The sequence below is a fragment of the Megascapheus bottae genome, chromosome 13 (genome assembly GCF_031878675.1).
Source record: "Megascapheus bottae isolate mThoBot1 chromosome 13, mThoBot2.hap1, whole genome shotgun sequence".
Classification (NCBI taxonomy): Eukaryota; Metazoa; Chordata; class Mammalia; order Rodentia; family Geomyidae; genus Megascapheus; species Megascapheus bottae.
In genome coordinates, this window is record NC_143521.1 from 38,671,555 (window position 1) to 38,811,834 (window position 140,280).

General features: G+C 41.5%; 4 protein-coding genes, 1 long non-coding RNA gene and 1 pseudogene across 5 annotated transcripts in view; 4 read left to right on the forward strand and 2 right to left on the reverse strand.

The window, feature by feature from the left end:
* Positions 1–21,782, forward strand: part of Tmem156 (transmembrane protein 156) — a 36,392-nt gene extending 14,610 nt beyond the window's left edge. Inside the window, exons 2-6 of the mRNA XM_090343166.1 lie at positions 108–374; positions 3,632–3,892; positions 6,123–6,242; positions 9,411–9,494; positions 21,673–21,782. Of these exons, the coding sequence (XP_090199292.1) occupies positions 108–374; positions 3,632–3,892; positions 6,123–6,242; positions 9,411–9,494; positions 21,673–21,782 (842 nt within the window). The remainder of the gene's footprint in view (positions 1–107; positions 375–3,631; positions 3,893–6,122; positions 6,243–9,410; positions 9,495–21,672) is intronic.
* A 1,319-nt stretch (positions 21,783–23,101) lies between these two features.
* On the forward strand, positions 23,102–34,647 carry LOC150055862 (uncharacterized). The gene is made up of 2 exons (XR_016537472.1): positions 23,102–23,392; positions 34,612–34,647. It is a non-coding gene; the product is annotated as an uncharacterized LOC150055862 (long non-coding RNA).
* A 3,701-nt stretch (positions 34,648–38,348) lies between these two features.
* On the reverse strand, positions 38,349–101,977 carry Fam114a1 (family with sequence similarity 114 member A1). The gene is made up of 14 exons (XM_090343714.1): positions 101,892–101,977; positions 94,469–94,825; positions 80,001–80,088; positions 72,535–72,633; positions 72,306–72,418; positions 70,051–70,185; positions 65,369–65,521; positions 61,384–61,507; positions 54,551–54,642; positions 50,903–51,052; positions 49,910–50,049; positions 46,429–46,501; positions 42,633–42,686; positions 38,349–40,260 (listed from the first exon to the last, which is right to left on the reverse strand). The coding sequence occupies exons 2-14, from the start codon at positions 94,814–94,816 to the stop codon at positions 40,138–40,140; spliced, it is 1,692 nt and encodes a 563-aa protein (XP_090199840.1). The 5' UTR covers positions 94,817–94,825; positions 101,892–101,977; the 3' UTR covers positions 38,349–40,137.
* On the reverse strand, positions 85,350–86,555 carry LOC150055864 (RNA-binding motif protein, X chromosome-like; annotated as a pseudogene).
* A 10,823-nt stretch (positions 101,978–112,800) lies between the features above and the next one.
* Tlr6 (toll like receptor 6) lies at positions 112,801–115,755 on the forward strand. The gene has a single exon (XM_090343715.1). It carries the CDS (start codon positions 112,852–112,854, stop codon positions 115,240–115,242), a length of 2,391 nt encoding a protein of 796 aa, XP_090199841.1. The 5' UTR covers positions 112,801–112,851; the 3' UTR covers positions 115,243–115,755.
* A 13,955-nt stretch (positions 115,756–129,710) lies between these two features.
* Tlr1 (toll like receptor 1) lies at positions 129,711–138,845 on the forward strand. The gene is made up of 3 exons (XM_090344086.1): positions 129,711–129,884; positions 134,144–134,238; positions 136,345–138,845. Exon 3 carries the CDS (start codon positions 136,411–136,413, stop codon positions 138,817–138,819), a length of 2,409 nt encoding a protein of 802 aa, XP_090200212.1. The 5' UTR covers positions 129,711–129,884; positions 134,144–134,238; positions 136,345–136,410; the 3' UTR covers positions 138,820–138,845.
* Positions 138,846–140,280: the final 1,435 nt, after the last annotated feature.

Genomic DNA, 140,280 nt, shown 5'->3' on the forward strand with positions numbered 1-140,280 from the left:
CTAAAAATATTATTAAGACAAAAAAGAGAGCTTGTTGTGTATTTATTTACATGCCAGACTTCAAAATTCCAGTATTTTATCTTTCTTTTTTCTTTTTTTTTTAACAGGAAGAACACTGGAGTTATCCTGTCTAGACATGTGTTTACCGTCTAATTTCACCTATCCACTGTCCTTAAATTTTTCTTCTGTGACTTTCTTGCTACCAGTAAGGGAAACCCAGACTCTTATGGGAGTTTTTTCAAAATATTCCAGTTTCCCAAATGTCACTAAGGCTTGCCAAAACATCACAAGAAAATTTACAACGTGCTCCCTATGTTTGGTTTGTGAATCCAAAGGGAACATTGATTTTGTTTCTAAGGAACAATTGTCAAAAGGTAAAACCAAAGTGTAGGGGGATGAGGGGAATGTGTGTGTGGGGGGATACAACTTACCAAGTATGGATTAACTTGTTCTGTTAAAAATGTGTTCATACATTCCATTTTACAATCTAGTGTCACTGGAATACTTGGTGGTGTGACTTTTGATGAGTGATATCACAGGACTACTTTTAATTTGATTTATTGATAACAAAATACCTATCACCAAAATGCTATTTGAATGCACATTGTCTGCCTGACTGCCTGTCTGTCTCTTTCTTTCTTTTTTGGCCAGTCCTGGGGCTTGAACTCAGGGCCTGAGCACTGTCCTTGTGTTTTTTCAAGGTTAAAGCTCTGCCACTTGAGCCACCACACTTCTGGCTTTTTTTATGCATGTGGTACCAGGAATCGAACCCAGGTCTTGGTGCATGCTAGGCAAGCACTCTACCACTAGGTCAAACTCCTGCCCCTTTCAGTCTCTTTCTTCTTGGAAGGAAATCCAGAATGGGGACATGGGAATAGTTGGGTATTTCTGGTCGGAGGTGTTTGATGTTTTTTGGTGTTAGATCATGACTGAGATTGAAATAGAGGGAAGCAGAGTAGCCTGAGATAACTGGGCATTTTGCTCTTCATGAAGTTTCAGGCACATTTTTAAAGGTAAGTTGTCTCTTATTTTTTATTATTTTGCTGAGAACGCTTACCATGAGGTGCTCTCAACAAAATTGTAAGTGTGCAGTACCATATTGTTGACAATGGATACACTGAAATAGTGGACAGTCCAGTTCTAAAACTTGATCATTCTCATAGCCAAAATGGGCTTGGCAACCCCTATTTTACTTCCTGCTTCTACCTTAGATCCCCCAGGTAAGGAGAATTATGCGGTATTTGTTCTATGTGTGACTTACTTCATTTTGTATACTGTCTCCTGAGTTCACTCCTGTTGCCACAGTGTCAGAATTTCCTTCTTTATCAAGGCTAAATAACATTGTGTGTGTGTGTGTGTGTGTATGTACGTATGTGTGGTGTTTGTGCACATGTGCCTGCCATGTTTCCTTATCTATTCATCTATTAATGGACATCTATAATGGGATGTTTCCCTATCTTTGCTATTGTGGATAACACTGCAGTTAAACTGAAAGCAGAACTATGTCTTTTTTTTTCTTTTGTCAGTCATGGGGCTTGAACTCTGGTCCTAGGCGCTGTCCCTGAGCTCTTCAGCTCAAGGCTACTGCCCTTCAGTCACAGTGCTGCTTCTGGTTTTTTGGTGGTTAATTGGGGATAAATGTGTAATGGATTTTGTACCCAGGCTGGCTTGGAACCGGCATCCTCAGAGCTCAGCCTCCTGAATAGCTAGGATTATGGATATGAGCCACGGCACCCGGCTTGGTAGCTCTATTTTTATTGACAACTTATAAAAAGTTTTTATTTTATATTCCCATCAACAGTATTCCTCTCACCTTCTTTTGTTTGGGGAATTTGAGGATACACTTATACGTGGTTGCGGTGGTGATATCTATTTCTCTGATGATTAGTGATGTCAAACGCTTTTTCACACACCTTGGGACATCTGTGTGCCTTCTTTGGAAAAACATTTTTGAACTCTGGGCCAGAACACTATCCCTGAGCTCTTCAGCTCAAGGTTACCACCCTACCCCTTGAGCCAAGCCCCACTTCCCATTTCCTAGTGATTAATTGGAGATAAGAGTGTCACAGACTTTTGTGCCAAGGCTCACTTTGAACTGTGATCCTTAGATCTCAGCCTCCTGAGTAGCTAGGATTACAAGTGTGAACCACCAGTGCTGGGCTACATTTGCCTACTTTGAAATCAGTTTGTCTCTTTTTGTTAGTTCTTTATATATTTTAGATACTAACTTTTCATCAGAAGTACAGTTTGTAAGTATTTTCTGCTGTGCTGTAGGATTTTCTTTAGCTTTGTGGCTCATCTGGAGTTTTTCAACAGCAAGATGGTTTCATTGTCAGAGTGCCACACAGTGACACAAGACTTCAATGTTAGTGTTCCAAAGAACAAAGTGCAGTCACTTCATTTTTTTTTTTTTTGCCAGTCCTGGGCTTGAGCTCAGGGCCTGAGGCACTGTTCTGGGCTTTTCTCAAGGCTAGCACTCTGCCACTTGAGCCACAGCACCACTTCCAGCCTTTTTCTATGTATGTGGTACCAAGAAATCGAACTTGGGTCTTCGTGCATGCTAGGCAGGCACTCTACCACTAGGCCAAACTCCCAGCCCGAGTCACTTCATTTTTTTAAAAAAATTCTGGTTTAGTTTCCCAGTGCTATTTACTATACATTTGATGGGTTGTGAGTAAATCCTAACTCTTTTCAGGGTCAAAGTGGGAAGGAAGGAATCAGTACGTAATTATGGGGAGGGGTAAAGTTTTAGAATAACAGGCATTATGTTGAATTGTGTCCTTCCAAATTTTATATACTAAGGTCTTAACCACCAATACCTAAAAAATAATGCTATTAGAAATAGTTATCCTAGCTATAATTTTGTTAAGATCATTACGACAGCCCTAACCAATATAATTATTTATTTTCTGTACTCAGGCTTGAAGTCAAGGCCTTGTCCCTTACCTTTTTCCACTCAAGGCTGACACTCTTCCACTTGAACCATACTTCCACTTCTCTTTGTTTTGTTTTGTATTAAATGTAATAGGTGGAAGTAAAAATCTCATAGACTTTCTTATCCAGGCTGGATTTTAACTACAATCTTCAGATCTCAGATTCCTGAGTAGGTAGTATTTTTTCGAGCCACAATTTCCCAGGTGATAGTCTTACAAGAGAAGGCATTCTGGCTCAGAGAAGACAAGGGCAAAGAATAAGGTTGGGTTCCACAAAGCAACACGCATTCCAGTGATTGCCAGCAATCTGGCAACATTTTCTCTCATCAGAAGCTGAGAGATACTTCTTCACACTCTGGAGAGACCAGTCCTGCCCTTACCTTGCCCTTGCACTCCAACCTCTACAACTATGAGACAAAGATTTCAATTTTCAATACTTGCAACAGTAATATGGAATGGAAAGTATTGTGATGGGGAAATATGATTCATCCTATAAGTCTGTATTTTTTCTTTACAGGTTCCACTCCTATTTTAGTCCTACCCATGCCTGACTTTTTGTAATCTTGAAAGAGGTGATCATTTCAATGTGGGCATCCTTTGTTCCTATATTCTCATATAAAAAGGAGTAGATTTCATTTTGAATTGTGTTTTCTTGTAGAGTTACTATTTTGCAAATCAATTTCTCAATCTCTCCCTAGGACTTACCATGAGAGGATCAATGGCAATAAAAGACAATGACATTTACTCACCTTGTGAATATTTTAATGTCACCATAACTCCTCTCAATGACTACTTGGATGAATATAACACAAGCTGTGATCTAAAAACTCACACTAGAACCTCAACAATTATGGAGAAGGAACCAGCCCAGGAAGAGTCCTTAAACCATTCCTGTGGAACTGTGGAATATGCTGACAATTGTATCCACATTTATTTGCATCTAGAAATGGATGTAAAAAGTAAGTCTAATGAACTTATAGTAAAAAAGAAGAAATCAGACACACATAAAGAAGAGTTATCACATTTACTGAAGTTGAAGAATTTTAGTGAGAAAATAGTAGGACTTGAAGGTGTCTTAGTCTTTTTGTGTTTTTTTTTTCTTTTTAAAAGTGAGCTGTTTTCGAGGACTCAATATTTGTACACCTAATGCTATGGACATGGTATTGGAGATAAACACAACTACATAGACATAAAAACCTATGATTCTATAGACATAATGTTTTATTACATAGTTTAATATGTATCTATGATATACAAACCCTTACCCTAATTTTGATTATGTTCTAAAAACTAAGTGCCAGTGATTGTATATAGAGATTCCCTTCTTGAATACTTGTTTGTTAAACATACCATCTGAAATATGATGTAAAAATCAATGTTAATAAATTCTTTTTTAAAAAAGTGAGCTGTTTAGCCATGGCTCATGCCTGTAATCCTGGCTACTTGGGAGGCTGGGATCTGAGGACTGAGGTTCAAAGCCAGCCCAGGCACTAAAGTCCACGAGACTCTTACCTCTAATTAACCACTAGAAAACCAGAAGTGGCACTGTGGCTTGAGGGGTAGGGCAGTAGTCTTGAGCTGAAGAGCTCAGGGACAGCTCCCAAGCCCAGAGTTTAAGCCCCACAACTGATAAAAAAAAAAAAAAAAACAACCAAAAAACAGGGCTGGGAGTTTGGCCTAGGGGTAGAGTGCTTGCCTACCATGCACGAAGACCTAGGTTCGATTCCTCGGTACCTCATACATAGAAAAAAGCCAGAAATAGTGCTGAGGCTCAAGTGGTAGAGCTCTAGCCTTGAGAAAGTCCAAGGACAATGCTCAGGCCCTGAGCTCAAGCCCAGGACTGGCAAAAAACAAAAACAAAAACCATAAAACAATCTGTTTCTACGATTCACTTTTCCTCTGGGAAGAGGTATTCTCTATGGGCCATGATTTAAGAGGAGTTGTGAAGGTCCTCTGGACCCCAGGGACAACTTCAGACCGCCTATTAGCTGTCATCACACGTGTGTACCAAAGGGGAGGAGCTCATGTTCTTTGTCCTGTGATATTACATTTGGTTTTGAGTCGGCGTAACACATTCTCTCAGACCTGAGAACCAGACCTAGGTAAAGGGAGCCTTTTAATATATAACACCATAAAGATTAGGCACTTAAGTTCACTCAATGACTCCAGGAAGAGTAGACTCAATAATTCATTTTACATGTCTTAATTCTGTCTAAGGCTGATTAACTGCCACCTCATCCTACTCTAAATGACTACAGTCAGTCCTTTCCACTAAGTCATGTGCCTATTTCATCCATAAGGTTTGCTCTTGCATGTTGTGATGCCTTCACTTAACAAGTGCCTTCTAAATGTCACCCAGTGTGCCATGCACTGGGGACAGAACTAGACCAACATAAGTATCTAGAAAAGGAAGACTCGCACACAAACATACCCACATTCCACAGCTACAGGTGCTATGAAAGAGCAACTTGCTATGCTTTTAGACATGTCCACCATATTATATATTGTTTTAAGATGCTTCTCTAAAGCTTACTTTTCTTAGAAGTACTTTAAGAAGCACTACATTTAAAGTAAACCCAAGTATGTAATGTTCATCCCATTTTAGGGTAAACTGTGACTTTAGAGAAATTTCTCCTGTGCCCAGAGCACTATACTTACCACACTGAGGGGGCGTAACAGGATGTGAATGTGGGGGGCCATGGAAGAGGATCCCGAAAAGATCTGAGCAAAGGAGTTGGTTCTCTCTGGTTCAGGAACAAGAAAGAAGGTACACGGAGGGGCTCAGAAAGTCTGTACATGATTATGTGGTTATTCATGGTGGATCATTGGCTCCTGGGTCTGCTAGCCAGTGTGACTTTTTTAGGGCCAAGAGAGATTATGCTTTATTATTTGCTGGATGGTTTCCTCCTTCATGTTGTCTTCTGTTACTGGAATTAGCAAGTTTACACCATATCTTGGTTGAATTTAGGCCAGGGAAACTAAAGGCACTAAATGAATCCTCAATAGCTACCTGGTCAAGCTTCCATATTTAGAACCCTCATTTAATACATCAGGAAGGAACTCAAGACAGCAAGCAACTCATGATGTTAAGGCTATACCCTAACCTTCCCCAGGACGGAAATGTACCTCCATGTTTCCCTTTATCTGCTTTACCTTTGATTGTAATTTTATCATACATTTTCTTCACAGATGTCTCTTTCTCCATGAAGATCATTTGGTACATTTTAGTTCTACTAGTTTTTATATTTTTGATCATCTTCATTATCCACAAAGTACTTGAAAACCAAAGGAAAGCCCAGAAATGGCAGAGTAAGTACTAAGAAAGAAGTCTGTGTTATATGTCTGTAATCACAGCACAATTGTGCAGGAGGGTTTACTGTGTATCAAAGAACTTCTCTATGGACTTACTTTTCTTTTTAGTTCAATGTATCATTTGCTGTATACCTGCTATAGGTACGTTTGTGATTTTTAGATGCTCTAAGGAATAAAGGGAAGAGTTTAGATAATCCAGAAGTCCCAGCACCAGCATTCACACATCTTTCTCCTGTTCAGAGAAGTGAAAGAAGACTAGGTGAATAAGAAGCTGAGTGGGGCTTAGAGGAGGTCAGGGGAGACAGGCAGAAGGCTAGGAAGTGGTGACAGACTCAGTTAAAGATCATGAGCATCATGGCTCCAGATGAAAGTATGAGCTGGAAACACATTTTAATGTGTGTGTGTGTGTGTGTGTGTGTGTGTGTGTGTGTGTGTGAGAGAGAGAGAGAGAGGGGGGGGGAGGGGGGCTGGGAATATAGCACCCCTCACCCCTCTCTTACTTGCTGCTCACTTGATGGTCACTCTCAGGTATTAGAGCACTTGCCTACCAGGCACAAAGTTCTGGACTCAGTTCCCAGCAAAACACACACACACACACACACACACACACACACACACACACACACACACACACAACCACGAATGGCTGTCAGTAGATCTTGGGAAGAAAAGCAGCTATAATTGGAAGTCAGGACAATAAGAACAATGTTAATATATGTATATACATATTTTGGTTGGTTGTAAAGCTTGAACTCAAGGCCTGAGCGCTGTCCCTGAGCTCTTCAACTCAAGGCTACCACTCTACCACATTGAGCCACAATGCCACTTCCAGTTTTCTGGTGGTTAATTGGAGATAAGAGTCTTATGGACTTTTGATCTCAGGCTGGCTTTGAACCATGATCCTCAGATCTCAGCCTCTTGAGTAGTTAGAATTACAGGTGTGAGTCACTGGCGTCTGGCATTGAAGATATTTAACAAAGCCAGGAATGGTGTTATATGTTTGTAAACACAGTACAAAGGAGGCTGAGGCAGGAACATCTTGAATTTGAGCTAGCTTGGACTACATATTGAGACCTGGTCTTAAAAAGATCTCTCTCTATGTATATATATATAGAAGTAGAGCAATAGCTCAAAGGGGTAGATCACTAGCCTTGAGCAAAAGAGGTCAGGTACAGGGCCCAAGCCCTGAGTCCAAGCCCCATGACTAACAAAAACAAAACAAAACAAAACAACCCCCACCCCAACAAACCAACAACAACAACAACAACAACAACAAAAACCCAATAGCCGGGCATGGAGGCTCACACCTGTAATCTTAGCTATTCAGGAGGCTGAGATCTGAGGATCAAGGTTCAAAGACAGCCTGGGAATGGAAGTCAGAAGTCCATGAGATTGTTATCTCCAATTAACCACCTGAAATCCTAAAGTAGTGTTATTGCTCCAGTGACAGAGTGCTAGCCTTGAGCTGAAGAGCTCAGGGACAGTGCACAGACCTAATGTTTAAGCCCCATGATCAAAGAAAAACAAAACAACAAAAAAGCCCTAAATCTAACTGAGGAAGAAGTGACATTGTCCAAAAAAGAATGTACTCATTACCTGACTTATAGAACTGCAACCCCTCTGTACATCACTTTACAGTAAGAATAAAAAATAAAAATTTGAAAAACCAATTGACATGTTGAATTAAAACCTCAGTGTAGCTGGGGTGTGGTGGCTCATGCCTATAATCTTAGCTACTCAGGGGACTGAGATCTGAGGATTGAGGTTCAAAGCCAGCCCAGGCACTAGCACTAAAGTCCGTGAAACTCATCTCCAATTAACCACTAGAAAACCAGAAGTGGCACTGTGGCTCAAGGAGTAGAGCAGTAGCCTTGAGCTGAAGAGCTCAGGGACAATGCCCAGGCCCAGGGGCAGGGTGATAACCTTGAGCTAAAGAGCTCAGGGATAGAGCCTAGGCCCAGAGTTCAAGCCCACAACTGACAAAAAACAAAACAGAACAAAAAGTCATTGTACAACTACTTGTAGATAACTAAAAACATTTTTGGCCAGTACTAGGCTTGAACTCAGGGCCTGGGCACTGTCCTTGGGTTTTCTCAAGGCTAGCGCTCTACTACTTGAACCACTCTCAACTTTTTCTGTGTATGTGGTACCAAAGAATCCAACCCAGGGCTCCTTCATGCTAGGCAAGCACTCTACCAGTAGGTCATGCTCCCGGATTCTAAAAACATTTTTAAGTAGTTAAAACAAAAGGAGTTGAGAGCATGGCTCAAATGGTAAAGTGCCTATCTTGAAAAAAAAAAGTACAAGGCTCTGAGCTCAAATCCAAGCAGCCAAAAATAAACATTGAAGAACACAGAAGTTATTAAAGACGTTAAACACAGTGTCTAGTACAGAATTAGTTCCCAGTAAAGAGTAGTAGCATGGTGGTTTTTTCTTTGTTTTTGTTGTTGTTGTTGTTGTTTTCCAGTTTACTATCAGATTGTTTCTGTAGCAGAACAAGAGCTTGTTTCTAGGTTTGAATAAGAAGACAATTCATACTTTTGGCTAAGAACTTGTTGCAGATAGTTTTGAGAACAGTTTTCTATCAAGTCTTGTCTCTGATACTCTCACTTCTATTTATTTTTGGCTGTATTGGGGTTGACCTCAGGACCTTGAGCTTGCAAAGCAAGTAGGTACTCTATCACTTGAGCCATGCTTCCATGCTTCCTTTCTGGCCTTGGTTATTTTTAAGGTTGGGTCTTGCTTTAGGTCTGGACCAGCCTGAGCCCATAGTCTTCTTCCTCTGCTACCCATGTCATTTTGGATGACAGGCACATGTCACTTTGCCTAGCTATTGTGTTTCTCCTGGATGGGAGATAAAGGCATGTACTACAGAGACCAGCCATGGAATGAGATGGATTCTCTCATGCTTTTATGCCAGGGTCAGTCTTGAGCCAGGTGTTGTTCACAGAGAATGAGACAGAATGGAATCTATGGCAATGGAGAAATTACAGATTTTAGGAGACAGGACAAAACTGTATAGGGGAAACCTTATGACAAATCCTTCCTTCACGTTCCCCTGTGACTGGCCCTTTCTCCTTGTGACCCTTTGTGCCCACTCAGCAATTATGTGGTAAGAACAGGCTTGTTTCTCATCTAAATGTTTCATTTCTTTTCTTGGAATAGGTGATAAACTCAAATCTATGTCTGATCTCTTAGGAGGAGGTGATTCTGCGAAGCAGAGGGCATTGACTGCGAGGGTTATTCCAGGTGAGTTCTGCTGCCTGTGAACAGCGCATGCTCAGGAAAATCCAATGCTGTATCATTTTAGTAGAGAACCAGCTCAAGATCTCAGCTCACTTACATCAGCCTTGTATCTTCTCCAAAGGAACCCTGGGCAAATGAAATCCAGCTTAATATGTCTTATTATCAGAGGACAGTTGCAATCAAAACTACCTCCTTAAAGAATGGAAAGTTGGCTTAATTGGTAAGAAGAAACTCGTGTGAGTAGGCAGAGGCAAGAAAGCAATGAGGAATAAAAGTCTCCGATTTATTTTGAAACGAGACAAGATACCATTATTCCTCAGAACTGCAGGAAGTAATTGCAGAGTGGGTATGGCTTCTGCCAGAGCCTTTGCTTTGCAGTGGCTGTCATTGTGGAAAGAGAACTTCTAATAGCCCCAATTAAAAAGCCCCCTGTCCTCTCTTGAGATGCAGAAATGGAATCATGGGCCCCTAATTACAGTAGCTAAGGGAACCATTGGCACAGATGCTGGGGTTCCTCTCTTTCTAATTGGGAAGCCTCCTTCTGAATCCATGCTGTCAAATCACATTAAAAAGAAAGACAGGATTTTTCACATGGACAAAATCCTTTTCCCCAAAGAGAAAGACTTGGATTCTGGAAAGCACAGAATGACCATGGCTATTATAACACTGTCCCTCGCCAGTGGCGTGTGACCCTTGGTACTCCATGAGAAGATCCAAAAGGAAGCTTCAGGTCTGTTCAGGAAACACCTCACAGAGATCAAGGGAAACCAGACAATTCCCTGTCCCCATGCTATAACCACGCCACCTGGATACCTGCCTGGCAGTTCACTCGGGACCATATGTCTGAAGCTTTTGGTTAGCTACTGAAAATAGCAGGGATTCAGACACTTAACTTGGAGGGGCGAAAATTAGACAGGAGGCACCTGAAGAGTTCCATTAAAAAAATAGACTCTTCCATGAGTCTTTTGTCTCCAATTACCATTAGAAAACCGGAAGTGGCTCTGTGGCTCAAGGAAAAGGGCAACAGTCTAGACCTGAAGTGCTCAGGGATAGCGCCCAGGCCCAGAGTTCAAGCCCAAAGACAGAGGAAAAAAAAAGAAAAAAAAAATAGAGTCTTTATTCTGTGTTAGTCAAATGGCTAAGCCAGGACTAATAATCTCCTTACTGGAAAGAAGGAGGTAAGAGGATGGGAACTATTGTTGGTTAGTGAACATAGTGGTTAGTTAATAAAAGGAACTGAGTTGTTTTAAATGGAAAATTTATTTTTTTGTGTGTGTGCTCAACGTTAGTACTCTACTAGTTTGAGCCACAGCTCTACTTCTGGCTTTCTGGTAGCTGGCTGGAGATATGAGTTTCATGGACTTTTCTGCCCAGCCTGGGTTTAAACCATGATCCTCACATCTCAGCCTCCTGAGTAGTTAGGATTATGGGCATGAGTGGAGAATTTAATTTTTCAAAGGAGGAAATAGTCGTTCCCCGGGTGCTTCTCTTATCATGTGCAGATACAAGGAACACTTCATGCTGTTTTCCTGGACTGTTGGATTGCCCTAGAAATCCTGGCCATTTCTAGTTTCCAGTCCTAATATTGAATTCTACGGTCTTGCCTGAGAAAAATTCAATAGTTCCCTTGTCAACTCATATAATCAGGGGAATCACAAATTTTAAGTCCCAGCACACCACAACAGTAACGTTATAAGATGTGTTTATGAGCCTAGGACTTTTCATTCACCCAAGGAAACTGGCCTTAGCCATGTTTTCCTCTGCTAGCTCTCCCTAAAGATCCTCTAGCTTTATGACCAAGTATATAATATTAATGTTTAGTGCAAACCAAGAGGTGATGGTCTATTTTGAAACCCAGAATCCTGTGGGAACTCAGCATGTTCAAGAGGGAAGGAAGATGCTGGCTTCTTATTTCTATTCCTTTAACCTGAATGCCATCTCCCTCCCCATCACATTCCAGTTGCTCTTTCTGAGTGAGAAGGAGAAAGGAAACTGTCTCCTGGGTGCCATTTCTAAGGCTGCTCTTTGCGATGATGGATTATAGGCAGCAGTGAGCATGGAAGGAGAAACTGTGCCAGTGTGCTTTAGAGGAAAGGCAGTAACACGAAAGGAAAAATGTAGTTCAAGCAAGTCACTATGTCTTTGTCACTGCTATGCCACCTTCAACAGCCTTTGGTTGACTCTAACTATTCGTTTTCCAATGTTCTTCCAGTTGTCTAGGGACTACAAAGTCAGTGTTGTCACACATGCATGCATGCACACACACATACACACACACATACACACACACACACACACACATGCCTGAGCGTGCGTGTGCACACACACACACACAGGCCACACCTCCCAGCATGGTATAGCAGCACCACACAGGATCCAGCCCACCTGGGAGGCATACAGAACACTACAGAATAAAGGAGTCACCACTCTACTGACACATGTCATGCAACATGATGTTTCAATGCCTCCCACATGCTCCTCTAGCCTGAGAAACATGACAGCTTGTGTTGTTTGTCTCGGTACAAGTCTACTTAGCATTGGATTCATTCAATGGTTACCTGCACATAGCAGTCACTTTCTCTTATTCATCTTCATATTCCTGTCCCCAGCATAATAGCTGGTATGTAGCTCATGCACAATAAAAGTTAGAGGGGAAAGAAAGAGCTGGTGAGCAAGAAAGCAATCTTACGGATTGGGAAAGGTGGAAATAAATGCAGAGACCAGGAATAGTTAGAGAGAACATAATTCTGCTTTGACACCAGTAGCTCATGTCTGTAACTCTACTTACTTAGGAGGCTCAGATCCAGAGGATTAAGGTTCAAAGCCAGCCCAGGAAGAAAAGTCTTTGAGACTTCATCTCTAAAACACTAAGCAAAAAAGCTGGGTTAGGCCTGGGGTGTGGCCTAGTGGTAGAGTGCTTTCCTAAATGCACAAAGACCCGGGTTCTGTTCCTCCATACCATACACAGAAAAAGTGTGTGGCTCAAGTGGTAGAGTGCTAGCTTTATGAAAACTCAAGGACAGTGCCAGGCCCTGAGTTCAAGCCCTAGAATTGACAAAAAAAAAAAAAAAAAAAAGAAGCCAGGTTGTAGGTATGGCTCAAGTAGTAGAGCTCAAGCTTTACAATCACAAGGTTCTGAGTTTAAACCCTAGTGTTACATAATAATAATAATAATAATAATAATAATAATAATAATCTGGGAAGTGGTGCTGTAGCTCAAAGGGTAAGGCGGTTGCCTTGAGCTGAAGAGATCAGAGACAGGCCCAGAGTTCAAGATCTATGACCTACAAAAAAAATAATAATAATCTGGATGTTGGTGGCTTATGCCAGTAATCCTGGTTACTCAGAAGGCTGAGATCTGAGGATCTAGGTTCAAAGCCAGTCCAGGCAGGAAAGTCTGTGAGACCATTACCTCCAACAAACTACTCAGGAAAAGCTGGACATGGCACTGTGGCTCAAGTGGAGGAGAACTAATCTTGAGTACAGAGAAGTCTGGGGACAGGGCTGGGGCCCTGAGTTCAATCCCTGAGACTAGAAAAAAAAATTCTGTTTAGCTGAAGACTATAAAGAACATTTCAATTTCATAAACTGATAAGAACGTCAAAGAATAATGAAAAACACTGACATTTGGAAAACTGTAAAATTGATCTTAAAAATGTACCTCTAAGTGCAGGGATTTCTAGTTCTTCAGCTGCTTCATTAACATGGAGAAGGCCCCGGGTTCAATACTACCCCTGGGGAAAAAGAAAACACTTCTAAAAACAGTGTTTAATAGGCTTACCACATTGAGAGCCATGACCAGGGGTAAGAGTCGTGACCTAGGATCTCAATCATGGGCTTCAGATCCTAAAAGCCCACTTGACTGACTACAGGCACAAGTGAAGTAGTAGAAAACCAGTAGATAATCAATAGAACAATAGGCAGGTTAGGCACTCCGAGTTCAAAGAATAGACAGAAATTGGAGGGGCCAAAAAGTAAAAAACAAAAACAAAAACAAAATACAACCCCGAGTCCTAACCCCAGAACTAGTCTATAATGAGAATGACCTTGCTTCTCCTATCTCTGGTGGCTCCTTTGAGCAGTTGTGCCCTCTTCCTCAACCTCCCCTACCCCAGAAAGTAGCTTTGCCTCTCTTCCCAGAATTGTAAGTCCCAAGGAGAAGCATCTGACAATGGAGTACAGTACACAGAATGGAAATCTGAGTGGCAGAAAGAAGAGAGGAATTATCGCCTGCTCTGGCTTTCTGTGTACCTGCGATGTCTAGAGATGTGTATATATGCCCAGAGAACAGGCAGACCATAAGTATTTTTTTTTCCTTCTTTAGTGGGTCATGGGGCTTGAACTCAGCCTGGGCACTATCCCTGAGCTCTTCAGCTCAACCTCACTACCCTTGAGCCAAGCCCCACTTCCCTTTTTCTAGAGGTTAATTGGAGATAAGAGTCTCAGGTCCTTTTGTGCCTGGGCTGGCTTTGAACCTTGATCCTCAGATCTCAGCCGCCTAATTAGCTAGGATTATAGGTGTGAGCCATGGCATGCGGCTGCAGGCCATAAATATTTCTAATAGAAGTTTCTAGCATTAGAGCTGCCTTCAATGCTGGGGGTCATTTCATATCTATCCCCCCAAATCCCAAATAGGGGGATCTTTACAACTTGGAGTTCTTCACCTTTCAACACTGAATTTTTTCAACTAAACTTTATTAAACTCTGTCTGCAGGCGAGCCATTACGCCAACACTGGGCTAAGTGGCATAACACAGGCCCTCTTGCCATCACAGTTAAGGAGATGCTGTACTCAGCTGCTTAAGGAGTACAAGCATCTCATCAGGCCCCTTTCCTACATACAACCCATACACACATGATGTTTTGATCCATTTCACAAGGTATTACTTTTCTTCTGATGAGAAAATGGAAGCTGGAAGAGTTTAAGTTGACTAGTTTAACTAATGTGGAAGGGTTCTCAGGGAACATTAAGAAAGTAGAATTTTATAGTAAGTACCTGACAGAGTGGGTCACTGGTAGGGGGAATTCAAACTCAGTTATGTCCAAACCCAAAGCATGTGTGAGCATGATAGCAAACTGGGCAGCTGCTAGTTCAGGCACCTGATCAAAACTCTTCTTGATTTTTATGTTTCACAATGGAAACTGTGACACAATGTGTTCTCTATATAAAGTAGCAGCTTGTGTGGCGATGTGAGTCATAAAGAAATCTGCCAGCGTTGGCTGAAATGTTTTTTGCAATCAATGTTGGTGAATTTTAAAGGAACTAGGGGCAAAGAAAAATGGAATTTTATTGAGTAACAGAATTAGTAAATGTCAAAAGTAAGTGGGTGGCCCACTTTATATTTCCCATCAATTAAAACTAATGGCTATGTAACATTATAATTTGCAACATGCTTATGGTCAGTATAATAAAGACTAAGCAAGTTTCAATTTCCTGCAGAAGAGAAGATAAATGACTGGGGCCAGATGTTTTGCAGCCCAACAAGATAACATGAAATTTTAATTTCTACTTGCTTAACTATAATATTTATGACTCTTAAAATCCAGAGTTGGGTTCATAAAACAGAAAGGTTACATCCCTCTGCTTGATTACAGAATAGATGCAGAGGATGGCTCTTTGCGGAAGGAAATTCCTACATGTGAAAGGACCTACTCATTGATAGCATGATTTATTCCATCCATTCATTGACTGCCTTTATGTGGAAGCCATTTATACCAGGTCTGGAAGAGCTGATGATAAAACACATGCATCTAAGCATCCTGTCTGGTTTCACTCAGATGGTCCCTGCCTTGCTTTCCTTGCCACCCTCCTACTTCTCTCCCACCCAGGCTTTGTCTGTTTCCATCCTTTCCTCTAGATCTGTCTTGACACTTCCTCAAGGGAAATAGTCCAGGATTCTAGTCAATATCATGAATTTCTTTGAGGCAATTGTCACTGCGGCCATTTTTATTTTCATGCTAGTATTTGGTGGATGTTTTTCACAGGAGCCAGTTAGCTCCTTTAAGTCAGGGAAATCCTTTGATGAAATTCATGCCTGCATCCCCAGGCTGGCACAGCGTATTTATAAGGGTATATAGTAGTTAATCAGTAAGTATGCCAACTAAATAGAATGTTCTATCAACTATGTTGAAAGGCTATTTCTATCTACAAAGACCTTTCCAAGTACTTCTCCTCCTCCCTAAATAGTAGATGCAAAATTTTCTTCACAGAACCAAGGTTTGAACCCAGGGCTTCATCCTTGATAAGGAGGGGCTGTATTGCTGAGCCGTATCTCCTGCCTTATTTTTCCCTGGTTAATTTTAAGATAAGGTCTCATCTCCTGCTTGAGCATGCACCTTGTCCACAATACTAGAAAACAAACAGCCTTCCCCCTCCCGGAAAACACCAGTAGAGAATTCCACTGGTGTCATCTCTTGGAGCCTTATAGATAGATGCCTGCAGTGTGAAGTAACTGGGAATTGGATCAATGGCTCAGAATATTGGCAGATGTCAATTCAAAGAAATCTCTTTCTGTCATTGCTAACATTAGATAATGCCGCAGTCATTTAATTTCCATCCTCATTTGATTTTCTCACTACAGTGGAGTAGTTTTAGGATCATGGTTCATAACAGACAGGCTGTTGAAGCTGTAGGAAGGTTAGCCCCTTAAATAATAGAAGTCTATTTTAAGCTGCCATCATTGGTTTCATTAGTCTTAAAGAGCGATGGGCTGTTTTGAGCCTGCAGAAGAGCACTGATGTTTTTATGGGATACAAAGGTCAGATGATGTCCAGTGATGCTGATGTTCTGCATTTTCACAGCAATAAGAGATCATTAAAACAGGAAGATCTTTATGAAACCAGATTAGACTTCAATGACACTCCCCAGATGAGTGGAGAACTCCTCATCTGTCTTGACTAAGGCAATCAGTAAAGCTTAGTACCATTCCTTCAGTTTGCAAGGTCTTTCGAGGAAACCAAGTAGGTGATAGGTAACAGTTTACGTGATTATCATCACTGTCTCTGTGAGGAGCCATGATGGCTGAATTTCCCAGAGTAGGAGAGGACATAGGGTCTTTGTTCCTCCTCATCTATGTTCCTAGAGGAGTTGGAGCAGAACTCTAGACAGACTGTAAACAGATGCTGGCATACACATTCTGCTTTGCACTTGGTACAAAGTACACACCTGTAATCTAGCTACTTGAGAGGCTGAGAGATCTGAGGATTGGGGTTTGAAGCTAGCTGGGGCAGATGTCTTATTTGCAATTCACCAGAAAATCGGAAGTGGAAGAGCACCCAGCTTGAGTGACAAAGCTCAGGGACAGCACTCAAGCCCCGAGTTCAGGTCCCATGACTGAAAAAATATAAAATTACTTTGGGAAGTTGAATTATGTTCAGTTGCCAGAGATCATAAACACAAAAGGGGAGAGACATATTTCTTGAAAGGAAGAAATAGCAATTGCACGATAGGGCAACCTAGCATTGTTATGGACAGAGTGATAAGGCATGGAGTTTCTACTTAGAATCAAAGTGTTTACTGCTGCTGTCAAACTGTGTGCTATATGCAGTCAGGGAAAAATTTATACTGAAGGTTTTTTTTTTCTTTTGGGGAGGCTGGGGCTCTTTAGAGGTTCTGGGGGAGGAAGTCAAACTTGTTTTGGTCAGAGATTGGACAAATTCATCAAAAGACATTTGTGAAGTTTTCAAATGTTCTGCTTCTGTTACCTAAACTGTTGGTGAAGGAAACTATTTCCCAGTGTACACAAGAACAGCAACAAAACCCCCTCTGTTTTAGTTGTGAAGAAGGTATTAAAATGACAGATATCCTACCTTTGGGGCTTTTTTTTAATCAATTTTTTGAAGTTTTGCTATTAGCTTATAAGTTCCATGACTTTAGCTCCTAGGAAAAACAGAAGATAAGGCAATTATTCCAGACTAGCCATTATTTTGGCATATGATAGCATTCTATAGCACGTAATGGTTACATTGTACTGTAAAACATCAGCAAAATGAATGAATAAACAAATGATAAGCAGTTAGGCTTTCCAATCAAAAGAAATCTGCTAATTTTCATTGGCATTTAGTTTTGTGGATTGGCTCTTTTGATACTGCATTCTTTAAAAAGAATAGCTTCTGACTAAAATATGGTATTCAGAGATGGATTCCAATAGTGTAACTGCTTTGAACAATTAACTGATTGGTTTAACAACATGAATACCATGAAGCTGACGCATGTTTTGTCTGAGATGGGGGAGGGCTTAAGGAAGAGTGGAGCGATAAAGCCAGAGAGGACAGGTAGGTGAGGACAGGCCCAATACTCCAGGATTGGAGTAGAGGGGGAAGCAGGGACATGCATCAAGTTCATTTGAACCTGTAAGTTGCTATGTTGAGTTGAAACCCCTTTGTATAGCTACTTAAAGTTAATAAAAGACATGCAAAATAAAATGACTTCACAATTAAAAAACAACTAGAGATGTCCTAAAAAAAAGTTTCCAAATCTCAAATTCTAGAAGTTATGAGATGCTTTGCTAAAGCATTTCATTCACCAAATGTTGGTATAAACAATTATTTGCCAAGTAAATGAATTCTGAAACTTTAATGTGTATCCAAGTCAACTTGGAAATCTACAACGTTCAGGATCTCAGGCTTCTATGGAGGGAAATTCAAATTCAATAGTTCTATGACAAAACTCAAGCATTTTTTTTTTTAAAAAAGCATTCTGGAATTTTTCAGGCCTATGATCTGATGATCACTATAATGCTTTTCTTTTGTGTAACCTGTTACCACAAACTTTCTGACTAAAAGCATACTTTTAATTCCTCCCTCCCCGCCCCCCTCTCTCTCAGTCTTGTTTTGTTTTACCATTCCTGGAGCTTGGACTCAGGGCCTGGGTACTGCTATGACCTTCTTTCACTCAAGGCTAGCTAGATTCTACCACTTGAGCCACAGCACCACTTTTGGCTTTTTCTGTTTATGTCTTACTGAGGAATGGAACCCATGGCTTTACGCATGCTAACACTAAGCCACATTCCCAGCCCTATCTCAGGGTTTTTTTTTGTTTGTTTTTGTTTTTTTGCCAGTCTTGGAGCTTGAACTCATCTTGCTGACACTTTTTGCCCAAGGCTAGTGCTCTGCCACTTGAGCCACAGTACTACTTCCAGCTTTTTCTATGTATGTGGTATTGAGGAATCCAACCCAGGACTTTGTGCATGCTACGTGAGCACTCAACCACTAGGCTACGCTCCTGGCCCCCCATCTCAGGTTTTGAAAGTCGAAGTCTGGGCCTAGTATGATTAGGTGTGGCTTAGCTGGGCATGGCTTAGCTCAGGGACTCTTAAGGCTGAAATCAAGATGTGTGTTCTCATTAGGAAGTTCAGTTTACAAGTTCATTCAGATGAATGGCAGAATTCACTTCCCCTCCCCCCCAGTCATGGGGCTTGAATTCTGGGCCTGGGTATTGTTCCTGAACTCTTCAGCTCAAAGCTACCATTCTACCCCTTGAGCCACAGTACTACTTCCAGTTTTCCGGTGGTTAATTGGAGATAAGAGTCTCATGGACTTTTGTGCCCCGGGTTGGCTTTGAACTACAATCCTCAGATCTCAATCTCCTGAGTAGCTAGGATTACAGGCGTGAACCTGGCCAGAATTCACTTCTTACCTACAGTGGGGGGGGGGGGGGGCAGGGCCTGGCTTCTTACGGGATGTCTATTGGAGGTCACCTTCAATCATCCTTCAGAGGACTGGAGCTGCAGTCCTCAGATCTCAGCATCCTGAGTAGCTAGGATTATAGGCAAGAGCCTCTGGCACAGTGGCTCTTCAGTGTGCTTTCTTAGGCCAGCAGGAGAACTCAGCTTCTATTTCAAGAGCTTTTGCCTTATTAAATCAGGCCTTCCCAAGGTGGTCTTTCTTTTCACTAATTCAGAATCAAAAGCAAAATTTGGGAGAGTAACTGCACCTGTAAAATCTCTTCATCTCTAAGTAAAACCCCATTCTATTTATAAAGTTCTGCCTGCACTCAAGGGAGGAGCCTGAAAGGAAAATGTATTCCAGGTGGTAGGAACTGGGGATACTATCTCAAAACTCTCCCTACCATAATTATCCACCGACACCCACGGGTTTGAAAGATAGAACTCTGGAGAGTTCTAGGAATTTTCACTGTGGGGTGGGGCTGGTACTTACTGACAATAAAATTTAAAAAAATATAGCATGGCTGCTAGGGGCTCAGGTGCATTGGGTCTACGAGGAGATGAGCAAGGAGCTCTGGAGGGAAATGCTGAGGCTCAACTGATTTCCATTTTTGTCCTAATCAGCCTGAGAGTGCTGGGAAAACAATGCAGAAGTGTTAGAATAGGAAGCGTTCTATTGCTCGGGCTTCTGCCTGTCTCTTGGCAGATGGTACTGGAGTAGCAGGGATGAGTGTGAGAGGAAAGATCACATCACCAGAGATGAGAGAGACCTGGAGGAGTCAAGCTTTCTCTTTCATCATAACCCAAGTCAGGGTCCCCTAGGAACTTGTGACTCCCTCCTGAGAGCAGTACCCCACTGACCTGACTTGGCCTCCCTCACTTCTTCAAGGTTCTTTTTGACATTACCACAGTGGGGTCCCAAGTCTTCAACAAGTGAACTAGTTGTGAAAACAAATCACATCTAAACCATACCGCAGATCAAAGGGAAAAAGGATGTTTCATAATTTTGTTATAAAAATAAACAATAAACTCAACAATGTAAATCACTGAGAAGTTTTAGTTATGTATAATCCATAAAAAATATTAAGCAAAATAATAGCAAAGCACCCATAAAACGGTTTTAAAATCATACACACACACACACACACACACACACACACACACACACACACCCCACAATGACCAAGTGAGGCTTGTTGCAGACATAGAAGAACAGTTTGACATGAAAAAATATGTTATGGGGGCTGGGAGTTTGGAGTAGTGGTAGAGCGCCTGCCTAGCATGAAGACCCAGGTTCGATTCCTCAGTACCACATACATAGAAAAAAGCTGGAAATGGTACTGTGGCTCAAGTGGTAGAGCTCTAGCTTTGAGAAAGTCCAAGGACAGCACTCAGGCCCTGAGTTCAAGCCCCAGGACTGACAAAAAAATACATTATGTCCCTCACATATTTCAACTTTGAGAAGGAAAATGGTTTCATTATCTTTATAGATGTTGAAATTTCACTTGAAAAATGATGATTAAAAATTGTCAGAGGATTAAGGTCAATAGATATTTCTTGAGCATGATAAGCTATGTCTGTCCCACACAAACAAAACACCTAGAAACCTGAAACACTGTAACACTTAAAACATACCCAGCCAGAAATTTTCAGCATGGCTGCTATTCTACTCTGCTTGCTGTTTATTACAAATATGATTGAACACAATTAGATAAGACAGAAATCAGAAATAAGAAGGATCACTTATTTTGCAGATAATATAATTTTGTACTTGAAAAATCTAAGATAATTTCCAAAAACCTTATAAAATATAAACATTTCAACAAGGGGTAATATATAAATTAATATAAAACATATAAGGATTTATATAAGCAACAACTAGATAGAAGAAATACTGTATTTAGACCAAATATATGGAGATAAATACCTAAGAATAAACTTATTAAGGATATGTGAAGAAAATAGGCAAGACTCCAGGTCTTAGGAAAATAAAAACGATGCTGAGATACAGGACAGCTGAACTTGCTAGCTGATCTTTAGGTCCACTGAAAATATTACAAAAAGGAAGGATTTATTATAGCATCACATAGTCATAGAGCAGGAAGACTGATTCAAATTCATCTGATTTGTGTAACTTTGTAAAAATTGTCCTTGACATTGAGAACATAATAGAAGGAAATGCTTTCAGTTCATTTCCAGACTAAGATCTTTTCTTATTACTTGACGTTGTGCTTTAAAAAAGGAATTTTTTTCCTACATTGCTTTTCTTTCACTATACTTCAGGTGTTTTGTGCAGGAGATGGAGTGCCAGGTAGGTGAGGGAAGGAATGGAGGAACAGAACGAGAGTTGGCGGAAGTAGCTTCAAGGTATGAGAACTGCGCAGAAGGAGATGTCGTAAGGGATGCGAATGGCCAACAGTCTCTTTGGGAGGTAGACGTGGCCCTCGCACTCTACCTTCTTACCTCTCACGCTTTGCTTGGACTACATAGAGGCTAACACAGCTCTCCTTTTAATAGCTGAGTCCACACAGGGGCTGCTTTTGCCTGCAGTCAAGGAAACACTCCCTCCCATCCCAGAACTAGAAGCTCCTTCCTCAGTTTACCAGCCAGAAGCGCATACATGGTGAGTGAAGACTTGGCTTGGTTGACTGTTTAGTGTGGCTGACCCCAAATGACATTTCTGTCTGGTGGTAGGAGTCAGGAAGTGAGGATGTTACTACATCTGTTCTTCGGACTTAGTTGATGTGAACTGAAGTCACCTCTTTCTCCAAGATGCAGGAAGGGTCAATAAGCAAAGCTCTCAGGCTATTAGACAAATCCCTTTGTCTGTTCAAATGCCCCTGAAACATCAGCTCATCTCTTGGCACTGTTTGTTCTGGAGGTGAGCCATCATTCAAGCACAGCATGAGAGCAGGGAAAGTGGATTTTTGTTAAAGCAGGACCACTTCCCCACCCAACTGCTGAAATAAAATGGCTGAAACCAAACCAGACCTGCTGTGCCTGTTTGAAGTAACTCCTGTGAGTTGGTCTCACCGGTCACCAAAGCAGGAAAAAAGAAGTAGAGGGCAGGCTTAGATCAAGTGAAGGACAGAGCCATAGGCCAACAGGAAACTACACGTTTGTGTTCAGGCCGAGAGAGACTGAGCTTATTTAGTGCTGTGTCTTAGTGTAGTCAGGGTCTGTGGCCAGTTTGGACCTCTCTTGATAGAATGTGCTGTAGTCAGGAAGCATTCCTGGACGTTGGGTCTGATTCTTCTTAGGCTGGGCTCATTCTGAATTGCTCCAGGTGGCTGACAGTGAGCTCTGCTTGATTCATTAAATGCCTCTTGAGCATCTCCTGTGTGTCAAGAATTCTATTTCTTGGAAAACAGAGTAGTCAGTGAGAAGAGAGATGAGTGTAGGAAAACTCCAGTTCCATTGAAGAGTGTCAGGTGACGTGACAGACATTCCCAGGGGACTAGGACAGACCCTTGCATTTGGAGGATGCCTAGCATTTACTTGATGCCTAATAAAAATAAGCTCCCTCTCCCTCTCCCCCTCCCCCTTGCCTCCTCCCTCTACCCTCTCCTTCTCTCCCTCCCTCTCCCCTGTTCCTCTCTCCCTCCCTCTTCCCTCCCCTCTCTCTCTCCTAGCATGGAGAAATGTTCTAAATGAAAGAAACTTCCATGAACACTCAGGCTTTCATTTAAGATACTTGGAAAGCAAGCCAGATGGTCAGGGAATCCTAAGCTTTCCTCCGTCCTAGGCTGGTTCATTGACAGACTACACACACTGTCCCTCTCAGAGTGCAATGGGGAGGGGGGTTCTATCATGTAACATATGAGTGGATGATTGAGAATGATGATGATTGAGAATGATGATTACTTCTTGGTGTTCTTATAAGACACAGTTTTTGTAAACAATTTAAAAATATCTTTTACCAATTCTATTTTAGGCCATTGTTAACAAATCTTTTGTTTGAATAATGTTTGCTTTTTTTTCTTCATCTTCAGACTATTGCTAGGCAATTTGGACCAAATCCTTATGAAGGACACACATACGGTGTTTTTTGGAAGTGAGGGGACTGGTACCTGAGCCCCATGTGAGGACACACACGGGGAGCAGCAGCAGGGACGGCGAGTAGCTGATGAGAAGCAGCTGGACAATATTCATTTGAGCCAGGAGATGAAGGAACTGAGTGTTTCGAGGGATGAGTCATGGAAAACAACTAAAAAAAAAATGGGAAAAGCAAGAGAAGGTTCACTTGCATTTTATTCTATCATTGTGAAGCTAAACTCACAGTTTTAATTGTGTGTGTGTGTGCGCATGTGTGCTAGGGCTTGAACTCAGTGTATGCTCTGTCCCTAAGCTTTTGTGTTCAATGCTGGCATTATACATACTATTGAGCCACAACACTAATTCTGGTTTTTTGTTTTGTTTATTGTTGTTTTGATGGCATAAGCCACTGCTATCCAGCCTAAGGTTTTAATTTTAAGGAACAACAACAAAAAAAGGAACAAGGATGAAAACTTTCTTTCTCTCTTATTGGGCCAACGTCCAATAAGATAAGGATTGGATAACTTTTCCTATGCGGATGTTTGCTTCCATTGGTAAATTTATTTTCTGACATCTTTATGTATGAGTAAAATCACTTATCTGAGTGGATCTCTAGAATTTAACAGCTGGTTTTGAATTCATAATAAGTGATGGAGTTTAGGACATGCCACCCCAAAATATAGCAACTTGACAGATGGAATATTTTAAGGTGAATGTGTTAGAGAAAGTGGTGGAAGCAAAAAGACCACCATGATCTTTCTCTGACACCCTTCTTCCCTGAAGCAAGTCATACAACCTGTTCTGCCTTTCTTTCCCACAGATGGTAAGACTCTGTCCACATGAGAGGCGCCTTTCCAGTAAGCAGGAGCAAGAGCATCTTTATGCCCATGCATAAAGAAGCTGAACAATTTGGCTTGCCCTATCATATTTCCCCATGAGTTTCCATTCTTAATATAGGAATATGAAGAAAAACAACAAAACAACAACAAAAGATAGCTGTTGGTGCTGGTGGCTCACTCTTGTAATCCTAACTACTCATGAGGCTGCGATGTAATAGGTTCAAAGCCAGCTCAGGCAGAAAAGTCTGTGAGACACTTATCTCCAATTAACTACCAAAAGACCATAAGTGGAGTTGTGGCTCAAAGAGCAGAGCACCAACCTTGATAGAGATATCTTAACAGAAATGAATGATCTAATGTACAGAAGACTTACTGGTGCTCCCTTTTATTCTAGATCATAAACTGAAATTTTAATTGAAAAGTTTAGGAATGGAAGATTTGGCAAAATGAATTCTTAATGTCTTTTTCTTGGCTCTACAGTGCAATTAAGCAGGTGAGTCAGCTCAGGTCTGGGATTTTTCGGCAGGAGCCACACTCCATGAGGTGTGACTATTATACAACTTCTGAAAAGCCAAATTATTATTTCCTCGCACATCACTTATTATGTTCTGACAAATGACTTGAAAATCAGTGGGAACTTGGCTTGAAGAAGGCATAAATTAAGTTTCAAGTTCAGTTAGATCGTGGCAGTTTTCCAGGAGCTAACTTCACTATTTATGAAAGTGAAAGACTTTCATGGACATGGGAACACCCAGCAAAGCGCTTAGGGGCTAATACAGGACTTGCATGCTGCTTGGGAAAATGGTAGATGCAACGCAGTAGTGAAGTGTCATCTGTAGTGACCTCCTGGGAGAATTCACAGGAAATCATTTCTGGTCAGAGAATCAGTAGAAGGCTACTTTGGAGCAAGCCTTTGAAGATAGTTTCTCTGGTCTCTGAGAATCTTAACCTTCCCAAGTACATACTTTTATCTTCTTGTGGCCCTTTTCACAGTTATTATTACAATCAAGCAAATAAATTCTTTCTTCTCAGGACAGTTAAAGTTATTGGAGAGGACTATGGAAATAACACTGCTATTTACTAGAAGAGCATATGTTTTGTGGGTTACCAATTAAGACATCTCCATGCCAGGCATGGTAATACATTTCTGTAAACTCAGCACTTTGGAGACTGAGGTTAGAGGAAAAGACCACCCAGTTGTATTTATTTTGGCTATCTAGCCACAATTGACTACACTAAAAGAAAGAAATTTCAAAAGAAAATGACCTGTTTATCTACATATAATGAAGGTCTCAGTCAAAATGATTTTAATGAGCTGGGCACTCACACCTGTTAGGAAGCATGAGATTTAAAGGCAGCATGGTTCTAGGCCAGCCTGGGAAGGAAAGTTCAAGAGATCCCTTTTCAGTGGGAAGCTGGATGTGTTCCTGCCAGTCTGTTATTCTACCCATTTCCATGCCTAATGCAGGAATAGCTCAGAAAAAAAACAAACCAAAAACAAAAAACACCCCCGCCAACATAAAATGCTGAGCAGTACATAAACTCCTCCCTAATGGAAACATCAGATCTGCACCTTTTTTTCTTTCTTTCTCTCTTTCTCTCTTTCTTTCTTTCTTTCTTTCTTTCTTTCTTTCTTTCTTTCTTTCTTTCTTTCTTTCTTTCTTTCTTTCTTTCTTTGCCAGTCCTGGCTTGAACTCAGGATCTAAGCATTGTCCTTGGGCTTTCCTTAAGGACAGTGCTCTATTGCTTGAGCCACAGCACCGCTTCTGGCTTTTCTATGTTTGTGGTACCAAGGAATCAAACCCCGTTCTTTGTGCATGCTAGGCAAGTACTCTACCACTAGGCCAAACTCCCAGACCCCAGATCTGTTTTATTAGCAATTTTCTTCAGTGAAAAAATTCAATGAATTGAAGTTCACTAGAGTCATGGGTGGACTCCCCTTTGATTAATAACATATAGCCAAAGTGAAGGTCTTTCTTTCACTGAACATAAGACCTACCACGTGTGACATAGAGCATGACAGGGACAAATAACTCGAACCATTACAAAACAGTCTGGCTAGGGGTCAACTGAGACTTCAGGGCCTCAGCATTATCCAAGGCTGGTGTTCTACCACTTGAACCACAGCACCAGTCCTGGCTTTTTTTTTTCTGTGTATGTGGTACTGAGGAATCAAAGCCAGGGCTTCTTGCATGATAGGCAGGTACTATACCACTAGGCCACACACCTGGCCCTCAGTCTTTACGTCTTAAGGGACTAGTTTAATCCATAGTTGAACTCCCAGTGCCAAACTGGACATAGAAATATCCAATGAGTATCTACTAAATGAGTGGAGTATATTGGAAAATTAGAATGAGCAGAAGACAGAAATTTGGAAGACTTCCTGGAAGAGGGTTCACTATTTCCAACAAAAGAAAATCATACAAAGGTAATTGGGCAGAGTTTATAGAATGGGGGGGCACACATTCAAGGTCTATCTGTCTATCTTCCAACACACACACACACACACACACACACACACACACACACACACACACACCACCTCAGGTGCATACACATGAGCTTCTGGCATTCAGGAGATAGAAGTGGGTTCTCTTTATGAATAATAACTATAAGGTCTCCGTTTTCAAGGACATTGCAATAATTAATGTATGGCAGAGAGGTATTATGCTTGAGAATGTCAGAGTTCTGCAGAGGAAAATTGACAATATTGTGATCTATTGCAAGATTTTTTTACACGGTATAATTTGAGCTTGTAACTGCTTAGCCAATTAAAGATTAAGCAGGCAGGCCTGAAGTGCTACTGCACAGCTGAAAGACTGATTTATTACCCAAAGGTTATTAGAATTCAGGGAAGCCAGATTGCTTGTGAGCTGTACCACCCCCTGTAACCCGGAGACAGGACTCCAATGCCAGATTCCAGGTTCCTCTCAAAGCTACTCATTAACCCACCTCCCCCAAAACAGACTCAAGGAGTTGAGTATGGAAAAGTAAGCTATTCAATGGTGGAGCCAACAGGTTCTTTAAAAAAAAATAAAATAAAATATATATATATCTATATCCCAGTTCTTGAATCATCACAGGAAGAACGTTGTGTCTGGAGACCTACAGAATTTTTTCTATTCTGCTGAGGTTATATATACCGTGTGTGTGTGTGTGTGTGTGTGTGTGTGTGTGTGTGTGTGCTTGTACTAGGGCTTGAACTCAGGGCCTGGGTTCTATCTCTTAGCTTTTTTCAAGGTTATCATTCTACCACTTGAACCACAGCTCCACTTCAACTTTTGGTGCCTGACTGAAGATGAATGTCACAGATGTTTCAGCTTGGGCTGGCTTTGAAGTCCAATCCTCAGATCACATCCCCCAAGGTAGCTAGGATAACAGGTGTGAGCCACTAATATCTAGCTTTCTTAATGGATCGCTTTGCTCTGATGATTTTATGTGATAATTGTGTGTGTGTGTGTGTGTGTGTGCATGACAGTTGCAATAAATGTTTATGGACTGACTGGATGGGTTGAGAGCCGACTAGAAAGATGAAATAGTTTCATGAAAATCAATAGCTGTTCTCTTACGTTATCTTACAGTATGCTTCAGTTTTGCTTCTGGCAGGAAAATAAAATGTGGCTACTTTTAAGAAGTAGAAAGCCAGCATTTAGATGTAATATATGGAAGTTCTTATTCCCATTTTAAAAATCAGTGAGCCTTTCATTCTGTAAGCCTGCTAATTTCAGACCATTTGATGCAGAGACTGATCAACTGCTGCCTTCACAGTACGACCGGCTGGAGATGAGCTGCTCACTCATCTGGGCACTGCTCAGCAAGCTATGTGTTGCTTTGTGCATGACTTCCTTGGAGAAAATGGGAGTCCTCGTTCTTCTTCCTATCTTTTTTTTCTACAGACAAAGAGATAATTATTATTATTATTGTTTTTTAAAAAAGCATTGGAGGCCAGGAGTTTGGCCTAGTGGTAGAGTGTTTGCCTAGCATGCATGGAGGCCCGGGTTTGATTCCTCGGTACCACATACATAGAAAAAGGCCGGAAGTGGTGCTAAAGCTCAAGTAGTAGAGCTCTAGCCTTGAGAAAGTCCAAGGACAGTGCTCAGGCCCTGAGCTCAAGCCCAGGACTGGAGGCACTGGGTGCGGTAGCTCATGCCTGTAATCCTAGCTACTCAGGAGGCTGAGATCTGAGGATCAAGGTTCAAAGCCATCCTGGTCACTAAAAAGTCCATGAAATTCTTATCTCCAATAAATCACCAGAAAACTGAAGTGGTGCTGTGGCCTAAGGATTAGGGTGATAGCCTTGAGCTGAAGAGCTTAGGGACAGCACCCAGGCTCAGAGTTCAAGTCCCATGACTGACAAAGAATGAAAGCAAGCAAGCAAGAAAATGTAATCCTAGCTACACAGGAGGATTTTTTTTTGCCAGTCTTGGGACTTGAACTCAGGGCCTGGGCACTGTCCTTGGGCCTTCTTAAGGCTAGCACTCTATCACTTAAGCAGTACTTCTGGCTTTTACTACACAGGAGTATTTTAGTTGAAAGCCTACCTGGGCATACAAGACTGTGAGAATCTTATCTCTAATTAATCACCAAAAAGGTAGATGTTATGGCTCAAGTGGTGGAGTGCTAGCCTTGAGTGAAAATGCTAAGGGGCAGCATCTAGGCCTTGAGTTTAAGCCCCAGTACCAGCACACATACATATTACCAGGAGAGTAATTCTCCCTCTGAGTGAAATGGAGCTGGACGAGCAACCCCCATCCTTATTCAAGCCCGACACCTGATTTGCATCTACCATTATATCATAAGCTTGAAGAGGGAGAGACAGAAATTGCAGATGCAGAGTTAAATTCCCTTGTGTTGTATTTGTCAAGATGAGCAGATTGCAAACTACCTCTTGCAAATATGATATGCATCTGGGCATCAAACTAATAACTCCAAAGCACAAGCTCATTTATTTACATGGCATTTCTCTCCAGAAGTTTCTGAGATTGATTCTGTAGTCATTCTGTACCCCAGAGCTGTGCAGGTCGAGTAGGAAGATTAGAGAGAATATTGGAAATTGGAGGCTTTTTGTATCCAATGAGGCAGAAATAATAAATGTTTCTATTTACAAAATCACAATCTTTACAAATGATTCATTTTCTTTCTTCTTCTTTATTTTTGTCAGTCCTGGGCTTGAGCTCAGGGCCTGAGCACTGTCCTTGAGCTTTCTCAAGTTTAGAGCTCTACCACTTGAGGCTCATCACCACTTTTGGCTTTTTTTCTATGTATGTGATACCAAGGAATTGAACCCAGGTCTTCATGCATGCTAGGAAAACATGCTATCACTAGGCCAAACTACCAGCCCCAAATTATTTGTTTTCAACACTCAGTATTAATTATGGAGGCACATCTAAAGTATAGGAGTACACATCTTTAATCCCAGCACTTTAGAGGCCAAGACTGGAGGTTCATGAGTGGGAGGCCAGACTGGGTCACTTAGCAATCCCTTATCCCACCCCCCCCCCAAAAAAAAAGAAAGAAAGAAAGAAAGAAAGAGGAACACTTGGAGTTGTGCTGAGAAAAGTGAGGAGCAATTTATACAGTCATCAATTTTGTGTTAGAAATTTACAAGAAATTGAAACCACTTAGCTTACATGGGTACTTCTGGCTGCTCTTGAAAATGATCCGAGCATCTTAAGGTTCTCATCTCTGAACTCTCTATCAGTTGCAAATTCTTTTGCTTCTTGCTTTAATTTTTTAAAATGTAGTTACATATTTATCTGCTAATGGATTTTTTCATTAAAAACAATCTTATAAAGAAGACGAGTTTCTTTCTTTCTTTTCTTTTCTTTCTTTCTTTCTTTCTTTCTTTCTTTCTTTCTTTCTTTCTTTCTTTCTTTCTTTCTTTCTTTCTCTCTTTCCAGTCCTGGGGCTTGAGCTCAGGGCCTGAGCACTGTTCTTGGACTTTCTTAAGGCTAGAGCTCTACCACTTGAGCCTCAGCACCACTTCTGGCTTTTTTCTATGTATAGGGTACTGAGGAATCAAACCTGGGTCTTCATGCATATTAGGCAAGCACTGTACCACTAGGCCAAACACCCGGCCTCTGGAGTTTCTTTTTATTACTCTGTTATAGTCTCACATTTTTCCCTTCCTATTTCACTACTTTCTACCTCTTTTTTTTTTTTTTTGGTCAGTCCTGGGGCTTGAACACTGTCCTTGGACATGTTTTGCTCAAGGCTAGTGCTCTGCAACTTGAGCCACAGCACCACTTCTGGCTTTTTCTGTATATATGGTACTGAGGAATCCAACCCAGGGCTTTGTGCTTGCTAGGCAAGCCCTCTACCACTAGGCTATGCTCCCCACCTCCTTTCTACCTCTTGCAATATGTTTATCTTTTGCTTCTTTTGTGCTCTTCCTGGGCTTGCATTTAGGACCTGAGTGCTGCCCCTGAATTTTTTTGCTCTAGGCTAGTGCTCTACCACTTGATTCACAGGTCTACTTCTGGCTTTTTGGTTATTAACTGGAGATAAGCGTCTCATGGACTTCTGTGCTTGGGCTGGCTTTGGACGGTAGTCCTCTGATCTCAGTCTTCTGAATAGCTAGGATTAGATGTGTAGGCCATTGGCACTCAGCCACACAATGTTTTGTGTTAACAGTTTGGGCTATGTGTGGGGTGGTATTTTTTTGAGCATGTGCTTTCATTTTTAGAGAATTCATGGAGCTTGAACTCTGGGCCTGGGCTCTGTCCCTGAGCTCTTCAGCTCAAGGCTACTGCCCTGCCCCTTGAGCCACAGCACTACTTCCGGTTTTCTAGTGGTTAATTGAAGATAAAGAGTCTCACGTTCTTTAGTGTCCGGGCTGCTGGCTTTGAACTGAGATCCTCAGATCTCAGCCTCCTGAGTAGCTAGGATTACAGGCGTGAGCCACAGTGCCTGGCTTCCATCTTTTTTTTTTTTTTTCCTAGCCAGTCCTGGGCTTGAGTTCAGGGCCTCAGCACTGTCCTTGGACTTTCTCAAGGCTAGAGCTCTACCACTTGAGCCTCAGCTCCACTTCTGGCTTTTTTCTGTGTATTTGGTATCGAGGAATGGAACCTAGGTCTTAGTGCATGCTAGGCAAGCACTCTACTGTCAGGGTCCTTCATCCCCAGTCCCTCTCGGCTAGTAGGAGGGATGGGGAAAAACACACCCCGACCAGTCCAAGCCATGAGAGGAAAGGGCCACTGTCCTCCCACACTCAGCCTTCCTTCCCTGGAGCACAATCAGAGACTCCACGCAGCCATCAAGGCAGGAAAATCTCTCCAATAAATCCCCTCCTGAGGAAGTCCCTCCAGCTAATATACCCTCACTTTAGGTCCCAGCAGAGAGTGATAAACAATAACACATCTGTAACCAATGGTAAGCAAGTCTTGCGCCCTGCCTCTTGCCTTGTCTCAGCAGAAAGTTATTAGACATGGCGTTACTCGGCCCCCAACACTCTACCACTATGCCAAACTCCTGGCCTCCATCCTTCTTTTTTTTTAACTGCTACATAAGATTTCATAGTACAGTATACTACAATTAACTTGTTTTTTGTGGCTCAGATTTTTCATCTAAAGTCTATCAACTATGAAGAGTCCTGAAAGCGTCCTTTTAACATGAATTCTTCAAAGTAAAAACTCTAAATTCCATGGATAAAAGTTTAGACATTTCTGAGTTCCCAATTCATAGTCATTTATGCCACACCAAATATTGTAAAAATGGGCCCCGGTATTTCCATAGTTAACTGTGGTAGTGAGCTTGTCCTCACAGTGATAAAACACCTGACAAAATCAACTCAAGGAGTGGAAAGGTTTATTTTTGCTCACAGTGAAAAAGGCTAGACCTTGAGCTGAAGAGCTAAGGGACAGTGTCCAGGCCGAGTTCAAACCCCATGACCTTCATAAAAGAAAAGGAAGGAAGGAGGGAAAGAAGGGAGGAAGGAAGGAAGGAAGGAAGAAGCTAGAGTCTGTGGTCAGCTGGCTCTATTGTTGTCAGGTCTGTGTTACAGTAGAAACATTATGGTAAAAGGATGTAGCAGAAGAAAGCTTCCTCATGGCAGCCAGAAAGTTAGAGAAAGCCAGACAGGATGGGGACAGGGATAAGATGTACCCCTGAGTTTTCCAATTTCTTCCAACTAGTCCCCTCTTAAGAGCCTCCTAATAGCCTCCTCAGCTACAGCTTCATTCATGGATGAACTTAGAGTTCCCATGATCTAATCCCCTCTGGACATTACTGCAAGACAAAGCCTCAATGGACAAGTCTTTGAGGGACATGTAATACCCAAACCACAACATTAACACTTCAAAATATAACTTAACCAGATATGTTTTTGCATTGCTAATGGCATTATAGTATGATTGCTTCTCCCATTGTGCAGATACAGATTTTGACATAGTTGAACTTTGACATATTTGCTCATTCAACAAGTACTTATTGAATACTTACTATGTTCCAAACATTGCTTTAGGTGCTGGGGACTTGGTAATAAATAAAACCACTGAGAAATTCCTACTTGGATGGAAATTGCATCCTAGTGTAAGGCAGAGATAAGACAAACACTGTAAGACAGAGAAGACAAATAGTAAGCCAGAAAGGGTACTGGGTACAGATATGTCCTAGTGAGAAAATGAGTGAAGACCTGAAAAGAATGGGCAAGGGAGTTGTGAGTGTGGCAAAAGAAGCAATTACCTAACTAAAATGCTGTCGAGGACCAATTAGTCTTTTCTGACAGAGAAATGTCCAGTCACAGCCTTGCCGTCCCTTGCTTTTGTTTCTTGTCCTTTATCACTTCCTAGCAGTGGTATTTTCCCTTAGACAGTAGACGTGGAGGCAAAAGGGAACTTTTTTCAATGAGTAATGAATCAATCACATGGAAGGTTTAGAACAGGGACAGTGGACATACGGGCTCTCTATTGTCTTCTGGGATCTAAGTTACTGGTAGGAAAAGCATGGTTAGCCCTGTGACTGGGAGACTTGTGAAATTATGTCTCTGCTAGAAGCTACAGGATTGAGAGGGAGGAACCCATAGATTAGCTGGATGATTTTGTGTAGTTCAAGGAAAAACAAACATTTTCTCTTTATGACCAAGATAGTCACTTGTCTATGGGTTCTCTGTCTAGTGTTTTATAGACTGCCTAGGTAGAAATTTATTTCTTCTATTTTTCAGTGAGGTCATCATAAGCAGATTACTTCTTCTCTCTGAGTTGCATGTTTTTTTCATCTGTAAAATAGGCAAAATAACAATAGCTATGCTATAATATTGATAGGGAGGATTAAGTGAAATAGATGTAAAGTGCTTAAGTATGGAAGCATATATACCACCATCACTGTTGTTGTCATCATCGTCATTGTCATCATCATCATCATAATCATCTTCACTATCCTTTCCTGAGTATAACATGAAACAGTAAAGCTGGAGTAGGGAGGCATTATTTAACCCTTCTTTAAACCATTAGTCAGTATCTCACAGATGCAGCTGAAAGGTCTTGTAGAGAAGTCTAGAATTTTCAAGGCAGATAAAGCATCTTAAAACCTGGTGTTCCAGAAAGGGGCAGAGAGCTCAGGATTTTCAGCAATGGTGTTGATGGACAAATGGGCTTCTCATTTTTATGTCCAAAGGGACATTTTTACCAGAGAAGAGGGCGGGGAGGAGATGGAGATGTCTAGCTCTCAAAGGCACCTGTGAGACAGGATGCTGTGCTGTTGAAGACCAGGACTCTGCGTGATGTAAATGTCTGTGAAAGGATAAAGCAGCCTTCAGTGAGAACCACCCAGGGGCCCAATAACCTCATGTGGCTTCATTCTGGGTCTCCTTAGTCCAGCTTATTCTCAGTTGCATGGAAACAACCAAAGCTGACAACCCAAGCTTGCAGCTACAAATCTGCCTCACAATTTTAAGAGAAGCTAAGCCTATAAATCTAAGCATTGAGATACTCCAAAATAATATATTTCTCTTTTGTTGGAGAGCTCTATAGCATAGTCCAAAAGGCTGGCTAGTCAGGGTAAATGGATCTGGGTTTCAATTCTGCCTCTGGGCTTACTGGTTGTTTAATGCTGGGCCACTTGTACAATTCTCTGTGTTTGTGAGCAGTGGACATGACAATCCTATCTACCCAGGAGGGTGACTGCAGCTTAAATAGCATCAAGCAGAGAGAACATTCAGCTCAGAGCCTGGCACACAGCACTTATGTATTATGGCTGATATCACTGGATAGATAAGTTTACCAGGAAATGGGAGACTGTACTTGTAATGCAAATTTAGAGAGAGAGAAGGGGAAAGAGACACATGGTTAAAAAACAAAACAAAACAAAAAAGCTGGTCCTGGAAGCTGGATACTTAATGATAGTCAAAAAAACAAAATCCTGAGAGAAAAGGGATAAAGATGGCAGAGGTCCCAAAAGCAGAAGCTTGGCGTTGCCTTTTGCCAAGGTTCATCCATCTGGCCTTGGCTTTGATGCTGCCTTTTTCTTCCAACTAGCACCCAAGAAGCTAGGTGGTGAAACCAGGGGAGGGAGGCAGACGAGCCATGGACTGCTCCACATTTCTTTACTTGGGGAAGTAGTTAAGAAATACATCATTCTTTTGCAGGTCACAATTCCATGGGGCATTTTGAGGCTGAAAGAAGAGGCAGGCCTGTCAGGTGAGTGACAGCAACTCCAGGCTCACACAATCCTGTTGGCTGACAGTTCAAATAGAAAAAATAAGAGAGAGACGAAGAAAAATCCTCTCTGATCCAGACAAAGGCAAATTTAGTTGAAATTCCAACATAAAATTCTAACCCTTATAACCACAACCAGCTGCTATTTCTGTCTAGTCTATGATGATCTAGACACCAGAAATTACAGGGACTCTCTTCATGCATTACTTGCTGTTTGGACTGGAATAATTTAATTCTTGCCAAAGGTTAAGTGTCCAAAGGGTAGAAGGACTCATTATTTCTAGTGAAATAGAAAAGTGAATAGTGAATAGAAGAATTATTGAATAAAAGACATTGCAATGAGCATCTAGTATGGATGAAAATACAAGATAGGAACATAAATCTGCCTAAGGGATGCGAAATCTAGAAAAATAAAACATTTGTTTTCTTTTATGTGAAGAATGGCTGGTCTGAATCTGCTCTCGTGGCATTACAAATTCTAATCAACTATGAAACCAGAGCAAAACTGCAGCTCTAAGATGGATTTCCAGAATGATCTCCTCTGCTGTGCTTTATAACCCGAGGCATAGGAAAGTAAGTGGACATTAGGATGTAGGACAATCTGAAAAGGAAGATCAAAGGGACATTTGTTTACATTACCAAAAAAGTGAGCTTCGCCCAGCAGAATGCCATTTGAAATTAAGCATTATGATCTGCCCCATAAGTCCAGTGTACACACTGTGTGTGTGTGTGTGTGTGTGTGTGTGTGTGTGTGTGTGTGTGTTTTGATTTAAAGAAGTGTAATGGCTATTTCACATTTTTGTCCATTGCTCCCCTTGGATGTTATGCTCTGGACCTCCACTAAGACTGGCTTTCTTCATTTTTCTTTCTTTCTTTCTTTCTTTTTTTTTTGCCAGTCCAGGTTTGAACTCAGGGCCTGGGCACTATCCTTGGGCTTTCTCAAGTCTAGAGCTCTACCACTTGACACAGCACCACTTCCAGCTTTTTCTGTATACATGGTACTGAGGAATCAAACCAGGGTCTTCATGCATGCTAGGCAAACACCCTACCATCCTCCTGGCCCTGGCTGCCTTCATTTCTAACAGGCTTAGCACAACCATCATGCATAGCAGTAGCTTTCAAGGGCTGTGGATTTCTACCAAGCACACAGGGAATGCTTCCATTCCAAACCGCTATTGAGGCTGCTCTCTGATCCTAAGCACTCACCTTCTGCTGCCATAGTTGCTGTCCCTATCTCTTTAAGCTTCTGGAGCTGAGATGTGCAGTGCCTTTCTTGGTGGGTGTGGGCCAAGGCCTGCTCAGCCCTGCCACAGCCCCAACTCCTCACTGAACTCTTGGCTTGAGGCACAGCCTAGATGCAGAAAAGGCCCTGACTCCTGTCCTCAGTGGGGTGGATTATTTAAGCATAGGCACAGGCTTTAAGATGTGGGAATCAATTTAGCTCTTTGGATCTCTGTCAATACCAAAAGACAATTTCTATTCAACGAATTTTTACTATGAAATATGCTTTGGACACTTTAATAAGGCACAGACATTGAGCTACATTCATTATTTAGACTAGAACTTACTTTGCACTAGAGGTAAAAGAAACCTGATGTGCTTGTTCAGGGTAATTGCATAGAGTACAACGAACCCAATTTGTGTAAAGGATTACTGAAGGGATAAAAAACCTCCATAGGAAGCTTGCTAAATCATTTATTCCACAATTCACTGCCATTTACCCAGATCCACATGTTGTACTTTGTTGGCTTTTAAAGCAAAGTAAAGCAAAGCAGCAAAGATTTCGAGGTGAGGGGGAAAACTAGTATTAAATGAGAAATCCTGAGCTGGGTATGGTGGCTCATGCCTGTAATCCTACTCAGGAGGCTGAGATCTGAGGATCAAGGTTCAAAGCCAGTCCTGGCACAAAAGGACCTGAGACTCTTATCTCCAATTAACCTCTAGAAAATGGGAAGTGGGGCTTGCCTCAAGGCCGTAGCCTTGAGGTGAAGAGCTCACAGACAGTACCCAGGCCCAGGGGCAGGGTGGTAGCCTTGTGCTGAAGAGCTCAGGGACAGTGCCTAGGCCGAGTTCAAGCCCCATGAAAGAGAGAGAGAGAGAGAGAGAGAGAGAGAGAGAGAGAGAGAGAGAGAGAGAGAGAGAGAGAGAGAGAGAGAGGAGAGGAGAGGGAGAGGGAGAGAGAGAGAGGGAGAGAGAGAGAGAGAGAGAGAGAGAGAGAGAGAGAGAGAGAGAGAGAGAGAGAGAGAGAGAGAGAGATATCGATCCTGGAGGGTGATTGTCTGGTAAGGGGTTAATCCCTTAAATCATGTCTCTCTTAAATAATTCACAGACCATCAAGCAGAGAAACATCTTTTAGTCTGTTTTCACGGGCAACTTTCAACATTCTATTATAAAAGATCAATGCAATTACCAGTCACTTTAATTTTTTTTCTTTTATTGCCAGTCCTGGGGCTTGAACTCAAGGCCTGGGTACTGTCCTTGGACACATTTTGCTCAAGGCTAGAGCTCTGCTATTTGAGCCCTAGGGCCAAGTCTGACTTTTTCTGTGTATGTGGAATTGAACCCAGGGCTTTGTTCATGCTACATGAGCACACTACCACTAGGCTATGCTCCCCTCCTACCAGTCACTTTTTAAAACTCCTTTAAAGGCTGTTATTTTACAATTAATATTTGAAGGGCTGGGGCTGTAGCCCAGGAGTACAGAGCTTGCCTAGCACATGCAATATGTTGGGATTTAGCCTCAACACCACTCTCCCCCCACACACCATGCATTAAATCACTAAATGGGTACAATTAAAATTGGATTTTAAGTCTAGGATTCTAGTTCCTTTGCAAATACTTGTTTTAGGTGAGGCAAGATGGCACATGCCTATAATCACAGCTATTTAGGAGATGAAGATCGGTAGGTCTCTGTTCAACGTCAGGTCAGACGAACAGTTAACAAGAGCAATCAATCCATAGGCTGCATGTAGTGGTGTTCTCCGGTAGTACCAGCTCTATGGGAGGCTGTAGGTACGAGAATCATAGTCTCGGGTTGCCTCTGGATAAAAGTACCTCAAGACATACCTGAAAAATAACTAAAAAATATAAAAGGGTTGAAAGGCATAGCACAAATGATAGAGTGCATGCCTAACAAACTTGAGACCCTGGATTTAATCCCCAGTGCTGCCAAAAAACCTCCACAAAACCTAAAATGAAAGTTTTGTTTCCTTTATATTTCTACTTAATATCTAAATCCAACTAGTGTTAAAAAAAAAACCCAAAACAAATAGATTTAAACAAAAAAATCCTGTAGATCATTTCCTCTCACCTACCCATCAACACTGTACAGTTTTTCAAGAAGTAAATTTATGCTGGGCAACAGTGGCTCACGCCTGTAATCCTAGCTACTCAGGAGGCTGAGATCTGAGGATTGAGGTTCAAAGCCAGCTGGGCACTAAGCAACCTGAAACTCTTATCTCCAATTGACCACCAGAAAACTGCACGGTGGCTCTATGTGGTAGAGGAGTGGGCTTTGAGCTGAAGATCTTAGGAACAGAGCCCAGGCCTAGAGTTCAAGCCCCATGACTGACAAAAAAAAAAAAAGTAAATATAATACATTCTTCCATAACCCCCTCTATACTTATTAAAACATTTCAGGCAATCGGAAATGTAAAAGAAAAAAATCTTTAACAGATCTCTCAAGAATTTATTTTTCCAGGTTGCAAATACATTGTTTCCTCAATTTTTTCTATTTGGCTATTTCAGGAGATAAACAAATGAAATACAAAAACCAAAGATAAATGAATTTCTAATAAAAAATAGGATGTCATAAAAATATCCTTATTTGACCTGTAGGAAACAAATGCAGTTGGTTATCAGGGAAATAAGGGATTTCTCAACACTTGCCAGTCTACGAGCTTCTTTCACTGTGGAGAAAGCCACTGGGCAGATGTCTTTTGACTCTTCAGTAGGGACGTCAGTGAGACTCTGAAATAGCAGTGCCTAGAATTCCATCTTTGGTGTACATGTGCGACTTGGAGGGCATGCCGGTCGCCCGTGTCACTCCAAGCTGTGAGGTCTTTGGTACAATCTCCCTGGATCAGTGTATCAGTTAAATCAACTGTCAGGTCAGTATTTCCTGTGATTTTCCTCCAGTGAATGAGAGCTAATCAGCAGATTTCTAAAATCTGTGATATTTATAGTTTCTCTTTATATATGTATGTATATATATATGCTTTGAAATATCATTTGAAACTACATACATTTGTATGAGTGTGTGTGTGTGTGTATATTAGGGCTTGAACTCAGAGCCTAAGAACTGTCCCTTAGCATTTTTGCTCCACTGGTACACTACCACTTGAGCCACGTCTCCACTTTGGCTTTTTGGTGGTTAGTTGGAGATAAGAGTCTAGACTAGAATTGAGTTATGATCCTCAGATCTTAGCCTTCTGAGTAGCTAGGATTACAGGTGTGAGCTGCTAGCGCCTGGTTAAACTATATATTTTCAAAAATACCCCTTTCATATATAATTTTTTTTTTGCCAGTCCTGGGCTTGAGCTCAGGGCATAAACCCTGTCCTTGGACTTTCTCAAGGCTAGAGCTCTACCACTTGAGCCTCAGCACCACTTCCGGCTTTTTTCTATGTATGTGGTACCGAGGAATTGAACCCGGGTCTTCATGCATGCTAGGCAAGCACTCTACCACTAGGCCAAACTCCTGGCCCCATATATAATTTTTTACCCCATATACAAAGTTGGGGATAAACAAGTTGAAGGAGGGCAGAAACATGTGAGTAACTGAAAGGTAGACCACTTATAACACCAGTTTACCTTGTTCTGCAAGTTTTTTTTTAAGACTTAGAAAATTTAATAGCACTTTAAAGAATTATTTTAAGAATTATTGTAAAACATCTTTCAGAATGTCTCTGGAGTAAGATCACATCCCTTAGTGTAAGCACATATTAGGTAATCAATAAATGCTTATTGCAAGAATGAATGGCTTAGAAAGGAATAATTATATTCTTCTTTTACCATACTAGGTAAAAATCTAAGTAGTGTTACTTTGACCCATAACATTTATGCAACAAAACAAAGTTCAATATAAAGATAAGTATTCAAGGTAGAAATCTGGGGAATTCATGAAAAATCTGAAAAGTATTCAAAGTATAAATTTAGGAAATTCATGAAAAAGCTAGGGTCCGTTTATGAACTTTAAATTTAGTATGTATGACCAGGGAAACAGATACCAATATTTGTGGATAAGCCTCAGAGGTTAAGCTGTAAAATTTAAATTAATGTAAAGAACACACACCTTAAAAAAAAAAACAACCACCATATACACTAAAGGAAATGCTCTCTTGAAAACTTTTAAATTTGTGCAAAATTGCTTGTCTGTCCTCCATCGGGTGTCTGAGGCTGTGCTGCATGTTTCCTTACATGGTACAGAGCAAAGCGATGGCTGGCCATGGTCTTGAACTAGATAGAGTCTGTCAAGGTCACAGCTGTGCTTTTCAAACAACTGGTGTGAATGTGGGAGGCCTGCAGCACCGGCAGCAGCAGCTGGAAGGCGTCCTGGATGTAGGTGCTGCTATTGCAGCCCTGTAGGAGGGACACAGATAGAGTTGAGGATTATTGTCATAGGTCAACTTATGGCTCTCCCCATTTCTTCTTTTCATAGTACTGAGTTTCTTGGAAGGTGATCTACCACTTGTGTCATGCCCCTAGCCCTTTTTGCTTCAGTTTATTTTTCAGAGAAGGTTTGGTGATTGTTTGTGTGTCTGCCTGAGATCCTCCTATCTCCACTTCCCGTGTGGCTGAGATCAAAGTCACCACACTGGACCTAGATCTCTCAACTGGATAATGTTCTTTTTCTTTTTGCTTATTTTTTTTGTCAGTCCTGGACTTGAGCTCAGGGCCTGAGCACTGTCCTTGGATTTTCTCAAGGCTACCACTTGAGCCACAGCACCACTTCTGGCTTTTTTTTTTCTATGTATGAGGTACTGAGGAATCAAACCCTGGTCTTTGTGCATGCTAGGCAAGCACTCTATCATGAGGCCAAAGTCCTGGTTGTCATGTTCATCTGAGAGGGAATATTAGCAAACTGGAACATCTTGCAGTTCCTATATGGCTTGTGGTGACAAGAGATGGAAACAAGTTCTGTGTTGTGTGTGTGTGTGTATGTGTGTGTGCGCGTACACACGCTGAGCATGGGGCCTAAAGTATGTCGAGGCCCTGGGTTTGATCTTCAGCATCACAAGAAAATGAACAACAAAGTTTAGGTAACTAAAATATGTATAAAATTTTACAAATCATGGTTTGATCTCTTAATTTGTTTTCGCTGATTGGTGAATGGATGGGAGGCCAGGGGAGGGATTTTCTTGTTTAGTATTCTACCTCCACCCGCCAGTGTTTCCTCTTAGCTGTCTCTCTGGTCTTGTCCCTATAGCTGACCCTATTCTACTCTGTGTCTTGAACACTAACTTACGGTGCTTCCACTCTGTTACTTTTGTACTTTGGTAGTTTTTTTAGCGTTCAGGTACAGTTCAGCAAAAACATTGCTGCAAATCCTTCAGACAACATCACTCAAGTTTCATTATTTCCAGACCGTTATTGACAGCTACTTCAGAAAGCAAAACTACTGCACTGGCCAGGCTTCACTTTAGCGTGTGAGCATCTTGTAATATCTGCTGGGTGCCCTGAGGCTTCAAATATGCCTTCTCTGTCTTCTTGCCTAGCCCCTAATTGACAACTTCCCACACCAACCACAGGGACAACCAAGAACAAGAACCCTGGGCCTTTTCTCACTGTTTTTAGAGGAACTACAGGGGCCTTATACCTGTACAGCTGGTGCTACAAAGATCTTTTAAGCAGGCGAGTAACAAGTCTGCAGTCATAGAGGGTGATAAATGAGCAGAGGACAGGCATTCTATGTGTGGTATGTGTATATATGCGTGCGTGTGTGCGTGCGTGTGTGCGTGTGTGTGTGTGTGTGTGTGGAGGTACTGAACTCAGGGCCTTGTGCTTGCTAGGCAAGTGCTCTACCATTTGAACCGTATACCCAGTCCTTTGTTTTTTTACTTTGTATTCTGGATAGGGTGTCACACCTTTGTTTTCTTTTTTTGGTGGGACCTGAACTCTGGGCCCGGGCCTGGGTGTTGTCTCTGTGCCCCCTTGAGCCACAGTGCCACTTCTGGTTTTCTGGTTAATTAATTTGGAGATAAGAGTCTCACGGACTTGTTAGTGTAGTGCCGGGCTGGCTTTGAACCTTGATCCTCAGATCTCAGCCTCGTTAATAGCTAGTATTGCAGGTGTGAGGCACCTCGCCTGGCATGGGTCTCATGCTTTTATATGGGCCAGCCTCAGACTAGGATTCTTCTGCTTTCACATTTCAAGGAACTGGGATTATAGGCATCAACCATTGTGTCAGGCTTGAGGTAAGAGTCTTCCTAACTTTTACCCAGGCTAATATGAACTATGATTTTCCCATCTCTATGTCCTGAGTAGCTAGAATTACATGCTGGTTCCTATTTCCCCCCCCCCCCCCCATGTCTGTTTTGCTAGTCTGGAGCTTAGACCTAGCTAAAACCAAAGGTTGTTGTGAACAGAGGGAAATGCCCAGTTTTACAAAAATCATCTAAGAATGATCCCTCAGCACAACCAATAATCACTGTTAAATCCAGTGTCAAACTTGGCAGCACAAATCAGCTTTTGCCAGAGGAGCAGTGACAGAAATAACATGCATGCTTAGCGTTTCTTTTTCTAATCAGGGATTCTTGAAAATTAGGTATTGTCACTTCATCAGAGAGTTTACAGCTGGTTGGGCTACACAAATGTATTCTTAAAAAGACTGTTGATGCTAAGAGTCAGGATTGCAATAACACTTGCTGCTTGAAAGAAAGACAGAGAAGGGGAAGATCTAGCTGTCACATCTGCTTTGATTCAGAAGCCCCTTTTCCTCAGGGGCGACTTACCTCTAGCAGCACACTGTTGATCAGGGGGTTTAAGACTTCAGCCTTCTTGTTGCTCTGTGGAGTCAAATGTATGAAATTGGCAGATTAGAGGCTTGTACCTTAAGGCTTGCCACATAAAATGTAGACACAGGACTCAGTGAAGATCTCTTCGAGAGGAAGGGAGACGAGGAATGCAGGCTTTGTGGGGGAGCTTTTCCCTCCATGATCCATTTAATTCTGCCAGAAATCCTCAAGGAGAGGAGTGCCATGATGACTAACTTCTACATGAGAAAATGGGGACTAGGAAGGATGAGCAACTTGTGTAAGGTCACAGAGAAACAATTGTACACTCAGATAATTTTTGTGTATGTGTGGGGGGGGTGGTGGTCATGGGGCTTGAACTCGGCCTGGGCAGTGCTCCTGAGCGCTTCAGCTCAAGGCTATAGCCCTACCCCTGGCCCTGGGCACTGTTCCTTAGCTCTCCAGCTCAAGGCTACTGCCTTACGCTTGAGTCAAGACCCACTTCCCATTTTCTAGAGGTTAATTGGAGATTAGAGTCTCAGGTCCTTTTGTGCCCGGGATGGCTTTGAACCTTGGTCCTCAGATCTCAGCCTCCTAAGTAGCTAGGATTACAGGCGTGAGACACAGCTGGCTACACTCAGAGGCTACCCTCAGATGTAGGGGCAGGGTAAGATAAAGTCTGGTTGGGAGATAAATTCTGCTTTATGAGGAAGGAGGTGAAACTGTTCAAAAAGAAATGTATTCAATACCTGACTTATATCAAAATATATTTAAACATAAAACTGAAAATTTAGAATATCTTAAAAATTCTACTTAGCACACTGGATGCTAAAAGAATACAAATACACTGGGACATGATAAATTATACAGGTCTCTAGGTATTCACTTAGAAGATCACATTAGTGTGATAGGTAGGTGCATTTGACCATATAAATAAAACTTATTGAAATGGACTCTGGGAAGTGAAACCAAGCATGTTTTTTTCTTTGTTACTCTTTTTTTCATTTCCTTTTGTTTTGTTGGTTTCTCTGTCTTTGGGAGGGTAAGGGGAACACAGAAATGGAGGGACAGAGAGTGAATCAATGGAGCAGTGGTGCTCACTAGACCCTATGTTGAAAGTGAACTACACAACTTGTGGGTGAAGATGAGAGGGAAAAACTGGGAGAGAATGAGAGAAGGGATGACATCATTTTAAAAGAAATGTACGGAGCTCACGCCTGTAATTCTAGCTACTCAGGAGGCTGAGATCTGAGGATCAAGGTTCAAAGCCAGCCTGGGCACAAAAGGACCTGAGACTCTTATCTCCAATTAACCTCTTGAAAACGAGAAGTGGGTCTTGGCTCAAGAGTAGGTGGTAGCCTTGAGCTGAAGAGCTCAGAGACAGTGCCCAGGCCGAGTTCAAGCCCCATGATCCACAAAAAGAAAGAAAGAAAGAAAGAAAGAAAGAAAGAAAGAAAGAAAGAAAGAAAGAAAGAAAGAAAGACAGACAGACAGACAGACAGAAAGAAAGAAAGAAAGAAAGAAAGAAAGAAAGAAAGGGAAAGGAAAGGAAAGGAAAGAAATGTACAAAGGCTTAGTGAAAAAATGCTTGCCTGAAGCCCTGGCTCAAATGGTAGAACTAGCCTTAAGCAAAAGAAGCTTAGGGACAGCACAGCACCCAAGCTCTGAATTGAAGCCCCAGGATGGTCAAAAACAAAACAAATAAAACAAAAAGTAATGTACTCTTATCTGACTTTATAACTACCTCCTCTGCACATCACCTTTACAGTAAATAAATTTTAAAAAAACCAGAAAGACAATGGGAAAGGATAAAAACTTTGATAAATTGTTATATCTTTCCAGTTTTCACCTTAAAATATATTGCAGTATGGTATCTTATCTAGCTTCCTGAGGGGTTTTTATTTCCTAATTTCTTTTTTGGACTCCTTCAAACTTTGCAGGTAGGTTAAGTCCTTCATTTATCTATCTTAGGTCCAACCAACTCTGGCTTAATTTTCTTTTCTTTTTCTTTTACTTGCAAACATGATTGGTTGGATATAGAGAATGATAGCAAAATCAAATTACCCTTAAATACAAACTGAAAAGAGATCTGCAGATATAATTTGAAAAATGAAATATATACAAAGCACAGTGTACAAAATCTAGTATAAACAGGTACTTACTAAGTGAGAGGTAATGTATCATTACCCTCATTTCTGCTACTGATCTGTAAAACATTTTTTGTTTTGGTCAGTCCTAGGGCTTGAACTCAGGGCACTGTCCTTGGACACTTTTTGCTCAAGGCTAGTGCTCTGCCACTTGAACCACAGCACCACTTCTGGCTTTTTCTGTGTATGTGGTATCGAGGAATCGAACCAAGGGCCTTGTGCATGCTAGGCAAGCACTCTACCACTAGGCCAAACTCCCTTACCCAACAGTCTTTTCTAACCTAAACGCACAACCTACTCTTCCATAATAAATCATGAAAAGGCCAGGAGAGAGGGGACAATCATAAAAGGTTTAGTTTCCTTATTGTACTTGAAAGAGTTTGTGGCAAACAAAGGCATATAAATTAAATAGGTCTTCCCAGAGCAGCCAACTTTCATTGACATTACTGAGAGTAAAGTAATGCCTTACAGAGGAAATCATAATGGAATCTTGGGGAGAAAAAAAAACCCTCCATTAAAACACCAGTACATTTAGTGTGCAACCACAAAATCCATTATGGTATTTGATTTCATCTTTATTTGATTATCAATAACCTCTAAAATATAATCAAAATGAGGGCAATAAAATGGCATTGGTTTTCAGAATCAATGAGATGTGCAAAGCAATTTAAACAGAGTCAGGAGAACAATATACACTCATTAACTTCAAGTTATGAGTAATGGCTGTTTTAGAAAGCAGAAACAATGACTTGATGCAAATGATTCATCACAGCACAGAATGGGGACATTGTTGTGGTTAGATGACATTACAGTAAATTCTGTCCTAATAATCCCAGCTTATTCTTTCTCCCAAATGGTAACATATGTGTTCCTGACTTTGTGCTCGCAAGCCTTTGCACGTAGGGGTATATGTTACACACATATAAGTCCAAGAACATATGCCAGATGCCAGTAGTTTATACCTGTAATCTTAGCTACTCAGGAGGCTCAGATATGAAGATCATGGTTTGAAGCCAGCCTAGGCAGACAAATCCATGAAACTCTTAGATTCCAATTAAGTAGAAAAAAAAAGCCAGAAGTAGAGGCGTGGTTCAAGCGGAGTGTCAGCCTTGACTAAGGCTCTGAGTTCAAGCCCACTATTGGTATGCATACAAAAGGAGTTTGGATATACATTCACTTGGTAGGACTTGCTACATAAAATATGCTAGTATCAGGGCTTAAACCCAGGACTTAGGTGCTGTCCCTTAGCTTGAGCCACACCTCCACTTACAGCTATTTGGTGGTTAATTCAGAGTCGCACAATGATCCCCATATCTCAGCCTCCTGATTAGCTATTATTAGAAGTGTGAGTCACCAGTGTCCAACTGACATTAATGTTTTCTTTAAAAAATAAAGCAAGACCAGCAGTGGTCTACTAACCCACTCAGCATCTCAGATGTCTGAGATCTCAGACTTGGTGCTAGAACTGGGGCACCGGGAGCCCTAAGCTGACCAACAGTGCAGATGGTGCTCCAGTTGAATTCAGCCCACAGCATGGCACAGGCTCTGTGTATGGAGCCACTCCAAAAGGTGCAGCCCTCCCTGCTTTTAAAATAGTGATCTTTTTTTGTCACCTTCTAAAAGAAATTAGAGCTATGAAGAAATCTTACCCCAGCAGTGGTTAAGAAATTTGTAAACTTCTTTGATAAGGAGGCCACTTCATTACACATTGCAGTAGTCAATCTGAAATAAGGTAAGAGTTTGGGGTTTCAATACAGTAAAGTCACTGGCATGGCAATTACTAATATCAGTGAGGTATCACATACAAGCATGTAAGTTCAAAGCTAGTCTACAGAAATGAGCAAGCAAACAGTTCTCCTTAACAAGCTTCCAAAGAACTGTAGTTTTTTCTCCATGATTAATGAAAGAATAACCATGTAATTCATTTGACTTCTCTTGAGGTCAAGCCGTATGTAGGAATTATGAAGCCTGGGCTCCACATCTACAGAAAATAGAATCTTTCTAGGTGACCTGCCTCTGACTTTTGGGTCACTTTACAATACTGAATATTCAATGAGTCATTATGTTAAGTATACTTGGGTGCCTGACCACACTTACTCCTCCAATGATCTTGTAGGTCGTACTGTTCTCATTTTATATAGATGGAATAACCTGGTGGGATCAAATTCAGATCTTTCTCTCTCTAGGATTGAACTAACACCTTGCACTTGCTAAGCAAACACTCTATAGCTTGAGTCATTTCCCTAGTGCTTCTGCTGTCAATTTGTTTTTCACTATCTGCCTGGACTGACTCTGGATTTAGATCCTTCTACCTCTGCCTCCTGAATCACTGGATCCCAGGTGTGCACCATTTCCAGACCTTCACTGGGTCTTTAACGATTATGTTTCCTATAGGTCTAGAAATAATGATAATATAGAATATGGTTTTATGACATATCAAGAATCTCATTTTTTTTGCCCATTCCACATATAGGACTTTTATTTTAAGAAGACAAAGCAAGACAGACACAAAAGTTCCCAGCACTGTGGATGATGATAAAAGCTGAAAAGAATCAAGTTACCTGACAATGTGGATCCTGCCTGTCTGATCTTCTAAGAATTAGTGCACAATCTTATATGTTAAAGATCTAGTGAAATCAGGAGAGAGAAGGTTTTTGATGAGTAGGAGCCCATCTAACTTGCATATTTATGGTGGGGTTTTTTTGAGTGGGAGTGTGCGTGTGCGTGTGCGTGTGTGTGTGTGTGTGTGTGTGTTTGTGTTGCTGGGGATCAAATCTATAGACTCACACATACTAGGCAAGTGCTTTACTGCACACTCAGTGGAACTTTTCAGGCATTCATCCACCTGAACTTGTCTGCAGAGAACGTCAAAAGTCCAGAAAGGAAACAGCCTATTGCTGTTTGTCTGCAATCTCTGAGAAGATGGTAGCGAGGTACTTACTCTACAGACCAATTAGGGCCATAGGGCATCTTGGTAAAAGTGGAACAATCAAGACTAACAATCAGGAAAGAGCTAAGACAAAGGTCCTACTCTCTACACTCAGGGTCTTATCAACTTCAGCTTTCTTTCAAAGATAACATAATCCTTAGGTATTCTCAATATTTTAAAATTTTGTTTTGTCCTTTCTTTGTTCTATATTTTGAGCAAAGTATATAATCTTTCTAGGAGAATTCTAGGGGGTCATTATATACCTCTCTCTCTCTCTCTCTCTCTCTCTCTCTCTCTCTCTCTCTCTCTCTCTCTCTCTCTCTCTCTCTCTCTCCTCTCCCTCTCCCTCTCCCTCTCCCTCTCTCTCTCTCTCTCTCTCTCGTCAGTAGTGAGACTTGAACTCCAGGCCTGGGCATTGTCTCTGAGCTCTTCAGCTCAAGGCTACTGTCCTACTCCTTTGAGTCACAGTGCCACTTCCAGCTTTCTGGTGAGTAACTGGAGAGAAGAGTCTCATGGACTTTTTTAGTGCCCAGGCTGGCTTTGAACCGCGATCCTGAGATCTTAACCTCCTGAGTAGCTGGGATTATAGGGGTGAGCTGCGTCCAGCTTATTTTTATTTTATTTTTTGCCAGTCCTGGGGCTTGAGCTCAGGGCCTGAGCACTGTCCTTGAGCTTTCTCCAGGCTAGAGCTCTATCACTTGAGCCACAGCACCACTTCCAGCTTTTTTCTATGTATGTGGTACTGAGGAACCAAACCTGGGTCTTTGTATATGCTAGACAAGCACTCTACCAGTAGGCCAAACTCCTGGCTCCTCTCTCTCTATTAATTTACCTATCTCTGGGGGGTACCTTTTTTTAAAAAAAAAAAAAACAAAAAAACAAACCTTTTTTTGGTTGGTCATGGGGCTTGAACTCTGGGCCTGGGAGTTGTCCCTGAGCTCTTCAGCTCAAGGCTGCCGTCCTACCCCTTGAGCTACAGCACCACTTCTGGTTTTCTGATGATTAATTGGAGATAAGCCCAGTGCCTGGGCTGGCTTTGAACCACAATCCTCAGATCTTAGCCTCCTGAGTACCTAGGATTACAGGTGTGAGCCACTGTGTTGGGCTACAGTATTTACTTCTTAAGATATCTTTTACTGCTACATGTTTAGATACAAATATGTAGTCTAGAAGACAAATCTTTATCACTGAGAAAAGTGCTGCCAGCACCAAGTCATTAATTAAACACTTTGTAGAAGGTCCTTCAGCTAGAAGTGTCCTTCCTGTTCTATCAAATGCAAGTAATAAGCAACGATTAACTAGCTGAGAAAATTAATGAATATACTGAGATATGTGTGAATGCATGTGTGTTCCTATATGTTTTCAAGGGGCTCCTATTTTGGTTTGTGTTTTAATTATGAGAAGGCATCTGGACACCTGTTAATTCTCCATGTAATAGTACACAGTCATGTGCATAAACGTGTGTACTTTAAATCCTGCCTATGCTCCAAAGAGTATTTTGAAATAATTTTACCTTATGTTGAATTGTATGTGTATTATTTTTCAACTCCATGTTATGTACCAGCATACATACATGCATATTTCTACTAAGCTAATAATAATAGAATCTCTATTAAAAGAGCATAAACTATTATAACAGAGGCATACAATACAACCCACAGGGCACTGGTTTACATTAATCACCATTATCATCAGGGTTCCGAGGTGGCACAATTCCCTGGGAACTGGGAGTGCCCCTTGTCTATTTTATGAAGATAGTTGAGAGTGACATCAGAGTATCCTTTCTCTGTGTGCAATGTGGAAAAACCTGTACTGCTAACACTTTGATCTATTCAAATAAGCACTTTTAAAGCTCTGAATGATTTACTATGCTTTCTTTTAAATGTCCTTATAAATAACTCCTAGAATATCCAATTAATTCTTATTCTTCCTCCTCCTCCCTACTTTTTTCTCCTCTATCTTCTTCATCCTCCCTTTTCTTCCTTTGTCATGTCCTCTCTTTTTTCCTTCCTTCTACTCAGCTTCTTCTTGCTATGTAAGGCATTTAAGTGAGTTTTTATTTCTTCAGATGACAATGGGACAAATGAATTGTATACTCAAATAGTGCGCGCGCGCGCGCGCGCGCACACACACACACACACACACACACACACACACTCCTGTCTATGACTGAAAAACTAAGAATGAAAAGTGGAATATACTTTATCAGGACTTTTGCTTGGTACTGGGCTGGTTTCTCTTCTTCTTGTCCATGAAGAATTAATTCTGCGACTTTATGAAGTTGCTCGATACAGCGTGCAGTTACTTCGGCCAGACTTTCAATGGATAACATGTATACTTCCTGAATCAATACAAGAAAATCGTGGAGCAGGTGCTCAGACATTTAAAAAATGATATAATTCTCTTTTGTTTTCATGATGGGGATTGAACTTGGGGCCTTGGCACATGCTAGGTGCACACTCTACCACTGAGCTACATCCCTAGCACTTAAATGATTAAGTCCTTAATAAAAATACATCAGGTACAAAAGTTTATGAAAGATTATGGGTATGTCTAAGACTCTTCTATCGGGTCCCCAGGGAGGTGACATGACTGTTTATTCACAATGGGTCTCCTGTACTCGGAGCAGGCAGGTGCTGGGGTTTATGCCAGGCAAGGAGGCTGAACGAATAGACTCCATCACTGTTTGTTTTGTTTTTTTCCTCAGAAGTATCTAACTTAGCTACTTCCTTTAAAATTTAATTCAACATAAGGTACATATATTGCAAGATACTTTTTGGATCATAGATAGGACATAAAGTATATATACATAAATGCATTAAAATATAGAATAAAAGCTACAGAAATGAATTTTGGAAAAAACTCTTCAATTACATTGTTAGTTATGGAATATAAAGGTATTTTATAATAACAATTTGCATATAAGATGGAGATTTACCCTAAAAGTAAATCAATTATGTTCTTAAAAATCTTTTACCCTTTAAATTATACTTGTTAAGCTATGGAGAAAAGCTACAAAAATCTATATGAGTAATAAATTGTCTCAGCATACAGAAATTTTAGTGTTTATTATATTCCCTCTCATTTCTATGTAAAACAGCTTAGAAATAAAAAGAAACCCTCCTCACTAAAATTAGGGTACCAATCAATGAATATAAGATTACTAGCTATTCAGAGGACATAAATAAATTTACCTCTATGGTCTTAGTTCTCTTTTCTTTTTTCTCTTCTTGAGGCTCTTCAGCTTTCTCTTCCTTCTCAGTTTTCTCCTCTGATCTCTTGGTCATATCTACAGGTGCCATGGTCTGATCCTCTTCTACCCAGTCATGAGCTTTCTTCATGGCCTGCAATGGCCCCCAACCAAGCAATGCATTTAGTGTGTGAGCATAAAATCAAAGTCATTCTATCCCCTAGCTTAGAACCTCCAAGGTGGTGCTCTATATGTTTAAAAAGAGATGGGACCCTACCTCAACCTTCTTAAATAAACAATCTATTGTTTTTTTAAAAAGCCATACCCATGGGGCGGGGAGTTTGGCCTAGTGGTAGAGTGCTTGCCTAGCATGCACTAAGACCCGGGTTCGATTCCTTGGTACCATATACATAGAAAAAAGCCAGAAGTGGTGCTGAGGCTCAAGTGGTAGAGCTCTAGCCTTGAGAAAGTTCAAGGACAGTGCTCAGGCCCAGAGCTCAAGCCCAGGACTGGCAAAAAAAATAAAATAAAATAAAAAGCCATACCCAACTATCATTATTGGTTTTTAATATAAATATTATATATATAATTTGAATATTTGAAAACTTTAGCTGTGCTGCCAAGTTGGAAAAAGTATCCCAGTTTATCATGTTATATCGACATTGTACAAAAACTAATAGCCAAATTGGTCTAGACACTTAATTTTTTCCATTTGTACAGGAGTAACACAGTGCATTAAATATGTATATATATTTATATGTATATATTTAGTATATACATATTTAACATTTAATCTATTTATATAGATTTGATTACAGAAATGAATAAGGCATTCTCTAATAAAATAATATAAACAGGAAAGGAGAACAGACAGTAAGTATGGAGAACACTTTGTTAGGCTTGAGATTTCTTTTTTTCCATACTGGGCTTTGAGCTTACTAGGAAGACACTCTACCACTTAAGCTATGCCTCCAGGCCTTTCTGCTGTGGTTGTTATTATTTTATTATTAATTTTGCCAGTCCTGGAGCATGAACTTAGGGTCTGGGTGGTTTTTGGATACTTTCTGCTCAAGGCTAGTGCACTGCCACTTGAGCCACAGCATCACTTCCAGCTTTTTCTGTGTATGTGTTACCAAGAAATTGAACCCAGGTCTTTGTGCACACTAGGCAAACACTCTATCACTAGGCCACACGCCTGGCCCTGCTACAGTTATTTATTTATTTATTTTTGAGATAAGGTCTCACTGTTTATCCAGGCTGACTGGATTGTGATATTCTTATTTACGCTTCCCGTGCAGCTGGGATTTTCATTTCATATTTTCACAAGATCTTGTACACAAGATCTTTTTCCCAGGTGGACCACAAACTGAGATCCTCCCCATTTCCACCTCCTGAGGAACTGGGACGAAAGGCATGTACCACCACACACAGCTGGGCCCACCACACACAGCTGGGCCTGCCTACTTTTTTTTTTTTTTAAGATTTTATTAACACTGATTTTTACATCATATTTCAAATGTCATGTTTAACAAACAAGTATTCAAGAAGGGAATCTCTATATACAATCACTGACACATAGATTTTAGCATGTAATTAAAATTAAGCTGTAGGTTTATATGTTATAGATCCATATTAATCCATAAAATATACCATTATGTCTATAGAGTATATATCCCATTATAGATTATGTCTATGTAGTTATGTTTTAAAGGCATTTAAAAATGACATACAGATAAGAATAAAAATGTCTGTCATATTGAAAAATCTACAGTATGTTTTTCACTTCTCATGCCAAGTACAAAAAAAAAAAAAAACAGGTACCTTTTCCTATTATGAGTTAGAAATTTAGCTAGGGTCATAGCTAAAGCCAATTTCCTGCTGAAGCTTATTGGGTTTCAGGAACTTAATAAGGTATCACCCTGGGAAGATGAAGGATGGTTCTAGTCTTCCTGATTCATGGCAGGTCTTTCAGGCTCCAGGGGGAGAGGAGCAGCTGGAATAGGCCAGGGACTGCTTTAGGACTAGTTTAACCTCACAAGAGTATAATGTAAGCAACCCATGGCTTCCAAATTATGACGTAGTTAAAGTTATAAAAACCATTTCCCCTCAATCTCATTTCCTGAATCTAAAAAGGGCAGTCTTATTCAGATTTTTGATTAGGTTGCTGAAGCCACTTGCTTACATAAAAGATATTCCTTAGTTTATATCGACATGATTTAAAATTGACTATATTAGAATGCTGAATGGAACATTGAAACAAGCTGACCTTGGTGTGTCTTCTTTGGGGATAATGGTTGACCCTAACTATTGTGAATAAACCACTACAACCATGCAGCCACTCAGGTCCCTCTCAGCAGTGGCAGGTGTTGCAGAGAGATGGATTAGATAATTTCCCACTGTGTTCAAGTCACTGACCCACTATCATCAATGCCTCCTACGAGAGAGAAAGAAATCACTCATCTCACCACCTCACAACTTACTTCTGCCCCATCCTCACTCACATTGGTGAGGGCTATGTAAAACTGTCCCTAAGAAACTGAAAGGCGGGCCGGGAGTTTGGCCTAGTGGTAGAGTGCTTGCCTAGCATGCACAAAGACCCGGATTCGATTCCTCGGTACCACATACATAGAAAAAAGCCGGAAGTGGTGCTGAGGCTCAAGTGGTAGAGTGCTGGCCTTGAGAAAATCCAAGGACAGTGCTCAGGCCCTGAACCCAAGCCCAGGACTGGCAAAAAAAAAAAAAAAGAATCTCACAGATGGGGCTGGGAGTTTGGCCTAGTGGTAGAGTGCTTGTCTAGCATGCACAAAGACCCGGGTTCAATTCCTCAGTACCACATACATAGAAAAAAGCCGGAAGTGGTGCTGAGGCTCAAGTGGTAGAGTGCTGGCCTTGAGAAAGTCCAAGGAGAGTGCTCAGACCCTAAGCCCAAGCCCAGGACTGGCAAAAAAAAGAAAAAAAAAAAGAAAAAAAAGAAAAAGAAACTGAAAGGCTAAAAGGGGGAGGGAGACCTCACACAGCTCAGAAAAAAGGAATGATCAGTGTCCTCTTAAATCCCACAGCAAGACTGTGTATTAACCTGCAAATGTACTGTGGTGTTATTAGAGAAACAGATGGTTAATGTTATCAGACATGATGTGGCTGTAGTAGCCCAGATGGAAGAGGTATGGTTTTCCCTCTCCACTCCTTCTCAGCTTCTCTCTCCCCTCCTCCGTCCCTTCCTCAATCCCCCTCTTTTCCTCTCTTCTTTTCTGTCTCTCTCTGCTTAATTCTGGTATACATCTTTAAAAGGCTTGGGGGGGGGATTTGAAAAAGTCTCTTGGTGATTCTGTATCCCTCTTCCTTCCCTTATGCTGAAGATAACAGATACTATGACAGAACATTTTATTTTGCCCTGAACAGATAAATGACTCATTCAAGGTCACAAGGTAATTACCAGTGCAATTGCAAAGGGCAAGTCTCTTGACTGTCTCAAATATTCTCTATCATGGCATGTCATGTTGCTTCTTCAAAGCTTAATTACTCCTCAAGTTCAGCTCTCTTCCTTGTGCCTTGGGGTTTTCTGTTTCATCTGATTCTCTGGAATTTACATGGTAGGAAACCCTGCCTCTTAGCCCTTTTAAAAGCCAACTATTCACTATCAGATGGTACTGACCTTATTGAGTTTGTCAGGCGTGGCTGCAACATGTAATTCAAAGAGAAGCTCTGTAAGCATCCTAGTGAATTCGTCTCCCTTTTCTTCTAGGCCTAGAAATAGAACACAACAGAAGTAAGAAGCATGAGTTATCTTCCATCCCTCAGAATATAGCAGCTGCCCCCAATTTTCTAGGTTGCATGTGTGTAGACTAAGGGGGGCTATGGCAGTCTGCCCTCTGGCTACTAGTGATGAAGGATGTTGGCCAATATCAGTATAGCAGAGAGGTGGCGGGCAGTAGCTGGGTGAGGGGTGAGAGCTGAGGCCTGGTTACAGACACCTCTGAGGCTGGCCTGGGTTAACAAGAGGATAGGAGGAAGCTTTCTGTCTTGTTTACAGCTACTGATGGTCAATGGATGTTTGCTTAATGACTAAATTTTTTTTAAAATGACCTTTGCGCAGCTGCTGATACATGAAACATTATATTTATGGCAGAGAATGTTTATGATTTGTAGTGATTCATCACATCCCGATGAGTCCCACGGTACCCTTCTGTGTCCACAGAGACCCAATGCTGAGCACACAGAATTGGTCTCAGTGGGATGCGTCCCATCTGATCGAACAACATCATCTCTCTAGAGAAACTTCCCAAGGTTTCGTAGGCACCTGACTGGACTGGCCATACTTCTTAATGATCTGTCTTCTTTCCAGACTAGAAGCTATCCAAGGACAGAGACAGCATTTGTGTGACTCATTCCTAAATTCAGAGCATCTAAAACACTGCCTGGAAATGAATAGGTGATAAAGTGAATATTTATGGAATCAATAATTTGTTATTCATTACATAATGCATAAATATCAATATGTATATAAAATAAAAAATCATTGATGGACAATCCAGATCTTTAAAAGCTACAATCTTATTTCTTGCATTTGCATCTAGAATGGTAATTTAAATGGGAAAGTTTCTGTAGTTGCTAAGAAACTGATTCTATAGTGGGTTAATTACTGAATCTGGGTGGGGGATAATAATTAAGCAATTAACATTGCCTGATTATATGATCTCAAGCTCCTCTGAGAAGCAAATACTGGCTGGTGGTAGGAACTGAGATATCTCTAAGCCTATGAGAAATATTGTATAGGATAGGCTAGTTTCAGTTGTTTTGATAAAATGTTTTATTGGAAGCTCATGAAAATAACTACCGTTCACTGTGTATCTTTTCTTCAAAACATTTGGCTTGCTGGGCGTGGTGGCTCACCCTATAATCCTAGCTACTCAGGAGGCTGAGATATGAGGATCAAGGTTCAAAGCCAGCTGGGGCACTAAAAAAACTAAAGAACCTAAAGAATGTGAGACTCTTATCTCAATTAATCTCTAGAAAATGGAAAGTGGGGCTGAGGCTCCAAGGGTAGGGCCGTATCCTTGAGCTGAAGAGTTCAGGGACAGCACCCAGGTCCAGAGGCCAAGCCCCAGGAGCGACAAAAATGAAAAACAAACAACAACAAAAAACCATTTGGCTGACATCAATTTATTACCTGTAACTGACATGTTCTAATCAGGGAATCAGGTTAATAAGCAAAAAGGATAAGTAAAACATACTTGTCAAGTAATAAAGGTTTTATGGAAAAGTGTAAGTCAGGGGAGAGAATCGGTATAGTTGGAATTTTAAATAGGTCTGAATGTTGGTGTTCAACAAGAACACGGATTCAGGAGGTGGGTTTGGGGGAAGGTGACCGGGTCATGTGCATGGAGCCCTCAACAGTGACATTAGTGCCCTTGTAGGCCTTGCCTACCATCTGAGCTCACAGCTAGAGGGAGCTGTTAATGTGCACAGAATGGGCACTCAGCAGACACTGGATCTGCCGGCACTTGCTCTTAGACTTCACAGCCTCCTTAGCTGTGAGAACGGATGGTGTATGGCGGTTTGTTACAATAGCCTGAAAAGATTAAGACAGGAAGAAAGCTAAGAAGATGAAATTTAGTAATGAAGAACAGTCAAAAACTAGCTGTAAGTGAGGGGAAGAGGCCTTCCTGACATAGCACAGTGAGCGCAATGTCCAGGAGGTTGGCTAGCTGTGGCTGGCAAGTTCAGGGGAGAGAAAAGAGGCACATGTAATGGCAAGAAAGAAAGGGAGGCATGTGCACTGGTGAGATAGAGATGACTTTGTTGGCTTATGACAAACCCAAAATGAGCTCTGTTTGTACCCACAGTGATAAGTGCTGTGCTTTCAGGGGCTTTTATAGGAACTAATTTAATTCTCAGGAGGGGGGTCTGAAGGCTTCCTAAAGGAGGTGATGCTGCAACAGAGGCTCTGAGAAAGAGATTTCATTAGCTGTCACACAAAGGAAGAGCTGGAGGGGTTGGGGAGTGCAGGCTGGGGTGCTGGCTCATCCTCAGATAGGCCAGAGGAGAGGACAGAGGCAGGCTCACATTCAAAATTGGCCTCGTCTTTTTTGTCCTACATGAGGCAGTGCTGCAGACCAGAGGGAACCCTGACTAAGATTACTAAGTGTGGTCCCACAGCTGCTCAGGCAGCCACAAGGCTTTCTCAGCTTCCACATCCTACGCTGTAAACTGAGGGTAATAAAATCCACCCATCTCCTCTTCAGAGTTCTAAGAAGGCCAAAATAGTATAACAAACATTGCAATGTTTTATAAATGTGGAAATCTTATGTAAATATTGTTATGTGCTACACAGATAGAAACAGGAAAATTAAATATGTTTGGAAGGAACTGGCACTAAATTAGACATGAGTATAAACTTTAAAATGTGTGTTTTGGGGCCAGGAGTTAGGCCTAGTGGTAGAGTGCTTGCCTAGCATGCACAAAGGCCTGGGTTCCATTCCTCGGTACCACATACATAGAAAAAAGCCAGAAGTGATGCTGAGGCTCAAGTGGTAGAGCTGTAGCCTTGAGAAAGTCCAAGGACAGTGCTCAGGCCCTGAGCTCAAGCCCAGAACTGGCAAAAAAAAAAAAATAGTGTGTTTCACTGGATGCTGGTGGCTCATACTTGTAATCTTAGTGACTCAGAGGGCTGAAATTGAGAATCATGGTTCAAAGATAGCCCAGATGGGAAAGTATATGAGTCTCTTATGTCCAACTAACCACCAAAAATCTAGAAGTGGAGCTATGGTTCAAGTGGTAGAACCCTAGCCTTCAAAAAAAGAAACCTTCATGGTCAGTACCTACGGCTCTAGGACTGGCACAAACAAAGAAATAAAATGTGTGTTTGCTCCTATAAAACATAAATAACTTCTAACACATAATTTAAACAAAAAATTGTGAAGAAAACTGGCAACAGATGATAGTAAAATGTTATAACAGAAATTATTACTGCAACTCTCAAGAATTCTGTACACATGATTGAGGTCTTTCCCAAGGCAATGAAAGTAGAAAACTTTTAAAAATCTGCTTCCAGCCAGGTATACCAAATCAGAGAGCCATAGCAGGATGAAAAAAAAAAAGACCATTTGCTAACATTAGTCAATGCACAGAAACCTGGTAATACAATTTATCTAAACATGAGAGCTTTTTATACTTTCTGAGACTACCAAATAAATTACTTAGTTGTTAGAGGCTTTCAGGAATGTAAGTGCTTACCAGAAAAAAAGTGTGATGAAAATTCTGGTTTCTCCTAGAATCTTGCTCCTGGATTTTACTGCTCACCCCCAATGGTAAGATTCTTCTCTACAGTTTTGGGTAACTTACCAATCAATCTTCCTAGAGCCCAACTCTCCCTCAGATCTTTTCTTCCAGTGTTTCATTGTCTGAATGACATTTATTTATTAAATTATATTAATAAAAATTAATAGTGCTTTGACTATCTGGAAATACTCTGAAAAAATGGACATATGGAGATAATAAAGTTTGTCACTTAAACAGACTGATGTATCATTCTTAAATCATGAGGTGTACGTGAGTATGCTTGTAGCTGTATCAAGCTTGAACTCCAGTTTAACTAAAGCTGACATTCTATCACTTGAGCCACTTCTTAAGCCTGGTCTTTTTCTTGGTTAATTAGCAACAAGAATTTCATGGACTTTTTCCTGTCCAGGTTGGCTTTGAACCATGATCCTCACATTTCAGCCTTCTTTTGTTTGTTTGCCAGTCCTGGGCTTGAGCTCAGGGCTTGAGCACTGTTCTTGGACTTTCTCAAGGCTAGCACTCTACCACTTGAGCCTCAGCACCACTTCTGGCTTTTTGCTATGTTTGTGGTGTACCGAGAAATCGAACCCGGGTCTTCGTGCATGCTAGGCAAGCACTCTACCACTAGGCCAAACTCCCGGCCCTCCAGATCTCAGCCTTCTAAGTAGTTAGGGGCTATAGTTGTGAACCACAACCTGTGTATTTAAGGGTTTTTTTTTGTTGTTGTTGTTGTTTTTTAATTTTCAACTTACAGAAGCTCTAAAATGGGAATACATCATCTGTAGTCTTTAGGGTCAGGAAGAATTCAGGAGTTCTTTTTATCCTTTCTGACTGAAACTTCAGAGGAAACAAGGTTTACCTGAAAGCATCATGAAACTTAAAGAGGAAAAGCCTGAATGTTTTGGAGGACTGTTGGTCTGGGAAGGAGAAGCCAATCATGTTATCTTTGATCCCCAATGAAAACTTCAGGGCCTCTGACAGCTAGTATTTTAATTTCCTCATTAGAAAAACAAAAGACAAGGTTGTTATCTTTTCTAGAAACATACTTATACTAAAAACCATTATATCGACCTCTTTTTGTGCCTCAGTATAACTGATTCTTCTATCTTCATTAATGGGAAGGCACAGAAGGTCAGTAACTAGTCTAAAAGGGAATCAGGGCTTATAAATGCTTAGAATAATTTGGCTTTGAGCATCAAGACCCAAACATTTCAACTCTTGTGTTTGAGCTTTGATTGCAAGCTGTTAACATTCTTGGCCACAACTTCCAGTGACTGGAGAGTGAGTGAATGCACATTATCATGATTCTTGCATGATGGTCATAGCATGTCCAAAAGTAAATAAGTGCTACAGATTTCCATTTTCCTGGCATAGTAATAGCACTCTAAATAAAATTTAACAGCAAACATTTCTAAGCAGTTTGGTGTGCCAGGCACTGTGACACGTTTTTACAATGTTGTCTAGTTTCATCTTTGGGGGTGTATATCATTGTCTTCATAATATAGGGGAAGATACAGAGTTTCAGAAATTCTCTAACTAGTTCAAGGACATACAGCAAGAGTGTGAGTGTGCTCAGTGGAATGTTTCCTGCATTCCTAAGAGAAGCTACCCTTGTGTTTGTAGTTGCTGGGATTTTCAGCACAGCCTATCCTAAACTCCTGTGGTTTGGGGCTTGCTAAGCACTCAGTAAGAAGTTATTCTATCTGGATGGCTCATACTTGCAATCCTAGCTACTTGAGCAAAAAGAACTCAGGGCAGTGCTCAGGCCTGGAGCAGTTCAAGTCCCATGACTGACAGGTTACTCTGTGTGTACCATATAAAGTTAACTGTTTTCTACTGCCACATGAAAAAAACAGAGCAATCCATGCTGCACAAATCTTTTCCCCTCATAAGGAATCTTGCATTTCTTAAAATAGTTTCTGGTCTTGTTGGGGGAGGAGGGTCAAGTCATTCTTGGTGGGAAGATTATCAGGACGTGTGTACCTGTGTCATTCCAGTGTGTGTCAACCTGGAGCATGCCTGGTGCACTGTGGGAATATGGTACAGGCTTTGCCAGAACAGCACTTCTTTTTTTCTTTTATTAGGGAGGTGAGGTTTGAACCCAGGGTATTATACATGCTTGGTAAGCATGCTACCCTGGTCCTAGAACTAAATTTTTTAGGTGGAGGGTAGCACATTTATAAATACACCAAAACTCATTTACACACACACACACACACAAGTGTATATGAAGAAAAGGTGAGAGCTGATGGCTCATACCTGGAATTTTAGCTACTTAGGAGACTGAGATCTGAGGACTGCAGTTCAAAGCCAGTCTAGACAGGAAAGTCTGTGAGACTCGTATCTCTAATATATCACTCAAAACCAGAACTAGAGGAGGAGCTCAACTAGTAGAGCACCAACCTTGAGCAAACAAACAAACAAAAAAACCAAGCAAGAGTACAAGACCCTGAGTTCAAGCTGGCATAGGGGAAAAGAAAACTTTGTAAAGAAATCTACTGTAGGGCCGGGAGTTTAGTTTAGTGATAGAGTGTTTGCCTAGCAAGCATGAAGACCCAGGTTTGATTCCTAGGTACCACATACATAGAAAAAAGCCAGAAGTGGGCCGGGAGTTTGGCCTAGTGGTAGAGTGCTTGCCTAGCATGCATGAAGACCCAGGTTCCATTCCTAGGTACCACATACATAGAAAAAAAGCCAGAAGTGGTGCTGAGGCTCAAGTGGTAGAGCTCTAGCCTTGAGAAAAAATCCAAGGACAGTGCTCAGGCTCTGAGTTCAAGCCTAGGACTGGCACCAAAAAAAGAAAGAAAGAAAGAAAGAAAAAAATCCACTGTAAGACTTGCCCAGCATCACCATTAATCACATGAAGCAACTGCCACATGCAGATAAAATGAGATGGCACCTAAAACTGCAGTCACTTAGGACCCAGTTCAATATGCTTTGCTCATTCAGCCATATGCATTTATGCCTGCCCGTGATGTGCCAGGGATTGGGCAGGACAAAGAAGAGGAGTTCCTGTCCGGGGAGAGCGAGGGTCATAAATCACTCAGGCAGCTCCTGTAAGCACAGCACAGGAGTGCAGGGTATTGTGGAAGCACACGGGTGGAGCACTTGGATTAAATGATGCCACCATGTTCAAAGGGCTGGGTTGATGAACAGCAGTTTCATGAAGAATCATGCCAATACTATTTAGCTAGCTGTTTATTTTACCTTGTTCTTCTTGGTTCTCTTCATTTTCTAATTCTTTTGTTGCAAAGATATCTTTAATAGAAATTAGGTCATTTTTTAAGAGTTCCAGCTTCTCTCCATCCAGTGATGCTAAAAATGACTGAACCTGAAATAAAAGATCTAGGTCAGCAAAACTGTCATCTTTTCTTCTCGTTAATAATGTTTACATACAGCAAGCCCCCAGTTTCGCCCAGCACCCAGATCGAATGACACTGTGGTATGGGAGGTAATGCTGTGTTGGATGCTGACTTCACTATTATAAAAGCAGGTTATAAAAGCAACCCAGATCTTCGCTTTTTTGTTTTGAAGACAGGTTCTTTCCACATAGCTCAGATGGTCCTGGACCTCCCTCAGTAGCCTAGGCCAGCCTAGGCTCCAGAATATTAGGATTACAGGTGTGAGCCACCAGACCAGGTCAATTTTATCAGTCCTAAAACAAAATCCATACTTCAGTGTGATCCCTTGTGTATAGTACGTATAGAAAATATGCACAATAGATGCTAAATAAATAAATGGTGACGGCAGCTCTTCAATCATAATGTTTAAAAACACACTTTGGGTCAGGCATCAGTGGCTCATACTTGCAATCCTAGTTACTCAGGAGGCTGAGATCTGAGGATCTCAGTTCAAAACCAGCCTGGGTAGGAAAATCTACAAGACCCTATGGGTCATGGGCAAAAAAATTGGGAGAGGGGTCATGGGGCTTGAACTCTGGGCCTATGCACTGCCCCTGAGCTCTTCAGCTCAAGAGTTACCACCCTACCATTGATCCATAGCCCCACTTCCCATTTTCTAGAGATTAATTGAAGAGAAGAGTCTTACGGCTTTGTCTTTGTAGTGTCCGGGCTGGCTCTGAACTAAGATTCTCAGAACTCAGCCTCCTGAGTAGCTAGGATTACAGGCATGAGCCACCTTGCCTGGTTGGACCGTTGAAATTTTATTAAGCATTTTATACCTCAGTTTTCTTGCCTGAATAGTGCATTTATTGTAAAGTTGTTCTGAGCCAGGCATCAGTGGCTCATGCATGTAAGCCTAGCTACTCAGAAGGCTAAGATCGAGGCCAGGTATGAAAGTTTGTGAGATTCTTATCTTCAGTTAATCACCAGCTGGAAGAGGAGCTGTGACTTAAGTGGTAAAGTACCAGCCTTGAGCAAAAAGACTAAGAGACAATGCCCAGGTCCTGAGTTCAAGCCCCCCTCCCACAATTTACATAAACTCATTCAAAGGGATGTTCAATTAATTATATGTACATGTATATATGTTTATATGGATAGCAAATACCTAAGTATTATATAGATCCACATATATACTTGCCAGATACAAGTTATTATTCTGAGTTTGCAATCAGTCCTGAAGATCTTGGAGTCTACAGACTGGAGGCCTGTGCAATCAGACACAGCCATGACAGCGGTGAGTGAAAGCCACCATGTTGGCCTTGAGAAAGGAGTGGTTGCTCCAGCCCTGAGGAAGTGCAAGGGGTCATGGGGAGGGGCTCTACACAGGAAATAATACCGCTTCTGCGAGTGGTTTTCACAACCTCTTTTGAAGCTGCCCTCTGTCCACACTTCAAAGGTAAGGGCAGATGAGCCATCATTCTCTGAAGAGAAATCTGAATTTCTACAATAGTCAAACATGTCTGTAAATGGATAGGATTATACTTTTAGTTCTGCAGGTCAAACTCCTCACATATTTAGTGTTTATATATGTAAAACCTAATCTTGTAGAGACTTGAAATATACACATGTGACACCTACCTACAGACGATCTCTATAGCCATCATCCTGCATTTTTATTTGCTGCACTTGGCAGCCCTGGTTTGGGTCTCCGTTTGTATTCTTGTCAGAGTTCTATGTACTAAGGATAGCTCTAGCTGGGCTACAGATGAACAGTCTGCCTGCTGGCCAGGTATCCCTATCCTGCACTGTCACACAGGGAAAAATCACTTCTAGTTTTCATTCATCTATATTTAGGACTGTTTGTTGTAGAGTCCAGTAACTATCATTATCAGGTTTTTTTCTGTATTCTGTATTCCTTTGTTAATATCATGAACAAACAAAACTCCAGGGTGAGGAAAGAAATCAGAGCTTGTGGAAGCATCGTACAGAGGAGCTGCACCTTCTATTTTAGTATACTAAAACATAGAACTCTGACAAGAATACAAATGGAGACCCAATGTTCCCCAAAGGCCCACACTTAAGTTAAAGGCTTGGTTCTCAACTAGGGGATTCTAGGAGGCTATGGAACCATGAGGAAATGGGTTCTAGTTGGAGATTTTCAGGTGAGTAAAGACCAGCTGCTGAAGAGGATTGTGGGATCCTGGCCTCTTCCCATTTCCCTTTTGCATTCCCTACACATGGGTGAGTGGTTTTGTTCTGTGTACTCCTGCCATGAGGTGCTGCCTCTCCACAGGCCTAAAAGCAACAGGGTTAATGGATTCTGGACTGGAACCTTTGAAACCACACACTAAAAACATAGCTTTTCTCTTTGTAACTTGATTGTCATTGGTCGTTGTTCTACTGGAAAGTTAGCTAACATAGTCTCCAAGGACTAAATATGCTTCCCAGCATTGTAAGTCCTATGTGATTCTTTTCAGGGGCTTAGAACTGTCTCATAGCTGAGATCTTTCTTATTTGGTGATGCTGGTGTTTGAACTCAGGACCTTACACTTGTTAAGTAAGAGGTCTACTATTTACGCCATATATTCTCTCCATATTCTCTCCCTCTTCATCTCTCCTCCCCTTCCTCCCTTTCCCTGCTCCTCTCTCTTAGTAGGACTTGAACTTAGTGCCTGGGCACTGTCCCTGAGCTCTTCAGTTCAAGGCCAGTGTTTTACTACTTTGAGCAAGGGCACCACTTCTGCTTTCCTAGTGATTAATTGGAGATAAGAGTCTCATAGGGACTTTTCTGCCTGGGCCAGTTTTGAACTGCAATCCTCAGAACTCAGCCTCCTGAGCGGCTAGGATTACAGGCGTAAGCCACCAGCTCCTGGCTGTATCATCTCTTTTTACTTTTTTTTCTGATGGGGTCTCATGCTTTTGCCTGTGGCTGACTTCAGACCATGATCCTGCTTATTTATGCTTATTGCATAGCTGATTATTATGAGCCCACCAGATTTGGCTTTGTTTGCTCAGATGGGGCCTACTTAACCTTTTGATTGCACTGGCCTTGAAACTTGATCCTCCCAATTTCTGCCTCCCAGTGGCTGGGATTATGGACATAAGCCTAGCCAGTTTAGGGGAGACGTTTTGGTGAAACCAATCAGAATAGACTCTCTTTCTACAATCAGGAGATCTTGTACTGTTTTACATGTTTTCTGTCATATTTTAATAATAACAAGTGTCCAATACATACCTATAACATGTATTCATAATGTATTTTATGTATATTAGCTAATATTTATTGAGACTTAATGTGTAGCAGGCATGCTACTAGTAGTTTCCTATGAAATCATTTATTGAATATTTGTAATAATCCTATGGGAAAAGCTTTAGTTTTATTCCTATTTCCTGGATAAGAAGATAGAGGCCAAATGGAGTCAAAATTAAACAGCAACAGAATAATGTAAAATAATACCAAGTCTGATTTCCTCTCCAGACTTGCAAGGAAAATTTGTTTCTGTGGAAAAAATGCATTTTTGGATGCCCTTTACTGGATTATGGATTTCTAAATCTATGATAGCATAGATTAGAAATTACACACAGCTGTGGAAATTGTAGGAAGCTGATGGCAATGCAAATTCAGTCTCCTCCACAGGCACTGGAATAAATTCTGGGAGTGGTGGAGCTGGAGCTAGGCTGAGGGACTAGCTTGGCATGAGACAGGGAAACTGTGGATAGCTACAGACATCATTACAATGTACATACAAAGGTGCTAGGAATGAAAGCTGTTCTTGGTTTTCCCCAGTTCCTGTCTTGTTTAAGGAAACACATTACTAAACATGTCACTGAAATGACGGGAGCACATGTACCTTGCTTTCACTTTCATTGGACAGAATTTCCAGAGCTTCCAGGTGTGACAAACCTTGATATTCATCAAACAGCATCCCGTAGTGGGCTGTCCTCTCCACAATAAGCTGCTGTGCCAGTCTCTGTTTCTCCTTCTCCTTGGCCTCCCTTAACATCTGTAGAAATACACAATGCATGCTTAAAAGCCCCCTTCCATGCTGGGTGCTGGTGGCTCAAGCCTATAATTGCAGCTACTCAGGAGGCTGAGGCCTGAGAGTTGTGGTCCAAACTCAGCCCAAGCATGAAAGTCCAAGAGATGCTTATCTCCAATAAAACTGCCAAAAAAAAAAAAAAAAAAAAAAGCTGGGCACAGCTATAGGTAACTCACCTATAGCTACACCTATAATCCTAGCTACTCAGGAGGCTGAGATCTGAGGATCGCAGTTCAAAGCCAGCCTGGGCAATACAAAACCAAAAGACTCTTATCTCCAATTAATCTTTAAAAAACAAGAAGTGGGGCTGTGGTTCAAGGGTAGGGAGGTAACCTTTAGCTGAAGAGCTCAGGGACAGCGCCAGAGTTCAAGCCCCATGACCGCCTTCCCCTCCACCCCCAAAAAAGAAAACTACCAAAAAATCCAGAAGAGGAGCTATAGCTCAAGTGGTAGAATGCTAGCCTTGACCAAAAGAAGATCATGGACAGTGCCCGGGCCCTGATTTCAATCCTATGGACCAGTATGTGTGTGTGTGTACACACATGCGCACATGAGCGCGTGCGCGTGCATACACACACACACACACACACACACACACACACACACTCCTTCCTATGTAAGACATGGGGACAATGGAAATGACTAACTTCTTGTCAAGAAAGGGTAGATTCTGATTAGCTTTGGGGTTTCTGGAAATTGTTTTTCTCTTAAGGCCTAGACTGGAACTTGAAATTGGTACCTAATGTTTTTGTTCATTGGTTGATGCTCTACCAACTGAACTGTGCCTCTAATCCCAAATTTCTGGAAGTTTTTACATAATATTCTAATACATAATATACATATACATAATTTCAATTCTGTATGTTCATGTTTCTATGTTCATGGCCACCACATGCTCATGGACATTACATGTTCCTGGTGCCTTTGGGTGGCAAAGAAAGCAAAACTTCTATGCCAGTAATACTCTGTCCCTGTGCTATACCACCGCCCCTCCAATTATTTAAATAAAAAGGCAACAAAAGGAATGCAAGTCTATCCGTCACTCTCGATTTTTTTGTACTTGCTTTCTTGACTTGTAAGCATCCTTTCTGTGGTTTCTCATTAAGTTTACTGGGGCATAAAGTGTATAGGGTCCTTTAATATCTGTGGTGAGACCTTAAATACCCTGGGCAACACCATAAGGTTGTAGGGATGATCACTGCAGAACACAGGCTGGTGTTTTTTTGTGCGTTTGCCAATAAAATGATCAGCTTTATTCTTCTCTGGAGTTCTTGAGATTGCTAGCCAAGAACCTACTGGACTATGGAAAGAATCGTGTCTCTTATCGTGTTTAGGGGTAAATTAGTACAGACCCTTAATTTTAAGGCTTTTTCAAAACAACTCAATAAAACCGTTACCAGGAAGACTGAACACTTGTAAGAAGGCTCAACTACTTACTACCCTGATCTCAAAGCCTGGCGATGGGGACATAATGGAGGACAATGGCTCTAAGGTTGCTGCCTTTTCTCACACCAGCTTCGATCTCTGAGTTTGTACTTTTGGACAGAGGGAAGAAGAGGCAGAATGAAAAAGAGTATTTAGGCTTCATTTGAAAGTGGAGTGTGGGGTCAGAGCTTCCTGGAGAATAATCTACTTGCCAAAGGATGCTGGTTCCCTTGTTCTCTAGAGGTAAAATGGAGATGGGTTGAAATAGCAGGGAGTGATTCTGGAGTGGGAGAATCACTGACAGAGATGCTGCAGAGATTTAAATCAGTTATCTGAGAACCATCCTGTACTTGTGTTTCTCACACACAAAATGTTTCCTATACTGTTAGGATAGAAAACAAGAAACTTGGGGCTGGGAGCATGGCCTAGCGGTAGAGTGCCGACCTAGCATGCACAAAGCCCTAGGTTCAATTCCTTGGTACCACATAAACAGAAGCCCAAGGATAGTGCCCAGGCCCAGAGTTTAAGCCCCAGGACTGGCAAAAAAGAAAAGAAAAAAAAAGAAAACAAGAAACTTGGGTAGTAGTACATGCATGGACATGTCTGAGTTTATGGTTCTGGACTCCTGCTACTGTTTGGATCTGAAGTGAGCCCAAAAAGCGCAGGTGTCAAGGCAAAGCTCTGGGAGGGGCAGAACCTCTAGAAGGTGGGACTTAGCGGGAGGAAGTTAGCTCATTGGAGTGTGCTTGAATGAGTTACTGAGGTCCTGGAAGCGTCCTCTCTCTCTGCTTCTTGGCTGCTACGAGGTGAGCAGATTTGTTACAGCACCGTGATGTTCTGATAGGACCCCAAAGCAATGGTGTCAGATGATCATGAACTGAAACCATGAGCCACAATAAACACTATCCCCTTCTAAGTTGTTTGCCTCAGGTGTTTTGTCACAGGTACAGACAGCTGACACAATCCCTACAGTGTATGGGGGAAAACTGTAGCAGGCTTTTTGTCTCAGTGGAGGCACCTTCCTCCTCCTCGCTGCTCTGAAGAGACCTTGAAGCCACCTTGATGCTCCTTTACGTCACAGGCCATATTCATCTCATCAGCAAGCCTGGATCTATTTTTAAATTGTGCCACAAGCAGGTACTTGCAGGGCCTTCACAGGGTTCTGCTCTGAGCTTCCCATCTCTTGTTTAGGTCATAGCACCAGTTTCTGGAAGGACTCACCGATTCACTCTCCAAACGGCCTCCCTAGCCCTGACCTTCCTTCTTCACCATAGTGACTACAGTGATCTTTCTACAGCACAAGTCAATGCCTGTCACTCCTCCTCTCTGAATGACGTTTCACTAACAGTAAAAGTCAAGGTTCTTACAAATGTCTTCCACACTCTGCCATTGTCTGGGCCCCATTCAAGTAACCCTCATCTTCAATAATTCTCATCCTAGCTCACTCCTCTCTCATCACGTGACAACCTTGCTGGTCCATGTTCATACCAGACATTCCTGCCTCAGGGCCTTTGCACAAGCTCCTCCCTCTGCTTGGCCCGTGCTTCATCCAGGTGTCTGCATGGTCAACACTATCACTTCCTTTGCGTATTTGCTCAAATGCCATCATTTTCATGAGTCTTCTCCTACTTACTACTTACTAATCTCCCTGCCGCATTCATGATCCCTTACTTTCTGCCTCATGTTCTTTCTCCCCACAGCACTCATGGCAAAAAATAGGTAATGTTGCTTGTTTGTCTCTCCACACTAGAACAAAACCTCTTTAAGGATAGGAATTCTTACCCATTATGGCTTCTGAAAAACAGTGTCTGGCACAGGGCAGATATTCAAAATGCATTTGCTGAATGAATGAATGAAATGCACTATTTGGAAGGAGGTCAAGTCAATAGTTTTATGGTGGCCCAGTGGAGGTATGCACTATGAGTTACAGGTGTGATGCTCAAGAAATTATTAAATGAATGAAGCAAAGTGTAGAGAGTATGATTAGTATGCTATCTTTTGACTGAAAAAGTATGTGTATGTATGTGCATGTGTGTATCTATGTACAAGTATTGCAGTATATGGAATTATGAGAGATATACAGTATCTATATATGTATCTATTACATGGTAGGCCATGTAACAGACAGGTATAACTATATGTTCTACATGTTTATACACAGCTGCATCCATTGCTACCTATAGCCAGATGATAACTAACAGCATGCAGAAGGAACTTTCACATCACTGTCTTGCATAAGACATTAAGTGACCAGGAAAAGGGGTGTATCAGAACGTCAAGTTTTGCATTCTTCTATTTTTGTGCCATTTGACTTTTAAAAATTTATATATTTATTTATTTATTGCCAGTCCTGGGTTTGGGATTAGGGCCTGAGCACTCTCCTTGGACTTTCTCAAGGTTAGAGCTCTACCACTTGGCCACAGCACCACTCCTGGCTTTTTTCTATGTAGGAGGTGCCGAAGAATCCAACCTGGGTCTTTGTGCATGCTAGGCAAGCACTCTACCACTAGGCTAAACTTCCGGCTCTTGACCTTTTATTTCAAGAAAGAATCTGTTTTGCTTACAGTTTCAGAGGTTTCAGTGCATGTCCACATAGGGCCTGAAGCAAGGCCAAATACAGTGATGGGAGATGTGGTGGAGAAGCTGTTCACCTCATGGAAGACAGAAAGGTGAGAGAAAGGGGCTAGGGATAAGACACAGCACCCAAGGACATGCCTAAAATCCACCTCCTGAGGTTTCCGCCACCTCCCCAGCTGAGTGCTAAACATTCCGCACATGAGCTTGTAGACATTTCATATTCAAATTATAATATTCTACCGTGGCTCTCAAAGGCTCATGTGAAGCTGATAATACGACATGTTTGTAGTCCACCTCCAAGAGACCACAAAGTCTGATCATTCCAACAATACTCAAAACCGCAAGTGCAAAGTCTTCTCTGGATAAATGCCATTTGAATATGAGCATATGTTTTAATGATCTACTCAAAAAGATAAATAAACATTTATTTGCTTAGCTAAATACACATTTGTTTACTGGAAAGAAAAAGTTGCAAAAGCAACCGGTCCAACCTGGGATAAGGAAACGGTTCTTGCCATGAGCGTCTTGGTCCGCTTAAATCCAGGATCACTTTCTGCAAGGACATTCATGGTTTTCTTGCCTATGAACTCCAAGGCGTCAAGGCCTCCAGTGAGGACACTCTTGCCCTGCCAATGAGATCAGATCATTTTTTACTATTTGCTATTCTGCAGCGCTCAGCACATCCTAGGTAACTTTATCTTCAAGTATTAAAATCAACATAATGCCACCACTCTTCCCAATTGGGAAATTTATCATCCATTTAATCCCATCTTCTTTTCCTTGAAAAATCATGTTATATAATTCATTGGGCATGCAGTGCTATTTTAAAAATGCTTAGGAAAAAGTACCGAAACACATCAGAGATTAATTTTACTGGCTCTGAGCATATAAATTGAAATATATGTAAGACATAAAATTAACTGCTGTTTTGTCTTACAGGAATTTTAACCCAAGTAGCAGAATTATTTGGAGCAGTTTATTACAATGTCAAATATTCTTGCCAGTTTAGGGAGTTCTTTATTCTTGGGCCCTGGAGTAAAAGACCCTCAGGCCATTTCAGATGGCTTATGAATATATTCTAAAACTAGAAAAAGCCACATATAATTAATATATTTATGATAAGACAGCTTGATTTTCATGTACTTCTGGCTTTGGAAACTATTATACAGTTATCACACTAAAAATGCCTTTGTCAGCCAATTTTTTCCTTTTAACAAAATTAAAACAACCCATCTTGACATAAACTACTCATACGAATAAAATCTCACATCTCTTAAACTTTTTCACTAGTGGGATGACATGCCTGTAATCCTATCCACTCAGGAGGCTAAGATGTGAGGAGAGAGGTTCAAAGTCAGCCCAGGAAGGTAAGTTCATGAGACTTTTATCTCCAATTAACCATGAAAAAGCTGGAAGTGGAGCTACGGCTCAAGTAGAGTGCTAGCCTTGAGCAAAAGAAGCCCAGGAACGGTGCCCAGACCCTGAGTTCAAGCCCCAGGAGTGGCAAAAAGAAAATAGAAAAAGTGAAATTCTTTAGAAAGCTAAAGTTAAAGTGCAGCAAAATAAAAAATGAGGAAGCATATACTTGAAAGCGGTGGGTGGGGACAAGGGGAAAGTGGTAGACAAAAGAAGAGGAGAAGAGTGAGAAGCTGCAGACAAGAATCCAATGTATAGCCTACTAAATTAGGAAAAAAGAAACCAGGAGAACGGCCTAGTGGTAGAGTGCTTTCCTAGCATGTATGAAGCCCTGGGTTCGATTCCTTGGTACCACATACACAGAAAAAGCCAGAAGTGGTGTTGTGGCTCAAGTGGTGGAGTGCTAGCCTTGAGGAAAGCCCAAGGACAGTGCTTAGGCCCCGAGTTCAAGCCCCAGGACTAGCAAAAAAAAAAAATTAAAAAAAAGCAAGGGTTGGGGCCAGGAGTTTGGCCTAGTGGTAGAGTGCTTGCCTAGCATGCATGAAGACCTGGGTTCAATTCCTCGGTACCACATACCTAGCAAAAAGCCAGAAGTGGTGCTGTGGCTCAAGTGGTAGAGCCCTAGCCTTGAGGAAATCTAGGGACAGTGCTCAGGCCCTGAGCCCAAGCCCAGGACTGGCAAAAAAAAAAAAAAAAAAAAGCAAGGATTGATATGCTTTGTTAAATGGCAATTCCTTTGCGAAACTACTTGAAGATAAAAACTGATAGCTTTATGTTTTTCTTTTTTCTTTTCAACTTGAGCATTAAAGCTGAGCGTGGAAGTATATGTCTCTAAAGCACTCAGGAAGCTGAAGCAGGAGGATTCCAGGTTTAAAGCTAGCCTGAACTATATAGTGAGTGTGAGACCAGCCTGAATTATATAATGAAAGTCTTTCCAAAAAAATAATAAAGAAAGAAAGAAAATAGAAAGGAAAAACAAAATAGGAAAGAAAGAAAAAAAAGCGATATGAAAGACCATCCAGGAAAGCAAGCTGCTCCAAAGATTTCCTTTCCCAATCACAGGCAGTCCTCCCAAGATGCATTGGAAAGGATGCATTGGGTTGAAAATGCACCTTCTGATGGCAGCTTGCTGTTAAACAGAAGCTGTATTTCGTTTTATTTCATTTTCTTGTTATTTTGCATCCATGGGTTCAGCAGCTGCTGTAGCTGAAAGCACAGCAAAGCCACAGGGCAAAGCCATCAGCAAAGCTATCTTTTCTCTGATGTATCTGGGTCATTGGTTGATGGAAACTTCACACAAATGAAAACAGTGGAAGTCACCAGGACTCACCGTGTTCTGAACCACGTTGGTGAGGGTTGAAAGCATGCCCCGAGACCCTGACCCAGAGGAAGGAGAGGTGGGGACGCTCCCTGAGGGCTCCTGATTGGGACTCTCATCTGTGGCTGAAGAGAGGAAACAATCCTATTAGAGGTCATGTTGCTGATCTGGACTCTGGAACATTCTCGTTGTGCACACAATGCAAGAAAGCCCATGGAGCCCACACTTAGTCATCACTCACGTTCAGTATCAGGTTGTACCCCTTCAGAAGATCCAGAATTGCTGCTGTGAATCCGAAGGGTAGCTCCTGCTTTTTCCCTAACTGCTGTCAGTCCATGACCTGTAAAATAGGGAGTGGAGGATAGTATTTGAGGCCTATAATCCAAGCCCTTGAGAGGCTGAAGCTGGAGAACTAAGAATTCCAGATCAGAAATGTGCCATCTTAAGGGGTGTTGACACCAAATCAGAAAAGTCGGTGGGAAAAACCAAGAAGGTCACTCAACAGCTCTGACAAGGGATGTTATGTGATAACACTCTGGCTGAGGCTTTACCTCCATCCAAGCAGGCATGACTCCTGTTTCTGAGAACCTGGCACAGTGGGGAATTCAATTAGCAAATACAGATATGGCTTTGCCACCTGCACTGAACAAAACCCAATGCTTGACTTCACAGAGAATTGGATTTTCTGAATGTCAGGAGGTCCCTCCCATCTGTAATCCTAGATGCTGCGGAAGCTAAGATACAGAAGATTGTAGTTCAAGCCCAGTCTTGGCAGAAAAGTCCATGAGACTCCATCTCCAGAATGATCACCAAAAAGTAGGACTGGAGCCATGGCTTAGGTAGTAGATCTCTGACCAAGCAAACACAGAGAGAGTAAAGTAGTACAGACTCCAAATTCAAACCCTGGTATCTAAAACAATGGAAGGGGGATTTGTTCCTATTTTATTCTGGGGGCATCCTTCCCTTCTCACTTCCTAACCCCCATCACGATGTGCCGAAAACTTTCTAAGTTCTTAGGCCCAATGGAAAAGAAATAAGGAGCCTACTGACAGCCTCATGGCTACTTGACTGCTAAGCAGCTCAACTACCCTCGTGGTCTCAAGGGAAAGAAGGAAACATTTCTCCAGGGACCTCAGGTTGTTAAAAAACAAGGCTGAAGAATATTAATTCAGAGGATGGGCCGGGAAGGGGGCGGGGATCCAAGTCACAGTAGCATTTTAGAGCTCAGGAGAACCATCTGGAATTAGAAAATACTGTTTAAATGACCAGTTGACCTGGCATCCATCTCCTGAATGAGAAAAACAGGGATGAATCGCAAGTTTGAAGAATAGTATTTCATTAGAGCAATCGTAACACAAGCAAGACACTGATGTTTACCACTTACGCAGTGGAAACCACCTGTCACTATACATGACCTAGAAAATCTCGAAACCTAACAGACATTATTTACAACTTTAATTACAAAGAGAAATATTAGGGATAGCTCTCCTCCTATGCTAAAACTAAGACTATATTTGAACCACTAAATTCAAAACTTGAATTAAGGTTCTCTAGCTTCTAGAGTCACAGCATCATTTCCAGTTTTTTTCTATGTATGTGGTATCAAGGAATCAAACCCAGGACTTCATGCTAGACAAGCATTCTACCACTAGGCCACACTCCTGGCCCCTCTTTAACATTTCTTAAGGACATGTATTTTCCAAAAGGAGGCCGTGAATCTGAATCTCAACTCACAATCCTCTTCTAGATTTCTCAGAGCCAGAATCAAGGCATAAGTGAGTCTGTGGAGGATAGGAGACACCAGCTGCTCAATTTTCTTCTGAAAGCCACAGGAAGGAGGTGGTGACACGTCCTTCCTGAGACCATTTTAGGGCTTAATTAACCTCATGTTCATTATCTCCTCCCACCTTCCCCAGTCTTGTCTGGTTCCTTCTGCAGGAGCAACAGCTGCTTGTGATCTCAGAGTACAGATGATCATAGATACGTGCTCACAATCCCAAACATCATGTCATTTCTGGAGGGAAAAGTCTTTATAGGAGCCTATGTGAAGAATAGATCTGTTTAACAGATTTGATGATAGTTCCAACTATGTATGTATGTGTGTGTATGGATATATATATATATATATATATATATATATATATATATATGCCAGTCCTGGGGCTTGAACTCAGGGCCTGGGCACTGTCCTTGAGCTTTCTCAAGGCTAGCACTCTAACACTTGAGCCATAGTACTACTTCCAGCTTTTTCTGTATACGTGGTACTAAGGAATCAAACCCAGGGCTTCATGCGTGCTAGGCAAGCACTCTACTGCTAGGCCACACTCCTGGCCCCCAACTATATTTTTTGATTAATAGTTCTCTTGCTAATAGTTGAGTTAGCAAAAAGACTTCTTAGTCAGACACCAGTGGTTCATACTGTAATCGTAGCTACTCAGGAGGCTGAGAGCTGAGGTCAGTGGCTCAAAGCCAGCCTGAGCAGGAAAGTCTATGAGACTCTTCTCTCTAATTAACCACTAAAAGAAAAAAACAAAACAAAACAGAAGTGGAGTTGTGGCTCAAGTGGAAGATCTCAAGCCTTGAGGGGAAAAAAAGTTCAGGATGCTGGGTGCCTGTAATCCCAGCTACTCAGGAAGCTGAGATCTGAGAATCAAAATTCAAAGCCAACCTGGGCACAAAAGGACCAGAGACTTATCTCCAATTAACCTCTAGAAAATGAGCAGTGGGGCTTGGCTCAAGGATAGGGCAGCAGCCTTGAGCTGAAGAGCTCAGGGACAGCGCCCAGGCCAAGTTCAAGCCACATGACCCACAAAAAAGAAAAAAGAAAAAAAAAAAAAAGAAAAAAAAGTTCAAGGTCAGCATCCAGACCCTGGTTTCAAAACCCAGTACTAGCATGCACTTGAATGCACTTTTTACTGCATTCTACTAGAAATATAAAGTTAAGCTTCCATTTCTGTATACACTATAAGTTTTCATAGCCACACCCTTGTTGAAGAATAAAACTAAAATTTTGCTTAGTCTGACATCTAGTGTCCAGACAAGGAAATAATCCATATAGTCACTGTCACTTTTGATCTGGGTTGGTCCTTTTCCAGAGATTACAGCTGTGTTTCAACAATTAAGAGAAAAAGATGTTTTGCATCTTTTTATGGACTTAAAAATAAATAAATGCAAATAAGCCATGCCTCAATTGTTCATGCCTATAATCCTAGCTACTCAGAAGGCTGAGATCTGATGATCATGGTTCAAAGCCAGGCCAGGCAAGAAAGCCTATAAGACTCTTTATTTCAAATTAACTACCAAAAAAGCTGGAAATGGAGCTGTGGCTCAAATAGTAGAATCCTAGGCTTGAGTAGAAGCGCACAGGGACAGTGCCTAGGCTCTGAGTTACAACCCCAGGAGGAGTTTGGAAAAACAAACAAACAATGAAACAAGGCAAATCATTTTAATAGACCAACGTAAAAGTTGACATGGAGCAGACGTATTCATAATCTAAAGTTGACATGGGTCAGATGTATTCATAATCTAATGTGTTGAATTGAAATCTCTTTGTATAACTACTTAAAATCTGTTCAAGCCCCATTACTGGACAAAATAAAAATTAAAAATAAAAAAGTGTTGTGGAGGGCAGTTGTTTTGAAAAACATGTAACAGAAGCTGTCAAGATCAACTAAAACAAACTACAAGGCACTAAAGAAGAGGAGCCAGACGCCTTCTTTTTGTAAAAGTCCTTCCTTTCCATAAAGATGGCTTCTACTTGTAGTGATGTTCATAAACCTTGGGGTAAGTTAACAGCAAAGGCTACTGAACTGATAATGCTTGACTGACAGCCCAGCAGAAATCCATTAACCCTAGGGCTATGTATAGATTGCAAAGCATTATGGCCAAACTCCAGATACCAGTACCATTAGTTTTTGGGGTTTTTTTTGCCAGTTCTGGGGCTTGAACTCAGGGTCTGAGTATTGTCTCTGAGATTTCAAGACGAGCGCTTTACCACTTCAGCCACAGCACCATTTCCAGTTCTTTCTGTATATGTGGTACTGAGAAATCGAACCTCACTAGGTCAAACTCGCCTCTCCCCCAATTAGATTTTGTACCGATGATTCTTGAGAATCATCATTTTAAAGCAATGTCGCCTTCCAAAACAAGCCCATGTACTACTGGGAGCAATTTACTCAGCAGAAGTTTTCAAGGTAGTGCCATTTTGACAAGCTGGCTATTCTTTGTAATAAATGCTGTCATCATTTTTGACAGGGCCTGCTAGAAAGTTTCATTTCAACATGCAGGAAAACAAAAAGAATGTCTAACATGGGAGATGGTAGAAACGATGAATAATGGTATTTTTGAAAGAGCAAATACGTAATAAGATATATTCCATATCGCCCAACCTCAAGTCCTCTTGTATGAGATGTTTAGATTCATAAAACTGTCAAAACAACCATCTCAAATAAACATTGGTTGTAACTAGAAATAAACTGCTCTGTTTCACTATCAGGATTTGACTCTGGAATACTTATATTGTGTTTCAGCATGATCAACTTTCATTTTATTACTGGCCTGCCACGCAGCTTAGCAATAAATGTAAGCATAAGGTAAGCATGCGAGGTACTTGGGACATAGCTGGCACTCAGCATCTTTTTGAAACTGCCATCAAGTTTTTACTTTTTTCTCTATTTTTGACATTTCCCACACTGGCTTCTATCTGGAATAATGCAGATTTTTATTGCATTTATGAACTCATGGAAAGGCCTAGATAGTAGATGATTAAATCTTTTAGGATGGACCAAATACAAGAGTTAAGGCCATTCTGTCAACTGTTGGTTAAAAAATATAATACATGTACTGGAAAGTTTACTTCTCGTTTCTCTTTACCTTGGAGTCAAAGTAGTAAGTCAAAAGAGAAAATAGAAAACACAGAGAACCAATCAGTGTTTTGTTTTCTATCTGGCAGAGTGGTTACAAATATTGTTTTCTTTTTCTATGTAGCCATAGACTATAGAATCATCATTTCTAGAAGTTGAAGGAGACTTTAGAATTTCTCAATGCGTACTTTTCCAAATAAAGAATCTGAGCCACCCAGAGGATTAGTGCATGGTACAACTAGGTAATGACCAGCTGTGGCAATGACAAGTTAGTAGGTCCCAGGCCTTAGGACTCATGGAACATTGCTCATTCTAAGCCAGGAACAGTGTTCCTTTAGATGTTCTTACCCTCCAATTACTGTCCTGCCAACTCTACATAGCTCCACCTATTTTGACAACAGTTTTTCAACAACCCTAAGAAATTTTGGCTATTTTTAGTGCCCCATTGACAGCTTTATGTTTTGTTAAAAGACTATGTGTGGTGCACTCCTATCTGCAACTGGAATTACCCTGGGGGTAACATAAGGTTTCTAAGTGGAAATCAATCGCAATTGAACATGTGCTTATTTTCTTTCCTTACTTTCCACAGGCAATTTATAAACCTTCAACAGCTTGTCTACTACTGTGAGTACTTGGTTTTCCAGTAAGTCTCTTTGCCCTGTGATGAGAAACTGTTAATACTGCAAAGCTCTTGGATCGACGACCTGTCTGGATGTAATGAAAGTTGTCCCTAGCTCTCCCAACATCAAGGTAGCAGCTCAACATAGATAACAATCCAGGATGGCACAGGTAACTTTCTAAAGCTTCTCTTCACAGATGATTGACCTGTTCCCTTCTGGAAGTCAGACTCTCAAGACACTTTGTTTCCAGCCTTAGATTCTATGAATGCTATCTCCTCTTCTACTTCATGGCTTCAATCCTATAGCTAGCCTTAAGAATATATATTGCTGGGCCAGGAGTTTGGCCTAGTGGTAGAGTGCTTGCCTAGCATGCACGAAGACACAGGTTCAATTCCTTGGTACCACATACATAAAAAAAAAAAAGCAGAAGTGGTGCTGAGGCTCAAGAGGTAGAACCCTGGCCTTGAGAAAGTCCAAGGACAGTGCTCAAGCCCTGAGCTCAAGGCACAGGACTGGCAAAAAAAAAAAAATTATATTGCTATTCGAGCTTTAGAGTACAGATTGCTTTTATTCTGGTTACTAGTATCATGCAAAGTCATAACACACCAAGTCTAAATCTACCTTTGCAATCTAGGAATGGCATTTAGCTGTGTTTCCACTGCACTCATTGGGGATACTGGTGATTCATGGTGATGAATAATTTCAGAATCTTACTTTCCCAAGTTTATTCACAGGAATTCTTAGCATGAGTATATAGCAAAGATCCTATGATCTTCCTCAAATATTCTTTGCCATTTTGAGTACAAATAGAGAAAAAAATCAAAATTTACTTATTTCCCACAATTTCAGCATGTTGGCAGAAACATTAAAAAAAAAGATGAAGTTTCTAGAACTGGTGGTAGAACATACTAGGATTTAAAAGAGAATCGAGATGTGTGGTTAAGGAGACAAGATCTTTGTCTCCAGGCACATGTATCCTACAGGATCCCTTTCCTTTTGGAAGGGTATCTAGGACTGGGAATATAATAGCATTTCACTCCTGTGATGGGGTTACAGGACCTCTCAAAGCTGTACATTTCAGATGTAATTAAAATTCATAATCAGTTGAATTTGAGTTAGTGTCAAAAAAAAAAAAAGAGAGCTCTGCTGGGTACCAGTGGCCTGTAATCCTACCTACTCAAGAGGCTGAGATCCTCAGATCTCGGTTTGAAGCTAGCCCGGGCAGATATTGTAAGACTACAATATCTCTAATAAACTACTCAGAAAAAGCCAGAAGTGATATTGTGGCTCAAGTGGTGGAGTGCTAGCCTTGAGTAAAAGATGCTCTGGGACAGAGCTCAGGCCCTGAATTCAAGCCACAGGACCAGCCAAAAAAAAAAGTTCAGCCTCTGTGGTCTTGAACTTATCAGATGAGCTTTAATAAAACACTGGGCCTCTCATTTATAATAATTTGTACACATGTAGGATTCTTCTAGCAGAGATCACAATAGCTCAAAAGCTATGTACATATGGTCATAAAGGATGAGACTAAAAATACGAAAACATGAGGGTTTATCTTTATGACTCTTGTTCTTAATATACTATGTGAAAGTAGTTTTTTTTTCTCTTTTTTCCCCTTATGGTTAATCTCATGTAGCTACTGTATCTGACTTTGTTACCTGGTATATTGTATGTATGTTTGTTTATTTGAAATAGGGAAGAGAAGGGGAAAAACAAGATGATTGGGAAGGGGTGGAAACAGGAAAAGGGGGACAAAAACATGAAAAGGGGTATCAATGTTCGAGAAGTAATGTACCCACTACCTGACGAATGTAACTGTAACCCCTCTATAGATTACCCTGACAATAAAAATAAATAAATAAAACACTGAGCCCTAGCAAAATGGAGACGTGTGAAAAAGGTTTTTCTGGTGGCTTTGAAGAAGTGCTTGAGAACATCTGTAACAGAATGACTACTGATCAATAACCAGCAAGGAAATGGAGACCTCGGTCCTGTAACTGAAAGGAATCGAGTTCTCTTAACCTTACCCCCAAATAACTCTGAAAGATGACTCCTTCGAAGCACAGGAGCCAGCTGAGCAGAACACTAGCCTCATCTTTCTGGGTCGCTCCCAGTAGCACCAGCTCGTAGAAGGCAACTATAAGTCTCAGATGAGGGAGTCAACATGTCATGTCCAGATAGGCTTCAGAACTTTATACCAATGAAGTCTTTCATTCCATGCTTACCTACTGTGGCAGATGCTGATGAGAGCAGAGATTTGCCCCAGGAGCCCCAGCCTGTCCAGCCTCTTCCCTGTGCAGGAGAATCCACAGCCTGTAGAGAAAAACAGATCCGCAATTCTGTTTAATCCTGAGTGGAAAAACACCCATGGGTTTGAAACAAAGAGAAAGCAGGGTTTTGTCTGGAATAATTAATAAGCATACCTCACTGGGTTAGAGCAGTCATAAAAGAGTATCTTAACCAACACTAAAATATGGTCTTTGGAACCAAACTGTATTAAATCAGTGGAGGTGTGTCTTCCTGAAGACTTAGTCTGAAGCAAGATGTGAACTACACGGGAAGGCATTACACACTGGAGCACAAAGGTGATTCAGAAATGTTCGAAACAACCCTGACCTTACAATCCTTCCAAAGCTCAACATGTTCAAACATGATCTTCAAGGTTGAAGCCTGAGGGGCCACAGGGGTAGCCCTGGCAGGGATGATGGACAGAACTGTTGAGGAAAAGCCTAACAGCCACAGAAAGCTTTGCAAGACAGATACTTTTTTCATTTAAGGGCCTGACCCACAGGGGTAAGATTACTCCTGACCTTCTAGGGGAATTGGAATTCTTTTTCCTAGGTTTCTCTCATAGGGACTAAGGGAGACTGTGCTTTAAACTGAGCTGATGACTTGAAGACAAGATGAGCATGCAGGATTTTGTAGGCACACCTTGTTCTGTGCAGTGTGCCTTAGCACACTAACAAAGCATATGGAAGAGAATGAAGAAGAGATAGATGTTCAAGGGGCTGTTTGAATTGCTTGTAGTTTTCTCCTGATGTTCTGCTGCATTCCTCTTTGATTTTAGTTTGGGGATATTTTTTACCCCTAATAGTTCTTCTCATTTAAAAAAATATATATATATATATATTGTAATGGGTGCCAGTGGCTCAAGCCTGTAATCCTAGCTAGTCAGGAGGCTGAGATATGAGAAATGGTTCAAAGCCAGCCTGGAATGTCTGTGAGACTTCTCTCCAATTATTCACCAGAAAAGCAAGAAGTGGAGTTATGGCTCAAGTGGCAGAGTGATAATCTTGAGTACAAAATCTCAGGGGCAGTGCCTATACTCTGAACTCAAGTTCCAGGACTGGGGCCGGGAGTTTGGCCTTGTGGTAGAGTGCTTACCTAGCAGGCACAAAGACCGGGGTTCAATTCCTCAGTACATGGGAAAAAAGCCAGAAGTGGTTCTGTGATTCAAGTGGTAGGGCTCTAGTCCTGAGAATGCCCAAGGACAGTGCTCAGGCCCTGAGTTCAAGCCAGGACTGACACACATACACAAAAATTGTTCTCTGATAAATCGTCAATGTCTATAAGAATACTTAGAAAATGATGCTTGCTAGATAAACACTTGCTGGATATATGGCTGAAATTTATCCATCCATTTTTTTTTCATCTATGTGTTAGTTTCTGTTTCTTTCTTTCTCTTTATTTTTTAAGTTGGTTGTAGGGCTTACAACCATGATCTTCACATCTCAGCCTCCTGAGGAGACAGGATTACCCAGTGCTGGGTTAGATCTGTTTCTTGCACTCACTGAGCCCTGACTAAATGTGGAAACACAAGTTTCTCCTATCTAGAAACACAATATAAAAGATAAAGCAAGAAAAGATAAAGTGTGTCAGCTTTCTCACTCACTCATCAAGAAAGAAAGAAGTAAGGGGCTGGGAATGTGGCTAAGTGGTACAGTGCTTGCCTAGCATGCATGAAGCCTTGGGTTGGACTACACAGTACCACATCAACAGAAAAAAACAGAAGTGGCGCTGTGGCTGAAGTAGTACAATGCTAGCCTTGAAAGCTCAGGGACATTGCCCAAGCCCTGAGTTTAAGCCCCAGGACTGGGGGTATAAAAGTAAAGGCTCATGTGAAAAGTTCCCACAAGCTGTGGGTTCAACAACCTTGACCCAAACCTGGTTCACTAGTCATTCTTAGTTCCCTCTCCCTTGCACTCTTCCATTCTTGCTGAAAAGGAAGTGAAAGCAGTGGTTTTTGTTGTCATTAGGGAAATGACAAGGAATCAGTTACTAGTCATGGCACTACCGAAGCACTAAACCAATGTGAGTAGCTGCCTACCTCCATTCTTTCCATAAAATGAGAAAAAAAACAAGCTACTATATGTTGGGTTGGAGTTACTTGCATTAACTGAATTCCTAACTGATTTAACTCGGTAAGTACAAAACAACATTCTAGTGGAGAGAACGGGGTAACAGAAAAAGATGCCTAGAGGTGGAGGTAGTGGCTCACACTTACAATCTCAGTTATGCAGGAGGGGGAGGTAGGAGGATTTTGATTTGAGGCCAGTCTGGGCAAAAGCACAAGACTTTATCTGAAAAGCAAACTGAAGCAAAGAGGACTAGGGCATAGCTCAAGTGGTAGAGTACCTGCCTAGCAAGTTCAAGGACCCAGCTTCAACTCCCGGTACTCCCCATCCAGAATATGGTGTATGTGTGTCTATTCTCCCAGGCAATCCTTCCCGCCCCCCGACCCTGCCACCTGGCACTGGGTCTGAGTCTGGGCAGCAACTTAGTCAAGTTCTTCCAAGCCTCTGTTTCCTCATTACAAAACGTAAGATGTGGAAGTATATGAACTACTTGAAACAGCAAACTCACATTTACTGTAAAGATTAAAAGAAAAATTTCATACAAAGCTGTGAACCCAGTCCCTGGCATATAACAAGTATATCATAAAGGTTTTCTAGTAATAATCAGAAAGTTCATTTTTAAGACTAAGGAGTGAACAGCTTTGAAAGCTGGCTGTCATTCTTGTATTCTGCCTAGAAACAATGAAAAACCTGTTAACAAGAATGGAAATAGTCATGGCTCATGACTGTGCTTTCATTTGTGGTACCAAATTGATTTACTTCATTCAGCAATGCAGTTATTGCTAATTTTATACCACCATGAAGACAAATGTAAGGAGGATAAGTATCATCTTTTCACAAAAACAAAGCACTGTCTATGATTTGGAATAGCTAATCCCTTAGTGATGACAGCTTCTGACTCAAATTTACAATGTTTAATATGCTCTGACAGATGAGGGTATTAATAATGGCCTTTGACATTGAGCTGGGACTTCTTGATCAGCTACAATGAATATATGAAGCCAGATGTGAAGTCTCACATCTGTAATCTTAGCTGCTCAGAAGTTTAAGATCTGCTGGAGCTTGGACAAAAAAAGCTCACAGGATCTATCTCCTGTATGTTTTCCCTTATATATGGAAACTGTGTTCGGCTTATAAACTTACAAGTAAATACACTTGGTGGTATGCAAGTGTATACAAATGTATTAACTGAAATATGGTAGAATCAAGGGAGATTTCAAATAGTATAATTACTTAAAAAGGCAAAGTCAAAGTTTTGCAAAATAAACTCTAGGAATAGGGTACTTGAAAGGGGATGGGGTGGAGTCAAAGGGAAAGGGTTAGACAAATGAAACGGGGGAGAATGTAGTCAAGAAGTCAGTGTACATTCTGCAAAATTAAGAATGAGGAAATGCTCATGAGACATCCTGGGTTCGATCCTCAGTGCCAAGAAAGAAAAGACAAAAAAAGAAGAAGGAGGAGGAGGAGGAAGAGGAGAAGAAGAGGAGGAGGAAAAAGAAAAAGAAGAGGAGGAGGAGGAAGAAGAGGAGGAGGAATGAGAAGGATGTATGAGAATGTTATTAAGGGCTGATACTGGGGCTGGGAATTTGGCCTAGTGGTAGAGTGCTTGCCTAGCATGTGCGAAGATCCAGGTTCAATTCCTGGGTACCACATACATAGGGAAAAAAAAAGCCAGAAGTGTTGCTGTGGCTCAAGTGGTAGAGCTCTAGCCTTGAGAAAGCCCAAGGACAGTGATCAGGCCCTGAGCCTAAATCTAGGACTGGCCAAAAAAAAAAAAAAAAAAAAAAAAAAAGGCTGATACTGATGAAGAAGCATTGTATTCATAGACTGCTTTGTTAAATGGCAACTCCCTTGTATAACTACTTAAAAAATAATAATTAGCAGTGGCTCATGCCTGTAATCCTAGCTACTCAGGAGGCTGAGATCTGAGGATCAAGGTTCAAAGCCAGCCTGGGCACAAAAGGACCTGAGACTCTTATCTCCAATTAACCTCTAGAAAAATGGGAAATGGGGCTTAGCTCAAGGGTAGGGTAGTAGCCTTAGCTGAAGAGCTAAAGGACAGTGCCCAGGCCCAGAGTTCAAACATAAATAAGATAATAATTTTTTAAAAAGACTTTATTCCCAAAATAGCAAAAAGCAGGGTTGGGGCTTGGCTTAAGAGCAAATGCTTAGCAAGTTCAATGCTCCCACGTTCAAACCCTAGTAGCATTAAAAAAGGAAAGACTATTTGTAATCAAAGAATGTGCCTATAAATCTACAAATCCAATGGATAGTAAAAGACAAATAATTACACTTGAACATGATTAAACAGCAGTCTAAACATCTCATGATGAGAACAAAAGAAGATATTCTCTCTCTTTTTTTTTTTTTTTTGCAGCTTCATGGTTGGTTTTGGCCAACTTTTTTATTTAGTATTCTGTAGGAATTTTTTTTTTTTTTTGCCAGTCCTGGGCTTGAGCTCAGGGCTTGAGCACTGTCCTTGGACTTTCTCAAGGCTAGAGCTCTACCACTTGAGCCTCAGCACCACTTCTGGCTTTTTGCTATGTATGTGGGGTACTGAGGAATCGAACCCGGGTCTTCATGCATGCTAGGCAAGCACTTTAACCACTAGGCCAAATTCCCGGCCCCTTCTGTAGGAATTTAATACACACTTAAATGGTCTTACTCGGGGAGGGGAAAGAGAGGCTCTTGCAGATTCCTAAGGCAATGTCAAAAGACAGTATATGGCCAGCATTATCTGGTTTGTTTCTGTTGTTGGGGTTTACTGGGTAAGTAGAACTTTGCTACTATCACAGGTATCTGATCTCAAGTTCTTCATACCGAGAACATTTGAGATTTCAGTTGGAAGACACCCTGAAATCCTAAGAGGCGTCTAGGTGGCTAGATGTTTGCAGATCTGAGAATTGCTTGCCTCACTTACTGGGAAAAGTAGATAGGAAGTGGCCTTTAAGTTGGAAAATTACAACACTAGCACAAGTCTTAAATACATCTAACATTTGCTTATTGAAAGCAACTTGTAATAACAAATAAAATTAAACATGTTTAACTGCTTTTCCTCACAAGAACATAAAAATTATGAAGGGTAACTTAACAGGAAAAATTTTAAAAGCTAACACAATTTTTTTTCCTTTTAGTAATCCTTCGGTGGTTATGACAGAATAGTTTTCACTTTTCGTTTGTTTCTTTGAATGGGATTTTGGTCCAAAGTTCTGTTTGTTTCTAGTATCTGCTTCTGCCTCCCCCTCAATCAGATTGGCTCTCTCCACAGCCACCACCAATTTGGTGCTCCACAGCTTGAACTGCTGTAGGAATCACGTGGAGGAAGGTACCCCCTTTCCACAGAAGGGGGAAGCCCTCATTCTTGTCGGCCAACCCATCACGACCACTTGAGTAGATTACTCTGGCTGCTTGAGTAACTGTCTCGACTTCCACCATATCCGTCTCATAAGCTGCTGTAATCATCATAGCGACTGCTTTCACCATAAGATGGCAGAGACCCTCATGTAGGTGGAGCACTACATGAGTTACCATAACTCTCATATGGCTCTCTGCAGGAGCCTCTACTTGGATGATCTGAATAGACACGATCCTGACCGTATCCATCTCTATCACAACAGCCTCTTGATGGATAATCCTCACATGAACTGGAGGGACCATAATTGAGGCAAGTATAATCTCTTGGTGGTGGTGCATAATCTCTTGCATCACCAGAACTTGGGTAATGTCTACTTGAATAGCTGTCCTTAGTAGAATACCCATCATCTCTTGGGGACAAATAATCATCTTCATAGTGGTGGTCCTCTTTTTACTGGAAGAGGTCCCCTGGAGGAACTCACGTTGAAGTTCCTAGACTAGCCACCATCACGCATGTGTCCTCCATGTGAGGGAGGTCCTCTAGGTCCACCACTTCCTCCTCTTCCTCTTCTGAGACCTGTGGGAGGACCTATGCTTTTGGAGGTGGAAGCGGTCCACGTCTACCATTTTCACATGATGGTTTGGTGGTTTGTTCCACTTTGATGGCTTTTCTACCTAAGGACTTTCCATTCATATCTCTTGACTTGTTTGTTTCACAATCTTTCATCAAAAGTACTTCCCCTACCTGAGCCGCAAGGTGGCTCACGCCTGTAATCCTAGCTACTCAGGAGGCTGGGATCTGAGGATCAAGGTTCAAAGCCAGCTGGGGCACAAAAGGACCTGAGACTCTTATCTCCAATTAACCTCTAGAAAATGGGAAGTGGGGCTTGGCTCAAGGGTAAGGCTGTACCCTTGAGCTGCAGAGTTCAAGGATAATGTCCAGGCCAGAGTTCAAGCCCCATGACCCACTATCTGTTCATATTTGCCAAATACTGCTTCAAGGTCTTTCTCATTTGTTTCTTTATTAAGCCCACCAATGAAGAGTTTTCCTGTGTGATCTGCTTCAACCATTTTCCCCCCTGGTGAGTAATACACAGAGGGGGTGGCGACGGGCTCGAGCTTGCCGACCAGACCTTCCAAACAACACAATACAAAATAAAATTATGACAGTTGTGGAGACCCAGAACTGAACAGAGATGCTCCTAGGATTATTGCAAACAAGGGCCAAAGGAGGATCTTCTTAGGAGAGCATCACAAGGGCTCAATAGTTATGTGTATAAGATCATATAAAATGATGATTATCAAAATGAACTCCAAGAAATGGAAGCAAGAGGTTTTTTTATTGTATTGTTTGCAGTTCCTGTCTTTTCTTTCCTTTTTTCCTTTGGTTTATTCCCTTGTATGGCTGTTTATTTCCGTACCCTTTGTCTTGCATATGTTTATGTGACTTGGGGAAGGGGCAGCACAGAAATGATGAGGCAAAGGGTGAACTAATTCAGCAGTGAAACCCACTGGAAATGAATTATACAACTTGTGGGGGAGGGAAATTGGGAAGAGAAAAACTGGGAGAGAATGGAGGGAGGACACTGCTTAAAAGGAAATATATTCATTACCTGACTTATGTAACTATAACCCCTCTGTATATCACCTTTACAATAAAAATTTTAAAAAAGAAAATAGATAGCTAAATGTACTTACTACAAAAAGTAAATATTCAAGCCAGGAGCATGTGCACATGGGTGGCTCATGCCTGTAACCCTAGCTACTCAAGAGGCTGAGATCTGAAGATCAAGGTTCAAAGCCAGCCTGGGCACTAAAGAACCTAAATAATGTGAGACTCTTATCTCAATTAAGCACTAAAAAATGGGAAGTAGGGCTGTGGCTCCAGGAGTAGGGCAGTAGCCTTGAACTGAAGAGCTCAGGGACAGTGCCCAGGCCCAGAGTTCAAGCCCACACACACACAAAAAGTAAATATTCAAGAATTAAAAATATTCTCATCAATAATATCCTCTTCACTTTATATGGTCTTAGTCACACAAGGTATTATAAAATAGGCCACAAGGATCAACTCAAATCTTCCTTTAGCAAATATAATTATTTAAAGCTTTTTTCTCACCTTCCTCCTGCTCTCTAACTTATATTTTCTATAACACAAAGCTTTATGTCCTACCTCACAGAGAAAGAAAAAGTCACCAAAATGAGAACTCTCAACTTCCTCCTCCCTCCCCATACATACATATAAGATCATTCTTCTAAGAGTGTAACAGGGAATCACATATAGATTGATCAAGGATATCTAAAACTCAACTAGAAGTCATTTAAGCATCTAAAACCATTGTAAGGCCCAAAGAAGATGAAAAAATGCAGAAATCCATCAAATTTAGTTATAAGTATTAAAGGCAGTTATATATCTATTATATCATCGAGAGATTTTTTTCACTAGCTAAAATATACATTTATCGAGGCTGGGAGTTTGGCTCAGCATTGGAATATTAACTTGTATTTGTCTTGCAAGCATTAGACCATAAGTTTCATCCCCAGCAGAATTTGTGTACTGTAGGCTATCAAGTTCAAGGTCCCATTTGATAGAAAATAGTTTACAAATCTCGAAATTCCATAAAATGCAAAGGTCTTTAGTGCTTGGAAAATTGCTGGGTGCTGTGCTCACCCCTGTAATCCTAGCTGCTCAGGAGGTTGAGATCTGAGGATCAAGGTTTAAAGCCAGCTCAGGCACAAAAGGACCTGAGACTCTTATCTCCAATTAACCTCTAGAAAATGGGAAGTCGGGCTTGGCTCAAAGGTAGGGTGGTAGCTTTGAGCTGAAGAGCTCAGAGATAACGCCCAGGCTGAGTTCAGGCCCTATAACCCACAAAAAAAAAAAAAAAAAAAAAAAAAAGGAAGGAAGGAAGGAAGGAAATACATGGGCTTATCTGATAGATCAACTGGTTGTCCTGTTCCTTGAGTGGATGCAGAATTAGGTACAATATATGTGTTGCATTAAGGTGGGTGATTTGACCTATGGGTAATTTGGTCTCACAGAAACAAAACCCTTTTGAGTTTTATAACACATGATACTGCTACTCGAAAAAGCTGCTCTGATGTGAGTTTCTCTGATTGTAGATCTGTCAAAATAACTGGGAGGAAATGGTCTATTATTCTCAAGTGATCTTCTTCCTTGGTATGTATACATCATTCAACTCTGAGAAGATTTAAAAATTAAATATAGTAAGGTCTAAAGTATCAAAGCTGTGATATTACTATTTTGTGCACATTGGGTCTTTTCTATCATACAGATATTTATGGACTGTGACAGTGGGACAATTTTTGAAAACCATTTAAAAATAAAGTTATATTTTTAGACTTAGGACTTTAAGCTGAAATCTTCCTAAGTTTATGCATACCAGCATAACAGGTCTTAAATGTTATAGGTCCACTCTATAAATTTAATTTAACAGCTTCATAGCAACTATTAAGTATTAACCAACACTTTATGTATGGAGATAAATGAGGTACTTAAAAGAGAAAGAGAATATATAACACATTTAGATGCAGTTTAAGGTGTTTAGACATGTTTAAATTGGTAAAAAGAACCAAAGATCAATTTAAAACCACAGGATGGTGACAGTTCAATTCTAATAGACTTTTAAATAGAAAATTTATGAGTTGAATATAAAACCTAGGGAAGAACTAGTTGTTTAAATTTGTAGTCTTAATAAATTGAACACCAATTGTTGAAATTAAATGTCTATGTAATTGTTTTATGCACAAAACATAATTTGGCTGAAGTTATGTTTTAGAAAAAGACAAAGTATGTTCAGAGGGGGCCGAGTCACCGTACCTGCATCTGGACTCTCCTGATTTTCAGCTTTTCTCTCTATTATCTACCTTCTACATTTTGTCAGGCACTTAACAAATAAAAATCACACAAAGTGTTGTGTATAAATGTCTGGTTTCTGTCCTTTGTCTTTTTTCTTCACCTCACAAGAGGAAGTACCAGCATATACCCGTAATCCCAGCTACTCAGGAGGCTAGATGAGAGGATCACAGTTCAAAGCCAGCCTGGGCAGAAAAGTCTTTGAGACTTTTATTTTCAATTAAACACCAAAAAGCCAGAAGTAGGACTATGGCTCAATTGGTAGAGTGCCAGCCATGAAGGAAATAAAAGCTAAAGGATGGCATCTAGGCCCTGAGTTAAAACTATAGTACTACCACAAAAACAGAAGAAAGATGGGCCTTTGTTACAACTCCCACCACTACTTCATGAAGCCACAAGGCAACAATGGTTTCCTTGTCAAAGCCACTGGCTCATTTTATCAAATTACTTGACCTCACAGTACCATCTGAAACTTAACCAGTTTCATATCCTTAGAGTACTCCATTCTCCTGGTGTCTGTATTGGTCTGTTACTATTACACCAAATACTGGAGTCAGCTTAACTTTATGAAGAAAAGATATCTAATAGCTCACGCCTGTAATCCTACTTACTCAAAAAGCTAAGATCTGAGGATTACTGTTCAAAGCCAGTCTGGGTAAGAAAATCTGTGAGATTTACCTCCAAATAGCCACCCGAAAACTGGAAATGGCACTGTGGTTCAAAGTAGTAGTGTGTAACACATGAAGCTTTTAAGTACAAACTCAACTGTATCCTGAGCTCACGAGTGTCTATGCCCTATTTTTGGACTCTTTCTTGCTCAGCATTTAGTATTATTACTTTAGTTACTTACTTTAGCTGATGTTATCTGTATTTTTTAGATTAAGCTCCAAACCAATGCTGTCAGCATTCTAATAAAATATGGCTAGTCCAGAGCTGGCATGCTAATCAGAAAGCCATACTCTAGAAGCAACTATAAAAGTGATTCTATAATCTGCATCTCTATTAACATCTAATGCCTTACTAATTAGCATACTGAATCATGGCAATGGATTTCAGTTGGTAAACCTGGTAGACTTTTTAGCGTCCTGAATATCTATAAGAGGTCTGAATGATGAGATGAAAGGCACTCAAGACTTGTAGAGTGGACCAGGAGTTTGGCCTGGTGGTAGAGCGTTTGCCTCGCATACACAAAGACCGGGTTCGATTCCTCGGTACCACATACATAGAAAAAAGCTAGAAGTGGGGCTGTGTGGCTCAAGTGGTACAGCATTAGCCTTGAGGAAAAAAAGTCCAAGGACAGTGCTCAGGCCCTGAGTTCAAGCCCCACGACTGGCAAAAAAAAAAAAAAGCCTTGTAGATGGTTCACTATACTTAAGAGAGTCTTCCTATATTTACATGAAGAAGGTGTAAGAAATAATTCTTCCCTGTGCAGATGGCCCTCCAATCAGCTCTGAACTTTGGAAATTCTGGCTATTTGTTGCCAGGAATTCTTCTTAGAGAAGAATCCTTAACCTTTGAACCTCTGTCTTGTAAACTTTGTATTCAAGGTGGTGAAAAAAAAGACCGAATAGGACAGGACAATGCGATGTTCTTGAAGTTATATAGAAACAGTTCTCATGAGCCATTTTTAACTCTCATATTAATGTTTTTATTTTAAAATCTGAGTGTGGTACAGTGTGATTTGAGATTGACTTCATTGATCGAATGTGGTGGTGACACTAGGGAGAAGTAGTAACTTGGACTTCATTTCTAGTTACAGTAAACTATCCTTTCACCCCAAAATATCTAAGAGATAACATACGACTGGAGTGCTTTAAAGACAAAAGCTTCCAAGGGCTGAGTCATTGTCTCTTCTTTATTTGTATGTGGCACCTGAGCAAATATGTCTTCCCAGACCATTTTAATCAACTGCCCACAAAATACATGGCTTTGGCTGTTCCATGGCATGCTTAATACCAAATGCACCATCTTCTCAATTCCTTCACATGCCCTAGCTAGTGCTCGAGTGTCCTTGTGCTGGTGATCCCTGAACACTGACCGGTGCACTGACAAACTGTGGAAATGTAATCCTGGGACATTCACTCAGAGTTTCAGCTTGCACTGTGATGTTTTAAAGTATAATCTCTCAGAGTAGAACCCAGGAATCTGAAATTTTCAACAACCACTTTGGATGATTCCAGTCCACTACCAATTATGGTAACTAGGTAATCTATATTGGCATCAATTGTCAGTCCAATGCCCTCCTTGCATTTAGTGTCTGTTTTGAGAAATCTGCTGTTAATCATTTTCTTTCTTTTGTAGCTTCCAATATTCTTTCGTGTGTATGTGTGTGTGTATATAGGCCTATGTATATGTAGTGTTTAGGGGGTGTTTCTTCTCTGATCTTTCTGATTTGGCATTCTGCTAGCCTCAGACACATGGATAAGCATTTGTGCCATTTTTTTTTTTTGGTCGGTCATGGGACTTGAACTCTGGGCTTGGGCGCTCTTCAGCTCAAGGCTCCCACTCTACCCCTTGAGGCTCAGCATCACTTCTAGTTTCCTGGTGATTAATTGGAAATAAGTTTGATGACTTTTTAGTGCCCTGATTGGCTTTGAACCATAATCCTCAGATCTCAGCCTCCTGAGTAGCTAGGATCACAGTGTTGAGCCACTGTGCCCAACTCTTTTTTGCCATTTTAGTTGAGTAGATTCTTTCTAGGTTTAATTTTTATATCTTCCTCCTCTCATCTATTTCCGTTATTCATACATTTGGTCTTTTGACAGTCTGATACGTCCCCTAGGCATAATCTTCTATGTGTCTTTCAACATCTTTGTTTATTTGATCTAATTTCTCTGCTTTACTTTCAGCTTCTTCAAACTCATTTATTTTTAAAAGTTGGTGGTAGCTGCACTCAGATTCATGAAGGAAGATAAGTGATGGCTTAGTGTTATATGGATTGGCAGGGTGGCTTTCAGTTGAGAAATAGTTGATTTCAGTGCTTTTGACAGGCATCTTCTCCACTCCGGGTGGAGTTTCACAGGCTATTGGAAGTAATAAACCACAGCTTGTTTGGATTAAACTCTAATGAAGGACGGTCACCACGACTTTTCTGATCTTTTTAGATGTATATAAGATCCAAGGTGTATCTTCAGACTCTAAGCCTTTTGTTTCTTTCATAGCAATTTCACAACTCTTAAACATTCCCCTCCTTTTCTCGGAAGAGAACTATTTGGTGGTAGTCTACAATCTTGAACTTTCCTATGAGAGTACTTATGATAATAAAACTTGAATTCTTTACATGGTCCATAATAGGGCTTATGCATTTATACAGCAAGGATGATTTTTTTTAATTATAGGTACATTTCTTGGTGTTAAGAATTTATAAAAACTTTATCTAAATTGAATCTTTTAAGGGTTAACAGGCTAATATACAATAAGGCCATCCAGTACCTAAAGCAAACCTATCTAAATTGAGGCTGAGGACTTCCTTCCCTGACTCCCTAAGACTGATTTCAGTGCTCCATCAAAGGCTATTTGATGCCAGGAATTCTTCTTAGGGAAGAATTGCAGGAAATGTTAGAAATGCTTTTCTACAACACTGGCCTCCACAATTAGACTGCAGTGATCCTCAGTCTTATCACTTACATTCTCAGACTTAAAGAATGGTATTATGGAACCAACTACAGTCTGAGTCTGCTCCAGCTGTCAACATTCAAAGGATGAAACCCTCTCATACATGTTTTCGAGTGGATTCTTGTAGAAAAACCCTGTGGCATCTGAGTTCTATAGAAATGACCCTTTAAAAAAAAAAAGATGCTTTCTTTGAGTATAAAATAGCAATGCAAGGGTCTGTTGAGCTGCTAGCTTTACCCTATTTTCTGGCCTTGTCCTATCAACCAAGGTAGAGGCAACTCTGAGAGGCAAACGTGAATCCAACGGTAAGGATTTTAAGTGGATCCATATCCAAAGTAACTATGCGTATACAAATCACATAAGGAAGGATGAATCATTAATGTACATGTGATCTGCAAGATAATGGTGTGTATGCCCTCTAAGACTATTTTTCCTCACAAGACTATTTTTAGGCAGGTTTTTTTCTTCATACTTTTGAAAGGGGTGATGACATTTTACCAGGCTTCAAGATACCTGCAATCAAAATAGACTTTGGAGTTTAGCTGTTTTCCTTTAGAATCAAACATAACTTGAGAACAATATCTAATCCAACTTTGGATTCCAGATGTTTTGGATTATTTTTTCATTGTTATTAGTATTATCTGCTAGACTGACAAGGAAAGATTATAATCAATGCAACAAGGTTTCTTATAAGTGTCAAAAGGCAAATAAAATATAATGAATAATACTAAGAGACAAGGAACAAAGTTAACCTCTTCTCATACTAATTTAAGATTAGTAACTGAGAAAGCAGTAGAATACCTTTTGAAGATATTCCTTTAGAGTGAATCTGCATGTATGCAGAAGGCTTAGATATGACCCAGATGAGAGAGATCCTCTCTTCTCAAGGCCCTTTCTGTCAGTCGTATCTGCTTTCTTCCCTTCTTAGAACAAACATGATCATCCCTCTCTAAGTTGTATTTGAGCTCCTGATGCAATTCACGCAAACACACCCGGAGTCATGGCCCCCAGAGTTTATCCTTCCCTCCACATCCTTCTGTGATGCTTCACTATGAGGAATATGCACCTTTCCAAGTTCTTTGGATGCTCCCAGGGTGCTACAGGAGGGGTGTATCTGTTGCCAACAGGTTCTGATACTGTGACACTGAGAAGGCTGATAATAAAGTATTTTCAAAGCAGGGTTCACCTGCTTTCATACAGCTTATCAAACAACTCATGAAAGAAGATCAAGTAGGAACACATTGTTTTATTATGTTATCTTCATTGGCAATCCTCCCTATTATAGTTATTAGAACCCTGAGATGGGAACATAAAATCTATTTATCTGTGGCTAATGCATTTTGAGTTAGTGGATAAGAGCTATGAGCCCAAATAAACCTCTTGTTTTTATCGCTTATCTGGTCTGTAGAAATGTGTTACTAGCAACAGAAAGCAGTCTAAGATAGTAGGTGTCAAAAAGAACTGAGGTTTAAATGAACTGAGTGACAACTCTTACCAGATCATTCTGTTCTTTCAGAAGTAGTTCAGAGCCCTGTTCTCCATCCAGGCTGACGGAATCAATGCACTGAGCCAGTGTGTCCTCAGTCCCTTCTCTGTTGAGAGGGCTTTCGATGGCACCAGGGTCTTCGGACTGTTCTGGGTATGGGTCAGCAGCTGTCTCTGCATCCTGACCAAGTACCTCCTCATGCAAATCTCCTCTGAGGCCAGGTGGAACTGGATCATTTGAAGTTACAGCTGGATCACAGTGTACTTCTACATCTTTAGGTGAAGAATCATTCTTGGGTATTTCAGTAATATCTGTTCTGTCTCCAGCAGTAAAGGCGTCACCACCATCATCAGACATTTTAAATATCTGTCAACATGAATATAAATGCTTTATGCTGTAATCTGTGTTACTGAGCTATTGTTCAAAGTTCCAAAAATTCAATTAAACCAGATAGGGTTAAACATCCTTTTACCAGTAAATAATTTTTATAACATTACAGTAAACTAAAAAATGGCTTCAAAAGATATCTACCTCCTAAGCTCTGTAATCTATGTATGTTGCCTTATATAGAAAGAGAAACTCTGTACATGTGATTAAAAGTCGAGATTGGGGAATGATCTTAGCTTATCTGGGCCTGAAATATAGTCACAAGCATCTTCATCAGAGAGAAATAGAGGGCAGATCGGACTGCAAGGAAGAAAAGGTAATGGGCTGACAGAAGCAGAGATGGGAGTGATAAACTCTGAGGATGAAGGAAGAGCCATAAGCCACAAAATCCAAGATAGAGGTTGAATTAAGGCAAGAAAACCATCCTTCCCTTTGAGATTCTAGAAGAAATTAGCCCTGCCAGCACCTTGACCTTACCCCAGGTGGCTAAGGGACTGATCATAAAAGAATAAAATTGGGTAATATAAGCCACTAAATGTGTTGTATATACTGGCAACAGGATAGCAATATAGATTAACAGCCCTATCTTCAGCCAATCAAGGCACTCTTCCCTGATCTGTATATATAAAGAAATGAACCAAGCACTGAGCTGAGCTGAGCCAAGTGCGGTGGCTCACACCTGTAATCCTAGCTACTCAGAAAGCTGAGATTTGAGGATCAAAGTTCAAAGCCAGCCTGGGCACAAAAGGACCTGAGACTCTTATCTCCAATTAACCTCTAGAAAACAGGAAATGAGGCTTGGCTGAAGGGTAGGGAGGTAGCCTTGAGCTGCAGAGCTCAGGGACAGGCTGAAGAGCTCAGAGACAGTGCCCAGACCAAGTTCAAGCCCCATGACCCATCCCCCCACCAAAAAATCAAGAGTTTATCAAAAAGTATCTTCCACCAGGCTCACACTTATAATCCTAACTACTTGAAGGCAGAGATCTGAGGATTGTGGTTCAAAGGTAGCCTAGGCAGACAACTTATTTCCATTTAACCAGATAAAAGCTGGGACTGGAGGCCTGATTCAAATAATGGAGCATCAGCCATGAGTAAAAACCAAACCAAAACAACCCTAATAGCTCAAAGCCTGAGTTCATGCAAGCCCCAGTACCAGCAAAAATGTGTGTGTGTATTACTATGCTCTTCCTTAGAGTTATAATATCTTCTTCCATCCCATACAGTCAAAAAGTAGATTATTAGTTTCTTAGAAGTTGAAGAAAAGGGGAATGAGAGTGATTGCTAATGGGTATGAGATCTCTCTTGGGGGTTCACAAAAACATTGTAAGATTAGAGGATAACAATGGCTACACAATTCTCTAGAAATATTTTAAAAAATCACTAAACTGTACATCTAGATTTCCAAATGACCCACGATTAAAATCTCAGTGGTCAACAACTGAACCTTCACCCTCTGAAAAATACATAGTATCATTTGACTAACAACAATACCAAGACCATTTAGATGTATTACTTCCTTTGAGATAAGTTGGGCTCCATTTTACAGATGAGGAAACAGGTTCAGAAGTGATGCTTTTAGTGAACAGCAGATCCGAAGTTTGAACCAATCTGATTTTGATACTGAACCACAGCAGAGCCCTATCTGCAGGCCTAGTTGCCTCTTTCCTTACATTCAGCCAGGGCCCAAATCCTAAAGGTTGTCTTCACAATCCACATCTATTCTCTGACTTCTACCCTCACTGTCACGTCTTCATTATGGTTCTCACTGGCCTTTCAATATCAGGTTCATTTCTATTGTTGTTCTCTTTCCCATCCTTTACTTTCCAGATCTAATTATATAGTCTCAGGGAAGACTTTCTCTTCCCATCTTGACAGAGACATATTTTTTGCCCCAGGGTCTGCCTTAGACAACAATTCTCGTAACTCTTCTGAGTAGCTGGGATTACAGATATGGATTACTACACCTGGCTCTAATTTCTGTCTTACTTTATCTTTGTGTCTTGGGATCACAGCTGTAAGGAGAATGTTTCATGGATAAATGATACTTTTGTATCATTCAGTTTTACATTTTTAATCTATTGGTCACAGACTTATCTTTTTATATCCCCCTCCTCCACCTCTCTCCTCAGTCCTACAGCTTGAATTCAGGGTGTGGGCACTATCCTTGAGCTTTCTCAAGACTAGTGCTTTACCACTTAAGCCACAGCACCACTTTCGACTTTTTCTGTATATATGGTACCAATAAATCGAACCCAGGGCTTCATGCATGCTAGGCAAGCACTCTACTCTTAGGCCATACTTCTGGCTCTATTTTTATTTCTTCTGGAATAATATGAGTAATGATATTAATCTAAATTTTTAAGTAGCAATTTTCTTATAAACAGGAATGTAAGAACAAGTATGGCTACAATAAACTTTCACGGGCAAATGGAAAAATCATTATGACTATTTTGATGTACATGTTTACACTAAATATGTTGTCCTATTGGTCATATGTAAAATAAAATACTGGACATGGTGCATTTACCATATGACATATGCACATGTTAATTAGTCCTAATTTACACTGCAAGGGTGGTCAATTAATACTTAAAGTTCCTTACTGAGTCTTTAGTAAGAATTCTGAAACCTATAACTGGGTGACCCCTGCTGAGAATTTTCAATTACTGTTTTCCCCTAATTAACATAAGACAATTAATGCTAATTAACATAAGATATATTAAAATCATTCTATGCTTCTGAAATGGCAAATGCATAAGATATGTAGATTGGTGAGAAATAATTTACTTCCTGCCCTTCTGGGCATGAAATCTCACAGAGCCCAACAGCCAGTGGAACTTTGCAGTTGGGTTTTTTTAGAGGTTGTAGCTGACTGAAGGACTCCAAAGCTGGTCAGCTCTGAGTTCTGATTGAAGGGGGGAGGGGGGAAATGGCTTAAAGGACAGTGAGGAAACACTTCAGACTCTTCAGTACAGGCTACATAATGAAGTCTGATTGCTTATGGACACATGAATATGTAGCTGAATTCCGTAAGAGATAGAGAAGGACAAGGGAGGAAAACTATAGCCCTCATCTACTTCTAATGGCCTAACTCCCTTAAGCCAACTCTCCTGAGAGCAGAAAAATGGAAGCAATAAAACTTCTCTTCTGCATGACTACTTTGTATTCAACTGGCAATATTAACCATCCCTTCAGAAACACCAAAAAAAAAAAAATCAGCTGTAAGACGAACCAGTGTCTCATACCCATAATCCCAGCTACTCAGGAGGCTGGTTAGAAGACAGCCCAGACCAAAAAAAAAAAAAAAGAAGGGGGAAGGAAGGAAGAACAGAGGGAAGGAGGGGGGGAGGGGGAGTCTATAGTCTATAGAGTCTATAGGTGATGTATACATTGCAGCAAGACTAAATTTTTTTTTCATGTACACTAGAAAATAAAGTAGTAATGCAGTCCGTTCTGCTGTAATGATTTTTTGGTTTTGTTTTGTTTTGTTTTTTTTTTTGTCATGTCTGGTGGTTAATTAGAGATAGGTCTAACAGACTTTCCTGTCCCCTGACTGTCTTTGAATTACAATCTTCAGATTTCAGCCTCTTAAGTAACTAGGATTACAGATATGAGCCACCAGCATCCAGTGCAGTAACTTCTAATTATGTGTGTTGCTAGTCTGTTTACTCCTCTACCTGAAACTAGTCTATTTTTCTCTACTCTACTTCAACTACTGACTCCAGAAGCTACTGGATGGGAAAATCTCACTCAAGGCTGTGTACTTTTGTCCCAAACCACTAGAAACCAGCCCCAGTTCCAAATGCAGAGCTGTCTCTGAACAGGGGCTGTAGGGGTCCAGTAGGATTTCAGGTGGGATCCACCTGATGTTTTGCTGGGGTGGCTACATCTCTGCCTGGGTGCCAAATGAGCAGTCGGGTCTTTTGTGATTTGGAGTTTGGAACGCACATCATCATTGCAGCCATGTCCAGGTCTTTGATGGAGATTTGAGCCACAGAAACAAGGAGGCTGCTTCAGATAACTCTAAAGAGAGGAAGTGTGGTGGATAAAGAAGTCTTTGTGGATTGGGAATAAGTTAGTTTTTTATGAGCAAATCCATTCATCACCTAAAATGCTCCTGGAACTTCACACTGTCTTCAGAAATAAATGATTTATTTGAGGAGCAAAAACAAAACAATTGGGGGGAAAAAGCTATGCAGGGACAGGGTGTAGCTCAGTCATGAAGTACTTGTTTAGCAGGCAGGAGTTCCATCCTCAGCACAGGGGTAGAGTGGGGGTAGGGGTGGGGAGGAAGGTATGCGAAAAGCATGCAATAAACAAAAAAAAATGTTCTTGCACAAGTCTGACCAGCTTGCCTCACTCCAGCTCTTCTGGGTGTGAGCATATAGGGAACAAGGAATGAGCTCTAGGCAGCAAGGAGGGACCCCCTTGGGCTAAGACAGGCTGTGTGGAGGAAGAGTGAGGGCTGGGATTCTGAGGGGGGGAAAACCTCTCTCTGGTTCTGGTCTCAATGTTTCTTCACAGACCCACAAGCTGCTCCTTCTCATTGGTCTTCCTTCACTCTCTCGTCCATAAAGTCAGTATGAACAAAACAATCAGTGTACTTGGTGCTCTGATTGCAGGACTAGGCCAGTCCCTGATGACAGAGAAAAATACTGACAAGATTTCGCTTTTTCATAAATCTAACTTTATTCAACATAAAGCTCTGCCTTGTCTTGCAAGTTTAGCTTTGTACTCTTTCTTGGTGTTAAAAGGTCTCTCATTCTATGAGAGTACAATGTACTGGCTGTGGCTGAAGTATTTTTTAAAGAGCCTCCATGGGCACAACAGAAATATGTTAATAAGATGTTGTGTATAAGCTCACTTCACTTGTTTAAAAAAAAAAGTGCTGGTCAGTAAAGAATCAGGAATAAACTCTAGCTGAGGCTTCCAGGTCCTGCCCAGTCTGACAAGTGCACAGTGTCAGGCCCACGAGTGTCTCCAAGTGTCTGCCCTGCACTGTTCTGAAGTCTAAATGAGACCTATCAGCTCCTGTTTAAACCTGTTATACATAAGCATCTTCCCAACATGTCTGTGGCCTCTCAAAATCCAGCACCAAGCTGTCTCTACCTGCCTCTTGCTATACTCTTAAGGCACCCTGGCCAGTGCTCACAGTTCGTAGCCCTTTATCCCTGCCTTTTGCTTATGTTTTTTATGTTGTTGTTGTTGGTTTTTTTTTTTTTTTTCAGACATGGGGCTTGGGCTCTGGGCCTGAGTGCTATCCCTGAACTCGAGGCTACCGCCCTGGTTTTCTAGTGGTTAACTGGAGATAAGAGTCTCCTGATCTTTAGTGCCTGGGCTGGCTTTGAACCTCAGATCTTAGCCTCCTGAGTAGCTAGGATTACAGGCATGAGTTACCACACACAACTGCTTATGTGCTTCTACATGGGCTGCCACACTCTATCTGCCTGGAAAACTCCTATTCTTTCAAATACTCATGTCTAACTTTCATCTCTTACTTAGAAATTTCCCCTGAATCTTTCCAACTCTTTCAAAAAAAACCTAATTGTTCCCTCTGCTATGTTTTTTCTTTGGGGGGGGGGCTTTGTATGGATTCCTACTGCTACCTTTAAAATATTTGTTTCTATATCATTCTTGCTTTCAGAGCTCTAGCCTTCATTTCTGACTCATAAATACCTACTGAATTGAAATATATTGTGTTTGGCAGTGATTTAAAAGAAACAATATTTGCTGAACACGAGTGATTCACACCTATAATCCTGGCTACTCAGAACAATCTAGGTTCCAAGCCAGCCTAGGCAGAGAAGTCCAAAAGAGTATATGTCCAAAATAACTAGCAAAAAGCTGGGCTAGGCGCATGACTCAAGCAGTAGGGCACTAGAACAGTCCTCAGTTCAAACTCTGGTACTGGCAAAAACAATCAGTGATATCAGCCTTGCCGTATAAGTAAAGGCATGAATCTCTGAAATTCAGAAAGGCTCCTTACTACCTTCAAATTCCTCCTGCACTAGCTCACTGGTGCCTCAAATCCCATCCATAAAGTTCATTCTTTGCTTAGGGTTTACAAGGTAAGAAGTGGACCAGAGTCTTTTTGGACCTTAGGTGTGATGGAAGGAGAGGAAGAAAGAAGAGAGTCTAGGAATATGGATGGGGTGGGAAGGGGCCAAGGGGAGGCAGAGGCCTCCTTCTCCATTGTGGAAGGTTGGCTGAAGTCTGATCGTGTTCAGGAGACACTGATTTAAGGAGCCACGACTTGCTTGCATCCTTCTAGAAGATCCGGATGAAACCAAATGGGACCGGCAGGGCACAGGCTACCCTTTTCATAGCCCACTCTCAGACGTCTTCCCACGCTAGGATAAGGGACTTCAGGGGCCTAGAAGTACTTACCAGATTCCAGGGAGACCACTGGGGAGGGGGAGGGGCTTGGGGTGGAAGAAGGACCCCGGCTCTGAGCGCAGATGGTGCCCGTTTAGAGCCTTGGCTGGGGCGGCAGGACCGGCAGGTCGAAGGTCTGCGGAGGAAGGGCGATGGAGGATGGAAGGTGGGGGAGCGGGGACGGGGCGGGGGGTCAAGGCCGAGGCTGGCACACCCTGGAGAGCAGGCCTTTGCCTCACAGGGGCGCTCCCTCGGTGCCCCGGGCCGCGGGAACCCTGCAGCCGGCGCCCGACGTGGACCTGAGGCTCCGGGGGAAACTTTTCGGACTCGCTGGGTGACAAGCCTGGAGACTTCGGGGCGCCGAGCGAGGCAGGCTCCGCGGAGGCTCCCGCCGGCCGAGGGGGCAGACCCGGCGTGCGGGCGTGTGGGTGTGTGCATGAGCGTGGACCCGGAGCGACACACACTCACACACACACACTCACACGCCCGCACCCACGCAGGGCCCTCGGCCGCGCGACCCTCGGGCTCCGGCGCCTCACCAGCGCGGAGGGCAGGGCTGAGGGGGAGGGGCACAGGAGCGACGGCAGGGTCTCCCCGACACCCCACCGCGCTGCCTGGGGATCCCCGCCTGGGCAAAAGGATGGGGACCGGGAAGGGCCGGGGCTCTTACCGCGGTGGCAGCCGAGCGCGCGCCGAGCGCCCGCGGTCCCGTCCCGCCCCGCCACGTCGGCAGGGACGGCGGGGACGCGGCCGGAGGCGGAGGCGGAGGTGGAGGCGGGAGGGAACGGAGCCTAGGGAGGGTCCTGGGGGTGGGCCCGTGCCCTGGGGGGCGTGGCCCTAGGTAGAGGCGTCCTGAGGGCACGGCTGTGCTGTCCTGGGGGCGTGGCCTGGCTGGCCATGGGGGCGTGGCCGTGGGTGGTCCTAGATGGAGGCTCCCTGGGGGCGTGGCTGAAGTGGGGGGGCGTGGCTAAGGTGGGGGGGCGGGAGCCTAAGGGCCCTTCCTGTGCACGCCTCGTCAGACTCCCGGCCGTGTCGGGGGAGCAGCGCCCGCTCCCCATCCCCGCCCCGGATACGCTGCGCTCAGTCCCTCCTGGGAAACTTGGCTGGACGTGGTGAGGAGAGAGCTGGATCGCGCGAGCACCGGCGCGGACCAGGATTCGCCGGACCCTTTTCCTTCCTTTAAAAAGCGCGGGGGAAACGCTGAAGGGTGACGAGGTAGCGGTCGCCTCCGGCTGAGGTTTTGAGATTCTCGGTTCTGAAGTTCTGCAGATTCCCTAACCCCGTGAAGGGCGTGGGAGGGGATTCCCACCGGACAGGGCGAAACAAGCGCCATAAAACCCGGAAAGCTGCCTGGGAAGAGCCGGGCATGGCGGGGTGTGCAGCCAAACTCCCCCTGGGCAAGGGGCTGAGGGACTGGTCCACACTGACTTCCCGACCCGCCGGCGGGCAGGGATTGACAGGGCGGGAGGGCTGTCTGTGGGAAGGCCTGCCTTACCATTTGGGCTAGATAGTTGCCCATGCAGGCCCAGATTGGCCTCCAATTCGAGATCTTTCTTCTTCAGCCTCCTAAGTGCTGGGAGTATGAATTATTTTTTTTCTAAATATTTTTGGGTGCCTCTGCTTTATGTAAAATTCAGAAAAAAAAGTGTGATTTAGAAACTGACTCCTCTTGAGTGTTCTAAGGCCAAACTTCTATATCTTTTTAAAAAAAAAAATAAGTTCAAATTAACAACCTCAGTCACTATCATTTTAATAGTGTTTAGATTCTATGATGGTTTTGCTAATTGTATATTAACCCATAGATACGTAGGTTTTGCTTGCTTTTTTATAAAAAGGGTAAGATATTTGCAGAGCGCCATAGGTTCACACCTGTAACACTAGCTACTCAGGAGGCTGAGATATGAGCTTCGAAGTTCAAAGCCAAGCCAGTCAGGAAAATCTGGAGACTCTTATCTCTCCATTCAAGTGAAAGAATGCTATGAACAAAAAAGCTCAGGGACAGCAGCCAGGTCTTGAGTTGTCCCAGGACAGGCACCAAAAAAAAAAAAAAAAGACAAGATACTGACATATTTTATAATTTTTTACACATATTCTATTTTCCTTGACTAATACGTAATTGAAAGCATTCTTCTAAGGCCTGTATTGTATTTTTTTTTTTTTTTTTTGCCAGTCCTGGGCTTGAGCTCAGGGCCTGAGCACTGTCCTTGGACTTTCTCAAGGCTAGAGCTCTACCACTTGAGCCTCAGCACCACTTCCAGCTTTTTTCTATATATGTGGTACCAAGGAATCGAACCTGGGTCTTCGTGCATGCTAGGCAAGCACTTTAACCACTAGGCCAAACTCCCGGCCCCCTGTATTGTATTTTATAGTATGTTTATATCCTACTGTATTTAATCATTCACCTATGAGTAACAAAACAGTTTGTTTTCAGTTCCTTATATTTTCTATATGAATTTTTTTAAGTAAGTTAAGAACTATTTGTTGTTTTGAGAAACTAGGAAGTTTTCTTAATGTGATCATGGGGGGGAAATTGCTTAGAATTAAGATCAGCCTTTTTGAATTCAGCCAGAAGTCACAACCTTAGCCCTTGGCTCCTGTACCTTATTTTACTGTTTCTATAACTTATCAGATTATTCTCCAGGTGGGACAGGTGTGTTTCAATGTTCCTTAGGCAGAAACATCCATGCAAACAGATAACTTCTGTGCCTGCCTGCAGACAGCCAGCACCTTTGCATCTGCCTTTCTGCCCTGCTGATGCCAATGGCCCAATCAGGTCCCATCAGTCCTCTCAAAGAGAAACCTCCCTTTTCTTTTTTGACTCCTAGCCAGCAAAGAATAGCAACCCAATGATTCTAGCAACAAAGGCTATTTTTTTGTCCTCCTTTCTGTAAATTATGCCTCCTGCCCTCCCCCTTTTGAGTTAAGGTCTTAACATGTAGCTCAAATTGGCCTCTAACTCATGATCTTCCTGCTTCAAACCTCCTAAATTCTGCCATGACAAGTCTGTACAACCACACCCTGCCAAATTATACACTTTTACTTCCACTCCTTTTTTCAGACGTTACTTTTTTGCAATTTTAAAAAAAGTTAAATGCAGTGATTGTACATAGAGATTCCCTTCTTGAATACTTGTTTGTTAAATGCGTCATTTGAAATATGATGTAAAAATCGATGTTAATAAATTCTTTAATTAAAAAAAAAAGTTAAATGAAGCTAGGAGCCCTTGGCTCAGTGAAGGCTGAGATCAGAGGATTGTAATTCAAAGCCAGCTTGGATAAAGAAGTCTGAGAGATGCCTCCAATGAAATAGCAAAAATGCTGGGCTGGAGGCATGGCTCCACTTCAGGCTGTGAGGAAGCAAGCCGAGAGTGGGAAGCCCTGTGTTCAAACCTCAGCAAAAAGAAAATCCAACCCAAATTGTTCATGGATTAGATGTTGGCTTTGAACAAAAGAGAACAGAATTCTTGATATTCCAAGGGCTTTTTGCCCTGAGCTACATGGATTGAGAAAAGAAAAGATGGAATCTGAGGATTCAAGGGCTGGTTTTCAGGAACAGAAAACTAGTAGGTGTTTAGCTAGTAACTGGATGTAGGAATCTGGAGTTCAAGGAGTATGTCTGGAATAACTGGAGTATCATGAGCAAGCAAATGATTTGAATATCCTGGGTGAGGTTGTAAATGCATGGTGTTGAAGAAGAGGAGTGAAGACTGAGTTATGAGTGTTTGATGTCAGGGACGAAGAAGACCCAGAAGGAGTCTGGGAACCAACCCTAAGGAGTTTGCAGGAAACTCAGAACAAGAGGCAAGGAAGTAAGGGGAAATCAAGTCAGAAATTGTTATGAAATCTATGTAAAAATGCTGCTAATCGTTGGAATGAGATGAAAATTGGCAATGTGGAGTATGATCGGCCCTGAAGAGCTGTCTCTCGAGCAGTGAGGAAGGAAGGCTACCTGATTGAAGTGGTTTTAAGAGAAATGGTGGAGAACAACTAGAAACTGCCAGTGAAACAGTTCTTCCCAAAGAATTCTGGTGAAAGCGGACCTAAGAACAGGAGGTGGGGTGTCGGGGTCTTTCATCCCGGTCCCTCTCGACCAGCAGGAGGGATAGGGAGAACATGCCCTGACCAGGACCAGCCAAGCGAGGAGTTGGTCCCCTGACCACCCGCACCCAGCCCTCCTTCTCCAGAGCACAAACAGACACATCAGCCAGGTTCATCACTGCAGGAATCTCTCCCTCTCAACCCCCATCCTGAGGAAGTCCCTCCAGCTAATATACCCTCACTCTAGGTCCCGGCAGAGAGTGATAAACAATAACACATTTGTAACCAATGGTAATCAAGTCTTGCGCCCTGCCTCTTGCGCCTTGCCTTGTCTCAGCAGAAAGTTAATAGACATGGCGTTACTCGGCTCCCAGCAGTGGGGGCTGGGAGTGCAAAGAAAGGCTATTTTGTTGAAGATGGGAGAAATTGCAGGATTACATACAGATGGGAAATATTGTATTAGAGGAAGAAAACAATGCAGATAGCCCAAAGACAGTTAGCTCAAAGTGAATCCAAGTCTAAGTGATGAGAGACTGGCTCTCAACATAGAGTTCATCCATCCAGAAGGACAGAGGAAACTACAGGTAGAACAGATTACAGGGAGGGGGGAAAGGTAGAGCTTTCTAGAAGGGTGTGGAAATATTCTTCTGGTGACACCTATTTTCCTGGTGAAAAATGAAGCATCATCTCTCAGTAAGTGGATGGAGCTCAATGAGGGTAATTAACTTGTCCAAAGTCATATCTAGGATGTAGCCACATGGAGAATTTAAGCTCAATACTGCCTGCCTTTTTGTTCTCCTCTAGTTTAAATATGACTTCCCTTTTGGCTGATTTTTGTGGGTTTTGATTTCCCCATAAAGACTTCTCTCAGGATCATGACAGTTTCAACAAGAACAGTGTCCTGTCTCCAGATGCCAGCATTATTGTGCAGCACCCTAATAAGACACATGTCATGTGAGCACATCGGTAGGGATATGGACGGGTGTTTGGGTGGGGGGTGAGTTTTCTCAAGACTTTAGTTGAACATTGTCTGAAATTTCCTCCCAGCCACAGTTGGCTCATTGTTCTTCAGCAGATCTCTGGAATCTGTTTTCACTCATCACTTCCGGCTGAACCTCCCCAAGCCAAAAAAGGCTTCCTGTTATGTTTGGTGAGTAAGGATAAAGAGGAAGATGTGGGTCTTCCCCTTCCCCTTCCTGAAAGCAGAAATGATTTGTACCCAAAGGTCTAACGTCTATGGCCAAATTGGGAAGACAAAATAATGCCAGCCAGTGAGATAAATTACAGAATGACTATTCAGCTTCCAGTTCTTTCCAGAGCCTGCTCCACACATTTCATTTGTTTCAGTTCAAACTCCAAGGCCAGCACACAAAAAAATAAGATGATAATAACAAAGCATCTGATAACGTTAAATTCCAATGAGAATATAAGCAGTCAGGACACAGTCAGGTAAGTCAGGTATGGATAAGGGTGGATCAGTGATTAAACTTCCCTTGGAAGTTTTAAGTAGTGGATCTAAGCTTTCTTTTTTTTTTTTTTTAAATGTGTGGGTCTTGGGGCTTGAACTCAGCCTGGGTACTGTCCCTGAGCTCTTCAGCTCAAGGCTACTGCCCCACCCTTGAGCCAAGCCCCACTTTCCTTCTAGAAGTTAATTGGAGGTAAAAGTCTCAGGTCCCTTTGTGCCTGGGCTGGCTTTGAACTTTGATCCTCAGATCTCAGCTCCTGAGTAGCGTAGCGTGAGCCCTCATGCCAGCTTGCTTTTTTTTTTAAGGCATGTCATTCAGTCAGAATAGATTTGAACTTGCTTGACTTTTAGGTCAAGTCTGGAAGTGTCAAAGATGTTGAGACCAGCCAGTAGGTAAAGGTCAATAACTTTCCATGAGGTAACAATTTAAAATTCAGACTTTGAAATCTTAAAGATAACATTTAGGGAAAAAAACAGCTCTAGTCACACTGAAAATTTCATAATTGGTTCTTTCATATGAAGTTAAAACATTTCTATATTTACTGGTTTCTTTTGTAACCTACAGAAACCTGCTGATGCAGTTTGTATGTAGTAGTAATTCCAGTAAATGCCAACAGATGGCACCAAACTATTTGTAACTTTAGATATAACATGGCGGTGGGGGGCGGCTAGAAGCACTCGTGTCTATCCTGCCAGGAATGAAATGATTTTGTCAGTCTGTTATGACCTGCAGACTGCCTTCCCAACCCTGGAGAGACTTGAGTTTGTCAGCAATGTGTTGTATTCATTTTTGTTACAGGGTTTCACTTGTCGCCCTGTCACCACACCCTGCCTAGTTTTTGGTTAGTTTCTCTTCTGAGAAAAGAAATGTTGGTAAGTAAGAAGGCTTTGGTGGATTTTTCAAATTATAGTAGAATGTTTCATCAAATAAAAGAAACCGCTAATGATTATGTAGGAAATAAGTAACATTTCTTTGGAATGTTTGCAAAATTATTTTAAGGGTTGTTTTTTTTTTTTAGTGTTATGAATGTGATTTGAATTGTACAAGTAGAGTGTGTTTATGGCAGCTGTAAACCAGTTTTTGCAGCAATTGTTAGATAAAAACCTGGCATGTATTTCTTCTGGCTTTCTCTATGCTTTCTTCTGGTTTGTTGTTTGCATCGTGTTTATATAGCAGTTTAGATCGCTCATACAGCACTTGCCACATGTTCATTTTTAATTGTAGACAAGTATTTGATCTCTGTCACATGGTATTATCTTGTTTATTGGTCTATCAGTCACTAATTCATAAACGTTTTTCTTTTTCCTTATTTTATTTATTTATCCATATATTTTTATTGTAATTAATAGAAGGGTTACATTGTATTCACCAGATAGACGGTGTATTACTTCACATACATTGACACCCTTTCTCATGTCTTGGTCCCCATTTCCCTCCCCACCTCATAAATGTTTTTCAAGGAGGAATGATGTACATTCTCAGCATAGTACAGGCTCCAAACTGAACCGGAATAAATAAACATTTATGACATAGAGGAAGAATTACCCAAATTCTCTGTAACTGAAAATCTAGCACTTGCATTTCTTCATGTCGATCACCGTAGTTCCTGCATGTTTGCTGACTTGATTATAAACTCTTTCCTGTACTAACCTCATTTCTCCTGGTCTTTCCTTGCTTGTATTTTTTACTTTTATAGGTTCCTTCCATTATTAAAAAGATACAGAGGGTTAATCTCCACTGTCCTTTATTTTCTAGCCCTTTTTATTTGACACACTAATCACAGAACTTTTACCTATTATCTCCTTTAAAAAAAATGGTGAACTTTTGAATTCTATATTCTTATCTTCCTTTTGTCCTCATCCTTAAAAAAAATCTAAGAGGGGCCGGGAGTTTGGCCTAGTGGTAGAGTGCTTGCCTAGCATGCACGAAGACCCGGGTTCGATTCCTCAGTACCACATACATAGAAAAAAGCCAGAAATGGTGCTGAGGCTCAAGTGGTAGAGCTCTAGCCTTGAGAAAAGTCCAAGGACAGTGCTCAGGCCCTGAGCTCAAGCCCATGACTGGCAAAAAAAAAAAAAAAAAAAAAAAAAAGATTTTAAAGAGCCAAGTGTGGTAGCTCCAGCCTGTAATCCTGTAATCCTAGCTACTCAGGAGGCCGAGATCTGAGGATCCTGGTTCAAAGCCAGCCTGGGCACTAATAAGAGATTCATCTCCAATTAATCACTAGAAAATGGGAAGTGAGGCTGTAGCTCTGGGTAGGGCGGCAGCCTTGAGCTGAAGAGTTCAGGGACAAAGCCCAGGCCCAGAGTTCAAAACCCACAACCCACAAATCAATCAATCAAAGAGTTCCACTATAGTTCATTAAAAGCACACCCTAGAAATTGCTAGCAGAGGAATTCCCAAAGAGGAGTTGTGTGTGTGTGTATAGCAGGGTATTGTTTCACTTTCAGACCTTCCATTTGATGGCCGAGTTTCAGTCACTGAGCTGTAGAATGGTTCTCGCCTATGAACGTTAATTATCTACCTCTGTTGAAAAGTTCTTCCTCTTTTTGTTTTTTTCTGAGGGTGTGTGGAGGTAGGAACTAGGTGTTGAACTCATGGCTTAGGAACTATCCCTGTGCTTTTTTTTGTTCAAGGGTAGGACCCTACCACTTGAGCCACACCTCTACTTCCAGCTTTTTGGTGGCTAATTGGAGCTTAGAGTCTCATGAGCTCTGCTTGCCAAGCTATGAACTACTGTCTTCAGATCTCAGCCTCTTGATTAAGTAGGAATCCAGGCATGAGTCACTGATATTCAGCAATGCATGCCTTAATATGCCAAGTAACAAAAACACATTTCTTTAAATGTAAAATATTTTTACACTAGCCATATTTATGCGCGCACACACATTATTTTAAGGTAATATTTTGAGAAGAGGAAAGATGTTTTAAATTAGAATTTTAGAAAATTTCGAGAGTATAGGAAAGAAATTCATTTGTGATTTATGATTTTGAGATAACTACCACTAACATGTGCTGGATTTCTTTGTATTCTCACCCCTTCCCTGGCTTTGTGCCTTCCAAGTTTAAATCATATCTTACAAAATTAGAGCTTTCCATGTATAGTTTGGTACTTGTTTTACTCACTGAACATGATGCTGCCTATTTTTGCAAAATGTAATGTTTGAGACTTTTTTTTAAATAGATGCAACAAAACTGATTTAAGTATCTGCTACAACAGACATCCGATATTTTTCAATTTTTCACCATATCACAGGAAACTTGACAGTCATATTTTTGTATTGTGTGCCTATTATTCCTTTAGCAAATTCCTAAATGTGGGATTACTAAAGTAAAAGGAGGCATATTCCAAAGGAATTTACCTAATTACCAAATTACCCTTTGGACTTGCAAGACTATCTTTTTTAACTCTTTATTTTTTTTTTTTATTAAAAAACTTTTTCTTTTTTTTTTTTTTTTTCCAATTGTGGGGCTTGAACTTAGGGCCTAGGCACTATCCTTGAACACTTTTTGCTCAAAACTAGCACTCTGCGACTTGAGCCACAGTGCCACTTCTGGCTTTTTCTTAGTATGTGGTACTGAGGAATCGGACCCATGGTTTTATGCATGCTAGCCAAGCACTCTTACCTCTAAGCTACACTCCCAGCCCCAGTTCTTCAATTTTTTAATTTTTATTCTATCTATCTATCTATCATCTATCTATCTATCTATCTATCTATCTATCTATCTATCTGCCTGCCTGCCTGCCTGCCTGCCTATCTCTGTCTGTCTCTCACCTATTTAGTTTGATGGTATTAAGACTTGAACTCAGGACCAGTACTCTTGCTTTTTTTTCCTCATAGCCTGTACTCTATCACTTGAGCCAGGCCTCCAGGTTGGTTTTTTGCTGGTTCATTGGAGATAGAGTCCCACAGACCTTTTTGCCCAAGCTGACTTTGTACCTCCATTCTCCAAGTCTTAGCCTCCTAAGTAGACAGGATAACAGATCTGAGTCACTGGTACCTGGGTGTGTATTCATTTTTTATTGTGTACTTTGAGAGTTCTCCCTATATTTTAGACACAAAATCCTTAATCAGACACATGTTTTGTAACTATTTCCTCCAAGTTTGTGACATATCTTTTCTCTCTTTGAGCAGTGTTGCTTACAAAACAGAAAACTTTAATGAAGTCTAACTGAAAAGTTTTTTCTTTGGATTGTATTTTTGATATGGTACCAGATCCAAAGTCCCCTACATTTCCTCCTATGTTACCCGCTAGAAGTTTTACAATTTTGCATCTTACATTTGTGTCTCTGATCCATTCTGAGCTAATTTTTGTGAAAATTATAAGGTCAATATTTATATTTGCCACCTTCTCCTTCTTTTCCTCTTCCCTTTCCCGCCTTTCCTCCTCCCACTCTTTCTATTTCTTTTTCTTCTGAGCATGTAGATGCCTGCTTGCTCTAACACCATTTGGTAAACATGCGATTCTTTCTATGTTTAGTTACCTTTACTCCTTTGTCAACTGACTATATTTTTGTGGATTAATTTCTAAACTCTCAATTCTAGCCTATTGATCTATGTGTCTATTCCTTTGCCAATACCACACTGTCACTACTATTGTATCTTTGGGGTAAATCATAGTGTTGGGTGCTATAATTTCTTTGGCTTTGGTGTGTGTGTGTGTGCATGAGTGCACATGTGTGCCAGTCCTGGGGCTTGAACTCAGAACCTGAGTGCTATCCCCAAGCTTTTATGCTAGTACTCTATCACTTAAGCCACAGCTCTACTTCTGGCTTTTTTTGGGCTAGTTAATTGGAGATCAGAGGCTCATGGACTTTTTTGTGGGGGAGGGTCCTGGCGCTTGAACTCTGGGCCTGGGGGCTGTCCCTGAGCTCTTCAGTTCAAGGCTACCACTCCACCCCTGGATCTGGGTGCTGTGGAAGAGCTCAACTCAAGGCTACCACCCTACCCTTGAGCCACAGCCCCATTTCCCTTTTTCTAGTGATTAAATGGAGATAAAGAGTCTCTTGGCTTTGTATTGCTAGGGCTGGCTTTGAACCATGATCCTCACATCTCAGCCTCTTGAGTAGCTAGGATTACAGGTGTGTGAGCCACTGGCACCTGGCTTGACTTTGTTCTTTTATTTTTTTTTCACTAACTATAATGGGGAACTGCTTTCTCATTTTTATACTATAAGGTTTTTTTTTCAAACCAGACATTTTGAATCTTTTTATGAGTTAACTACAGAAATCAGATTTTTTTTTCCTGTCTTTTGGGTTTGTTATTGTTGCTCCTTGTAGTTGTTTATTGTAGTAACTGTTCTAGACTGTTTTGAAAAGGATCATCTGTGGATGCTGAATTCTGTTATGACAGCTAACCAGTCAACTAATGGTTTGGTATTTCCTTAACATCTGAAGCAAAGACAAAACCAAGCAAAATATCAAAAAACAAAACAACAAAACCCCTAATTCCCAGTCTGTACAAATTGGCTGTATGTTGGAATACCTCTTCCTTAACACTCACCGAGGCTATGTGCAACTCTACCTTTGTCTACATATCCTGCTTGCATAGAGCCTAAATTTTTCAACCACGAGCAAAGGTTTAGAATTTTTCCAGACCTGCTTTGAGCATGTGTCCAGTTCACCCGGTCTGTGTATGGATGTCTACACTATGCTATCACCAGGCTCTCCAAAGCCCTTTTCTTCCATGAGATTTCATTCCTGAGTCTCTTCTTCCCAGGCCTGTTGGTGTGTCTTCTAGTTACTCATCATGTCACCTCTTGCTCTGGGTGGCCGTATTTAGTATATTTGCTGTAGCAGCTCTGAGATACTTCTGAAGTATACGAAACAAAGGTAAGTCTCAAGGAACCACTGGACAGAGCAAAATACATAGCCACAATTCTTTGATTAAAAAAAAATATATATATGCAGTGTATCCTTTGGGATCAGCAAGCTATGTAACAAGGAAATAAATGAAATATAATAATAATGGGACAGTAATGATTGTGACAGTGAAATGAAGAAATTGAGACTTTACTAAATGTAAGCTTGAAAACAAGCATTCATCCTAATGTATTTTATATTTCTAGGACTTGAACTCAAAATGCTTTGAAGGACATTGGTATTCTTTTGGGGAACTACTGCGTCATGACCCAAGACAAAGAATCTATCATCAGACATGCTTGTTTTCTTAATTTCATGGCCTTGATTGTTGGAGTTTTAATCCAGTTCTCTGATGAAAGTAAATTTGCAGTGGACCTGTCAAAAACAGGCCTGACTCATGTTCCCAAAGACTTACCAGCACACGTTCAAGTGTTGGATATGTCTCAAAACTCCATATCTGAGCTTCAGACCCCTGACTTCAGCTTTTTGTCAGGGTTGAAAGTTTTAAGACTTTCCCATAATAGAATCCAGAGGCTTGATTTCAGTGTGTTCAAGTTTAACCAGGACTTGGAATATTTGGATTTATCTCACAATCACTTGCAAAACGTGTCTTGCTATCCTGTGGTGAGCCTGAAGCATTTAGACCTCTCCTTCAATGACTTCAGTACACTTCCTGTCTGTGTTGAATTTGCCATGTTAGTGCAGTTGGATTTCTTAGGACTAAGTGCTGTGAAGTTCCAACAATTCGATCTCTTACCAATTGCTCACATACATCTAAATTACCTTCTTCTGGATTTAGGAAAATACTATGTGAAAGAAGAGGAGACAGAGAATCTTCAAATTCTGAACACCAACACACTTCACTTCATCTTTCCCACAAATACTTTATTCTCTATCCAGATGAACATCCAAGTTAACACTTTAGTGTACTTGCAGCTGACGAATATTAACTTGGATAATAAGAACTGTCATGTGTTAATGGATTTTTTATTAGAATTTACTAGAGGTCCAACCTTAATAAATATGACCCTCAACCATCTGGGAACAACTTGGAAATGCTTGGTTAGTGTTTTTCAATTCCTGTGGTCCAAACCTGTGGAATATCTCAATATATACAACTTAACAATAGTTGAAAACATTTATGAAGAAGATTTTACTTATTCTGCAACAGCGTTGAAAGCACTGAAAATAGAGCATATAAAAAAACGGCATTTACTTTTCTCACAGACGGCATTGTACCGTGTGTTTGCTGAGATGAACATTATGATGTTGACTATATCAGACACAGATTTTATTCATATGCTTTGTCCTCAGGCATCAAGCACATTTCAGTTTTTGAACTTTACCCAGAATGTGTTCACAGATAGTGTTTTTGAAAATTGTTCCACTTTAGGGAGATTGGAAACACTTATCTTGCAAAGGAATGGATTACAAAACCTTTTCAAAGTAGCTCTCATGACTAAGGATATGCCATCTCTAGAAGTATTGGATGTGAGCAGGAATCTGTTGGAATCGCGTAGCTATAAAGGAGATTGCATCTGGGTTGAGAGCATAGTGGTGTTAAATCTGTCTTCAAATGTACTCACTGACTCTGTTTTCAGATGTCTGCCTCCCAAGGTCAAGATTCTCGATCTTCACAATAACAGAATCACAAACATCCCCAAGGATGTCACCCATTTGGAAGCTTTGCAAGAGCTCAACATCGCTTTCAATTCTTTGACTGACCTTCCTGGCTGTGGTCCCTTCAGCAGCCTCTCTGTGCTCATCATTGACCATAACTCACTGTCCCACCCATCAGCTGATTTCTTCCAGAGCTGCCACAAGATTAGGTCGATAAATGCAGGCAACAACCCATTTCAGTGTACATGTGAGTTGAGAGAATTTGTTAAAAACCTAGGCCAAGTATCAAGTGAAGTGATAGAAGGCTGGCCAGATTCCTATAAGTGTGATTATCCTGAAGGAGCTAAAGGAACCTTACTAAAGGATTTCCACTTGTCCCCACTATCCTGTAACACAACTCTGCTCATTGTCACCATCGGGGCCACCATGCTGGTGTTGACTGCTATTGTGACTTTCCTCTGCCTCTACTTGGATCTGCCGTGGTATCTCAGGATGGTGTGCCAGTGGACCCAGACCCGGCGCAGGGCTAGGAATGTTCCCATAGAGGAACTCAAAGCAACTTTCCAGTATCATGCTTTCATATCATACAGTGAGCAGGATTCAGCCTGGGTAAAGAATGAGTTAGTTCCTTGTCTAGAAAAAGACAATATACAGATTTGTCTCCATGAGAGAAACTTTGTTCCTGGCAAGAGTATTGTGGAAAATATCATAAACTGCATTGAGAAGAGTTATAAGTCCATCTTTGTCTTGTCTCCCAACTTTGTCCAGAGTGAGTGGTGCCATTATGAACTCTACTTTGCCCACCACAATCTCTTCCATGAAGGGTCTAATAACTTAATTCTGATCTTGCTGGAACCCATCCCACAAAACATCATCCCCAGCAAGTATCACAAACTGAGGGCTCTCATGGCCCACAGGACTTACCTGGAATGGCCCGTAGAGAAGAGCAAACATGGACTTTTCTGGGCAAACATTAGAGCTGCTTTTAATGTAGAATTAACACTGGTTGCTGCAAACAGTGACATGGAAACTTAGAATATTTGGGAAATTCAAACTGAAGAAACTGTCATCACCTTGACTTGTGAGCACCATGGCCTTCGATTATTATTTAGAGGAGTTTCTGTTATGATTTGGGTATAAAACGTCAAAGGCTCATGTGCTGAAGGAACAAGAGAAAAAGTTGGTGGTGCTGTTTAGAAGTGACTGAATTATCCATGAATAGTCCATTGACCAGTCACAATGACCTATCAAGAAGCAAGGGTGAGCTGGGCTTGGTGGCTTGAGCCTGAGATCTGAGGATCCAGGTTCAAAGCCAGACTGGGCATAAAAGGACCTGAGACTCTTATCTCCAATTAGCCTCTAGAAACCTGGAAGTGGGACTTGGCTCAAGGGTAGTGAGGTAGCCTTGAGCTGAAAGGTTCGGGAACAGAGCCCAGGCTGATATCAAGCCCCATGACCCACACAGACACAAAAAAATCTTAACCCAAGCTTCTCCCTCATTCTCTCTCTCTCTCAATCTCTTTCTCCTTTCTTTCTGTTTCTCTCTCACTCTCTGTCTCCCTCTGTCTCTTCCCCCCCCCCCCCCCCGCTTTTTCCTCCCTGCCTCCTGACTACCATGTGGTGAGCAGTCTCCTCCTTTGCCATGCATGCCATACATTTCCACTTGCCTCAGGCCCAAAGCTATGGATCCAAACACACGTGCTGAAACCATGAATCCAAGTAAACCTTTTGGGCCTGGAAGTGTGGCCTAGTGGTAGAGTACCTGCCTAGGATACATGAAGACCCAGGTTTGGTTCCTCAGTACTACATATATAGAAAAAAACCTGAGTGGTGATGTAGCTCAAGTGGTAGAGCACTAGCCTTGGGAAAGCCCAAAGACAGTGCCCAGTCCCTGAGTTCAAGCCTCAGGACTGGTAAAAATAAACCTTTTTACCTTTGTTTATCTTGAGTTTCTTCTTACAGCAGTACAAAACTGATGAACACAGCCTGTATTCTCTCTACATCTTTAGAAAAGACTTAATGAAAGTCTTATTTAACTGAGTCATAGAATTGAGCTGTGGGGTGATAATAGTGCTTATATTGCCAACTGGAGACAGCTCAGTCTCTTCTGGCCTAAATAAGTATTTTCAGGCCGGGAGTTTGGCCTAGTGGTTAAAGTGCTTGCCTAGCATGCATGAAGACCAGGGTTCGATTCCTTGGTACCACATACATACAAAAAAAAAAAAAAAAAAAAGCCGAAGTGGTGCTGAGGCTCAAGTGGTAGAGTGCTAGCTTTGAGAAAGTCCAAGGACAGTGCTCAAGCCCTGAGCCCAAGCCCAGGACTGGGGAAAAAAAAAAATAAATAATTTCACATTGGCACACAGTCCTTTTTTCTTTTCTTTCTCTTCCTTTTTTTTTTTTTTTAGCAAGTTCTCAGTCTTTCAGGAAAAGGCCCCCTTTCCCTCTTCTTTCCCAAGGGTCTGTGTGGTTTCATGTAATGGCCAACTTTAGGATTGTGGGAACGAGTGCTAGGTGTTTCTAAAGCTCCTCATAGGCCTCTAGGTGAACTTTATTACCCTGGCCAACTCTAGGCATAGATTTAAGAAAGCATTTCCTGACCAGTCACAGTGGCTTACACCTGTAATATTACCTACTATTGAAGTAGAGATTAGAATACAGTTCCAGGCTAGCCCAAGAAAAAGCTCAGTCAATAAATCAGGCATAGTGGTACATGCCTATGATCCTAACCAAGAGATTTAAAATTTGAACCCAATCCTGGGCAAAAAAATGTAAGACCCCATCTAAGATATCTTAGCTAAAGCAAAAAAGGCAGAGAGCATGGCTCAAGTGGCAGAATGCCTGCCTAGCAAATGTAAGGCCCTGAATTCAGAACTTTACATAAAAAAAAAAGATTTTGCCCCATATGTGTAATAGGTTATTATTGTTTTGACTCTACTGCATAAATATATAACTGATTTGCGGGGACTTGGGGCATAATAATGTCTGAATCTGAAGGGAAATGTAGCTATAGCCCTAGCGTATTGAGGTGAAACCTGTTTGCCAAGGTAAGTCAGAGCCAAATTCATGTAAACTGGGCATTGAATGGGATTTTTCTAGCTGTCTTAAAAGTTGAGCTAATTCTCAAAGCTGACAGAAGCCAAGAGATGCTCCCACATCTCACACAGAGATGGTAGATACAGCCAGGCTGGACTTGGTGAAAAAACACAAAAGGAAACAGTCATCAGCAGTCCCCATCTCCTACTTGATTCAAAAGCATAGTTAGAGAATCAGTATGCATAGGTTCTCAATACTGGGATGGAGGGGGGGGGTGTACCCTAGCCAGCCAGCAGCAAGGCGGGATTCCTGTTTTAGGGGGTGAGGATGAGAAAAGAAAAGACAAGTTACAACTGGGGTTGGGAGGGCTACAGCCCCAAGACCACAGCCTAAGGGTCGGGAAGGCTATAGCCCCAAGACCACAGCCTAAGGCTGTGAGCTTAAGACTACAGCCCCATTTATTTCTTGTTCCGATCTTATATAGTCTCTATAAAACAAGAACCTGTCAGGTGTTACATTGATAATCAAGTCTCAGCAGAAAGTGATTCACAATACCGATGGTATAGCTCAAAGTTCATAGGCATGGCGTCATACATGACAGCTCATTTCTTTGTGTGGTTATCTTACTCAGGGATGCAGATTCATGGGCCAGCCTGACCCTACATTCGGCTCCCAACATCTCCCCCATCTTTATTTTAAAAGAAGCGAATCCGCCTGTCTTAGGTTGGGTGGATCTCTGACTCTGCCTTACCAATCATGGGGAACTTCGTCAGATCAAGCTGAAGGCGCTGTCTTAGGTTGGGTGGATCGCTGACTCTGCCTTACCAATCATGGGGAACTTCGTCAGATCAAGCTGAAGGCCCTGTCTTAGGTTGGTCAGAGCAGCATCCCCTTGTACCCGTCCCTGGCTGCGATTCCTCTCAGGGGAAACTCATTTATCTGGAGCCTGATTTTATGGAGTTGATCTGCAAGGTTTAGTAACGAATTTTGCAAGATCTCTACCACACAAGGTAGGCAAAGAAGAAGAAGAAGAAGAAGAAGAAGAAGAAGAAGAAGGAGGAGGAGGAGGAGGAGGAGGAGGAGGAGGAGGAGGAGGAGGAGGAAGAGGAGGAAGAGGAGGAGGAGGAGGAGGAGGAGGAGGAGAAGCAACATTCACAGACCAACAAAGGCCATCAGCAAGCCTTTTAAGTTGTTTAAGGAAGGAACATAGTGCTGAAACTGTTCAAACAACTTTTGGCAGTTTGTGTTACAATCCAATAAACCTAGGGCGCATCAGGTCTTTCAATTGTTGTAAAATCAAGATACCAGAATTTTCATACCAGGGTCCAGACATGTTCACAGGTAACATAATAAAAGGTGGTTGTTTAACAATAATAATAGAAGTAGCTAATCCATTATACATACAATTTGCAGAAGAACAATTATCACGTGTCACATTAAACTGTTTAGAATCAATGGATATGTTAAAAGGTCCATACGTAATGCCAAAAGGAGAAACACAGCTTATAATGTTCTTTTGATAGGAGGAGCTGGGCCAGGTCACATTACCAAGGGCTGCTCTGGATGTCAGAGATAACATATAACCTGGGGGGTGGGGGGAGGTGTCAACAATTACTATCAGACCTGGGCAGACAGCATTCTTTGGTTTGGAAGCATACAGCTTGCCCTCCCAGTTCTGCACCCAAGAGAGCCCTCACAATTAGGAAATATACATCCAAACATAGCAACCCCTCAGCTGGGCACAAAGAATAGTTCTACATCAGTGTAGGAGACTTTGAACTTAGCACAGATGGAATGTCCCACCACCAAGGGTTTATTTCCAGTCCGCTCAGGAAGCAGCTGACAGGCAGGACAGGATGTGTAGCAGCAGCCTTGTCTCTCAGCAGCTCCAAAGGAACTTCACACCTGCTGAGTTGCCTGCAAATTTCTATACAGGCTAGAACTTGCTAAGGGCCAAAATTACATCTGAATAAGGATCTGCTGTTCTTCTCCATGGGCCCACTGGAAATTGCTATAAAGAAACTTACAGGGGCCGGGAGTTTGGCCTAGTGGTTAAAGTGCTTGCCTAGCATGCATGAAGACCCGGGTTCGATTCCTCGGTACCACATACATAGAAAAAAGCCGGAAGTGGTGCTGAGGCTCAAGTGGTAGAGCTCTAGCCTTGAGAAAGTCCAAGGACAGTGCTCAGACCCTGAGCTCAAGCCCAGGACTGGCAAAAAAAAAAAAAAAAAAAAAAAAACTTACAAAGGCAAGCTGAAATAGCAATTAAGCAATAATTTTTACCTACACAGTTTTAAAAGACAGACAGGCAAAGTTTCTGACATTGATAAACAAATTCACATTTAAATTTCTGATACTTGTCTCCACACTTTAACTCAAGGAAATAAATTCCAAATGCCCTAATGCCTCTGGGCTAAACAGGATACAATGTTTACAATGTAAACAGCTCTGTGCATTACAATATCAGAGTTTTTAAATGCACATTTCAGAATCTTTAGAAAAATCATTTTAACAAGTTCCTCTTTAAAACAATGCAATAATCCTTTGAGACATTGGAAACATTCAAACCTAATCATTCCCTTGAAGTTTAGACTTAGATTTACCCAATTGCCTTTGTGTTTCAAGTATAAATTCATCATTTTACACAGCATGTTGACAATTTGACCTTGAACATGTACACTCACACCCATTCACACACACATCCATACTCAAAGATCTTAAAGAGCGCAAAATGAATATCGGCCTTACATTTTCCGGAAGTTTTCATGTCAAGAGAGTTTTGCCAATCTTACTCTTGCAGGTAAGAACCAGGTTCTAAAACAAAGCTTTCTAACAAGGCAACTTCGCTGAAATTTATTTTTCCAGAGCTTGTTCCTGATGTCGGACATATTACCATAATACTTTTTGCAGATGAAAGCTGGGTGGGCGTCTTAATCCTAGGGAACTAAGACTGAAGTCTGCGTCCTGCCACCAACTGTCTCCAGGCTGTCACTTCAGCCAGGCTGTTAGGAAAAAAGAAACTGGACTAGGTCTGCAGCTGCCCTGTCTGACCTAGGTTCGCCTTAACTGCAGCTGAATGGAAGGGGCCATACCAGGCCTGAGACCCACCCCAGGTGGGGCCTAAACGTTTATTCTCCAGAAATATTCAAATAGATAACAAAGATGCGCGTGCACACACAAAAAAACCACAAGGATCCATATTTAGGACTGATAGCAATTTCAAAGACAAAACTGGACAAGAAAAAATACCCAAGGAAAAACATGTAACAAGAACAAGACAGAGAAGCAGAGACTTTTAAGTAACCCCCAAACTTCTGATGGCATGCCTGGCCTTAAACTGTCAGAATGATGGAAAGACCATGGAGCCCTGAACTCAGGGGGCGCCTCCCCTAGGGAGATTTCCGTTCCCTGGCAGCAGGCCAGCGGAGGCCATCCTAACCTGCCTCAAGCAAAAGGGAAAGCAAAACCAGACATTGACAGTAATTGGATTTAGATATGTCTTGCCGATGGGACTCTCAGGCATGCCCTGTTACCAATAAGAACCCCAGAAGGGGGTCAAGGCGTCCCTTGACCACCCAGGCCTTAGAGAGCTTACCGCGTCCAGCTTTTCCTCTCTGTTTTAGGCCCACAGTGCACTTTCTAGAAGAAGAAAAACACAGGAGGGTCCACCGACTCCTCCTTATCTCCGGAGGCCTTTCCTTTAGGGGCCTGCACATGGAACGTGTGGCTATTACCTTGTCCCATTATTTCTTACTCCTGGCTATACATTCTCCCACTCTCTTCCTTCCTTATCTGACACGCATCACTCATCACAGCGGGGTCCACTACCTTTGTCCCAGGTTTTCAGGTCCCTGTTCAGGTGCCATTTGCCAGCTGGCAGCAAGGCAGGATTCCTGATTTAGGGGGTGAGGATGAGAAAAGACAAGTTACACATGGGGTCGAGAGGGCTACAGCCCCACTACCACAGCCTAAGGCGATAAGCCTAAGACTGCAGCCCCATTTATTTCTTGTTCCAATCTTATGTAGTCTCTGCAAAACAAGAACCTGTCAGGTGTTACATTGATAATCAAGTCTCAGTAGAGAGTGATAAAGAAATAACACATTTGTACCTAATGGTAATCAAGTCTCAGCAGAAAGTGATTCACAATACCGACGATATAGCTCAAGTTCATAGGCATGGCACCATATATGACAGCTCATTTCTTTGTGTGGTTATCTTAGTGATGCAGATCCATTGTCCAGCCTGACCCCACACTCAGCTTCCCACAGGGCTGTGCTGCAGTTTCTTTTAAAGGCAGGTGGAGGGGCTGTGAGCACAGCAGTAAAGGAGCCTGGCTCCTCACTCCCACAGAAACTGGTACCTGGCTCTGGACCACGATCCTCAGATTTCAGCCTCCTGAGTAGCTAGGATGACAGGTTGAGCTACTGGTACCTCAGTCACTAACTGCCAACCTGGTTACATCCTAAGGTACTGGGAATTGAGGCTTCAACATATAAATTAGAATTCAGTCTATAACACAATTCAGTCTATAACATTAAAGTTGTGACAGATTGCTAGTGGTCACCAATAACTATTATCCCATCATTTAGTATTAGATGGCTTGATTTTTCTCAAGTCACCTGACAAGACAGTGAGAGCACCTTTCTCAGCCTTCCTTGTGGCTTGGTGTAGACATATGACTATTAGTAATACGATGTAGATGGAACCTGCATCTGGGCTGTCTCTAAACAAGGTGACCATGAATTCCTTCTCCTTTTCTACTTTCCCATTGGAAGGGGGATGAGAATTAGAAGAAACAAACCTTTAGAACAGGTTGAGGATGTGTTCTTCATTCTACGTCTTTGCATTATTCAAGCCAGCCTCTCAACATGGCCTGGGCTGCTCACCTCTGTTTTTGAGAGAGAAGCTGATAAACACAAGCTTCCATTCCTTCCATATCTTTGGAAAAATACTTGATGAAAGCCTTGACTTAACTGATCCAGAGAACTAGGCTGGGGGGTGGCATTGCTAATTAGAAAGGGTTAAGCCCCTCTCCCGTGGATTCCTTTGGTACAGCATCTCAGCCTGTACTACAAGACAGAGCAATGGAATAACATGCTGAGATTTCCTACCTGTGTCCACTTATTAGGAAGAGAGAGTGTACCTGTTCCATTGTGTGACCTGAGGCAGAGCATTTGCCATGCCAGGTACCAGATCTCTTACTTGTACCAGTGTACCAGTGTAATTGCCTTTCAGCCGGCCTCCCCGCTCTTTCTCCTGCCTCACATACATTCCAAAAACAAAAGCAATCAGAAAGACAGTTTCTAAGATCTAAGTTGCCTTCAGCCATTCAGTACTCAAAACTTCTCAATGACCTAGCTTAGTATTTAGCAAAAGTCAAACTCTTCATTATAATCTGGTGCACCAGGATCTGCCTTCCTGTTTTCACTCACACCCCTTCCCCATTTCTCCTTTGCCTCCAGTTGCCTCCAGCTCATTCCCCAAGTGGGTGTCACGTGCATTACTCCACACTTGGTCCTCATGCATCGCAGTGATCCTTACTTGGGGGAGCCAGGCACAGCCATTACTCACAGGTAAGTCTCCTTTTTCTCCCCAGTCTGTCTCCCATTTGCTTTGGTCACTGCACACCTCGCATCTAAAATGATCTGTTTACTTGTTTTCAATGTCCCTAACATGTCAGCTCCTAGAGAATGAAAATGTGTTCCCTGCCTTTCTTTGGTGCTGATTAGATAGTCTTCCATGGCCTATCACAAACTCACAACAATACCCCGGATGAACAAGTACCCTTACTTGTTCATGTTGTTGATGTCCTGGATCTTCTCCTGAGGACCATGCAGACAGATACGGTGTGATTTGACCCAGTCGGAACAAGTGTTGGGTCCATGCAGTGCTGCTGGTTTGGTGTGCTGTTTCCTGCCCATGCTTCTGGCCTTGTATACCTGGGGATGGGCTGCACCATTGCTGTGTTCCCATTGCATGGTTTCCATGCTCCCCGACCCCGTGTGATATCTTCACTATTCACCAACTCTTTCCAATAAGGCCATCTTCTATGTCCAGTGCATCTCCAGAGAGATCATTTAACCCCCTACTCTGGGGCTGGGGTGTGATGGCTCTGAAGGCATGGGGACTCTGCTGAGTGTGATAGCAAGGGGGGGAAAAGCCTTTTTCAGAAGAGGAAAGAATCTGAAATAAATTTCTTAGCAAATCAAGGTGCAAAGAGAACAAGCTGGGTAAATGTGACAGGCTAGGAAAAGAGATACGGTGGGGGTGGCAATGAAAACAGAGCTATGTGTGCCTTTAAGTCACATGTTCATTAATTAGTTTATATTTTTACTAATTTAATTCACTAGTATTTTTGTTTATCTTTTGATGCTGGTCCTGGAGCTTGAATGTAAGCCCTCACACTCTTGCTTGGTTATGATTTTCTTTTTTGTTCTATTTTTATTTAAAAACTGATTATATTTCAGTAAGACTTTTCTTTTCAACTAGTTACTGTTCACATTTAAATTGCTAGCCTATGTATTCTCCTTGGATTGGAAAAAAATAATGCCTGGGTATAGAAACGGTGGAGAAATTGACAAATTGCTAAGGAGAGAAGCATGGGGTTGCTTAGCATGTAAGAAATGATACATTTGTTTTGAATTAGTTGCTGCATTTCTCTGAACTTCACTTAGACTTGTATGTCTTTACATAGTGGTGAAAACTGTACAATACCTCTGTGCTGTCCAAAATGGTGGCTCCTGACCCATGTGATCATCCGACACCTCAAGTGTGGGGAGCCAGTTGAGATGCACAGAACACACACTATACTTTGAAAACTACGAATTTATTTTTTCAGTCCTGGGGCTTGAACTCAGGGCCTGGGCACTGTCCTTGGGCTTTCCAAAGGCTGGAGCTCTACCCTTAGAGCCAGAGCACCACTTTCTGCCATTATTCTATGTATGTGGTACCAAGGAATTGAACCTGGGTCTTCGTGCATGAGAAGCAAGCACTCTACTACTAGGCCAAACTCCTGGCCCCTAGAATTTTTTTTTCCATAGTTTTTACTTTTTATTGTTTTATTTTTTATTGTTGGGGTAATGTATAGAGGGGTTACAATTACATTCACCAGGTCATAGGTGCATTATTTCTCACACATTGATACCCTTTCTCATGTTTTTGTCCCCATTTCCTTCTCCCCACCCCCTCCCAATCATCTTGTTTTCCCTCTTCCCTTTCCTATTTCAAATAAACATATATACAATATGCCAGGTAACAAAGTCAGATACAGTAACAATGTGAGATTAACCAAAGGGCAAAAAAAGGGAAGAGAAATAACATAGTACATTAAAAACAATCACACAAGATAAATCACGTCCTTTCATTTAGTCTCATCCTATATGACATTATGTACCTAGGTTTTGTGCTATTGTAATTCCCTGCTAGGAGAGTCCTAGCTGTGTACTAATTATTACAAATGAGGGAAACCATTGAGCCTATGTTCCTTTGGGTCTTGCTCACTTCACTTAATACAATTTTTTCCAAGTCTTTCTATTTCCTTATGAATGGGGCAATGCCATTCTTTCTGATGGCAACATAGAAGTCCAGTGTTCTTATTTTAAAAATGACTTGTCAAAGGTGGAATAGTATAGCCACCTCTTCAGCTTTGTGGTCTGCCTGTGGTCTACCTAGGAAATAAGCAGATGTCTTTGTTTTTTAGTGCCAGTCCTGGGCCTTGAACTCAGAGCCTGGGCTCTGTCTCTGAGTTTTTTTTGCTCAAGGCTAGCCCTCTGTTTAAGCCACAGCTCCAATTTCAGATTTTTTTGGGGGGGTGATTAATTGGAGATAAGAGTCTCGTATCAAACTGCAATCCTCAGATCTCAGCCTCCTAAGGAACTAGAATTCGAGGTATGAGCTACCAGGGCCCAGCTTTGATTTTTCTGTTTATTTTTTTAAAGAACTTATTAATGTTGATTTTTACATCATATTTTAAATGACAAGTTTAACAAACAAGTGTTCAAGGAGGGAATCTCTATTTACAATCACTGGGACTTAGTATTTAGAACTTAATCAAAATTAGGCTAAGGGTTTGTATATCATAGAAACATATTAATTTAAGAAATAAAACATGATGTATATAGAGTCATAGGTTTTTATGTCTATATAGTTATGTTTGTATTTCCATTACCATGTCCATAGCTTTGGGTATGCAGTTATTGAGTCCTCGCTCTTGTACTCTTTGGATTTAATAGCCACATATTAAAGATACCATGCGCCTTTTGTTCCTTAGGTCTTGACTTGTCTCACTCAACATGATTCATTCTAGATTCATCCATTTCCCTGTGAATGCCATTATTTTCTCTTGTCTGTTGGCTATGTAGAATTCCATTGTGTATATATACCACAATTTTTGTATCCATTCATCTGCAGTAGGGCATCTGGATTGTTTCCATCGCCTGGCTATTGTGAATAGTACAGAGATGAACATAGCTGAGCAGGTGTCCTTATAATATCCTGGGTCATGATGTTTAGGATAGATGCCCGGAAGTGATATGGTAGGATCGTAGGGAAAGTCTATTTTCAGTTCTTTAAGGAACCTCCACACTGCTTTCTAGAGTGGCTGAACTAGTCTGCATTCCCACCAGCAGTGTAGGAGGGTTCCTTTTTCTCCACAACCCCGCCAGCAACTGTCATTGTCTGAGTTCAAAATCTTGGCCATTCTTGTTGGGGTAAGGTGGTATCTTAGGGTTGTTTTTATTTGCATTTCCTTTATGACCATAGATGATGAACATTTTCTCATATGCTTTTCTGCCATTTTAATCTCTTCTTCTGATAAGTCTCTCTTTAGTTCCCTTACCCATTTAGTGAATGGTTTATTGGGTTTGGGGGGATTCGTTTCTTGAGTTCCCTGTAGATACTGGATATTAAGCATTTGTCAGATGTATTGTTGGTGAATATCTTTTCCCAGTTGGTTGGCTGTCTCTCTACTTTTGCAGCTATGTTTTTATCTGTACAGAAACTTTTTATTTTTAGGTAGTCCCATTTATTGAGTCTCTCTCCAATCTGTTGTGACCCTGGGATTCTGTTCAGGAATCTTTTGCCTATGCCTATGAGTTCCAGTGTCTCTCCTACTTTATCATGTAGCAGTTTCATGGTTTCCGGTCTGACATTGAGGTCTTTGATCCACTTTGAGTTAATGTTTGTGCATGGTGAAAGGCTAGGGTCAATTTTTAGTTTTCTGCATGTGGCTGCCCAGTTTTGCCAGCACCAATAATTGAATAGGCTGTGTTTGTTCCACTGTATATCTTCGGCTCCTTTGTCAAATACAAGTTGCCTGTAGGTATGTGGTTCTATTTCTGGGTCTTCTGTTCTGTTCCACTGATCTTCTGTTCTGTTTTTGTGCCAATATCAAGCAGTTTTTGTTATTATGGCTCTATAGTAGAGTTTGAAGTCTGGTATTGTAATACCTCCAGCATTGCTCTTTTTGCCTAGAATTGTTTTGGCTATTCTAGGTCTTTTCTTGTTCCATATAAATCTTTGGATTATATCTTCTATTCCCGTAAAGAATGTCTTTGGGATTTTGATGGGGATTGCATTGAATTTGTATATCAATTTTGGCAGTATAGCCATTTTCACTATGTTGGTTCTCCCTAGCCATGAGCATGGGATGTCTTTCCATTTCCTAGTGTCCTCTTTAATTTCTTTCGTTAGGCTTTTGTAGTTTTCATTGAATAATTCCTTTACATCTTTGGTTAAGTATATTCCTAAGTATTTTATTCTCTTGGGGGCTATTGCGAATGGGATCATTTTCTTGATTTGGCCTTCTGTTTGTGTATTGTTGGTGTACAAGAAGGCTACTGACTTCTGAAGGTTAATTTTGTATCCTGCCACTTTGCTAAAGTAGTTTATTAATTCTAGAAGTTTGGGAGTGGAGTTTGTTGGGTCACTCAAGTAGAGGATCATGTCATCTGTGAATACGGATAGTTTAATTTCTTCTTTCCCTATGTGGATCCCTTTGATGTCTTTGTCTTGCCTTATTGCTCTGGCGAAGGGTTCCAGCACTATATTGAAGAGAAGTGGAGAGAGTGGGCATCCCTGTCTAGTTCCTGATTTTAAGGTGAATGGTTCCAGTCTTTCACCATTTAGTATAATACTGGCTGTAGGTTTTTCATATATGGCTTTCACTATTTTGAGGAATGTACCTCTTATTCCTATTTTTTCTAGTGCTTTTAACATGAACCTAGAATTTTTTTTAAGTAAAACATATCTCATAGTATTTTGTGTTCAATGCCTGTTGAAACAACAATGTGGATATATTAAGTTACACAAAATATTCTCTGAGAATTTTCTGAGGGAGGCATGGTTGCATAAATGTGTGAATAGATATAACAATGAGCGAGTGTCTGCTCAGGGATATCTGTTGGGCCATAGGGGAGAAAGAAGATGCAAGAAGACTACTTGGAGTGGGTGAGATGATCTTGAAGGGAAGCAGGGTGTCAGGACACTAGAAGTGCTTTGATTGATGCCTGCCTTCTCTTCCCTGTCCACACCTGGGCTCACAAGGCCAGGGTGTGGGGAGACAGGAGCTAAATTCATGGTAGTTCAACCATGCACTGAAGGGAGTAAATGGTGTGTAGGAGGGTGAAGGTTTTATTCTTTCAGTTTCAGACATTCATTTAAATAAATACTGAGATGGGGAACATATATAGATTAAAAAAAAAAAAACCCAAGCGCCTTCAATTGGAGAACTGAAGCTTGCTCTGTGTGCAGTTTAAAAAAAAAAAAAAAAAGCTGACTGTAAGCCAAACACTAGTGGCTCACATCTGTAATCTTAGCTACCCAGGACGCTGAGATCTGAGGATTGTAGTTCAGAGCCAGCCCAGTCAGGGACATCTGTAAGATTCCTGTTAATCTCCAGTTAACCATGAAGAAGCCAGAAGTGGGAGAGAACCAGCATTGAGCAGAAAAAAAGCTAAAAGGCAGCCATTAGGCCTTGAGTTTAAGTTGGCATTAAAAAAAAAAAAAAAGAGGAAGAGAAGAGGGGAGTAAGAGGAAGAAGAAAAGGAGGAAGAAGAAAGAGAAGGGGGAGAAGAGAGAAACTGATTGTAGCAGAGAATTGGAGGTTTTTGTCATCTCTTCTTGTAATATCAGGCTGGGGGAAAGCACCAAAGCAGTCAGGTGGCTTTCCTAAGCTTTATCTGTCCATATGTCTTCTTATTTATATTGTTGTTATTTTATAGACCAAGAACCTGCTGACCACAACCAACCTAAAGGAAGATCCTAGAGCTTTACAAAGAAGAGAGCCATTTTCACACATGCCGTTATTTAAAAATCATAATTAACAACAAGAGGGCCAGGAGTTTGGCCTAATGGTAGCATGCTTGCTTAGCATGCACGAAGACCTGGTTTCGATTCCTCAGTATTCCATACATAGAAAAAATTAGAAGTGGGGCCCGGGAGTTTGGCCTAGCGGTTAAAGTGCTTGACTAGCATGCACAAAGACCCGGGTTCGATTCCTCGGTATCCCACATACACAACCAAGCTGGAAGTGGCAGAGACGAGACGGCGACGGCGACAGAGAGCGAAAGAAGCGAGCTGAGCTGAAGTGAACAGAGCCCAACTGAGTGGTGGCCGGAGCGAGCAGGACCGGAGCATGCGGGAGCGAGCCGGGCCAGAGCCAGCGAAGCCGGAGCGAGAAGGGGCCGGAGCGAGAAGGGGCCGGAGCGAGAAGGGGCCGGAGCGAGAAGGGGCCGGAGCTAGAAAGGGGGGCCTAGCCGGGCCGGAGCAGCGAGCGGGGCCGGAGCGAGCGGGGGCCGGAGCGAGAGGGGCCTGAGCTGGAGGGGGAGCCGAGCCGGGCCGGAGCGAGCGGGGCCAGAAAGAGAAGGGGGCCAAAAAAAAAAAAAAAAAAAAAAGACATCAAAGGGCCGGGAGTTTGGCCTAGTGATAGAGTGTTTAAAAAAAAAAAAGAAAAAATTAGAAGTGGTGCTATCACTCAAGTAGCAAAAAGGACAGTGCTCAAGCCCTGAGTTCAAATCCCAGAACGGGCAAGAAAACAAAAACAGAATACAAGAACAAAACAGAAACTTGCTATGTAGCCCTAGCTAGCCTTATACTTATGATTCTTCTATTTTAGCCTTCAAGGAAGGGGGATTATAGATATGCACTACCACATTTGGGAAAAAAAGAAAGGAAAAAATCATGCTTTGAAGAAACTCAGAAAGTATTAATGGGGAAAAAAATTCAATACCAAATCAGATCTGGAATAATAACACAAAAAAAGACATAAAGAAAGAAGACATCAAGAAAATAAAAAATAATTTTAAAAAAGGAACCTCCAGTTTAAAATTTGCCGGTGAATTATTTTCCTTCCTTATGGATGTATTTAGCAAAACTTTGACCCTTCCCATTTATACTCTCAGTCACTGAGAAAGTGAATTGGTCAAAGAGCCAGAGGAAAATCTAAGCTACTGAAATACACAACACCCACATCTGCTTAAGGAGAAAGTAGATTTGTTTACTGTGTAGTGCAATTCTAGTGGTGCTCAGTAGGTGGCACAATGCAGATTTTTCTCCCAACACTAACCGAGGTTACCACTGACATACAGGAGGAAGTGGTTGACTCTCCCACAGGCTGCCCAACTGAACCGACAGGCAAATTGCCTTGGTAAGCAAAATCTTATTTTATTCTGAAAAAGAAAATAAGTTTATCTAAGTTGCTAGGTATAGAAATCTCAAAAATTTCTATGTGTAAGTCCTGGAGGTTTTTCTTGGTGGGTTATATTTCTGCTATAAACCACAATTTCTGTGGTTTGAACTAACATTGCTTATCGCTCCCTAGTTCTAAACCAGAGGAAAGTGATTTTTTAGAAATTGTTTTTTCCCCTCCCCTTATGTATGATGACTGTGTCACAGGTATTTTCTGGATTTCCCACAGATCTACTAGTTGCTGTTTTTCCGTAACATTATTCTCTGCCTCCACCCTTCATTCAGATGAAAATATTCAGGGACCCAGGGCATGCTGTGGTTTCTAGATGGTTAAGTGTGTTCTCTGAGAGTTCATCAGTTAGAGTTTCCATTGTGAAACAGACATCGGAAATCCAATCTGACTGTGGTGTTTGGAGCTGGGGCCCTAGGAGGTAATTAGGGTCAGATAAAGAATGGAACTCCATGATTGAACACTGCTGGTTTTATAAGAAGCTGGGCACTGGTGGCTCACACCTGTAATCCTAGCTGAGGCTGAGATCTTAGGATCATGATTCAAAGCCAGCCCAGGCAGGAAAAGTCTATATGACTGTTATCTCTCCTTAACCACAAAATACTGGAAGTGGAGCTGTGGCTCAAAGTATGAGCTTTCAAAAAAGTTCAGGGACTGTGTACACTTTTAGAGTTCAAGCCCCTTAACCAGCACAAAAAAATAAAGAAAGCAAACAGAAAGACCGGAAAAGACACCTGTGCTCCTGCCTCTTGCTGAGAGCTGCCCTGAGCTGTGCTAGAACTTTTACCAACCAAACCATGGCCAAAATTGTGAGCCAGATACATGTTATCTCTTCTCTACTAAGTAGCCTGCTCAGGTATTTCTCTGTACTTACAAAAGCTAGAAGGGTAGAAGATATATATCAATTTCTTTTGCAGATAGCACTGTGATAAAGCTTCTCTGGTTTTTTGTTTGTTTGTTTTTTGCCAGTCCTAGGGCGTGAACTCAGGACCTGGACACTGTCCTTGGACACTTTTTCCTCAAGGATAGCACTCTGCCACTTGAGCCACAGCACCACTTCTGCCTTTTTCTGTGCATGTGGTACCAAGGAATTGAATCTAGGGCTTCGTGCATGCTAGGCAAGCACTCTACCACTAGCCCACAACTCTGGCCCCAACTTCTCTGTTTTGAGGGGCAGGTTTATTTTTAGCTTTTCCTCTAGCCTATTCTTATCAGATATACTTGCACTTTTTTTTTAGACTACTGAACCTGTTCAGGGAAGCTAGAACTTAGGTGAAATTTTAAGTTTAGAAAATGTCTCCCAAACCATATCCAGTGTTTGCACAAGACATAAAAGGGAATGTGTCTTTTTAAAAGAAAACAAGGAAACCAAGCAGAAGGCCCTCAAATTGTTCAGACCTTTCAACCTGAAGTGAATAGTTGTTTTCATAGAGAGAAAACTAAGTATTTGCAGAGCTGATCCTAACAATGGGCTAGATTGATTGTGTAAATATGATCCATTAAGACCAGTCAGATCATAGCTCTGCTGCCCAGAAAATCTAAACCAAGGCAATTGAAACATATAACTTCCTTGAGTGTTACCAGGGAAGCTAGAACTGTCACAGTCCCCCAGCAGGGACAAACACACCTGAATTTATTCTTTTAAATTTCAGTATCTTTTTGCTGTCCTCATTTTGTTAGACAAATAGTTTTGAGATTTTAATAAAGATGGATGTTAGTGAGGGAAATGGGTACCAAGACGTGTGAAAGGGTATCAATGTATGTGAATTAATGCACCTTCTATCTGGCAAATATCATGTAACCCTTTTACTAATTACAATAAAAAAAAAGAAAAAAAAAGATGGATGTTAGTGACTACTTTAAGATTTCAGTTAAATAATAATTGATTTGGGCCGGGCATGGTGGCTAATGCCTCCTAGCTACTCAGAAGGCTGAGATCTGAGGATCGAGGTTCAAAGCCAGCCCAGGCACTAAAGACCTTGAGATTCTTGTCTCCAATTAATCATTAGAAAAGGGAAGTGGGACTGTGGCTCCAGGCATTGGGTGGTAGCCTTGAGCTAAAGAACTCAGGGACATCATCACCTAGGCCCAGAGTTCAAACCCCATGACCCACAAAAAGAAGAAGGGGGCCGGGAGTTTGGCCTAGTGGTTAAAGTGCTTGCCTAGCATGCATGAAGACCCGGGTTCGATTCCTCGGTACCACATACATAGAAAAAAGCCAGAAGTGGTGCTGAGGCTCAAGTGGTAGAGCTCTAGCCTTGAGAAAGTCCAAGGACAGTGCTCAGGCCCTGAGCTCAAGCCCAAGACTGGCAAAAAAAAAAAAAAAATGAAGAAGAAGAAGAAGGAGGAGGAGGAGGAGGAAAGGGAAAGTAATTGATTTGGTTTGAGGAATTGAGACTATGATCTTCATTGATTTTTTAGCAAGCATGGTATATAAAACTTACAAATCCTGCTAATACTGAAAAGTTAATCTTTTGTGTTTGTGTGTGTGTGTGTGTGTGTGTGTCCATGCATGCAGGGCCTGGGGCTTAAACTCAAGGTTTGGGAACTGTCCCTTAGTTATTTTACTCAAGCTTGGTGCTCTACCTCTTGAGCCACAGCTCTACTTCTAGCTTCTTGGTGGTCAGTTGGAGATGGGGAAGTTTCATAGATTCTCCTGTCCAGGCTGGCTTCAAACTGTAGTTCTTAGATCTTAGTAGCTAGGATTACAGGTGTGAGCCACTGATACCTGGAAAGGCTTTGACTTTTGTTTTTCATAATCTGAGAACCTCAACTTAATGACTTTAAATAGAAGGGCAAAATGGGATCTGGGCATTTGAATGAATTAATTTAGCAAGTTATAAAAGGTGAAGATGTACTATCTTCTAATGCTTAGGATCAAACAGGATGGACATTTTCATGGCAGTTGTTATTAGGGGAACAAGGATAGTTCTTACCTGGCTCTGGGTGGGCAGGCTTAGGTGAAAAGAGCCTTTGAGTCTGACTCCAACACAGAATTTTGGACTCCATGTAGCAAACCCTTGAATCTTAGGCCCAACTACTTTTCCTTTGACCCAGTTGAAATACTGGCCTAAGCCTACCTGGGTATTATTTTGATTCTTATTATCTACATCAGTTCCTTTCCATCTCAAGAACCATAGGTGTTCGAAAAGTAATGCACCCATTACCTGATGAATGTAACTGTAACCCCTCTATGCATTACCCTGACAATAAAATACAATCATAATAAAAAGAACCATAGGCTGAATACTTTATAAACAGAACTTTCTTTTCACAGTTTTGAAGTCTGCAATTCTAACGTCACAGTGCCACTTCTAGTTCCGGAGAGAACTTGTAGGTTACAAATGGGCACCTTACATCCTCACATGAAAGCAAGAGGCCAGAGGTCCCTTTTATAAGAGCATGAATCCCATGCATGAGACCTCCACTCGCATGTCCTAAGAACCTCCCTAAGGCCTGCTTCAAATGCCATCCCATTGAGGGTAAAATTTCGACATACAATTGTTTTTGCTTGGTTTGGGGGCTTGAATTTAGGGCCTGGGCATTTTCCCTGAGCCTCTTTGTGCTTAAGGCCAGTACTCTACCACTTGAGCCACAGCACCACTTCTGGTTTATGAGTGGTTAATTGGAGATAAGAGTCTCTCAAGGACTTTTCTACCCAGGCTTTGATCTGCTATATTTGGATCTCAGCCTCCGGAGTAGCTAAGATTAAAGGCATGAGCCAGTGGTACCAGGCTTCAACATAAAATTTTTAGGAGGCACAAAAATTCAGTATATAACACCTACTTAAATGTGTACTTGTGTAACTACTTATTTTGGAAACTGGAAAGGAATAGTTGAGAAATTTCTGTATCTTTCAAAAATATCATCATAGGCTGGGAGTTTGGCCTAGTGGTAGAGTACTTGCCTAGCATGCACAAAGACCTGGGTTTGATTCCTTGGTATCACATAGAAAAAGCTGGAAGTGGTGCTGGAAGTGGAGCTCCAACCTTGAGAAAGCCCAAGAACAGTGCTCAGGCCCTGAACTCAAGCCTGGAGCTGGCAAAAAAAAAGGACTATATTTATGTTTAGCATGATGTTTGTATCATCTTCTCTCCATCATCCTCCCTCTATTTATCCTTTCCTTTTTCTCTCCTTCCCTTTCTTTTCTTCCTAACTTATTTTACTGGGTATTGAGCTCAGGAACTTTCTATTATTTTCTTGTTCAGGGTATTCATGAATACATTTGCCAGTGAAGACCAGACTTTCTTCCATGTTAGAAGTCAAGATAACCAAAGCATCATTGATCACCCCCTACAAAAAGGTAAGTCCAAGACAAGCTCTGAAAACCAGTCAGGTTTGCGTGAATAACTTGAACTTTTGTAGCACAGCGTTGTCTCTGGGAATTGAACTATTTAGATCAAACTATCATTTGAGCGGGGCGGGAGGGAGGAGAGAGGGACCCACTGAAGAGGAATTTGGCACTTTGCTGAAATTTATGGCTTTTTGCCTGAGGTTGTTCTATTGGGTTTGGGATTAAGTTCCTTAAGCAAGTGCTATGGGCAACTCCAGCTAAAAGTGGGGTGAGTGTGTGTGTGTGTGTGTGTGTGTGTGTGTGTGTGTGTGTAATATACCTCACTCTAGGGCTTATTCCAACATAATTCTTCCTTGCTTCATGTGCCAGTAGAATAGTGATGGCCGAATAATAGAATAGTGTAAGTTGATAACTTGAGTGATAGGTATAGCCTAAAACAATGTCTAACACTTCAGAGGGAAAATACATACTGGTGATGTTGGAAAGGAAAGAGAAGAAAGAACCTCCACTCTCAAGCTTCCAGTACCCCACTTCCTCATCACTCTTGAAATAGAAGTGTAACTTCATACAATGATGCACAAGGCCACATGTGATATTGTTTCTAACCCCTTTCTTTTTTGCTAGTCCTGGGGCTTAAACTAAGGGCCTGGGCACTGCCCTTGTGCATCCTCAAGACTAGTGCTTGAGCCACAGCACCACTTCTGGCTTTTTCTATGTATGTGGTACCAAGGAATGGAACCCAGGGCTTTGTGAATGCTAGGCAAGCACCCTACCATTAGGCTATGCTCCCAGCCCCTCCCAACCCCTTTCATCTCCATTTATCCCACACTAATACTTCCTTGTCTTTCCTAAGGTCAACCAAACTTTGGTCTTTCCATTGCTACAAGCACTCATCCCCTAGATCTTTCTTTGGGTGACTTGTTTACTTCATTCATTCTGGCTTTTACCCTTGTGTCTTCTTCTGAAAACAGTCTTTGCCAATGAATCAGTTAAAACTAACTACCTCCAAGTACCATCTTGTACCTACAATTACCTCAGCTTCATATTTCTGTGGGGTGTTAATCACTACGTGAAATTGTTTAGTCACTTATTAACAAGATCTTGTTTTAAGAAATTGAACTTTGTCTTTTTCACTGCTCTGGCTCCAGTTGCTAAAGCATGTACAGTAAATGATCAACAGATACTGTTAATCATCATGGAGAATGGATCCTCTCAAAGACCTTTAATTGTGATGTAATTTTAATTACCTTTTTCAAATATGGCCAAAGTTAGGCCTAGAGCACGTAATAATAGGTAATGTAAGAACGATCCTAACCAGCCACATGAGAGAACTCTCCAGAAAATCCTATCTAACAAGAAGGGGACCAGTTGAGCCTAATCCTGTAATTCTTAGCTACTCAGGAGGCTGAGATCTTAGGATTGTGGTTTGAAGCTAGTCCAAGATGAAACGTCCTTGTGACCCTATCTCCAGTTCACTAGTAAAATAGATAGACTAGAGACTAGAGGCATGATCTAAATGTTAGAATACTAACCAAGCAGATTTAAGCCCAAGGACTCATGGATGGACACACACACACACACACACACACACACGGTGGGGGGGGGGAGGAGAAGAGAAGAGGAAATAAAAGGAGAGGAGCAGGGAGGAAGACAGGGAGAGAGGGTGGGAGGGGGCTGGGATTAGGATATGGTTAGGAAGTAAACATTTCTTTTGGAAAGAACCACCCTCAACCCATTATACTATTCATATTAAGAGTTGTTTAGGATCAGGAGCATGGCCTACTGGTAGAATGCTTGCTTAGCATTCACAAAGCCCCGAGTTCCACTACTTGGTACCATATACACAGAAAAAGCCAGAAGTGGTGCTATGGCTCAAGTGGTAGAGCATTAACTTTGAGAAAATCCAAGGACAGTGCTCAGACTCTGTGTTCAGGCCCCAGGACTGGCAAAAGAAAGTTGTTTGGGCTAACAATTATTTTCCCATGTGTCTATTTACCTAGTTTCAGGTTGAATAAACAAAGAATGCAGCCTTCATTTGCTATGCCTCCAATAAAAAATGTTGATGTCAGTGATGCCCAGTTTAATATAATAATTTAATGTGAATTTATCTTCTAGGATTCGTATCCATGTTAAGATGCTCTGAAGAACAGTAACTACCTCAGGAATGCCTAGTGTTATGAAATGTCTGAAATGAAATCTAGCATCTTCTATTGCCTCATCATCTTTGTCTTAATACTTCTCAAGATCCAAATATCTGATGAAAGTGAATTTAGGGTTGACATGTCAAAAGCAGACCTCACCCATGTTCCCCAAGACTTACCTGTGAGAACAACCACCTTAGATCTATCACAAAACTACATATCTGAGCTGCAGACTTCTGACCTCCGCCCACTACCAAAGCTGAGGGATTTGATCATGGCTCACAATAGGATCCAGTATCTTGACGTCAGAGTTTTCCAGTTCAACACAGAACTGGAATACTTGGATTTGTCTCACAACAAGTTGAGGATGGTTTCTTGCTACCCCACAGTGAGCCTCAGGCACTTAGACCTCTCATTTAATCCATTTGATGCCCTTCCCATATGCAAAGAGTTTGGCAATATGTCCCAACTAAAATTTCTGGGGTTGAGCGCTAATCAGTTACAAAAGTCTAGTGTGCAGCCACTTGCTGGCTTGAATGTCAGTAAGGTTTTGCTGGTTCTAGGAGATGCTTATGGGGAAGAAGAAGACCCTGAGAGTCTTCAAGACGTCCATACAGAGAGTCTACATATAGTTTTCCCCACCAAGAAGGAATTTCGCTTCACTCTGGATGTGTCAGTCAGCACTGCAGTAAGTTTGGAACTCTCTAACATCAAATGTGTGGAAGATAAAAATCAATGTTTTCATTTCCGAAGTGTTTTAGCAAAACTTCAAAAGAATCCCAGTTTATCAAATCTCACCTTAAACAACATTGAAACAACTTGGAATTCTTTTATTCTCATCCTGCAGTTGGTTTGGCATACAACCATTGAATATTTCTCGATTTCAAAAATGCAACTCCAAGGTCAGCTTGAGAACAGACCGTTTTATTATTCAGGCACATCCCTGAAGGCTTTCTCTGTACACCATGTTGTTAGTGATGTTTTCAATTTCTCACAAGGTGATATCTACAGAATCTTTGCAAATATGAATATCCCAAACCTCACAATGTCCGATACACACATTATCCACATGCTTTGCCCCTCCCAAGCTAGTCCATTTCTGCATTTGGATTTTTCAAATAATCTCTTAACAGACATGATATTTTCAGATTGTGAGCACCTAATTAAGTTGGAAACGCTTAATTTACAAATGAATCAGTTAAAAGAACTTGTAAAGGTAACTCACATGACCAACAAGATGAAGTCGTTACAACAATTGGATATTAGCCAGAATTCTCTAAGGTATGATGAAGATACAACTGCTTGTTCTTGGACTAAAACTCTATTAATTTTAAATATGTCTTCCAATACACTCACTGACTCTGTTTTCAGATGTCTGCCTCCCAAGGTCAAGATTCTCGATCTTCACAATAACAGAATCACAAACATCCCCAAGGATGTCACCCATTTGGAAGCTTTGCAAGAGCTCAACATCGCTTTCAATTCTTTGACTGACCTTCCTGGCTGTGGTCCCTTCAGCAGCCTCTCTGTGCTCATCATTGACCATAACTCACTGTCCCACCCATCAGCTGATTTCTTCCAGAGCTGCCACAAGATTAGGTCGATAAATGCAGGCAACAACCCATTTCAGTGTACATGTGAGTTGAGAGAATTTGTTAAAAACCTAGGCCAAGTATCAAGTGAAGTGATAGAAGGCTGGCCAGATTCCTATAAGTGTGATTATCCTGAAGGAGCTAAAGGAACCTTACTAAAGGATTTCCACTTGTCCCCACTATCCTGTAACACAACTCTGCTCATTGTCACCATCGGGGCCACCATGCTGGTGTTGACTGCTATTGTGACTTTCCTCTGCCTCTACTTGGATCTGCCGTGGTATCTCAGGATGGTGTGCCAGTGGACCCAGACCCGGCACAGGGCTAGGAATGTTCCCATAGAGGAACTCAAAGCAACTTTCCAGTATCATGCTTTCATATCATACAGTGGGCAGGATTCTGCCTGGGTGAAGAGTGAATTGCTACCAAATCTAGAGAGAGAGGGTACACGGATTTGTCTCCATGAGAGAAACTTTGTTCCTGGCAAGAGTATTGTGGAAAATATCATAAACTGCATTGAGAAGAGTTATAAGTCCATCTTTGTCTTGTCTCCCAACTTTGTCCAGAGTGAATGGTGTCATTATGAACTCTATTTTGCCCACCACAATCTCTTCCATGAAGGGTCTAATAACTTAATCCTGATCTTGCTGGAACCCATCCCACACTACTCCATTCCTAGCAGCTACCACAAACTCAAAACTCTCATGGCCCAGAGGACTTACTTAGAATGGCCTAAAGAGAATAGCAAACATGGATTGTTTTGGGCTACCCTAAGAGCAGCCATTAATGTTAAGTTGATGGAACAAGGAAAAGAAATGAATCACACTTTACATGTGAAAGGGTATCAATGTATGTGAATTAATGCACCTTCTATCTGGCAAATATCATGTAACCCTTTTACTAATTACAATAAAAAAAATTAAAAAGAAATGAATCACACTTTGAACTAAAAATGTTGCTAAGTTTTGAAGTTACAATGCTAGTTTGCATCAACATAAATATAAGTTCAACTTTATGATGTAGTTAATGTGTACTTCCAGATCCCAGTTCAACCTTCTATATGGTCATTAAATTTAATGGTATGCTATAAGTTGAATTTAAGTAGTTAATTTCACAAATATAAGTGATCCATCTATTTCTGTGCTGTAACTAAATTCATTGACTTCATTGTGAATTCAAGAGAAGCACTTGTTTCTTTTCAGTGGTGTGTATTTCTGTAGATATATGATGGCTGGTTTTCTGCAGCAGATTTCCATAGCTACCAATGTCCCTTGCATTTCTACTCAGAATTTGTTTCCAAATGTTGGAGGATATACATTACTAATGTCAGAGTTTCCATTTCTGAAAGTCTATCTCTTAGCCATGTGGCTCACACACAAGGTAGTTTATAAGTGATGGAGATTTTTTAGAAGTAACCCTCAACTAGTGTCAAAAACAAAATCAGTGGATAAACACTCCAACTTTCTCTTTCTTTTTGCCAATACTGGACCTTGAACTCAGGGCCTCATGTTCTTATTTGGCTTTTTTTTTTTTTTTGCAAGTCCTGGGCCTGAGCTCTGTCCTTGGACTTTCTCACTTGAGCCTCAGCACCACTTCCAGCTTTTTTCTATGTATGTGGTACCGAGGAATCGAACCCGGGTCTTCGTGCATGCTAGACAAGCACTCTACCACTAGGCCAAACTTGCGGCCCCTTATTTGGCTTTTTATTGTTTAATTGGATGTAAAATTTCCTGGTCTACTTGGATGGGCTCTGAACCACAATCCTCAGATCCATCTTCTGAGTAGCTAGGATTATAAGTGGGAACCACTGGTGCCAGTCTCATTTTTGTTTTCTTTCCTTTGCTTTTCCCTCCCTCCCTCCCTCCCTCCCTCCCTCCCTCCCTCCCTCCCTTCTTCCCTTCCTCCCTTCCCTCCCTCCCTCCTTTTTTTTTTTTGCCAGTCCTGGGCTTGGGCTCAGGGCCTGAGCACTGTCCTTGGGTTTTCTGAAAGCTAGAGCTCTACCACTTGAGCCACAGCACCACTTCTGGCTTTTTTCTGCATATGTGGTACCAAGGAATCGAACCCAGGTCTTCATGCATGCTAGGCAAGCACTCTACCACTAGGCCAAACTCCGGGTCCCTCCTTCATTTCTTTTTAAAAGATAAATCGTTGTACATTCTCCATGACTAAAATCCTTGTTGCCCTCTATAAGAAATCACCTGATGAAATATTTTCCCCTCATTTTCTGATTCCTCTATGGATATTTCCTGGAATCATTTCTGGGGGAAACAATCTATTTGAAATAAGACCCCTGGGTCACAGTTTGCTTCTGGGGAACC

Coding starts and splice junctions, on each gene's coding strand:
- Tlr6 (XM_090343715.1), top strand. CDS start 112,852: ATGACCCAAGACAAAGAATCTATCATCAGACATGCTTGTTTTCTTAAT.
- Tlr1 (XM_090344086.1), top strand. CDS start 136,411: ATGTCTGAAATGAAATCTAGCATCTTCTATTGCCTCATCATCTTTGTC.
- Fam114a1 (XM_090343714.1), bottom strand. CDS start 94,816: ATGTCTGATGATGGTGGTGACGCCTTTACTGCTGGAGACAGAACAGAT. Junction 80,089..94,468: donor TGAAAGAACAGAATGATCTG/GTAAGAGTTGTC, acceptor TTTTCTCTACAG/GCTGTGGATTCTCCTGCACA. Junction 54,643..61,383: donor AGAGAACCAAGAAGAACAAG/GTAAAATAAACA, acceptor TTCTATTTCTAG/GCCTAGAAGAAAAGGGAGAC.